The 144,179-nt window shown below is 48.0% G+C and overlaps 1 protein-coding gene across 1 annotated transcript; it reads right to left on the bottom strand.

Moving 5' to 3' along the window:
* Positions 1–32,066: 32,066 nt before the first annotated feature.
* LOC147693050 (fibrinogen-like protein 1) lies at positions 32,067–127,987 on the bottom strand. The gene is made up of 4 exons (XM_086936872.1): positions 127,405–127,987; positions 72,671–72,751; positions 35,802–35,923; positions 32,067–33,614 (listed from the first exon to the last, which is right to left on the bottom strand). The coding sequence occupies exons 1-4, from the start codon at positions 127,907–127,909 to the stop codon at positions 33,021–33,023; spliced, it is 1,302 nt and encodes a 433-aa protein (XP_086792998.1). The 5' UTR covers positions 127,910–127,987; the 3' UTR covers positions 32,067–33,020.
* Between the last annotated feature and the right edge of the window lie 16,192 nt (positions 127,988–144,179).

The raw sequence follows: 144,179 nt of genomic DNA, 5'->3' as shown, positions 1-144,179 counted from the left end.
TCCCCCCTCTTCTTTTTCCCCCTCTTGTTTCCTTTATTATTGCTAAAAATGAAAACAGCTTTCTATTTTGCTTATTGTCTGTTTTTATATCTATTATACTATTCATATTTTGGTTTTTCATGACCCTAATTTTTCTTATGTAATTGTTATTTGCTCAATAAAGCTTTTTAAACACATAAAAAAGTACTAGACAGTGTTAACTCATGGTTTTCTAAGTAAGATGTTTGGGGTTACTATGCTGCTTGATGTGGGTAGTACACCACATTTCTAAACCGGGGCATTCATTTAACAGTCTTTTGAGTTCTGGGATTTGTAGTCCTAGTTTGCCTTCTATAATCCAATTTGGTGACCATCCTCAAGATACTCAAGGAAAGACTACAAGATGTCCTGCCCCTGACTTGGGGCATTCTGAGGCCTGCCCAAAGACATTGGTAGTTCTGAATGAAGTCCTCCTCAAATTTGGCAATAATGTTAGTGGCTGATTACTATGTGATTGTAAAGTAACTATAAAGTAATTCTAGTAACAAAGGGAAGTGCAAGATAATCTGTGTATTATGGGGCAGATTTATGTCGGACTTGCGCCATGTTTAAGCCGCCGTTGCGTCAAGCAACGGCGGCGTAAACGTGCCGCATCCCTGCGACCCATTTACAACGTGACGCATCTAGGCAGATGCGTCACGTTGTAAAGCCCTGCGCCACATGTGGGCGTTCCGGCGCAGGGTGGGCGATCCGGGGCAGGTGCGCCTCGCAAAAGTGCCTGCGTGAAATCTAAAAGATTTCACGCAGGCACTTTTAGGCCAATGCTGCGTCAAAACTCTGTGCCTGCTTGAAGCAGGCATAAGGCTTGACGCAGCATTGGACAGATAGGGCCCCCCAGAGCATTGCTGGAGCTGCGTCGCGCTTGCGACGCAACTCCAGCAATGTGCCGCCTTTACAACACAGATGCGTCACGCATGTGTCCAGTTTTTGCCCCATGGTGCGCCGCATTGTAAATGCGGCGCACCATGGGTGGCGGAGCTGTGGCGCACAATAACTGGCGCATCCCCGGGGATGCGCCAGTTATTGTAAATCTGCCCCTTAGTTGTTACCCCGGAAGAATGTACTTGCACTGGTTTTATTACCAAATCTCAGAGAACTTCAATCTGAACAGGGGCTTAACGGACACACCTGCAGGCCCTGAGATTGGGGGGGGACTACGCATGAAGGTGGCATGCTCAGCTTGTCTGTGCCGTGTGTTTCTCTGAAGCAGCAGCAGTGTGCAGCCTGCTCTGAGCTGACCCACCACTGAATAACAGCCTGTTTGTTTCTCTTCAGTCAGAGTCCACCAGGCCCCCTACATGAGTGGGTTGGGCTCTCAGAGAGAGCATGAGCAGGAAAGAGGCAGGACCGAACTGACTGGGGCGGAGGTAGACTCACCACCTTTCCAGTGGCGGCTGATATGTAACAGAAGAGATGGTAGGGCTAAAAAATAAATCACCTACCTGGTTACAGCCGCAGCCTCTCCTCTGTCCTCTTCTTCCTGACTCCTGGAGGCAGGAAGCTCCCAGGGTCCACTAAGCCAATTACGATGCTACTGTCAAAAGCATGACAGCAGCATCGAGATTGGTCCGAGCGACCTGTTTGGCCGCTCAGGCAGTGCCTGGGAGCCTTGGGTCTGTTCTCCACCCGGCTGTGCAACACAGCCAGGTGGAGAAATGCTAAGTGCGCATGATGGTGCCCATACCACTCCTCCTCCTATGAACCAGCCCAGCCCCACCCTAACCTGGCTCTGTGCAGAATAATATAATGATAATAACAATGTTGTATCATTTTATTTTTCCTCGTTGCACTGCAGAGGAGCTGCCGCTGCACTGTCCCCAGAGAAAAATGCCAGCCCGCTGTTACCATCACAATATGCGCCAACTGCAATCATGGAGGAGCCCTGGCAGTGACACACAGACCCAAATTTACTAAGGTTTTACATGCATGCTCGCGTCATGCAAAACAACGCCGCGTTCATGACACAATGCCACATAGCGTAAAATCCCCAATAGTGTATGCAAAGTCAGGATAGTGGCCTGAAGAGAGTAAAAATATCCCTAGAATCCCACGCAAAGCCAGGCCAACCAAATTTATGCAAAGTATCGCGACCTGGCTTTATGCAGCGTCAAATGAAAAGATGCGCAAAGGATGAGCAAAAGGCAAGCCGTGAGATTTCCAGGCATAAGATGTATCATTTTTGCAACAATTGCACTTCCTCTGTTCTGTGTGAAGAAATCTGTAGAGACAGTGTACGAATCACACAATAAACATTTATCTGCTTCTTCCACCATTTTAGGATCAGTAGAGTCAAGGTGATTTAAAGTGGTCAAAGAGACCCTGTCCTCCTGTGCAACCAGAATGTTGCTATTTTAAGGTCCTCCCTTGTTCTGCAGCCCACAATGTCTGGGGACGATGCACATTTCCTTCTCAGAGATCACAGTCGCCGAGGGAAGGGCATGCGCTGCATGGCTTGCTGCTGCAGAGATATGGGAGCTTATTTACTAGAAAATGTCAGGGGGCGGAGCTGCGCCATATTTGGCAGCACAGCGCTTTGACATTTTCAAAACGCAGGGGACGCGCTGTGTTTACTACAATATGGCACCTCCATGTGTTTTAACTACCACTGGCGCTACATTTAGCAGCCTAGCGCCAACGCTGGCCCACTTGTACCATAGTGCAAGGGTGCGGGCGTTGCAGGGAATGATTGTTTATGTGCATAAAGTGGTGCATCACACATCGAAGTTGCAAATTGTCATTTAAAAAAATGGTTGTGTATGTGGAGGACGGGACACCTTCCTTCACACAAACAATAATTAATGGCTATTTGCTCTTTCTATGTGTGCTGCACAGATAGAAAATGCAAAAACGAGGAGAAATACAAGTATTTTTCCTCTTTGTGCCAATCTAACGCCTGCTCTTGCATGTCGTTAGTTTTTGACGCTGCCACAGATTTACATCTCCTCGTAAATTAAGGGCAGAGTACAAAAGAAATGGGTGTAGCAGTGGAACGCCACAGCAACACCCATTGCACGCCCCTTTCACGCAGATACATTAAGCCACAACAAGTGGTTTAACGCCACTTTGTAAATATGGTGCAGGACATTGCGCCACCGCAACCTCGGTAAAAGTGACGCTACTGTGACCCTATCCCTTGTAAATATGCCCCCTAGTGCTTCTCTGTATTGTGCCAGACTGTGAAGCAGTGACATATTTCACGAGTTTCTTCTCAGAGCTGTTTTGTTTCCGTTTGGCACGTGGCCAACAGGAGAGCTCTAGGGGATAATGATATCTTTAACTAGAGTCCTGACAGCTTGTCTCATGTGCATGCCAGCTTGACAAACACTGTGATTAAGCTATTAAAGTCGGCCTGAGGGTGGATTTCAACTCGAGCCTGTTGGTACACCCCACTCTTCCTCTAAGCAAGATGCACAGAGTCTGTGGGGTGGCCACACTCAAGAGGAAGAGGGCTTGTACTTCAGCAAAAGAGCTCAAATGCCAATGTATAAGTTACATCTTATATTTGGAGATTGTTAGTGCAGTCCTGCCACTGCCCACTGATGCAGGATGTCTGCTTACAAGGGTTGAGAGTGAACATATGTAGGAGGGGTTGAAATGGATGAGTATAGGCAACACAAGTCAGGAGGCGAGAGGGGTGGCTGAGGACACTGGCCAAGGAGAAGCTCTGCATCCTAGAATTGGAGCTAGACATACCGAGGCACAGTGGGCCACTTTTAAAACTGGACACAGACTGCCAAGGCAGCCCTAAACACACCACCGAGGGAAGGGCATACAATGCATGGCATGCTGCAGCAGTGAGTAGCCGGACGGGTGGCTTAGAGGACTAATGTGTCCACTGCTGGGGCCTGTGTTCGACCTCATGGTCAAAGGTTCAAATCCTGGCGGGACCACTCAGCCTTTCATCCTTCTGAGGTCGATAAAATGAGTACCGTTGAGTTAGCCAACAATAAACATCTGTTATTCAGCGCCAAGATACCCTTGGGTGAACCTGCGCTTTACAAATACACATTTTATTAAATAATGTTCCTCTCTATTGTGCCAGACCCTGAAGTAGTGAAATGTTCAATTAGTTTAGTCTTAGAGCTAACTTGAAACAAACATGTTTGGGAAAATATGCTGCAGATTACGTGACTTAGTTATAAAATCTTTGTAGGAAGCGGAGTGAGTTGGACTTGCGCGCTATGTGGATTTTGCAGGACTCTCGTTCCAGTCCTGCCTGGTGTCCATCGACCGAACTAAACGAAGTTCCAGAAAGAGAAGTGTTGGTAGTGTAAGCTTTCACTCCAACAACCCGTGCTTCTACTGAAAGATGAGAGGATACTCTAGAGTGTGATCTGAGGTGTCTTGGAAGCTCCTACACAGATACTGACACTTGTAAGTGGGCCAGGCCCTGCTCAACACCTGCAAAGCTGAAAAATACCCCTCCCGACAACACTCAACTAGACCCATCTTCTGGCAGAGGACTGGCCAGTTTCTAGAAGTTCTAAGTATGGGGATTTGTAGAGCTTACTTTCTCCTCCATAGTTCCAATAGATATGAGTGTAGGAGGAAGATAGTTGAAGGGTTGTGCAGAGAGGATGAATATAGAAACCCCCCAAGAAGTGCCTGTAGACAAGCCGGATAACAAATCAGTTGAAGATTCTTTTGGGGTACAGTTCCTGAAATGCCTGTGGACGAAGATGAGGCCGAGTTGTAGAAGGCTGGGTGCCCAGTACAAAGGACTGATAGGTAAGGCGCTGGACCACAAAGAATCTGTTATAGGCTGCCAAGTGAGGAGAGATGTGAAAGCCACTAAGGCCATGGATAACTCTTGCCGCTGAATTCTAACAACGTGCAGTTTTCGTACAAGATGGTGAGGCAGACCATGAAACAACGAGTTACACTGATTGAGTCTGGCTGACATGATTCATTAAAGGGTTTCCTGAAAGAAGGAGGACAGCCTTACTGAGAACCTTCATAAGGTGGAAACAGGTAGAATGAAGTATGGCAGGGGATCATTGAAGCTGAGTTTGGCGTCAAAGCGTTACAGGCAGGGAGAACAGAGCTGGAGGAAGACCCGGTTTCTCTGTCCTCCAATTTCTGCTCCATGAGGAGGATCAGTCTTGAATCTTGATATACAATGGATGGTTACAGTTCCGCGTAATCTGCTTTACCAGTGTTAAGGTGCACAGCGTTTTTATTATCCATCCATGAAGCAAGTCTGTTGATGGATGACATTGGCTGTAAATCTTACAATATCATCCGATTAAGAGGAGATTGTAATCCAAAAAGGAATTAATTTGTTTGGCCAGGAGAGCACCAAAAAGGAGGCTCTGAGCTGAGCCTTGAGGCACCATGCGGGAGGTGGATTTGTCTTTGAAAAGAAGGGAAGCAGGGTGACTGCCTGAGAGATGTTCTGAAAGTAAATACTCCTAATCCCTTGGACGCACTCTCGGAGAGTGGCAAGGGTGGCCATGTTGAACTTGTTACGGTTGATTCTATGGAACAGGTCACAGATCATCACAATAGAACATTTCCCCTTTATTCGCCAATCACTCCACTCAACGAGCTATTCTTTCGACCCAATTTTTAAGCCTTTATCCAAGCATTCTATCCACTCTTTTCGTCACACCTGCTGCATCTATGCAGATGATACCCAAATTATCTTCAAAATTAACAAGTACACAAATCTCCACCCAGACAAAATCAACAACTGCTTTATCGAAATCGACTAAAGGATGGCAAACAATTACTTCAGTTTGTGACTCCTCTCTTAAATCCTCACCTCCACCTTGGACTTATCCATTGTACAACCCACACTGTCCAAATAGTACAAAAAACTAAGGATCAATATGGACTCCAGCAAACTCTAATCTGCCAAATAAAAAAAATGTCAAAACCACTTTCTAGCACATGAAACTCATCAAAATAATTCTAACCATCTTATCATTTCCTCAGCAAGCCACAATCTTAGCCATCAAATGTCCAGGCTAGACTATGGCATCGTCTTAAGACTGAATCCCCCATCATTCCTTGTTAAATGGATCTAATAACTACAAAACACTGTTGCCAGATTTCTGCTGAACTCAAGACCTCTTTGACATTGTAATTCCCAGGGCCGGACTGGCCATAGCGGGCACCGGGCAATCCCCTGGTGCGCCGCACAGGTGGGGGCCGGTTTTGGGCCCCTGGGGGGCATTTTTGTTACAGGGCCTTTTTTGCAGCATAGCTGCAAAATGGGCCCTGTACCAAAATCGGCCGAAAACCGGCACCGGCAAAGAGCTTGGCTGCACCTCCAAACCCCCAAGTGGGAAGGGGGCCGGCCGAGCACTTTGCCAGGGCCGGTTGTGGTTCCCAGTCCGGCCCTGGTAATTCCTTAATAATGTAATTAAAAGCATCTAACCTAATTAATGCCCTCCCAAAGTCCACTCACACCACTCCAGATCACGCCCTGTTCAAGAAACTCCTTGATACCTCACCGTTTCCAAACAACTCCATATTTAAATCATAAAGAACCATGAGGCATATTTACAAAGACATGATGCTGCGCTGCAAGCAATTTAGCAATACCAAAGGGGATTATGGACGGAGTGTTGAACAATGCAAGCACTCCCCCCCAGTCAACTGATCTGGGTTTAATCCATCATCATTCTTTAGCTCACTCCGCCACCCCAGTTCAGACATTGCCATATGCAAATCAGTCTGACCCTGTGCCTCATGGGAACAGTCCAGCTAATTGGTTAAATCAAATAAACATAAATTACATCCATAATGTTTAATTCACATTATAGGAAACAAGCAACAAACAAGTATTCACACATTGCAGTTGTATTGGTGCCCCTGAGGGTATGGGGGACGTGCAGTAGTGAGGGTAGTGTGGGAAGGGATTGTGACAAATAAAAACACGTATCTATCAAACATTAGTACAAATTCAATGTAAGATAAGTAGAAAAGCGGTCACAGTTTAAACCAATAATTCAAGTTACACATGCCCCATAGTTCTTAATGTACAGGAGTAGTGGGTAGGAGGAGGCTGTGTTATAGGTCAGGGGGTATGTCGACGTTTCGACCCAGATAAGGCAGGAATTAATGGAATTAAGGGTTCCCTTCCTGCACGTAAACAATCATTGAAACAATGCTGTTTTTCAACTTCAATGTGTGCTAATGCAGCACACATTTAAGTTGAAAAACTTAAACAAAAACCATCTCCCCACGACGCAGGCATTCTTGCACCATGATGCAAGGGTGCCTACTTCGGCGCATGGCAGCAGTTTGTGCACCAGCGCAGGGGGAAGCACAGAGATGCGACATATTGTTGTAAATATGTTGCGTCACTGTGCTTTGAAACTAATGCAGCACGGCGCAGCAAAATGACTTGCGGCATCGCGCTGCGTTTTTTATTGTAAATCTGCCCCACAGTGTTTACCTAGAGGAGGTAAGGAGTAATCCATACAGTATTAGCATAGCCCCCGTCTCTCAGTCCTCATGCCTCTTATTCATCTGCACCCCCATAACCCGTCTACTGACCGTACCTAACCTCAGATCATGCCTACTCCCAACAAGTAGGAGAGGCTACCACCTCCAGAGAGCATCGTACAACATTGCCAAACACACTCTTACTTCTCATACTCCCCTCCAAAGATTCCCCTACAGCACCAGCTCCTTCTCCACCCTTTAGACACCATCCAAAGCTTGCCAGCCTTCCAATAGCAATGCACAAACTCCAACCCCAAAACTTGTTTTGGTGATACCTTTCAGGGATACAATTGATTGGTCCAGGGCTCCCTCAAGGGATGGATGAGACAATTTAAGATGGGGAGTTGAACATGAACTGCGCAACGTAGTAGATGCCTCACATGGGAGGGAGTAGGGGCGCCATGGAGGGGCTGCAGGTCCTGAAAGCTGAATCTACTCACCCCTGAGGTTCTCAAGGCGCTGAGGGAGGGTGGGGGGGGGGCCGCAGGTCCGTTTTGCCGAAAAGCCAGGTCTTGGGGGTCTTCTTGAAGGTGTGCACGGAGGGGGCACGCCTGATGTCTGCCGGTAGCTCGTTCCAGGTCTTGGCTGCAATGTGAAAGAAGGATCTTCCTCCTACTCTGGCTCTGTGGATACGGATATTATCCATAAAACAACAGACCACAGACGTACCGTGTAGTTGGATCTCACAGTGGTGGTAAAGGTGTTTACCACCAAAACAGTAATACACACAAAATTCCAACACAACATATTAGACAGAACTGCTCACACTCATCCATCATGGCACAGATATACCACCTAGATGGATGTGACCTTACCAACAACAGCAGCCACTCATAACTATATCATACAACATCTGACCAGAACTCAGAATACCCACCCAACACTCTCCAGATAACCCTGCACGGCTCCTCACTCAGCACCACAAAGGACCTCCTGGTAATTCACACATTAATCAACCTGCCGAGTTATGTGCGATACATGCAGGATGGGATTGGCCTACAGGTTAGTCAGGCAGTGCCTGGCAGGCTAGACTTGCAGGCAAGTGTTTGAGCCGTTTTGTGGCAGTTTGTATGTGCTGTTTTGTGATCTGCTGGGTCGACCTTTACTGCTGCCTCCCTGATATGAAAACGAACATTTCCTGCAGCTAGCTCAAATCCATGCATTCTTCCATACCTTCCAAAACACTTATACGTTCAGACCTGCCCTAATGTGCAATTATGGGACACTTTTTTGCTTTCTAATTCACTACTGGTGGCAGTTTTAGTTTTAGTGCCAGGGCCTATTTTCTGTCCCAGTCTGACTCTGAATATATGGATGTATTTATGTTTTGGTATTTGTAGAGTACGAACCTTGCTTGAGAGCTAATGATTGATAAAGATGCAATCATTGGGGAACATCAGCGGTAGACTGTTTAGCCAGGAGGAGTGTTCTGTGAAGAAGTGTGATTTATGCTTGTTTCTCATCTGTAGGAATGTGGGGGCTGCTCTGATGTTGAGAGGGAGGCTGATCTGATATCAAGAGGAATGTGGGTCCGATGTTGAGAGTGATGCTGCTCTGATGTTGAGAGGGAGGCTGCTCTGATGTTCCTAGGGATGCTGCACTGGTGTTGAGAGGGCTGTTTCTCTGATGTTGAGAAGGATGCTGCTGTGATGTTGATAGTGCACTGCTTTGATGTTGAGAGGGATGCTGCACTGATGTTGAGAGTGATGCTGCTCTGATGTTGAGAGGGAGGCTGCTCTGATGTTGAGAGGGAGGCTGCTCTGATGTTGAGAGGGATGCTGCTCTGATGTTGAGAGGGAGGCTGCTCTGAGGTTGAGAGGGATGCTGCTCTGATGTTGCTAGGGATTCTGCACTGGTGTTGAGAGGGATGTTGCTCTGATGTTGATAGTGCACTGCTTTGATGTTGAGAGGGATGCTGCACTGATGTTGAGAGGGTGTTGCTCTGATGTTGAGAGGGATGCTGCTCTAATGTTGAGAGGGATACTGCTCTAATGTTGAGAGGGATGCTGCTCTGATGTGGATAGGGTGCTGCTCTAATGTTGCTAGGGATGCTGCTCTCATGTTGATAACGTGTTGCTCAGATGTGAATAGGGTGCTGCTCTGATGCTGATAGGGATGATGCTCTAATGTTGAGAGGACTGCTGCTCTGATGTTGATACAGTGCTGCTTCGATGTTGACAGGCATGCTGCTCCGATTTTGACAGGGATGCTGCTCCAATGTCGACACGGATGCTTATCCGATGTTGACTGCTTTGATGTTGAGAGGGATGCTGCACTGATGTTGAGAGGAATGTTGCTCTGATGTTGAGAGAGATGCTGCTCTGATGTTGAGAGGGATGCTGATTTGATATCAAGAGGAATGTAGGTCCGATGTTGAGCGGGAGGCTGCTCTGATGTTGAGAGGGAGGCTGCTCTGATGTTGAGAGGGATGCTGCTCTGAGGTTGAGAGGGATGCTGCTCTGACGTTGAGAGGGGTGCTGCTCTGAGGTTGATAGGATGCTGTTTGGATGTTGATAGCGGGCTGCTCTGATGTTGATAGGGATGCTGCTCTGATGTTGAGAGGGATGCTGCTCTGATGTTGAGAGGGATGCTGCTCTGATGTGGATAGGGTGCTGCTCTAATGTTGCTAGGGATGCTTCTTTGATGTTGATAACGTGTTGCTCAGATGTGGATAGGGTGCTGCTCTGATGCTGATAGGGGGCTGCTCTGATATTGAGAGAGATGCTGCTGTGATGTTGATAGGGATGCTGCTCTGATGTGGAGAGGGATGCTGCTCTGATGTTGAGAGGGATGCTGCTCTGATGTGGATAGGGTGCTGCTCTAATGTTGCTAGGGATGCTTCTCTGATGTTGATAACGTGTTGCTCAGATGTGGATAGGGTGCTGCTCTGATGCTGATAGGGGGCTGCTCTGATATTGAGAGAGATGCTGCTGTGATGTTGATAGGGATGCTGCTCTGATGTGGAGAGGGATGCTGCTCTGATGTTGAGAGGGATGCTGCTCTGATGTGGATAGGGTGCTGCTCTAATGTTGCTAGGGATGCTGCTCTGATGTTGATAACGTGTTGCTCTGATGCTGATAGGGGGCTGCTCTGATATTGATAGGGTGCTGCTCTGCTGTTGATAGAGATGATGCTCTAATGTTGAGAGGACTGCTGCTCGGATGTTGATACAGTGCTGCTTCGATGTTGACAGGCATGCTCCTCCGATTTTGACAGGGATGCTGCTCCAATGTCGACACGGATGCTTATCCGATGTTGACTGCTTTGATGTTGAGAGGGATGCTGCACTGATGTTGAGAGGGATGCTGCTCCGATGTTGAGAGGGATGCTTCTCCGCTGTTGAGAGAGATGCCGCTCCAATGTTGAGCGGGATGCTGCTTCAATGTTGAGCGGGATGCTCCTCTGATGTTGATAGGGTGCTGCTCTAATGTTGATAGGGATGCTGCCTCGATGTTTCTAATGTGCTGCTTAGATGCTGATAGGGTGCAGCTCTGATATTGATAGGGAGCTGCTTTTATGTTGAGAGGGATGCTCCTCTGATGCTGAGAGAGATACTGCTCTGATGTTGAGCGGGAGGCTGCTCTGAGGTTGAGAGGGATGCTTCTCTGATGTTGCTAGGGATTCTGCACTGGTGTTGAGAGGGATGTTGCTCTGATGTTGATAGTGCACTGCTTTGATGTTGAGAGGGATGCTGCACTGATGTTGAGAGGGTGTTGGTTGCTCTGATGTTGAGAGGGATGCTGCTCTAATGTTGAGAGGGATACTGCTCTAATGTTGAGAGGGATGCTGCTCTGATGTGGATAGGGTGCTGCTCTAATGTTGCTAGGGATGCTGCTCTCATGTTGATAACGTGTTGCTCAGATGTGAATAGGGTGCTGCTCTGATGCTGATAGGGATGATGCTCTAATGTTGAGAGGACTGCTGCTCTGATGTTGATACAGTGCTGCTTCGATGTTGACAGGCATGCTGCTCCGATTTTGACAGGGATGCTGCTCCAATGTCGACACGGATGCTTATCCGATGTTGACTGCTTTGATGTTGAGAGGGATGCTGCACTGATGTTGAGAGGAATGTTGCTCTGATGTTGAGAGAGATGCTGCTCTGATGTTGAGAGGGATGCTGATTTGTTATCAAGAGGAATGTAGGTCCGATGTTGAGCGGGAGGCTGCTCTGATGTTGAGAGGGAGGCTGCTCTGATGTTGAGAGGGATGCTGCTCTGAGGTTGAGAGGGATGCTGCTCTGACGTTGAGAGGGGTGCTGCTCTGAGGTTGATAGGATGCTGTTTGGATGTTGATAGCGGGCTGCTCTGATGTTGATAGGGATGCTGCTCTGATGTTGAGAGGGATGCTGCTCTGATGTTGAGAGGGATGCTGCTCTGAGGTTGAGAGGGATGCTGCTCTGACGTTGAGAGGGGTGCTGCTCTGAGGTTGATAGGATGCTGTTTGGATGTTGATAGCGGGCTGCTCTGATGTTGATAGGGATGCTGCTCTGATGTTGAGAGGGATGCTGCTCTGATGTTGAGAGGGATGCTGCTCTGATGTGGATAGGGTGCTGCTCTAATGTTGCTAGGGATGCTTCTTTGATGTTGATAACGTGTTGCTCAGATGTGGATAGGGTGCTGCTCTGATGCTGATAGGGGGCTACTCTGATATTGAGAGAGATGCTGCTGTGATGTTGATAGGGATGCTGCTCTGATGTGGAGAGGGATGCTGCTCTGATGTTGAGAGGGATGCTGCTCTGATGTGGATAGGGTGCTGCTCTAATGTTGCTAGGGATGCTTCTCTGATGTTTATAACGTGTTGCTCAGATGTGGATAGGGTGCTGCTCTGATGCTGATAGGGGGCTGCTCTGATATTGAGAGAGATGCTGCTGTGATGTTGATAGGGATGCTGCTCTGATGTGGAGAGGGATGCTGCTCTGATGTTGAGAGGGATGCTGCTCTGATGTGGATAGGGTGCTGCTCTAATGTTGCTAGGGATGCTGCTCTGATGTTGATAACGTGTTGCTCTGATGCTGATAGGGGGCTGCTCTGATATTGATAGGGTGCTGCTCTGCTGTTGATAGAGATGATGCTCTAATGTTGAGAGGACTGCTGCTCGGATGTTGATACAGTGCTGCTTCGATGTTGACAGGCATGCTGCTCCGATTTTGACAGGGATGCTGCTCCAATGTCGACACGGATGCTTATCCGATGTTGACTGCTTTGATGTTGAGAGGGATGCTGCACTGATGTTGAGAGGGATGCTGCTCCGATGTTGAGAGGGATGCTTCTCCGCTGTTGAGAGAGATGCCGCTCCAATGTTGAGCGGGATGCTGCTTCAATGTTGAGCGGGATGCTCCTCTGATGTTGATAGGGTGCTGCTCTAATTGATAGGGATGCTGCCTCGATGTTTCTAATGTGCTGCTTAGATGCTGATAGGGTGCAGCTCTGATATTGATAGGGAGCTGCTTTTATGTTGAGAGGGATGCTCCTCTGATGCTGAGAGAGATACTGCTCTGATGTTGAGCGGGAGGCTGCTCTGAGGTTGAGAGGGATGCTTCTCTGATGTTGAGAGGGATGCTGCTCTGAGGTTGAGAGGGATGCTTCTCTGATGTTGAGAGGGATGCTTCTCTGATGTTGAGAGGGATGCTGCTCTGAGGTTGAGAGGGATACTGCTCTGATGTTGAGAGGGATGCTGCTCTGATGTTTATAACATGTTGCTCAGATGCTGATCGGGTGCAGCTCTGATATTGATAGGGTGCTGCTTTGATGTTGAGAGGGATGCTGCTCTGAGGTTGATAGGATGCTGTTTGGATGTTGATAGCGGGCTCCTCTGATGTTAAAAGAGATGCTGCTCTGATGTTGAGAGGGAGGCTGCTCTGATGTTGAGAGGGATGCTGCTCTGAGGTGCAGAGGGATGTTTCTCTGATGTTGATAGGATGCTGCTTTGAAGTTGAGAGGGATGTTGCTCTGATGTTGATAGGGATGCTTCTCTGGTGCTGAGAGGGATGCTGCTCTGACTTTGAGAGGGATGCTCCTCTGATGTTGAAAAGGATGCTGCTCTGATGTTGAGAGGGGGCTGCTCTGATGTTGAGAGGGGGCTGCTCAGATGTTGAGAGGGATGCTGCTCTAATGTTGATGTGTTGCTCAGATGCTGATCAGGTGCAGCTCTGATATTGATAGGGTGCTGCTTTGATGTTGGGATGGATGCTCCTCTGATGTTGAAAGAGATGCTGCTCTGATGTTGAGAGGGATGCTCCTCTGATGTTGATAGGGGCTGCTCTGATGTTGAGAGGGATGTTGATCTGATGTTGATGTGTTGCTCAGATGCTGATAGTGTGCTGTTCTGATATTGATAGGGTGCAGCTCTGCTGTTGATAGAGATGCTACTCCGATGTTGATACGGTGCTGCTTCGATGTTGACAGCCATGCTGCTCCGATGTTGACAGGGATGCTGCTCTGCGGTTGATAGGGTCTGGCTCTGTTGATAGGGAGGCTTCTCTGATGCTGAGAGGGATGCTGCTCTGATGTTGAGAGGGTGCTGCTCTGATGTTGAGAGGGTGCTGCTCTAATGTTGATAGGGATGCTGCCTCGATGTTTCTAATGTGTTGCTTAGATGCTGATACAGTGCAGCCCTGATATTGAAAGGGAGCTGCTCTGAGGTTGAGAGGGATTCTGCTCTGAGGTTGAGAGGGATGCTTCTCTGATGTTGAAAGGGATGCTGCTCTGATGTTGAGAGGGATGCTGCTCTGATGTTGAGAGGGATGCTGCTCTGAGGTTGAGAAGGATGCTTCTCTGATGTTGAGATGGATGCTGCTCTGAGGTTGAGAGGGATACTGCTCTGATGTTGAGCGGGATGCTGCTCTGATGTTTATAACATGTTGCTCAGATGCTGATCAGGTGCAGCTCTGATATTGATAGGGTGCTGCTTTGATGTTGGGATGGATGCTCCTCTGATGTTGAGAGGGATGCTGCTCTGAGGTTGAGAAGGATGCTTCTCTGATGTTGAAAGAGATGCTGCTCTGATGTTGAGAGGGAGGCTGCTCTGATGTTGAGAGGGATGCTGCTCCGAGGTGCAGGGGGATGTTGCTCTGATGTTGAGAGGGATGCTGCTCTGATGTTGATAGGGATGCTCCTCTGATGCTGAGAGGGATGCTCCTCTGATGTTGAGAGGGGGCTGCTCTGATGTTGAGAGGGGGCTGCTCAGATGTTGAGAGGGATGCTGCTCTGATGTTGATAGGGGTTGCTCTGATGTTGAGAGGGATGTTGCTCTGATGTTGAGGGGGGCTGCTCAGATGTTGAGAGGGATGCTGCTCTGATGTTGATAGGGTGCTGCTCTGAGGTTGAGAGGGATGCTGCTCTGATGTTGATAGGGTGCTGCTGTAATGTTGAGAGGGATGCTGCTCTGATGTTGATAATGTGTTGCTCAGATGCTGATAGTGTGCTGTTCTAATATTGATAGGGTGCAGCTCTGCTGTTGATAGGGATGCTACTTTGATGTTGACAGCCATGCTGCTCCGATGTTGACAGGGATGCTTATCCAATGTTGAGAGGGATGCTGCTATGATGTTGAGAGGAATGCTGTTCTGATGTTGAGAGTGATGCTGCTCTGATGTTGAGAGTGATGCTGCTCTGATGTTGAGAAGGATGCTGCTCCGCTGTTGATAGGAATGCTACTCCGCTGTTCAGAGGAATGCTGCTCCGCTGTTGAGAGGGATGCTGCTCCGCTGTTGAGAGGAATGCTACTCCGCTGTTCAGAGGAATGCTGCACCAATGTTGAGAGTGATGCTGCCCTGATGTTGAAAGGTTGCTGCTTTGATGTTGAGAGGGATGCTTCTTTGCTGCTGAGAGGGATGCTGCTCCGATGTTGAGAGGGGTGCTGCTCCGATGTTGAGAGGGATGTTGCTGTGATGTTGAAAGGGCTCTGCTTTGATGTTGAGAGGGATGCTCCTCTGATGTTGAGAGGGATGCTGCTCTGATGTTGATAGGGGCTGCTCTGATGTTGAGAGGGAGGCTGCTCTGATGTTGAGGCAGGCTGCTTTGATATTGAGAGGGATGCTACTCTGAGGTTGAGAGGGATGTTGCTCTGAGGTTGATAGGGTGATGCTCTGATGCTGATAGAGATGCTGCTCTGAGGTTGAAAGGGATGCTGCTCTGAGGTTGATAGGAATGCTTCTCTGATGCTGAGAGGGATGCTGCTCTGATGCTGAGAGTAATGCTGCTCTGATGTTGAGCGGGATGCTGCTCTGATGTTGAGAGAGATGCTGCTCTGATGTTGATAGGAGACTGCTCCAATATTGATAATGTGCTGCTATGATGCGGATATGGTGCTGCTCTGATATTGACAGGGTGCTGCCCTACTGTTGATGGGGATGCTGCTCTGATGTTCAGAAGAATGCTGCCCCGATGTTGAGAGGGAGGCTAATCTGATGTTGAGAGGGAGGCTGCTCTGATGTTGAGAGGGATGCTGCTCTGAGGTTGAGAGGGATGCTCCTCTGAGGTTGAGAGGGATGCTGCTCTGAGGTTGATAGGATGCTGTTTGGATGTTGATAGCGGGCTGCTCTGATGTTGATAGGGATGCTGCTCTGATGTTGAGAGGGATGCTGCTCTGATGTTGAGAGGGATGCTGCTCTGATGTTGAGAGGGATGCTGCTCTGATGTTGAGAGCGATGCTGCTCTGATGTTGAGAGGGATGCTGCTCTGAGGTTGATAGGGTGCTGTTCTGATGTTGATAGGGTGCTGCTCTAATGTTGATAATGTGTTGCTTAGATGCTGATAGGGTGCTGCTCTGCTGTTGATAGGGATGCTGTTCTGATGTTGAGAGGGATGCTGCTCCGTTGTTGAGAGGAATGCGGTTCTGATTTTGATAGGGTGCTGCTTCGATGTTGACAGGGATGCTGCTCTGATGTTGACAGGGATGCAGCTTCAGTGTCGAAGCAGATACCTATCCGATGTTGAGAGGAATGCTGCTCCGATGTTGAGAGGGAGGCTGCTCGAATGTTGAGAAGGATGCTGCTCCGCTGTTGAGAGGGATGATGCCCCGCTGTTTAGAGGGATGCTGCTCTGAGGTTGATAGGGTGCTGTTCTGATGTTGATAGGGTGCTGCTCTAATGTTGATAATGTGTTGCTTAGATGCTGATAGGGTGCTGCTCTGCTGTTGATAGGGATGCTGTTCTGATGTTGAGAGGGATGCTGCTCCGTTGTTGAGAGGAATGCGGTTCTGATTTTGATAGGGTGCTGCTTCGATGTTGACAGGGATGCTGCTCTGATGTTGACAGGGATGCAGCTTCAGTGTCGAAGCAGATACCTATCCGATGTTGAGAGGAATGCTGCTCCGATGTTGAGAGGGAGGCTGCTCGAATGTTGAGAAGGATGCTGCTCCGCTGTTGAGAGGGATGATGCCCCGCTGTTTAGAGGGATGCTGCTCCGATGTTGAGAGGGAGGCTGCTCTGATGTGGAGAGGGCTGCTGCTCTGATGTGGACAGGGATGCTGCTTTCCTTCTCTATTTGCACTTGAAGTGTTTTGTCTCCAGTCTGGCAAACGTGGGGGCATATCAGCAAGGGCCGGAGTTAAAATTATTGCAGCTTTAGCATCTGTTTTCGGACGAAAAGCGGCAATAATTTTAACGCCCTATTAGCAAGGACACGCTAACGCGTGAATCCATGCTTCTTCGCCCTTTCCCTTAACGCCCAGCTTTGCATCTCTAATGAGACACAAAGTGGGCGTTCCTCCCCAGGATAAAGGGAGAAATGTTGCTAAGCGACATTTCTCCTATTATCAAGCCTTACGCAAAGAAGCATAGCGACAAGAAAAGTAGCGATAATCTCTGTTATCTCTACCTTCCTTATGCCTGCTTTGAAACTGATTTAGCAATGATATCCTATGGAAGGTGGATATCATGGCTAAGTATGCGTAGCCCTATCAGCAAGCTATTGCCAAAAGTTGTGCGATTATCGCTGGGTTTCCAGCGATAATCGCACAGTTGGCAGCTTGCGCTCTGAATTTTATCGCTATGGAGATAAGCGTTGCAGATAGCACGCTATCTCCACGATAAAATTCAGAGTTGACCGGCGATAATTATCCTAGCGCTAAGTGCGCTTAGCGATAATTATCGCCGGCCCTTCCTGATGTGCCCCGTAGTTAGCTTGGCTGGGCCTACATAACGCAGGTACCAAACTTACACCATCAGATTACAAATAAGGACACCACAAATAGTCATACATTGCCTAATACTTACTACAGAAAAAATGGTGGAATGCGTGCCATTTACATACGCACAAGCTAACATTAAAGATAGAGCAGACGGACGTGCGGAATCTGCCAGTTAAGGGAATTCGTGAAATACTATCTCATTCACACATAACACAAACCCTCTTCCGTCACTGAACAACTCACAAATATATCTCCAAGGTTTTGAATGTAAGATTCCGTGTTCTTTTCTTAGCTGGGCCCAAACATCAGCTTGTCGCAACTTACTTTGACTCGGCCATCACACCAACCTGCAGCCCTGGCCTGATGGGTAGGGATAAAAGGATGGTCTACGGCTGATGCCCCAGGGTTCCAGAGCACATTCCAGGGCTTGTGATGTGGGCAGCCCGATGGTAGTAGAATAAAATGGCAGCAGGGTGCTGTATTTCACACCCGAGTCAGAGGTCACCTGATGCCAACTGACATGCTTGGTATGGATTGTGTATGAGAGCTCTAGAGCTTCCAACCAAAAGACAAATAAAAATTGTGGCATCAGCAGTATGAATTTATTTTTACGCACTTTTAATTTTGCGAGAGCAGGCGCGCCACGTCAGACCTTGTGGGATGTTAAAAGTATGAGATATGGACACCTCAGATCAAATGTACTAATGCATACTGATTTAAACCAGTCAACATACCATGTACATTTTAATGTTTCATTTATATAGGTCTGTGTGTGCACTGCAGCCATGAAGTTCCTTATATTACAGTATGATATGGTAATGTTAGTTGGCAGATAACTTCAGAAAAAAATCTATTAGAGACAGATTTTTAAAGCTCTTTCATGGATGAAAACCCTGCAATTCACAAAAATGGTGAGGTTTTCAACTGGAAAATGTTTTTCGCAATGTACTACAACCTTTTAATAAGTTAGATAAAAATGTATATCCTTTTGCGACCCTTTGTGAATCACAGATAGGAGGGGGTGAAAGGGGCACCACCATTCTATTTGCAAATGGTGCATCAGTGATTTGTGACCACAACTGCGTTTGCAAACCATTGATCAGTTACCAGCCCATGAGCTGAAGTGGGAACTGATTGGCTTTTGGTTTCCCCACCACCTTGTCCATCCTCCCCCCAATGTCTACTCTAATGGGAAAACATTTTTAAGCAGCAGCTGCGCCTTTAATGCACAAGGTATGAAGCAAAAAAAAGGTTCTCAATTTGAGAAAGTGTATGGAGGGACATACATCTGCTGTGCCCAGCCTCCACCCTGCTTTGTGGCCAGTCACTGTGGACAGAAAATCACAAACTGCCTATTTGATATGCCGAAGATGAAGAGTTGGTCGAAGTCAAGTAGCGTCGCCTTGCGGAAGGTTTTGACGCCGGGAGTTGTGCATGCGACGGCTCAGACTTGCAGTTTGGTGCCAACCACGGTATTTCAACCAGTGGTGGACTGCCTGCCTCATGACTCACCTGTGAGATTGATGCTTGACCCTCCCTTGAGGGCAATGCTCAGCTTCCAAGTAGTGTCAAAGGGTGGGAGGTGGGATGTCGGTACTCGTTGCAGTCCTCTTCGGAGGAGAAATCTGCTTCTGTGAATAGTTAATACTGAGAGGTAGGCATTTTACTTTTGTAGAAATTATGTGAGTTCTGCAATAGTGAACATATTGGTCTGTTCGTTAAACTATACAATGTTCAACATTAGATTGTGAATTAGGCAGGTGTAATTGAACAATCATTAGATTTGTTATGTTTAAGGCATTATAGGGGTATTTTTTAATAGTGTAACTACAGATTCTATTGTGATGGTTATGTAATGATTATCTCTTTTTTTCGATTTATTCTTAACAGCCCTGATGATGTCCGCCATCGGACGAAACGCGTCAGCTGTTTAATGATTGATTAACGGTTGATTTTGATTTGCTAAAAACATTGGAATTGAATGAAGAATCTGTCGTCATTTTTTGTTGGATATATGAATAAAGAAAAACTTTGGGAATCAACAACATTGACCCTGTGACACTTTTGTGAAGTTGAAGTCGCTCCCTCAATTCATTGGAGTTTACTTTGGATAGTTTGGGATCTTCAAACGGTGGATCTACATGAGTTGTTGAGCGGACTGTGGACCTATAAGGGAACATTCACTTTGAACTTATTGAGAAATCTGGTTTATTTTCTGTGCTTCAGTGCTCTACCCTCACAGTTGTTCTTGTGATTAGTATATAGAGGAAGACATTAACTTTGCCACCCTAATGGAATACCACCTGCCAAATTTAGGATGACTGCCGACCCAACAGTCTTTGTACATTGAATAGACCCACTGTCACGCTGGTTCCTGTCAATGCACAAAACGTTTGATGGACAGCTGCCGTCAGTTGTGACAGCCATCTACCAAACTTTTAACACTTTTTTTCAAAACAAACTTCTAAATTGCAAGGGGTTTTAAAAAACAAAAGACTAATGACCCCAAAACCTTGGAGTTTTTTGCCCACTGTCAGAGGGTCATTACTTTTTTTATATACCTCACAACCTGTTTTTTTAGGTCGACCCTGCGTGGCTGCGCACATGCGCAGTCTCGCTGGCGAGGTTTTATGTTTTTGAGTGATTGTCAGTATCAGGCTTTAAGCCCATCCCCTCTTTCCCATTGGCCGGCATCACCGTTTATGCTAAACGGTGGCCAGCCATTGGGAAAGAGCTTGTGGTGACGTAGACTTTTCTCCTTTTCTGCCGTCCCACTTGGACAGGCTGGTCTGCCTTCTTTCTGCCGTAAAAGTTTTTTTTGATCTTTATGGGGTCAAACACATGGCCCCATAAAGATAACAAACCTTTTACTGCAGAAAGAAAGCATGCCGAGGCCGTCCAAGTGGGACGGCAGAAAAAGAGAAAATGAGTCACCAAAGCGAGCCCTTGTTCTATCCAGACCCACTGTAATTCTGTCCGTCTGCAAGAACCCTTGCCTCCTCAACCCGATCTTATAGGTTCAAACCTCCCTCTCTGCCCTTTATCCACGCCCTCTTTCGACCCAAAAACCCTTATTGTCTGTCACCAAACTTTCCAGTGCGCTCCAATGCCCCCTTTCTACAGGCTGTCCCCTTTAAGTCCACTAGTACCCCCGTTTCCCTCAGTCTAGTGTTCACAGGCCATCAGCGGGAGCCTGTGGTTTCTATATTTTCCATAGCCTGCAGTAATACAAAATACGCTTGTATGTCCCACTTCCCTCGACACGGCTTTTACGAGATGGGCAGAGTCCGGCGTGCACCTAATCTCTGCGCTGCCAATCAGCACACACTTGTTTTTATGTGCAGTTTTATATAGCCCGAAGTCGACCCGAAGGTATTGCAGCGCTTTCAAGTGGGCAAGGCAATGAAGGTATAATACAGCAAGAGGACACTGTCGCCTCTCGACGCTCAAGCCTTGTCGTGGGACAAACCTGCAATTAATGTGTTTGACACTGTGTGTGTGAGAGAGACTGTGTGTGTGTGTGAGACTGTGTGTGTGAGACACTGTGTGTGTGAGACTGTGTGTGTGAGACTGTGTGTGTGTGGGAGACTGTGTGTGTGAGACTGTGTGTGTGAGGCTGTGTGTGTGTGAGGCTGTGTGTGTGTGTGTGAGACACTGTGTGTGAGACACTGTGTGTGTGACACTGTGTGTGCGTGAGACACTGTGTGTGTGAGACACTGTGTGTGACTGTGTGTGTGAGACACTCTGTGAGACACTGTGTGTGTGAGACACTGTGTGTGTGAGACACTGTGTGTGTGACAATGGGTGTGTGAGACACTTTGTGTAAGACACTGTGTGTGTGTGAGGCACTGTATGTGTGTGAGACTGTGTGTGTGAGATTGTGTGTGTGAGAGACTGTGTGTGTGAGACACTATGTGTGAGACACTGTGTGTGAGACTGTGTGTGAGACACTGTATGTGTCTGTGTGAGACACTGTGTGTGTGCGAGACACTGTGTGACTGTGTGTGAGACACTGTGTGAGACTGTGTGTGAGACACTGTGTGTGAGACACTGTATGCATGTGAGACTGTGTGTGTGAGACACTGTGTGAGGCTGTGTGTGTGTGTGTGAGGCTGTGTGTGTGTGACACTGTGTGTGTGACACTGTGTGTGTGTGAGACACTGTGTGTGTGTGAGACTCTGTGTGTGTGAGACTGTGTGTGAGACTCTGTGTGAGGCTGTGTGTGTGTGTGTGTGAGGCTCTGTGTGAGACACTATGTGTGTGTGTGAGACACTGTGTGTGTGACACTGTGTGTGAGAGACACTGTGTGTGTGACACTGTGTGTGTGTGCTTGGGAGACACTGTGTGAGACACTGTGTGTGTGTGTGTGTGTGTGAGAGACACTGTGTGTGTGAGACACTGTGTGTGAGACACGTTGTGAGAGAGGCACAGTGTGTTTGTGAGACACTGTGTGTGAGGTAGAGTGTGTGTGTGTGTGTGTGAGGCACTGTGTGTGAGACACTATGTGTGTGTGAGATACTCTACTCTCTACTACTCTCGACTACTCACTACTCTACTCTCTACTAATTCTCTACTACACCCTCTCTACTACTCTCTACTACTCCCTTCTCACTCACTACTCTCTACTACTCACTCTCTACTACTCACTTTACTACTCACTCTACTACTCTCTACTACTCACTCTCTACTACCCACTCTCTACTACTCACTCTGTACTGCTCTCTATTATTCTCTACTACTCACTCTCTACTACTCACTCTACTACTCTCTCTCTACTACTCACTCTCTACTACTCTACTCTCTACTACTCACTCTCTACTCACTCTCTACCCACTCTACTTCTCACTCTCTACTACTCTCTAATTCTCAGTCTCTACTACTGTCTACTACTCACTCTCTACTACTCTCTACCTACTACTCTACTATCTACTACTCACTCTACTACTCCCTACTACTCACTCTCTACCCACTCTACTACTCACTCTACTATATACTCTCTACTGCTCTCTACTCTGTACTACTCACTCTCTACTACACTCTCTACTACTCTCTACTACTCACTCTTCTACTCACTCTACTACTCACTCTCTACTACTCTCTACTACTCACTCTTCTCCTCACTCTCTACTACTCTACTACTCTCTACTACTCACTCTACTACCCACTCTACTACTCACTCTACTATACACTCTCTACTACTCTACTACTCTCTACTACTCACTCTTCTACTGCTCTCTACTACTCACTCTCTACAACTCTCTACTACTCACTCTACTACTCACTCTCTACTACTCACTCTCTACCTACTACTCTACTCACTCTCTACTACTCTACTCTCTACTACTCACTCTGTACTATTCACTCTCTACTACCCACTCTACTACCCACTCTACTACCCACTCTACTACTCACTCTACTACTCACTCTACTATTCACCCTACTATTCACTCTCTACTACTCTCTACTCACTCCCTAATACTACTACTGTCTACTACTCACTCTCTACTACTCACTCTACTCTCTACTACTCACTCTTTACTCTCTACTACTCACTCTCTACCTCTCTACTAATTACATTTCTACATCTCTACCTCTTGTGCTAACTCTCGCCCTACCTCTCTCTCTGCCTCTCTCTACTACTCTCTACTCTCTACCTCTCTACGCGCACACATATGCACACATATACATATATATATGCATATGCATTTATATATATGAACGCCCATGAAGGAGTGCAAAGGCTCCGAAACACGTCAGCAAGGACTAAGAAATTGCGGGCCGATGTGCTGTTTTTTCTGCAATAAAGGTTTTGTTAACCCACCTGTTGGAGGAGTGCGTTCTCATTGCAGGGCAACTTGTGTGGTGAGTTATATATATGTATGTGTATGTATATACATACATATATAAACATATATATATAATCTGCATATCTATATAAATACAAATATAAATGCATGCATACATATACATATATGCATACATATGCATGTTATGTACATGAATGTTTGAAAGACACTAATAAAAGCAAAGCTAAAAGCCACCTAATTACAAACAGAATTGCTTTAAATTAAACGAGGGCGAGACCTATTGCATTTTCAATGCTTGTTTCTCATGGGGATGGACAGATAAAAGGGGCATCACACTGTCTACACTAAAAAGAGTTGATGGTGTTTGGCCTTCATCCAACAGTCTCTACTTGTTTATCCTATGGGAGGAAGCTTTCCGTTGACTGAGACAACAAACAGTTTTGTGGACAGGGTACTCCGTGTTTGTGACAAAGCACCATGTCTGCCAAACTCTAAATTAGGCTCAAAATGATTATTAGTAAATAAAATGTTCAATATGATCAGCTGAATGCATGTATAGTTTTCTTCACTCAGACACTTTCTATTATTGGATTCTTCTTTGTATCAGTGTTTTAAAATATCAAAATAGTTAGACAACAGTGCCATAGAATGTACTGTATAATTTGCCTTTAATTGGATCATAAGCAGACTATTTTGCCATTCCTTGCAAAATATGCTACATTTCCCTGCTGTATCATATGGCGTTCCTTGGAGCATAATTTAGTGAACTCTTTCGCAAAATATGATCCTCCACAGCAGCATAATTCAAGCAATACTGCCCATCTCCTCCTAAAATTGATTTTCCTTGAAATTGAATCGCAACTGACAATATTAAATAGAGAAAGATTTGTTTGTATTATGCTTTTAAACAGAAAAAGGGAAAAAGGGTGAAATCAGTTTGCTCAGAAATGTAATCAGTTTTGTATGGTGCAACCTATTTACATTCGCGCTAGCCAGGAACCTTTACTAAAAATATTTGTATAATATACTTCTATAGACTTTCACCCAACCCTATCCATCCATTGGTCTGTTATTGTGTCATTCACATTTTCTTTCCACCCACTACAGTAAACTGCATGCAGCAGTGGGTCAGCCCACTTCAGCTATTGGCTAACTTACCTGTGAGTGACAGCATATTGCTCTTTCACAAGGAGCACACCCACACAAGCTGTCAGGGACTATACGACAAGGTGTAGTTTGTGACCCCAAAAACTTTTTCTACTTTTAATCAGTGTTTATTTTTTAGATTGATGAGGGTCCAGTAGCCTCCCCAACAAAAAACTATTTGCAAAACCCATGAAAAAATCAAAGCAAGCACTGGCAAAGTCAAAAGGCTGGGATCAACTCCAGACCTATTAGCTTTGCCAATGCTTCTTTGTAATATGTAGATCTTTAGTGCTAGATTTTGGCACCTTTGACTTTGCCCCCATTTTCTCCCTGAGAGAATGCTGGAGTAACAATCCTGGGATGGCCAGGTCTGTCTTGTGCGCTTGCAGTTTGGGAAACAGCGTTTACAACGCTGTTGTTACCACGCAAGTAGGTAACAACACGGTCGTTACAACGACCATGTTGTTACCACCCGTGGCTTTACCTCGCAAGTCGTTTCTACGACTTGCGCTAGGTGGCGTGCAACACCAGGGAATGTGTTGGATTTTAAATCAGACACATTACCTGCTGTTGAGCTAAATGGAGTAGGAATAGTAATTTATACTATTCGTAAGTCCAGCGCGCCATCTAGTTCAAGTTGTAGAAACGTCTTGCGATGTAAAGCCATGCGTGGTAACAACTCCAGAATCTGGAACTCACTCCCTCCAAGAATTAGGAAGATCCAAAATACTGCAACTTTCAAATGGGAAGTGAAGAGCTTCATGATGAAGAAATTCTTCACATAGGCTCGTTCGATCACAATTAAGTGCAGTCCGATTACTGAACTTTTGAGACGATATGAGACTGGTGACTCCACCGAGACTAAGCTGTAAATAAAATGCTACCTCAAGTAAAGGCGATCGTATATATCCACATCACTTTATATTTTATCGCACTGGGTAAAACCAGATAATCCTTACCTTTTATATGTTAGCGTAATGGAATATGATATAAGTTTAGCCTTAACCTACCTCTTAATGCATATTGCACATTTGGAATGGATATAGATCTATATGCACCCAAAGCTTATAACTTTCTACCTCATATCAGTGTGTTGTTTATTATTGTGCTTACACCGTTAACGTGTAACCTGCTCTTTATGTGAAGCGCTCTGATACCCTCGGGTCTTGTTCGCGCTATACAAAACTTTATAATAAATAAATAAATAAAATTGTAAAGACCACGTAGTAACCTACTGCATGGTATTTGCTGGCGTAGTAACGTCGTACATTCCTGCAGTTCAAAGGCTCTGTTTGCAGACAGTGCTATCTCCCACGGCTCTTGACAGGGTGGTATGTAATCACTGTTTTTTGGAACAGGAGCAGGCAGGCAACATCTGATATCCAAGCAAAAGACAACTTTAAAGAATGCTAAAAATAGCAGGTAGAGAAATGAGGTCAAGTATTTCTGCAAATAGAAAGTGTCAGGTATGACCTGTGCTCAGGTCTGTCAGCTTTTGATTAAAGTCCTATCTTGGTCACTGTGGGTGTCCCCTCTCCAGGTGTGGTTTATACAGAGGGAGTGTCCCACCAGTGTCAGATGGGGTCACTTCGGCACTGATACCATAGGGAGCAGTATTTATAGGGTGCGCTAGTGCCTACTTACACAGAGGTTTCCTACTCCAAGCGCTTTTTCCTGTTCACTTTTCGCTAGATTTCTCCTGGTGAAATGCTTAGCGTGTTGACTTGAATGTGACTTTAGCGATGAAGAAAACTGATGGTATACTTAAATCGCGGACACATCTGTCTTGTGTATCAACTTAAACTACGACAACAAGGAAACAGAGAAGAGAGATCTATGTGGAGAAGGTACGTTTGGTGGTAGAGGTGATGGTTCTTCCAATGTGCTAATGGTCATTTCAAAGACCGTGGAGGCATGAGTTTGATGTGTTCACACAGACTGGTGATGTGTTGGGGTCAAGCTGTGCTGCGTTTTTCCGAATAGACATGAGGCTGGATTCAGGAACTTGCAAAGGGATGGAGTCTTTGCTATTAATGGTATTGGTGTATGTAGGTTATTTGATTTACAGATAGATGTTTGACCATGTCTAGCAATGGTTGTTTTTGTAGCATTCATTTCTATCAGGTTTATTATTGTAGGAGAGGAGATGAGGTTTAGTCATAGGTAGGGTGAACAGTTGACTTTTTACCATAGGAGAGGTGTGGGAGACTTTTTTTGCATGTTTAATGGAGGCCCTAGGCGGGGCGGGGGGTGGGTATTGCTGGTTCAGCTGAAGATCTTTGTAGGGGATTTTGTTTTGGGTTGATGGTGAGTACCTTTAGACAAGGGAGGAGGTTTTTTGCTGGTCATACCTTTCGGTGAGGTGTTGGATTGATTGTGCTGGGAGGTGAGCTGTACATGGGTATTTTTTGTCCGAGGTGAGCTCTGATGTATGAAGCCTTTTGTGATTGTTCAGAGGAGGGTGGCGAGGACACCACATGAGGCGACAGGTCTTCTGGGATTACGGTGTACATCTATACTGAGGAATAGAAGTAAAGGGGCAGGGAGGAGATAGTCATGCGTAATCCAGGAATTTAACGTTTATTCTGTGTTTTCCAGTTTGTCAGACGGTGTTTTATTGGTTTGAGTGTGTCTACAATGACAGTTAAATGTTGAGGTTTATAGCTGTTGATTGTTCTATGATCTTCCCATTGTCATATAGGGTGAGGTGGAGTTCACATTTTGCTTTTTATTCCTCTGGTCTAAAGTTTCTTGTGTAGGGTTTTTCACTGTCTAGAACAACTGCAAAATATGTTCTTCCTCAGTATACTGGCGGCACAAGTGGTACAGAGGAATGTAGGGAACCATGAAGAAGGCGTGGGAGCACTCTTGGTTGCCTGGTATGGACACTTTAATAGATAAATGGTGTGTGTGTGTGTGTGTGTGTGTGTGTGTGTGACCAAAGTGATTAATCAGTTACAGCATGTACAGCTCCTATATGTAAAGTTGAACTGATCTAAGGGCTCTGGAGGAAGTTGGCTATTGATCTGATGGCTATTGCTGGTGGCTCCTTGGAGGGGAGCTCATGTCACTGTGTAATTCAATTATTATTGGAAGTTGACAGAGGTTCTGACAACGAGTATTAATCCTATAGAAGTGCTCATTGAATTTTTGGAGGATATACTTTGCACAGAGAGTTTGCTAGAAGAATTCATTTCAGATAATGGCAAATAATTTGAGTGACAAAATGTCTGAGTTTATAAGGTGGAATCAGTCACAGGAGAACTATATCATCAGAAGTCAAAAGATAGGTTGAAAGACTTAACAAAGTAGTGAGTGTATCAATTCAACTTGCAGTTAAATGAAGCACAGTAGGAAGACATCTTTACAGTTGACTTTGCAGTCATATAAAAAACTGCATTGGAATAGTTGAGGACACATACATAAGCCAGTGCCGAGGGTGGTTCCATGGTGGTCTTCTGAGAAACATGAGGATAGTAAATAGGTACATTGTTAGGACGTTAATGGAAGAGTGAGAACATTCTAGTTAAAGATGAGGGAAAATGTCAACAATCAGAGCAAGTGACTAAATCTAAAGAAGTAACAATCAGAAATGGTCAGAGTTTCGAAACCTATGGATAATGCTAAATAGATAGCAAGTTGGTCGGACGCGAAAAACAAGTGGTGGAAGTGTTTTGCAATATAGTAGTAGTTTGAAGATAGGGTTTTGAATTTGGGGAGAGTTTCAGTTCATATATATATGGATGGTTTTGAAGACAAAAGTTAAAGCCCAGACAATATGTATAGATATTTAGAGGATGGTGTTGGGGGAAGGAATAGTGTGTAATCTGGTGTTATGTTAAGAGGCAGAGACAATGAGTGGGGAGTGGGACAGTAGGAGAAGTAACTCTTGTGTTGTGTAGGGTATTGTGGGATTATTGCATTTTTTCTAGTTTGATTCAATAGTAGGTTAAGTGTAGTGGCAGTTACTTATATGTCAGTTATTTTTTATTTATTTTGTTAGAGGGTTCTTTATGTGAGTGCTATTATGTAAAGGAGGTGTGTGGTAGCATAATGCATAATGATGTGAATATCAAAATGTGTAACAAATAGTGGGTGTAGAGGACTTTGAAAATGAGAGTATTGTTTGAGTTTGAGGTTTGAGTGTTTGAAATAAAGGGCAGTTGCTGGGAGCTCTTCTCCTGTTTCTATTCTTATATGCATTTACCTGAATAACAGGCATATGCATCAAAGTAAATACTGGGAGCAAATGGGCAGATTCTCAGAATCTGCCTCTTTGCTCCTGGTATTTTTGCATTTGGGATGCATCATCCCAAATGCAAAAATCGCAATTTAAGGAATCTCTAAATTGAGATTCCTTAAATTGCGATTGCATTTAAGGAATCCCAAATTGAGATTCCTTAAATGCAATGCATGAAAGTCAAAAAAATAGCGAATTCGCTAATAGGGGGAGAAAATTACCATGAAGTTGGACTTCATGGTAATTTGCTAAAACTTTGAAAAAAGCACTTTTGTGCAGTTTTCAAAGTTTCATGTTGCGCACACACATGCCCTTAGGGAATGTGTGTGTGCAACATATGTGCATAGATCAATTTCAGGGGTGCAACAGGGTGTCATTTTGACACCCTTGCACCCTTGAAATTGCATGAGCAATTTGCGAGTATCTACTGGTACTCGCAAATTGCTCATGCAATCTCCAATACATTCCTATGGGCCTGTAGGCCCATAGGAATGAATGGGACAGCATTCCTTAATTGCGACTAGCAATTTGCGAGTACCAATTAAGGAATGTTAAGGAATCGCTATTTTAATAGCGATTCCTACATGCATAGGCTTTTGCTTTTCCTAAATAGCGATTCCTTAAAAATCGCTATTTAGGAATAGCAAAAGGCTACGTTGATGCATCTGCCAGAAAATGTCTAACTCAAATGATACTCACCACCCGCAGCCATCTCTAGACCCCCCCCCCCCCTTCTTGATGTGGTATTGTAGGCCACTTCCTCCATCTCCCACACGGGATTTAAAGGGGCATGGGAACACAAAACATTAAGGGGCAGATTTACGAGTTCTGGCACACCTCTGCAAATCAGCAGGGATGCACCAGAACAGATGCGACACACAAAACCACCCGTGCGCCACCACTGATGCGCCGCATTTACACAATGCAGCGCGCCGTGGCGGAAGGATGGGCAGATGCGTGTTGCATCCCCCGGCGTAAAGGCGGCACATTGCTGGAGTCACGTCGCAAGCACGAGGCTCCTCCAGCAAGGCTCGGGGGTGTCCTATGCCTAACATGCTGCATCCCTCCTTACGCCTGCTTCAAGCAGGCACAGGGTTTAGATGCAGGATGGCCGTAAAAGTGACTCCGTGAAATCTTGTAGATTTCACTGCATCACTTTTACGAGGAGTACCTGCGAGGGAACACCCACCCTGCCCCAGAACGCCCACATGAAACCTGATGCAGGTTTCATGTGGCGCAGGGTTTTACAACGTGACGCATCTCCCTAGATGTGTCACGTTGTAAATACGGCGCAAACATGGTACATGGTTTACGCCGTCGCTGCGTCACAGAAGTGACGCAACGGCGGCGTAAACATGCCGCAAGGGGCTTGTAAATCTGCCCCTCTGAATATTTATAACCCATCATAACCATTGTCCATCTAGCTGCACTGTTCTTATACATTCTAAAGAAATTAGTCATATCCTGGAGATAGTGCTAAAAGGGGGGTAAAGTTGTATACTACACACTAGCTTAGCTTAGTGAAGTAGTGTGGCTCACTGGTTAGAGGCGGCAGACCCGAGAGCAGAGGACGGCCCGGGACCAGGGTTCGATTCCCGGCGCGGCAGATTTCTGGACCAGGGTCAGCGGACTCGATAATTCTCTCGCCTCGGTGCCCACTCTGATCAGCGATCACACTCGGCAACTCTGGGCATTATCTTGCCTCATCTTCACTAACGGCCCCACCAGACCGCCGGGGATGCCTGGTCTCACCCTGGAGATACCCAATAAGGGACCATCTCTCAGGGAAGCCAGGAAGGGTTTCGCAGCGGTCGAAGCGCCTTGGGACCCTACGGGTAAGTAGTGCGCTATATAAATGCCTATACATACATACATACATAGCTTATAGTTATTTCTGTACAGATTTAAAGACCTCAAGTTAAAACAGAAAACATACAGGCTTTATGCCACCTGACTAGGCGAGGATGAGGGTAATGTCAGGTGAAGTGACTGGGCCCCTGAGAATAGTACACAGAGTATCCATCTTAAATGCTGCACCATCTCCTCTACTATGAAGTTCAGCTGGTCATTCTTTTTAAACCCACAAATGTTCCTTGAACATCATTAAGCCATAGCGACAACCTGTATTGATTTAATACAAGACTGAACCATTTGTAAAAAATAGCATCATTTTAATTCAGGTACAAAATAGAACATACATTACATATTCATTTCTTCCAGAATCTTTGGCAGCTTTGCTGAAGCAGCCTTTTAAGCAAAGCTGTGTGCCAACCATCACACTATGGACATGTTTCAGCACTACGGGTTTCCACCGACAATGGGTCTTGTTAATGCCATTCAGGTATGTGCCGTTCCAGCCCAATTTTCACATACACCTGGTCATTGTGGTCAATGGTGAATACTTCTGTTATTCAGTGTCAATGAATACAATTCTAACAGAAATTAGTTGTTTGTCCTCGTGTGAAAAAGGATGGGATTTATTAAATGCCTAGTTGCTCCTTCTCTCTGATAAATACTTTTAACAACATCACTAAACATGACAAAAACAGGATGCTTCAAAGGAAGGTTAAAACATGTTGAAAATAAAAAGCGTAAAATCCTTGATTTTGGAAATGAAAATAAGAAACAAAAGTTTCAAATTGTGTTAGCTTTTCTCATATATTTTTTCAGGGTCTAACTCTTGCTTTAAGTTACATAACCCTAAATTCCCACCCCCAACTCTAATACTCATACTATCACGCATCCCTTAAAGTTATAGCCCACTACACCAATACCAACAATAACTTAATATCTAGCACTACACCTAGTCTTAATTCGGTGTGTTGCCCTATGCCTAACCCTAAACTTGAAAGTATACATTATCTTTAATCGTAACCCTATTTCTAAGATTAATCCTACGACTCACTTTAACCCGAGAGCATTTTTTTTAACTCTCAACCTTGCCCATATCCGGTATGTATGTGTACAGCATTCTATAGGGCGAACTTCGCCAAAAGGCAACGAGTGCTGTACAAGCCAAGGACGAGCATTAAAATCAACAAGTAGGAGAGAAATCTGGGATGTGGATGGTGTATGCATTGTGATGTAGTGTCCTTTAAAGAGGTGAGTCTGCAACTCTTTCCTGAATTGGAGCAGTGTTCGGGGGGTCCTGATAGATGAATATATGACTTTTTTTGAATGCCTTTACAACGCATGCCGTAGCAACGCAGTTGTTACAACGACTGCGTTGTTGTTTCGCATACTGTGACAACGCAAGCCGGAAAAACAACTTGCTTTTAGGGGGTGCCGGATGTTGGAATAGTATAATTTATTATTACAACTCCAGTCTGCGCGGACATTAGGGAAGGTGTTGGATTTTAAATCCAACACCTTCTGCCTCCTAACGCAAGTTGTTGTTCCGACTTTCGTTGTAACGGTATGCGAAATAACAACGCAGTCATTGTAACTGACGCTTTGTTATGGCATGCGTTGTTTAGCATGCAAACTAAACGCTGTTTACCCTGAAGGATATAAGGATGCTGTTCCGGATCCTGGGCACATAGATGGCAAAGGCCTGCTGTCTTGTTTTTTTCATTTGTCCACTTATTAGTCTGCAGTTTGATGGTGTCCCCTAGCTATGAGTTTGTTGAGATCCCTAATTCCACCCCTATCTTTAACCCTAACCCTGAATCTAACAGTATGCATAACCTACACTTTTCTTCAACTCTTAACCTAGTTCTACCCCTCACCCTAACTTTAATTCTGATGTAGGTCTTTACCCTCACTCTAAACCCTCATTAACTCTGAACCAATCACTCAACTATTTGAAATGTTTTTTAGTTTCAACGTGTCTTCCCAGACACTCCACTTTCATTTATAACTTTTGAAAATTTTTGTATTCTAACTTTTATTTTCAAAATGTGGGTTTCTCACTTTTTATTTCACAATTTTAACCAATGCCAGATGCCTGATTTCAACCAATTTATGTTTCACCTAAGCCTTTTCTCTTAGAATAGGCCTTACGTGGTGACCAAGAAGTGGCTACTGTTCACTTCTCTTGATATTATATCTTTAAGAGATTTGTGGTTATGGGGACAAACTATTTTAAATGTGTTTGAAAACCAATATATAAATGTGTTTTTAAAACCATTATATAAAAAAAAATCTACATTCCTTTCTGCCTATGTCAAGCTCCAAAGGTAGCTGCAAATTGTTTATAGTTTACGCGTGCAGGATTCTGGTTTTCATCTCCACCTTCTTGAACGAGTACTTCTGCTTGGTCCTCTTGTCCGTTAAAATGTACCATGTGCCCCAGTAGATGCCATCGGTCAGTCCGAGGTAGCGTCCTTTGTGATACTTTCCATTGAGGTTAGCTGCCAGGCAAGAGTCGAACCACCAGCCGGCACCATAGTAGGTGCCACAGTTGCCCGTCTGGTAGTTGTCGTTGTCACTGTCAGCGGTGGTGAAGTGTTTGTGGTCATGGTTGTAGTTGCGGCTGTAGCTCAGGGCATTCCCAGCATTGCCCTGGTATTCCCGAGATGTCAACCGGTACTTGTTTTGCTCACTGGCAACCTTGAACTTCTTGTAGACAGCGTGTCGCTTCACGCCGTACCAGTCTTCTAGTTCGATACGAAGAACATGCTGGCCAATGCGTGTGAGGCTGTGCAGGTTCTCGTTGCCCAGCCAGTGCTCGCCATGGAGGCTTCCAAAGCCGTGCTTGTACTCCTGCCAGGTGCGGTTGAAGTCCACGGAGCCATCTTGGCGACGCTGAAACACCGTCCAGCCACCTCCGTCTGTGGTCATATCACAGTATGCCTGGATGGAAGACAGATAATCACACTTTATTGGGAAAATATTAATATGAGCAAGGCTGCAGTAACATAACCAAATCTCTTTATAAAAGTGTTGCATGGTAACATTAATCGTTCATGAAGAAATAATATAATAGTGATTATTTATTTTTTTTAAATAACATCACCACACTTGTCTTGGTTTGACTTCAGTATGAGCATTTTTATTGAATCACAAATATTAAAAGGCAATAACCTCATAGTGAAAATTGGCATACTGACAGCTTCACTTGGCTTCTGGGTGAGAAATGTTAACTAAAAGCGCAAAGGTGAGGATTGGGAAATCCAAAAAGGGAAAGTGAGTGAAGGTCGCCACACCCTCAGCATGCCAGGGCAGCAGTCATGTGACCTAGAAGCCTAGTGGCAGGTAGGCCATTGGAGCAAGCGTTTCTGCTCGCCGCCAGTGGCGGCTCCTCCGCTGAGGCGGAGGAGCGTAGCTCACTAAACAAAAAGACAAATAATGGATAACTATAGCTATTATCATTTTATTTTTCCTATATAATTCAGTGTCTCTCGTGGGGGCGGGAGCGTATGGCAGAGTAGCGAGAAGAGTGGTTTTTCCAGTCCTGAAGTGCGCAGGACTGCTTGGTTTGCCCTTTTGGGCTGCCCCAAGCAGACTTGCGCACTTTGCATGCCCCCCACCGCGCTGCATTACACAGCCTGTTGAGGAACATGCAAACCCTCCCAGTCCCCATCGGAGCACAGATCCACGGCGCTCAGATCAATCACAACGTTGCATTGCAGCATTGTGATAGGCTATGGGGAGGTTGGGAGGGCAGGTGCTTCCTGCTGCTGGCTGCGACTGCAGGAAGGAAGAGGACGGAGTACAGAGGAGAGGTGACTGCAGTTTCATCAGGTAAGTGTGTTTTTTAATATTTTCTTTTTCTGTCCCCTTCCCCGCCCAGGTCCGGTAGCAGCCGCTTCTTCTGGCAGAGTCAGCTGGGGCTCCACCTTTTTAAAATGAGACAGGAAAAGTGGGAGGTTGGCAGATGGGCAGCTGTTGTCTTTATGAATTACTCCCTCCCTGCCTCCAACCACCAGTCTCCATTAACTACTGTGTAGCTCAGGCACTTTGCTTTTGTTTGTGATAGTCAACTTAATGTGGATTTGTGAGAAATCGGACTAAGTTGCTGGCCATCGCCTTCACCAGTGTACAGACAACACACATTTAACTGTGAACCCAACATAAAGGGAATTAAGTACTTATTAAAAATAAATCTATGGAAAACATTCATCGTCCTGCTGTCTGATTATAACTGTACCCTAGCAATGCAATCCTTGCTACAAGAACAGGCCAGGCATGTCAATCACAGCGTGGCTGTGCTATCACGTGAGATCAATCAAAAACAGTTCAAGTAAAGTCAGTTCATTCTGGACTGTCCAGCCCCAGCTTCCCTACACAGGATGACAAGCAATCATACAAGACCTACGCAAGCAGCTAGGATGTGGTGTCACAGCGCAGCCCAGAATGGTCCTGGGCCCATATTTATCATTGTGTTGTGTCGCCCGAGGCCATGCAAGGTGGACGCACCACAAAGGTCAGATTTACCAAGCCACACAAGCCACCTTGTGTGGCCTGATGCAAGGCAGCACAAATTGCATTCTGCAGCACACATAGAAAGAGGGAAATGACTCTGATGATTGTTTTTGTGCAGAAAGGTGTCCCTTCCTGCACAAAAAGAACCCTGTCTGCTACGCAGGCACCCTCGCACCACAGTGCAAGGGTGTCTGCGTTGGTGAGAGGCAGTACATTATGTGCAAGTGCAAGGAAAGGACAGGAATGTGCTGTATAGGTATGCAACTGTTACCACGTATTTTTTACAACGCGGTACCGTTACCACGCTACTTTTACCACGCAGGTCACTACAACGAAATGCGCTGGGGGGTGCTCCAGGATAGTAAATACTTTAATTTACTATCCAACTCCTTTCCCTAGAGTCCACGGGGACTGGAGTTGGAATAGTAAATTAAATAATTTACTATCCAGTGCCCCTCCACGCAAGTCGTTGTAACGACTTGCGTGGTAAAAGTAGGGTGGTAACGGTACGCGTTGTAAAAGTACACGTGGTACCGTCATACATCCTGCTGTATAATATTAAATACAGCGCATTCCTGCCCTTCCCCTTTCACGCAGCGCAGCTGCGACAGATACCTCAAAAGGCTGCTTCTGTGGGATGGGCTGGATGGTGTAGATCCCGTTGTCCCGGATGCCTTGCTTATGAATCTCGGCGCAGTCTCGCGGGAAGGATCTGTCATTCTTCTCAGAGGATTCAACTGCAGGAAGAAGAAGAAAAGGAGGATGAGGGTGAGGAGCACACAGGCAGCAAACTTCAGACCCAACTTAGAGTGTTTTATCTGTGCAAAAGTGTCAGGGCCCTTCTCAGGAGGCCACTGCAGCTTGCACAACCCATTGCCACAGCCAGTGCTTCCAATGGCACTACCATCACAACTACTAAGCATTACACTCCTACAAGTGTGACAATTTGGACGATTCCTGGCCCCCAAAAGCTATAAAATATGGCCTGATAGGATGGTGTTATAATTTTTTTAATGTATATTGAATAAGAAAACAGTGTTGGTGTGCTCACCATATAAATAGACAAATAGTGAAACCATGTGGGGGACTTTCATAAGTGCCAATGTTGAGAATTAAGTGGCTGTGGCGAGCACTGGCAAACAGTGGCTCAGATTAAGCTCAGGGTCAATGATTTTACTTTACAAAGAGATGTACGTCAGAATGAGGCAAGAGTATTATGGGATTGAGCCCTGCCCTTTTGGGAATATGACCTCCTCTTCCTGAGAGTTACATGTGAGGCGGAGCTGGTATCGACTGGTGTGAAATGTTATGTTACTGGGTATTTGTACAGTTCAGTGTTTGTTGATGACGGTGACTATCAGGTACATACATCAAAGGATTTTGCGATCGCAAACGGTGCGAATCGCAAAAATCGGCCGTTTGCGATTGCAAAATCTGCTTTTGGAATGCATGAAGGGTGAAGGCCCTCGCAATTTGAGAATTCGCAAATATTTGCGAATTCTCAAATTGCAATTGCATTTAAGGAATCGCAGTTTGCGATTCCTCAAATGCAATGCATGAAACTTATAAAAATTGCGATTTCGCAATTAGGGGAAGCAAATTACAATGAGGTTGAACCTCATGGTAATTTGCGAAAACTTTGAAAAATGCACTTTGTGCATTTTTCAAAGTTTCATGTTGTGCACACACATGCCCTAAGGACATGTGTGTGCACAACATATGTGCACAGATTGATTTCAGGGGTGCAACAGGGTGTCCTTTGGACACCCCTGCACCCCAGAAATCGCATTCTCAATTTGCGATTCGCTAATTGCTAATCGCAAATTGAGAATGTCTTCCCATTCATTCCTATGGGCCTCTAGGCCCATAAGAATGAATGGGGAGGTATTCCTTAATTGCGAGTCGCAATTAAGGAATATTAAGAAATCGCAATTTATTTAGCGATTTCTTGATGCATTGCATTTTGCAATTCCTTAATTGCGATTCCTTATTTTTCGCAATTAAGGAATCGCAAAAAGCAATATTGATGCATGTACCTGTATGTGATGTTGTGCAGTTGTGGTTCATTTAGCAGAGCTTCTCTACTTTAGAATTTTGTTCCTGCTTTAAATGCTCATCTGATGACTTCTTCCAGTCCACACTCGCTATCCCATGACCACTGCCTACAACCCAGAACAGGCAGCGCATGTGCTTCGTCTACTACTGTGTCAGTACAAAATGATGCTTACATTGGAGAAAGGGGCAGGCATCTAGCATGGGTTAAAAACGAGAAGGGTTTGGGCTGTACTATCCTATTTAAATAATGGATGCTGGACTGCTAAGAGCTGGCACTGTTCCATTACAAGGATAACCATGTCACTGTCAGGTCTCTTCCAGGTCATAAAGCACAAGTTACTTACCTTTGGTAACAATATATCTGTAAGAAACAGTAGTTAGTGTTAGATTCCTTACCTTAGAATTACCCCCAGGAGTCAGACTGCATCCGGAAAATTTTGCGGAGCAGTACCCCTGTGCGTCGGTAGGCGTCGTCTGCGGCTCCACGTCCGTCATCGGCGTCGTTGGCGCCGGATGTCGTCGTCGGAGTACTTAGATGCCGCCCTCGCGCACTGACGTCAGTTCTCATACATAGCTTCTCCGCGCCAGAAACGCAGAGCCATGATAAAAACCAACTCTGGTGCCATGAAACTAGGGCCCTGAAAGGGGATGACCTTAACCCTAGATATCGGTACGAAGAACGGGGAGGATGGGTGGGAAGGTAAGGAATATAATACTAACTACTGTTTCTTACAGATATATAGTTACCGAAGGTAAGTAACTTGTGCATCTGAAAGAAACAGGTTAGTATTAGATTCCTTACCTTAGAATAGATACCCCAGCAATACCAACACCGGTGGTGGGTCTGCGAACCAATGATCACACCAGAAATTCCTGGAGAACGGAATGGCGGAAAAAGCCATCTCTCCGGACTTGGATGTCCAGGCAGTAGTGTCTTGCAAACATGTGCAGCGAGGCCCACGTAGCTGCCTGACAGATATCCTGCAAGGGGACTCCCCGACCCAGGGCAGTAGTAGCCGCCGTGGCCCGAGTGGAATGGTCCCTCAGCCCAACAGGAGGCTCCTTTTTAGCCAAAGAGTAGGATACCTTGATAGACAACACGACCCACCGAGAGATGGCCCGCTTGTGCACCGCCCGGCGTTTCTTAGCGCCCACGTAACCAACAAAGAGTTGGTCATCCACCCGGAACTTGTGTGTGCGATCCAAATAAAATGAGAGCGCACGTTTTGGGTCCAGACGGTTGAGCCTCTCTTCCTCTTTCGAGGGATGAAGAGGCAGAAAGGTGGGCAAGGTGATGGACTGCCCGATGTGGAAGACTGTGACTACCTTGGGCAGGAAGGAGGGTCGCGTCCACAACACAACTTTGTCCGGATGGACAGAAAGGAAAGGATGTTTAGAGGAAAGAGCCTGGAGCTCACTCACCCTCCTGGCAGACAGAGGTGATGGCAACCAGTATTGCAGTCTTTAGGGTAAGGAGACGAAGAGAACAGTTATGAAGTGGCTCGAAAGGAGCGCACATCAGATAAGTCAGAAAAAGGTTCAAGTCACACTGAGGCATCACGAAAGGAACAGGAGTAAACATATGAGTGATGCCCTTCAAAAACCTATTTACAACTGGGGGCTTGAACAAAGAGGGCTGATCAGGGAGCCTTAAGAGGGCGGAAATAGCAGAGAGGTAGCCTTTGATAGTGCCCAGAGCAGAGCCCTGCTGGGCAAGAGAAAGAAGAAAGAGGAGAACCTCTGAAAGAGGGGCAGAAAGGGGATCCACAGCCTTTGCTGTGCACCATGCCACAAATTTGTTCCACCTGCAGGCGTATACCGATTTTGTGGAGGGACGCCTGGCTGCCAGAATCACATTACAAACTTCAGGAGGCAAGTCAAATGGCCTCAACTGCCGCCGCTCAATCTCCAGGCATGTAAGTGGAGACTGGACAGGTTCGGGTGGAGGACCGTCCCCTGCTGCTGCGACAGAAGGTCCTCCTGAAGAGGCAGACAAATCGGGGGATCGACAGATTTGCTGAGTAGCTCAGGATACCAGTATCTTCGTGCCCAGTCCGGAGCCACAAGAATAACTTGGGCCCGGTTGCGTCTGATCTTCTTCAGCACTCTGGGCAGAAGTGGTATAGGCGGAAAGGCGTGCAACAGACCGCAGCTCTACTCGCGACGAAAAGCGTCTCCGAGCGAGTGCCGCCTTGGAAGTTCCAACAGGCAGAACTGATGGCATTGCGCCTTCACTTCTGTGGCGAATAGATCTAACCAAGGCTCTCCCCACTGCTGAAAGAGGCCTTGCGCCACGTCCGATTTCAGACGCCATGGGCGATCCATCATGCACCGACGGCTGAGTTCGTCCGCCCTGGCATTCAGGGAACCTGCCAGGTGTCGAACCACCAGGGTCACGTCCTGATGTTCCAGCAACTGCCAGAGGCACAGAGCCTCCTGACATAGGGTCCACGACTCCACCCCACCCTGTTTGTTGCAGTACTACATGGCAGTGGGGTTGTCCATGAACACCTGCACTACACTCCCCCGGACAGAGGGGAGGAATGCCTTCAGTGCAAGACGGATCGCCCGCAGCTCCAGAAGGTTGATGTGGAGCCGGGACTCCGCCGGAGACCAGAGGCCTCTGATCTCCGCCTCTCCCATGTGGCCCCCCCAGCCCTGGAGGGATGCGTCCGTCACAACTACGTGCTCTGGTTGGGGTAGGGAGAGGGATCTGCCGCTGACCCAATCGCAGTCCGTGAGCCGCCACTGCAACTGTCTTGCAGTGCCCTCCGAGATCAAGACATGGTCGGACAAGTTGCCCTGATCCTGGGCCAACTGAAACTTCAGGTCCCACTGCAGAGCCCGCATCCGCCACCTGGCGTGATGCACCAGAAGGATGCAGGAGGCCATCAGCCCCAGAAGCCGCAGCGTCAACCTGACCGAGACTTGGGATAATGGCTGAAAGATTGGAATCAGAGCCTGAATATCCCGAACCCGCTATACGGGAGGATACACCTGAAACTGCGCCGAGTCTAGAACCGCTCCGATGAAGAGGAGCTTCTGAGAGGGACACAGGTGTGACTTCGGCACATTGATGGAGAACCCCAGCAGGTGCAGGAGGTCGGCCGTAGTCTGGAGGTGGCTGACGACTGTCTGGGGCGAGCCCGCCTTCAACAACCAGTCGTCTGGATAGGGGAAGACTGAAACCCCTAACCTGAGCAGATGAGCTGCGACCACCTCCATCACTTTTATGAACACCCGTGGGGCGCTGGTAAGGCCGAAGGGAAGCACGGTAAACAAAGTGCTTGTGACCTACCGTGAACCGCAGATAATGCCGGTGGGCCGGCAGGACGGAGATGTGAAAATAAGCGTCCTGCAAGTCCAACGCTACCATCCAGTCTCCCGGGTCCAGGGCAGCTAAGACATGAGTCAAAGCCAGCATCTTGAACTTCTCCTTCCGTAGGAAGCCGTCGACGGTCCGCAGGTCCAAGAGAGGGCGTAGGCCCCCTTTGCCTTTCTTGGGAACCAGAAAGTAGTGGGAGTAACAACCACACCCTACTTCTGGCCCAGGAACGCGCTGGATGGCCCCCTTGGCCAAGAGGGCCGTAACTCTCTCTTGCAGAAGATTCAAGTGATCCCCCGACACGCGGTGGTACTGCGGTGGCATGGCTGGAGGGGTCACCTCGAAGGGGAGGGAGTAGCCCCTTCGGACGATTTGCAGCACCCACCTGTCTGAAGTGATGTTGCGCCAGTGAAGGAGGTGATGGCGAACCCTGCCCTCCACTGGCGTCATTTGGGCCTGAAAGCTCAGACTAGGAAAGCTTTGAGGCGGATGCTTTGGGGGTGGATGTGGGCTGGCCTCGCCATTGTCCCCGGGCACCGCCACAGCGGTTACCACGTCCGCCACCGCGCTGGATGTTAGTCTGTGGCCCGTGGCTGGCAGGACATGTGGGGACGCCCCTTCCTTGGCCAAGAAAGGAGCAAAAGGCAGCAGGTTGCTGGCACGGGGCTGACAGGCCCAAGGACTTAGCCGTAGCCCTGGAGTCCTTAAAGCGCTCAAGCGCACTGTCTGCCTTGTCGCCAAAGAGGCAACGGCCAACAAACGGCATGTCCATAAGGGTGTTCTGGACATCAGCCAAAAAGTTGGCGGACCTCTGCCAGGCGTGGCGACGAATTGCCACCGTCGTTGCCATCGCTCTACCTAGCGATTACGTTGTATCCAGTCCACACCGGATAGAATACCGTGCCGCATCTCGACCCTCCGCAAGGGCTTGGGCGAGTTTAGTCTGGGCCTCCTCCAGACATTGTGGCAGCCCGACCGTGTCCCACAGAGAGAGGGTATAACGGCCCAAGAGGCACGCGGTGTTAACTGACCGCAACCCCAAACTCAGTGAGGAGAACATTGTCTTGAAATACTGTTCGTACCTCTTGGATTCCCGATCGGGGGAAGCCATCGGGAATGCGGTCTGGGAGTTAGAGCCCTGGATGACCAGGCTCTCGGGGGTGGGGTGGGTGGACAGGAAGCAAGGGTCGTCCGGAGCTGGGCGGTGGCGTCTGGCCACGTTCCTATCTACAGGCGGATCTGTAGCGGGCCTGGACCAGGTGCCCAGAAGAACATCAGATAAGGCCTCATTAAACGGCAGCAGAGGCTCTGAGGAGCTTGCCTACGGTTTAAGGACCTCAGTGAGGGGGTTAGTCCTCACGGCCGCGACGGGGAGTTCAAACCACACTATAGGCAGCCCCCTCCTCCGTAGCCACGGTAGGGGGGGAGACAAACCCAGTGTCTGGCAAAGTGTCTAGACCACTTGCATCCCCAAGCTCACCTGCCCAGTCCTGATAAGGTTGGCACTCACGTGCCAGAGGGCCCTCAGACCCCTCCCAATCTTCCTCGCCACCCATCTCCTGATACTCAAGGTCAAGGGATGGGGCCGGGTCATAGAAGTAGAAATCTCCTAGGGGTCCCGCGCTGGACCAGAGTTGAGGGTAGGACTGGGGACGACGTCGTCCTGGGACGGCATCGGGGGCGACACCCTGGTGGCCGGCGCCGGTGAGGTCGTAAGGTTGACCGGCTACGACCCGGATCCGGAACCTGATCCGGCGGGCCCGGCGTCGCCGGGACCGAAGTCGCCGCCGGGGCCGAAGCACCCGACGGCACCGGGGCCGAAGCACCCGGCCCGCTTGGGGATCCAGTCGGGGCGGCTGGGCCCGAAGGCGCCACGGAACCCGACGGAGGAGCGAGCGACCTCATGGCCATGAGGAAGGCCTCGATCTCCTCCGGCGTCGCGTTCTGCCCAGGGACCGGCAGGTTTGGAGCAGGCCGCGACGCCTGCGGCGGAGCCGCGTGGGTGGTGTCACCCAAACCCCCGGTCGCGTCGCGCGAGCGGCCGGGGGAGTCAGGAGAGCGATGTCGCCTCTTCGACTTCTTGTGCCTCTTACTTGAGGGCTTGGAGCCTGAGGAATGGTGTCGACTCCCAGAGCTATGATGGCTCTGGCCCCGCGACCGGTCCCTCGACCTCCTTCCGGACCGGGACATCAAACGGCGCGGGCCGACTGCCAGAGATCGAGGCGCTTGCGGGACTGCTCCCACCTAGCCTTCGACGTCAAGGCCCTGCAGTCCGGGCATGACTTGTCATCGTGGTCGAGATCCAGGCAATGAAGACACCGGCGATGGGGGTCGGTAACCGACATCAGTCAGCTGTAGTCAACGCAGGGTTTGAACCCGGGCATCCCTACCGGCACCGCCGGAGTCGTTCGATTCCGAAAAACAGATCAAAAAGATCCAAAAAGTTTAGTCAAAAATTGACTAAAGGGTACCACTTTCTCCGGACCTGGCTTGCTGGCACGGAAAAAAGAATTGACGTCAGCGCGCGAGGGCGGCGTCTAAGTACTCCGACGACATCATCCCGGCGCCAACGACACCGACGACGGACGCGGAGCCACAGACGACGCCTACCGACGCGCAGGGGTACTGCTACGCAAAATTTTCGGGATCCAGTTTGACGCCTGGGGATATTCTAAGGTAAGGAATCTAATACTAACCTGTTTCTTTCAGATATTGAGATTAGGTTGTTGTTAGAGGGAGAACAGTTAGATGTACTGTTCATCATGGAGACCTGGCTCAAAGAGAGTTCAACCTCCGACATTGTAACAGCCCTTCCCCCGGGATACCAAATTTTCAAACAGAATCGGGTTGGCAAAACAGGAGGTGGCATCACCATTATATATAAATAAGAGCATAAATTCATCACTACACCCTTCACAATCACGAATTGTGATATCTTGTAATTTGGGATCACACTTTCTCCTACATGCTCATTCTCGGGAATCCTTATCTACAGGTCACCAGGCACTTGAAAGCGCATTCATTGAGGACTTCCCGGATTCCTTGGCTAGCCTGATGGTGGGAAAAGGACTCATTATCACGCTCTTTGACTTTAATATGCCTATAGATGAAACAAAACCAACAACCCTTCTACGAAGAGACTTCTACAGGAATAGAGGCAACTTATCCAACTAGTAGGCACCTCTCTACCCAAGAGAAATGGCATATTCTCGATCCCATCTTCTCCATCGATCCAAAGGTTAAGATGAATACACCCATCCCTGTAACATGGTCAGATCATTATTTTATCCCTTTTATAATGATAAAAACACCTACACGAGTACCATCAAAGATTATCTTCAGACCGGTCAGTAACTGTCCAAGCACACACTTGAAGTGTGGGCCAAGACCCTAGAGGCCTCCACTCCAAATTTAACAGACAATCCAGACAAGGCCTACTCACAATGGGAGCTCTGGATTGATCAGTCACTAGACCAATGTATTCAGAAATCCAGGCCAAGATCTCAACCTAACATCAAAAGAGCCCCCTGGTTCAACAGTCACCTTGCATCCATAAATTCTCTTTGTACGAAACTAGAAAGGAATTGGAGGAAGCCCTATGACCCGGCCTTAAAAATCCAATACAAGACGTCCATCAGACACTATCACAATGAAATTAAACAAGCCCAGGCTAACCAGTATGAGAAGAAGATCAACATGGCTGCCAGTTCCCCTAGAGAACTATTTAAGATAGTAAAATCCCTGATAAAGTTCGAGCAGGGCAACTCCCCTCACCAATCTACTAAGTAAAGAGATCACGAGTTTGCAGCATTCTTTAAAAAAGTGGACGACATCTATGAATCACTTCGGTGGAATAATCCCGGTACAGTTCGGAATTCAGGAGCAGACTCCACAGTGATCTCAGTTCCACCTGTCTTGGATCACATTCCAGCCCTGAATTAGGAAAGTACTATGCATCTCCTGGGTAAAGTTAAATCAGGATCACCCCAAAATCCGGCACCCCCCATAACTTACTCAAGGGTGGGAAATCTATTCTCCCCACCACAGTAGAGCTTTTAACACTATCCCTTGAATCTGGAAGGGCCCCAAAGAAGTGGAAGCATGCAATCATGAGGCCCCTGTTGAAGAAGCCCCACCTAGAACCAGCAATATTAGGTAATTTTTGTCCTATCTCACTACTACCTGTCTTAGGAAAAATACTGGAGAAAAATGTCAACCATACCTTGCCCCATTGTTTGGAAGAGAAATATCTGCATAAGACTTAGATGGGTTTCCGACAACAACACAGCACAGATTCAGCTCTTCTGTTGGTCACCCAGGACCTCAAAAGCATTTTGGATCAGGGGGCCTCAGCCGCAAACGTGCTTCTGGACTTAAGTGCAGCTTTTCACACCATAGACCACTCAATTCTGAAAAAAAAGGCTGAGGGAAGTGGGTATCCATGGAAAAGCCCTGAAGTAGCTCACCTCCTTCTTGAGCGAAAGAACATTTCAGATCATGGAATCCACCTGTCTCTACGAAACAATGCCTGTCTCATGCGGAGTCCCACAGGACTCGTCGCTTAGCCCCACATTTTTCAACATATACATGTGCCCGTTAACGAAAATCGTTCAGGAGTTTGGGCTGTCTACTGTCTCCTATGCGGATGACACACAACTGGTGGTATCAGTGGCGAGCAGCCAAACTCAAATTACCATCAATTAGTTCCCTGTCTGGAAAAGGTGGCTGATTGGATGGTCAAATGGTGCCTCAATTTGAATGGCAACAAAACTGAACTGCTGATCCTGGGGAATAATCACTGTCCTAGGCCTGTGATTAGTTGGCTGGAACGTTGGGGAATCTCTCCCTCCCCAAATCCTACATAAAGAACCTGGGCATGTGGCTGGATAGTACACTATAGATGGCAACAAAAACAACTAGCAGCAACATGATTTTGCCTACTACGAATGATCCAGAAGATCATAGGGCTTATCCCGGAACAGTTAAGAAGTACTGTGATCCAAGCCCTTGTGGTTTCGCGTTTGGACTATGGAAACTCCCTGCATCTGGGCTCAGCAAGATAGGTTACCTATAGACTGCAAATTGTACAGAATGCGGCGTCCAGGTAATTCTAAAAATCCCAAAACACAAATCAGTAAAGGCCTCCTAGAAAATACATCACTGGCAGCCCATCGAAGCCAGTTTTACATTCAAACAAGGCTGCTCCTCCGCTATGGCGGAGGAGCATCGCCCCACTACTTTTGAGCAGTGAGAAACGTAAAATGACAATAACTCAGAGTTACTGTCATTTTATGTTTCCTGTCCTGCCGCTTTGCGGCATGCGGGAGGGCGGAGCTGCTCTGCTCTCCGAGCAGGGCAAGGAAGGAGTGGTTTGCTCACTCCTAAAGTGCGCAATGACTATTTGGTCGGGCCTCTCGGCCGCCAAAGATAGTCATGCGCACTTCCCTGTTCTCCATGCAGGCTGCATTACAGGGGTGGGAGCCTGACTGCCTGCTTCCTGTTTCTGTCAGCGGCAGGAGATCAGGAGCAGAGAAGACACTGGACAAGGCCTCGAGGTAAGTTTTTTTTATTAGCGATTCTCCCTCCCACCCCCTGCACAAAACCAGCACCCCACCCTCCCCCCACGCACGAGCCATGCCGGCCGCAACTGAATTCAATTCTCTTTGACTGGGTGGCAAGGCAATGATTGGCAAGGGACAGATTAAAATCAGAGCACTCATTTCACCATATGCACCAAAGAGTCACCTCAGGTCATCACAAGACCAATCAATCAATCAATCAGGCGTTTGTTGAGCGCGACTACTCACCCGTAAGGGTCTCACGGCGGTGGGGGTGGGGGGTGCACGTTCCAGTCCATCAAGGAGGGGGTCTGTCAAAGAGCCAAGTTCTGAGGTTTCTTGTGATGATGGGGAGCGATGTTGTCTGTCTGAGGTGGAGCGTAAGGGCGTTCCAGGCTGTGGCCACGAGGAACGAGAAGGAGCAGACTCCCAATCTGTTATTTCTGGTGCGTGGGACAACGGTGTAGGAGAGCTTTTTGTGTTTGAGGGGAATCCATGTAAAGCTCTTACGTAGGAGGTGGAGGGTGTGGAAGCAGGAGGATGAGACGGAGTTGATCTGGCGGTCCATTTTGAGCTCGGAGTCCAGGATGATTCCCAGATTGCGTGCGTGGTCTGTGGGGGTGGGCAGGCTTCCGAGGGCGGGGGTCCACCAAGTGTCATTCCAGGCGACGGGGTTTGGGCCCATGAGTACTTCTGTTTTGTTGGTGTTTAGTTGTAGGCAGCAGTTTTTCATCCATTTGGCAGCGGCTTCCAAGCCTTCTCGAAAGTTGTCTCTGGCGGGGTTGGGTTTGTTGGATAGGCAGAGGATGAGTTGGGTGTTGTCTGTGTATGACACAATGTTGAGTCCGTAGTTTCTGATGATGTGGGCGAGCGGAGCTATGTAGACGTTGAAGAGCATAGGGCGGGGAACAAGGCGGTAACCAAGGAGTGGTTGATGGTGTGGCGGAGCATGGGCGCGATGGTGTCGGCGGCTCTGTTGAAATGTAGTGGGGGCAGGGGTCCGTGGGGGCCCCGGAGTGGATTGACTTCATTGTCCTCAGTGTGTCTTCGGTGGTGAGGGCTGTCCAGTTGTCAATCGCTATCTTCAGGGAGTCGGGGTGGTTGGTGAGTGTTCAGTGTGTTGGTTGTCTTCGTCGAAGTTATCGTAGATGCTCTTGATTTTGTGGTGGAAAAGGGTGCTGCGTTTGTCGCAGAGGTCTTGTGAGGGAGGGATGTCAGTAGACTTGCTCGTGGGTTGGGCGTGTGTGTTTTTTTCCTCGTTTTTCTGATGAGTTGAAGGTGGGCGTTTGTGGCGGCTCTGAAGTTGTTGTGGGGTTCTGTGGATTTGGTGTTCCTCCAGTCCTGTCCAGTTGTCAATCTCTAGCTTCAGGGAGTCCGGGGTGGTTGGTGAGGGTTCAGTGTGTTGGTTGTCTTCGTCGAAGTTATCGTAGATGCTCTCGATTTTGTGGTGGAAAAAGGTGCAGAGTTTGTCGCAGAGGTCTTGTGAGGGAGGGATGTCAGTAGACTCGCTCGTGAGTTGGGCGTGTGTGTTTTTTTCCTCGTTTTTCTGATGAGTTGGTGGTGGGCATTGGTGGCGGCTCTGAAGTTGTTGTGGTGTTCTGTGGATCTGGTGTTCCTCCAGTCCTTTTCAAGGCGACGGCAAGAGCGTCTGGACTCTCGAAGTTCACTGGTAAACCATCTGGCTTTCTTGGCGTGGATGTTGATGTTTTTCTTGAAGGGGGCTAAGGTGTTGGCGCTGTCGGAGATCCATCTGTGCAGGGTTTGGGCTGCCGTGTTGGGGTCATCGTTTTCCACAATGGTTGTGGTTGAGTTGCTGAGAGAGGAGGTGAACTGGTTGTTGGTGATTCTCGTCCAGTTTCATTGTGGGAGCAGGTGCTGGTGTCTGTGGATGGTGGGTGTTCTGAAGATGAAGTGAACGCATCAATGGTCAGTCCATGGGAGTTCAGTGGTGAGGCTGAAGGCGATGGAGATTCCTGTTGTGAAGAGGGGGTCGAGGGTGTGTCCTGCTGAGTGCGAGGGTTCGGTCACGATCTGGCAGAGTCCAATGTTGTGGAGGTTGTCCAGGAGGGATGTGGTGTTGGGGTCCAATTGGTAGTTGAGGTGGAATTTGAGGTCTCCTAGCAGGGTGTAGTTGGTGGATGCAATGGCATGCGGGGAGAAGATGTCCATGATGGAGCTGGCATAAAGTTCGCAGGGTCCAGGGGGTCGGTAGATGAGGGTTCCTCGGAGGGTGGTGGTAGGGCTGGTCAGTATCTTAAAGTGAAGGTGTTCCATCAGGTCTGTGGGCTCGTCGGGGAGTGTGCTCAGCGGAGGGTGGATTTGTGGACAATGGCAATTCCTCCTCCCAGGCGGGTGGGGAGATCTTGTATCCTTGGGGAATGGCGATGGCGATGTCCAGTCCCGAGGTGGTGTTGGCCCAGGTTTCGATGCAGAACGCTACGTCTTTGGTGGTGCTGTCGAGGAGGTCCCAGATTTTGGTGGTGTGTTTGTGGAGGGATCGGACATTGAGCAGGATGCATTGCAGGGTCTTCGGTTCGGTTGTGTTCTTGTGGGCGGGTTGTGATGGGTCCATGTTAATGGCGGTGCTGAAGGTGTGCCGGCAGTGGTGACAGCTGAAGGGTCCGTGGGTGTTAACCAGTGATGCCAACTTGCAGTTGTTGTTACGGTCTGAGTTGAGTGCGTGAAGTGCTGCTGGGTCGTAGAGTTGGCGGTACAGAGGTCCAGGGTTCCTGGCGCTGGTTGTGGTCGAGTCACGGACGGGCGCGGACGGGCACAGACGGGCTGCTGCCGTCATTAAGTAGGGGTCGGGGAGGGCTGGACTGCTGGGAGGCGGGAGTGGTGAGGGGAACTGGAATGGGCCGGTCATGCAGGGGGAAGGGCTGCAGGGGCAGCAGCGGCGGGGAAAAAACAAGCTGAAAAGGGCCGAAAAAATGAGGAAAGAGTTGAATAGGGCATAAAAAGTGCAAGAAAAGTGGAGGAAAGACACAGACGGAGAGTGAAAGGGGGAGATTGAAATGAGGGGAAAACAAGTGGAAACGGAGGAAAGACACAGAAGGAGAGTGAACGGGGGAGATTGAAATGAAGGAAGAACTAGTGTAAACGGAGAAGTGCTAGGACTGCCCCACTGAAAGTGTTAAAGGCCTGCTGCTAAGAGCTAATACTGTCCTGTTACAATGATAGCAGTCCTGAAGAGAAGTGATAGCACTGCCCCACTGAAAGTGTGAAAATCGTGCTGCTAAGAGCGGATACTGTCCTATCACAATGATAGCAGTCCTACTGAGAAGTGATAGCACTGCCCCACTGAAAGTGTTCAAGCCTTGCTGCTAAGAGCGGATATTGTCCTATCACAATGATAGCAGTACTGAAGAGAAGTGCCAGCACTGCCCCACTGAAAGCCTGGCTGCTGTGCAAAGACATCACATGGTGTTATGGATCCCTTCCATGTATAGGAGTGTCACTGCTGAGAAATGTGCCCGTATAGAGTCAAGTGCTGTGCTGCCCACACTGCCCCATTAAACATACGACACGACAGTGCAGGAACGGTCTGGATCAAAGGACAGAGTCTCGGTGATTAACATCGACATTTCCCAACTAAAGTGCTGGCATTGGTGTGTTGTGTTCCAGCAAAGTGTGGGTGCGGTCACATTACCAGTGCAGAGGACTTCCTGCGAAGCAGTGACACTGCCTCAAACACAGCATAGCAGTCCTGCTGGGATCACGTGGTGCTCGCCTGTGAAATGCATATGAACCATCCCTGCTGAGATCCCCAGAACTGTCCCAATGAAAAAAGAGCAGGTCTGCTGGAAAGGGGGTGGGGAGGGCTACTGACAAATTAAACAGACAGAAAGGATGAGTAATGTGTTTCTGCTGTCCCGTTAGATGTATAGCACTCGCGCAGAGGGACAGGCATTGACCCCACAAATGTAAAGAAGACCTTCTGAAAGGTGCTGTTACTGACTCATATAAAGAATTCCTGCCCTGCTTTGAAGCGCTAGTTCTACCACTGCTGAGGTAATTATATATGCACATCTGTATTACCGTGGCCGGCAGCTCTGTCCCATCAAGAGACGGATCTGCAGGGGTAGCGCCTGACTGCACATGCCCTGCTTCGAAGCGCTAGTTCTACCACTGCTGAGGTAATTATATATGCACATCTGTATTACCGTGGCCGGCAGCTCTGTCCCATCAAGAGACGGATCTGCAGGGGTAGCGCCTGACTGCACCTGCCCTGCTTCGAAGCGCTAGTTCTACCACTGCTGAGGCACATCTGTCTTACCGTGGCTGGCACCTCTGTCCCATCAAGAGACGGATCTGCAGGGACAGCGCCTGACTGCACCTGCCCTGCTTCGATGCGCTAGTTCTACCACTGCCGTGGTAATATATGCACATCTGTCTCACCTAGGCTGGCAGCTCTGTCCCTTCAAGAGACGGGTCTGCAGGGACAGCGCCTGACTGCACCTGCCCTGCTTCGAAGCGCTAGTTCTACCACTGCTGTGGTAATATATGCACATCTGTCTCACCTAGACTGGCAGCTCTGTCCCATCAAGAGACGGGTCTGCAGGGACAGCGCCTGATTGCACCTGCCCTGCTTCGAAGCGCTAGTTCTACCACTGCCGTGGTAATATATGCACATCTGTCTCACCTATACTGGCAGCTCTGTCCCATCAAGAGACGAGTCTGCAGGGACAGCGCCTGACTGCACCTGCCCTGCTTCGATGCGCTAGTTCTACCACTGCCGTGGTAATATATGCACATCTGTCTCACCTAGGCTGGCAGCTCTGTCCCTTCAAGAGACGGGTCTGCAGGGACAGCGCCTGATTGCACCTGCCTTGATTCGAAGCACTAGTTCTACCACTGCCGGGGTAATAAATGCACATCTGTCTCACCTAGACTAGCAGCTCTGTACCATCAAGAGACGGGTCTGCAGGGGCAGCGCCAGACTGCACCTGCCCTGCTTCGAAGCGCTAGTTCTACCACTGCCGTGGTAATATATGCACATCTGTCTCACCTATACTGGCAGCTCTGTCCCATCAAGAGACGAGTCTGCAGGGGTAGCCCCTGATTGCACCTGCCCTGCTTCGAAGCGCTAGTTCTACCACTGCTGTGGTAATATATGCACATCTGTCTCACCTATACTGGCAGCTCTGTCCCATCAAGAGACGGGTCTGCAGGGGTAGCCCCTGATTGCACCTGCCCTACTTCGAAGCGCTAGTTCTACCACTGCTGTGGTAATATATGCACATCTGTCTCACCTAGGCTGGCAGCTCTGTCCCATCAAGAGACGGGTCTGCAGGGGCAGCGCCTGACTGCACCTGCCCTGCTTCGAAGCTCTAGTTCTAGCACTGCTGAGGTAATATAGGCACATCTGTCTTACCTAGGCTGGCAGCTCTGTCCCATCAAGAGACGGGTCTGCAGGGACAGCGCCTGACTGCACCTGCCCTGCTTCGAAGCGCTAGTTCTACCACTGCTGAGGTAATATATGCACATCTGTCTCACCTAGACTGACAGCTCTGTCCCATCAAGAGACGGGTCTGCAGGGACAGCGCCTGACTGCACCTGCCCTGCTTCGAAGCGCTAGTTCTACCACTGCCGTGGTAATATATGCACATCTGTCTCACCTAGGCTGGCAGCTCTGTCCCTTCAAGAGACGGGTCTGCAGGGACAGCGCCTGACTGCACCTGCCCTGCTTCGAAGCGCTAGTTCTACCACTGCCGTGGTAATATATGCACATCTGTCTCACCTAGACTGACAGCTCTGTCCCATCAAGAGACGGGTCTGCAGGGACAGCGCCTGACTGCACCTGCCCTGCTTCGAAGCGCTAGTTCTACCACTGCCGTGGTAATATATGCACATCTGTCTCACCTAGACTGACAGCTCTGTCCCATCAAGAGACGGGTCTGCAGGGACAGCGCCTGACTGCACCTGCCCTGCTTCGAAGCGCTAGTTCTACCACTGCCGTGGTAATATATGCACATCTGTCTCACCTAGGCTGGCAGCTCTGTCCCATCAAGAGACGGATCTGCAGGGACAGCGCCTGACTGCACCTGCCCTGCTTCGAAGCGCTAGTTCTACCACTGCCGTGGTAATATATGCACATCTGTCTCACCTAGGCTGGCAGCTCTGTCCCATCAAGAGACGGGTCTGCAGGGACAGCGCCTGACTGCACCTGCCCTGCTTCGAAGCGCTAGTTCTACCACTGCCGTGGTAATATATGCACATCTGTCTCACCTAGGCTGGCAGCTCTGTCCCATCAAGAGACGGATCTGCAGGGGCAGCGCCTGACTGCACCTGCCCTGCTTCGAAGCGCTAGTTCTACCACTGCTGAGGTAATATATGCACATCTGTCTCACCTAGGCTGTCAGCTCTGTCCCATCAAGAGACGGGTCTGCAGTGGCAGCGCCAGACGGCACCTGCCCTGCTTCGAAGCGCTAGTTCTACCACTGCTGTGGTAATATATGCACATCTGTCTCACCTAGGCTGGCAGCTCTGTCCCATCAAGAGACGAGTCTGCAGGGACAGCGCCTGACTGCACCTGCCCTGCTTCGAAGCGCTAGTTCTACCACTGCCGTGGTAATATATGCACATCTGTCTCACCTAGGCTGGCAGCTCTGTCCCATCAAGAGACGGATCTGCAGGGGCAGCGCCTGACTGCACCTGCCCTGCTTCGAAGCGCTAGTTCTACCACTGCTGAGGTAATATATGCACATCTGTATTACCGTGGCTGGCAGCTCTGTCCCATCAAGAGACGGGTCTGCAGGGACAGCGCCTGACTGCACCTGCCCTGCTTCGAAGCGCTAGTTCTACCACTGCCGTGGTAATATATGCACATCTGTCTCACCTAGGCTGGCAGCTCTGTCCCATCAAGAGACGGATCTGCAGGGGCAGCGCCTGACTGCACCTGCCCTGCTTCGAAGCGCTAGTTCTACCACTGCTGAGGTAATATATGCACATCTGTATTACCGTGGCTGGCAGCTCTGTCCCATCAAGAGACGGGTCTGCAGGGGCAGCGCCTGACTGCACCTGCCCTGCTTCGAAGCGCTAGTTCTACCACTGCAGTGGTAATATATGCACATCTGTCTCACCTAGGCTGGCAGCTCTGTCCCATCAAGAGACGGATCTGCAGGGGCAGCGCCTGACTGCACCTGCCCTGCTTCGAAGCGCTAGTTCTACCACTGCTGAGGTAATATATGCACATCTGTATTACCGTGGCTGGCAGCTCTGTCCCATCAAGAGACGGGTCTGCAGGGACAGCGCCTGACTGCACCTGCCCTGCTTCGAAGCGCTAGTTCTACCACTGCCGTGGTAATATATGCACATCTGTCTCACCTAGGCTGGCAGCTCTGTCCCATCAAGAGACGGATCTGCAGGGGCAGCGCCTGACTGCACCTGCCCTGCTTCGAAGCGCTAGTTCTACCACTGCTGAGGTAATATATGCACATCTGTATTACCGTGGCTGGCAGCTCTGTCCCATCAAGAGACGGGTCTGCAGGGGCAGCGCCTGACTGCACCTGCCCTGCTTCGAAGCGCTAGTTCTACCACTGCTGAGGTAATATATGCACATCTGTATTACCGTGGCTGGCAGCTCTGTCCCATCAAGAGACGGGTCTGCAGGGACAGCGCCTGACTGCACCTGCCCTGCTTCGAAGCGCTAGTTCTACCACTGCCGTGGTAATATATGCACATCTGTCTCACCTAGGCTGGCAGCTCTGTCCCATCAAGAGACGGATCTGCAGGGGCAGCGCCTGACTGCACCTGCCCTGCTTCGAAGCGCTAGTTCTACCACTGCAGTGGTAATATATGCACATCTGTCTCACCTATACTGGCAGCTCTGTCCCATCAAGAGACGAGTCTGCAGGGACAGCGCCTGACTGCACCTGCCCTGCTTCGAAGCGCTAGTTCTACCACTGCTGAGGTAATATATGCACATCTGTCTCACCTAGGCTGGCAGCTCTGTCCCATCAAGAGACGAGTCTGCAGGGACAGCGCCTGACTGCACCTGCCCTGCTTCGAAGCGCTAGTTCTACCACTGCTGAGGTAATATATGCACATCTGTCTCACCTAGGCTGGCAGCTCTGTCCCATCAAGAGACGGATCTGCAGGGGCAGCGCCTGACTGCACCTGCCCTGCTTCGAAGCGCTAGTTCTACCACTGCTGAGGTAATATATGCACATCTGTATTACCGTGGCTGGCAGCTCTGTCCCATCAAGAGACGGGTCTGCAGGGACAGCGCCTGACTGCACCTGCCCTGCTTCGAAGCGCTAGTTCTACCACTGCTGAGGTAATATATGCACATCTGTATTACCGTGGCTGGCAGCTCTGTCCCATCAAGAGGCGGGTCTGCAGGGACAGCGCCTGACTGCACCTGCCCTGCTTCGAAGCGCTAGTTCTACCACTGCCGTGGTAATATATGCACATCTGTCTCACCTAGACTGACAGCTCTGTCCCATCAAGAGACGGGTCTGCAGGGACAGCGCCTGGCTGCACCTGCCCTGCTTCGAAGCGCTAGTTCTACCACTGCTGAGGTAATATATGCACATCTGTCTCACCTAGACTAGCAGCTCTGTCCCATCAAGAGACGGGTCTGCAGGGGCAGCGCCAGACTGCACCTGCCCTGCTTCGAAGCGCTAGTTCTACCACTGCCGTGGCAATATATGCACATCTGTCTCACCTATACTGGCAGCTCTGTCCCATCAAGAGACGAGTCTGCAGGGGTAGCCCCTGATTGCACCTGCCCTGCTTCGAAGCGCTAGTTCTACCACTGCTGTGGTAATATATGCACATCTGTCTCACCTAGGCTGGCAGCTCTGTCCCATCAAGAGACGGGTCTGCAGGGGTAGCCCCTGATTGCACCTGCCCTGCTTCGAAGCGCTAGTTCTACCACTGCTGTGGTAATATATGCACATCTGTCTTACCTAGGCTGGCAGCTCTGTCCCATCAAGTGACGGGTCTGCAGGGACAGCGCCTGACTGCACCTGCCCTGCTTCGAAGCGCTAGTTCTACCACTGCTGAGGTAATATATGCACATCTGTCTCACCTATACTGGCAGCTCTGTCCCATCAAGAGACGGGTCTGCAGGGACAGCGCCTGACTGCACCTGCCCTGCTTCGAAGCGCTAGTTCTACCACTGCCGTGGTAATATATGCACATCTGTCTAACCTAGGCTGGCAGCTCTGTCCCTTCAAGAGATGGCTCTGCGGGGCAGTGGCTGACTGCACCTGCCCTGCTTCGAAGCGCTAGTTCTACCACTGCCGTGGTAATATATGCACATCTGTCTCACCTAGGCTGTCAGCTCTGTCCCATCAAGAGACGGGTCTGCAGTGGCAGCGCCAGACGGCACCTGCCCTGCTTCGAAGCGCTAGTTCTACCACTGCTGTGGTAATATATGCACATCTATCTCACCTAGGCTGGCAGCTCTGTCCCATCAAGAGACGAGTCTGCAGGGACAGCGCCTGACTGCACCTGCCCTGCTTCGAAGCGCTAGTTCTACCACTGCCGTGGTAATATATGCACATCTGTCTCACCTAGGCTGGCAGCTCTGTCCCATCAAGAGACGAATCTGCAGGGGCAGCGCCTGACTGCACCTGCCCTGCTTCGAAGCGCTAGTTCTACCACTGCTGAGGTAATATATGCACATCTGTATTACCGTGGCTGGCAGCTCTGTCCCATCAAGAGACGGGTCTGCAGGGACAGCGCCTGACTGCACCTGCCCTGCTTCGAAGCGCTAGTTCTACCACTGCCGTGGTAATATATGCACATCTGTCTCACCTAGGCTGGCAGCTCTGTCCCATCAAGAGACGGATCTGCAGGGGCAGCGCCTGACTGCACCTGCCCTGCTTCGAAGCGCTAGTTCTACCACTGCTGAGGTAATATATGCACATCTGTATTACCGTGGCTGGCAGCTCTGTCCCATCAAGAGACGGGTCTGCAGGGGCAGCGCCTGACTGCACCTGCCCTGCTTCGAAGCGCTAGTTCTACCACTGCCGTGGTAATATATGCACATCTGTCTCACCTATACTGGCAGCTCTGTCCCATCAAGAGACGGATCTGCAGGGGCAGCGCCTGACTGCACCTGCCCTGCTTCGAAGCGCTAGTTCTACCACTGCTGAGGTAATATATGCACATCTGTCTCACCTAGGCTGGCAGCTCTGTCCCTTCAAGAGACGGGTCTGCAGGGGCAGCGCCTGACTGCACCTGCCCTGCTTCGAAGCGCTAGTTCTACCACTGCCGTGGTAATATATGCACATCTGTCTCACCTATACTGGCAGCTCTGTCCCATCAAGAGACGGATCTGCAGGGGCAGCGCCTGACTGCACCTGCCCTGCTTCGAAGCGCTAGTTCTACCACTGCTGAGGTAATATATGCACATCTGTATTACCGTGGCTGGCAGCTCTGTCCCATCAAGAGACGGGTCTGCAGGGACAGCGCCTGACTGCACCTGCCCTGCTTCGAAGCGCTAGTTCTACCACTGCTGAGGTAATATATGCACATCTGTATTACCGTGGCTGGCAGCTCTGTCCCATCAAGAGACGGGTCTGCAGGGACAGCGCCTGACTGCACCTGCCCTGCTTCGAAGCGCTAGTTCTACCACTGCTGAGGTAATATATGCACATCTGTATTACCGTGGCTGGCAGCTCTGTCCCATCAAGAGACGGATCTGCAGGGGCAGTGCCTGACTGCACCTGCCCTGCTTCGAAGCGCTAGTTCTACCACTGCTGAGGTAATATATGCACATCTGTCTCACCTAGGCTGTCAGCTCTGTCCCATCAAGAGACGAGTCTGCAGGGACAGCGCCTGACTGCACCTGCCCTGCTTCGAAGCGCTAGTTCTACCACTGCCGTGGTAATATATGCACATCTGTCTCACCTAGACTGGCAGCTCTGTCCCATCAAGAGACGAGTCTGCAGGGACAGCGCCTGACTGCACCTGCCCGCTGGAGCACCGAGACAGACTAAACCTGTAATTGGAGCCAGGGTGGAATTTTGTTTTCTTTGCAATCCTTTGATGTTCTCCTCATTCTAATCCTTACTTCATCTTAAACATTCTACTCTCCAGAGCGCCTTTGCTTTGATCTGCAGTTCCCTCCGCCCATCGTCCTCCAGGGAGCCTTCAAGGTGTCTGACGGGCAGATGAGCAGTCCTGGGTACCAATCCGGGAGATTCTTCCGAGCTCACTGCACTGCCTGGCACCCCCACCACACTCACAGCCTCTGCCCACCCTGGCCTTTACCACACATGGCCAGGGGGCATCCATGACCTGAGCTATGATGCTGACACCCTGACCACAGTCCCTATATGTTACTGACTCGTCTCGTTGTCTGTTGGTAAGATAGCTCAGCGGGTTTAGCGCTCTCATTGTCTGCTGGTAAGATAGCTCAGTGGGTTTAGCGCTCTCATTGTCTGCTGGTAAGATAGCTCAGTGGGTTTAGCGCTCTCATTGTTTGCTGGTAAAATAGCTCAGTGGGTTTAGTGCTCTCATTTTCTGCTGGTAAGATAGCTCAGTGGGTTTAGCGCTCTCATTGTCTGCTGGTAAGATAGCTCAGTGGGCCTAGCGCCTGTGTGCCACACTTATGTTGCAATTTTATAAAGCGCTCTATGCCACCTTTTAGAAGGCCCAGAGCGCTGCAAGTGAGCAAAGGTCTGAATATTGAGTCGATGACGTGGGATAGAGTGCAGTCGGCACCGTTACTTATCAATCAATGAGGATTTGTATAGCAAAGCTAATCACCGGTCAGGGTATCCAGACGCTGGGAGTGCTGCTGTAGGGGACTCGGTGGCATAGCCAGGTCTTTCCTGAATTCAAGCAGGAAGGGCGCGTTCTGGAGGTGGAGAGGGAGGTGGTTCCAGGAAGGAGAAGGAGCGTCCTCCACTGTTGCTGTGGCGGATGCAGGGGGTGTCAGCGAGGCAGAGGGAGGTGGACATTTGTTTGCTATCCTTCAATGGCTTCCATCTTTTGAGAGGACTTCAGGCCAGTTCAAATTGAGACCTTGTATGAAGCACACACCGTTTGTTTGTCTCCCCATAGAAATCGGCTTCAGTGCAGGCCACAGCCTTGGCCCTGGATGTCCCAATAATCCCCTACATGTGTCATCCTATTAAACAATCACTGAGTGATAAGGTTTGCAGTTCCTGTTGGGGGATACAAAAACGGATGGATGGAATGCTTGAATTAATCTCAGCCACTGGTAATTTACCCGGGCCACATCCCGGCCCATCATTTTTTTGCTCTCCAGGCCACCTTAGATTACAACCAGCCATATGCAAATCAGCCTTGATCCTGCTCCAATATGGACATTCTGGTGAGAGATGATGTCAGTGATCTAGACAAACCTTTATTTGTCTTCTAAAGAGGTGAAGAAATAGAGAGATTGTGTGGTTTGGTCACAGCTACCCGGAAAAACACAGTCCACTATTTTCTCGCATTGGAAACTATCCACAGCGGTGGGTCACTTTAAATGTGTAAATTGTAGGCCCTGTGGCCTATGCATTGAGGCTAAACCATTTCAACATGGAGGCAAGAATTCTGTTGCTAAAGATGTCACTCTCTTCAATGCTATGAATGTGCTCCTTTGCCCATGTAACTTACAATTTATTGCACAAAGCAAAAAGGCTTGGATGCTATACTGCTGCAGCAGAATCAGGTGGAATTACCACCCGCAACACTAGCCGGACACTTAGAAGCGCTGGTTCACACCATGGATGATGCGAGATGGCGGGTCACCCAGATGGTAAACTCAATCCCAGCAAATGGAGACTTCCAGTCACTTTGAATCCGAGGGAATGTAAACGGATGGATCCCATGGACTTTATTATGAATTGACTCACTGAGCGTAAGGAATGGGTAAAATGTTGCCTTATATCCCTAACGCAAAAACTACAGTTGATGGACAGAATGCAGAACAATGTCATACATTCACCCCAGTACAGAGATATGGGCCTAAATCCATCGTTTTTTTGCTCACCACACCACCCCAGTTCAGACATGGCCATATGCAAATCAGCCTTGACCCTGTGCCTCATGGGAACAGTCCAGCCTGAACTGCCAAGCCATGTCTTCCCTGGACCGGAATTATTTCCCTAACGGCTCGGGCATTTCAATGCATAGCAGTATTTTATCTGTTCACTCACAAATGACTCACACCAAATGATTGTGTTATACACAGATGATCCTTTCAATGCCCCCATTTGTGGTCAGTAAGAATTGCTTACCGTCCGCCTGCGTCAGTGACCAGGTACGTGTCTCCTCAGTATTCATATTGCACCTAAAATATTTTGCCCCTTTTTTGCATTTCATATTTCAAATCATATTTGAGTGTTTTTAGCTTCAGCTTATTACTGCTCCCTTGAAATCTTGAGTTTTTTTTCTTTTAATAGTCTTTTTCCAGGTCTATTCATATACACATTTAATAAAGGTTTTCCCTCCGGTGGTTTATAAATAACCTTCACAAGTTCTTTTCCCATTATGGAGTTGGCCTAACGGCGAGGGCGGTCGACCTCGAATCTGGAGAACCGAGTCAGAGTCTCGGCATTGACGCTGAACATCCTGTGATTCTGGGCAAATCCATTAATCTCCTCGTGCCTAACAAAAAAGAATGTGTTCTCATGTAATGCAACTGGTGCTATGTAAAGCGCTCTGATACCCGATTCGGGTCAAGTTTGCGCTGTATAAAACTCTATAAAATAAAAAAACATTTTTTATTTACTTGTACCATCTCTTTTTTCCCTTTTGGAGGGCCGCCGTTTATGGTATCCACTGACTCGCCAAGTCGCCGCAAGCATGCACGCTTACACAACAGTTTCCTATGGTCTACATATGTACACATGTGCATACACAAGCAATTTTCCCTTCACCTACTCCAAGAGTAAGCGTGGATGAATTTTCTGTTAAGTGCGGTCTTTGATCTTATGTGGAGTGGTGTATGCACCGTGATGCAGGTACATCCCCTATAGGAGGCACAACGTAGGAGTTCAAAACAATGATTCAAGAGTTCATTTGATGTTTTTAATTTCTTCAAGTAAAGTTCAATCCATCGATATTGTCAATCATATCAGGAATGTTAACATTGTACAGGTAAAGTAGCGGTGATGCGGGGGGAACGCCTCCGATGCATTTCGGGCCGGTGGCCCTTTTTCAAGGAGCGCTAGAGAGAAGACAAACTGTCGTGAGGGAGCGGAAGAGAAAACGAGAAACGGGTATTAAACATTAAAGTGTCTATCAATGGTGGGGGCCAATGTTAAAATAAGGGTAGTGAAGGAAGTGAAGGGTAGCCGGGTGGCGTCAGCGCGTGACGAGGGTAATTGGCGGTGAGGGAGTGGGGTCGCGGGAGCAGGTGAGCACAGGCGGTGCTGCCTAGGACTTACTTCTTAACGCATGTAGTGGGACTCACTACTTCCGGAAAGCTGGGACGCCTGAAGTGGGTAACTGCGAGGGCTAGATAAATCAATGTGAGCAGAATAGACAGCAAAAAAGGACTAAAGCGGAAGGGTGCGAAAATCATAAGCGGGTAGGGAGGGAACTGTGGCGGCCATCATGGAAAGGTGTGCAATATAAGGAAAGTAACGAGGAACAATGCATATCAAGTGAAATAACAACAACAGCATTAATGGAAATTAAAGAAATTAAAGATAACAGCTGAATTCGATACGATCGTTGAGACCATGAGGTTTAATGGTCTGAAGACGATAGATCCATTCTAGTTCTCGTTGAAGGAGAAATTTGTTCATGTTGATGCCTTCTTTTTTGGTGACTGTTTCAAGGATGATAAATTGAAGCTGAGCGATGGTGTGTCTTGCTTCAGTGAAATGTGTGGCTATGTTTGATTTATCATATTTCAATCGTATGTTTGATTTATGTTCGTTCAAACGAATCTTCATCTTGCGTTCGGTCTTGCCGACATATAGCTTTCCACAGGGACATTTTAAAGCATAGATGAGATTTGAACTGTCACAGGTGCCGTTTACTGCAAGTTTGATGGGATGACCTTTCATGGGATGTCTGATAGTATTGCCTTTGATGATGTTATGACAATGGCTGCAATTGAGACATGGTTGAGTGCCTTTGTATTTGATGGGGTGAGTAGAAGTGGTGGAGAGAATCTCTTGAATATTTTTGCTTCTGGAGTAAGCGAACAATGGTGGTTGGTTGAAAATGTCCCGAAAGTCTGGGTCCATTTGGAGGATGGGCCAATGTTTAAGTATGATCCTCTTGTACATGGTGCTTGAAGTAGAAAATTTCGAGACAAGATCATCTTTGGGTCTTTTGGTGAGACTTTCTTGTCTAGAAATTTTGGACACTCTGGATTCTGCCTCTTTAAGGATGGTTTCTGGATAACCTCGCTGAAGAAAACGTTCGTGCATTTCTTTCATGCGTGTGATGGTGGTGTTGTCATCTGAGACAATGCGTTTGACACGCAACATTTGTGAGAATGGCATGTGTTTTTTGAGGGATCCCTGATGGAAGCTCGAATAGGGGAGGGTGTTGTTGCGGTCGGTGGGTTTCCTGTATAGGTCCGTGCTAAATCCATGAGGGTTGATGGAGACATTGACGTCAAGAAATGAAATCTGTGTTTCGCTGATTTCCCATGTCAGTTGGATTCTGTCATCTTTTGTGTTAAGTTCCATTAAAGCATCATGGAGTGACTCTTTGGTGTTTTTCCACACAAGGAAAAGATCGTCGATGTATCGAACGTACATTTTCATGTTATCTTGGAAAATTTGATTGGAATAGATGTATGACTGTTCGAAATTGTCCATGTAAATATTTGCATAAGTGGGCGCGGCACAGTTTCCCATTCCCTCAAAAAACACATGCCATTCTCACAAATGTTGCGTGTCAAACGCATTGTCTCAGATGACAACACCACCATCACACGCATGAAAGAAATGCACGAACGTTTTCTTCAGCGAGGTTATCCAGAAACCATCCTTAAAGAGGCAGAATCCAGAGTGTCCAAAATTTCTAGACAAGAAAGTCTCACCAAAAGACCCAAAGATGATGCTCAACGCATAGTTCTTGTCTCGAAATTTTCTACTTCAAGCACCATGTACAAGAGGATCATACTTAAACATTGGCCCATCCTCCAAATGGACCCAGACTTTCGGGACATTTTCAACCAACCACCATTGTTCGCTTACTCCAGAAGCAAAAATATTCAAGAGATTCTCTCCACCACTTCTACTCACCCCATCAAATACAAAGGCACTCAACCATGTCTCAATTGCAGCCATTGTCATAACATCATCAAAGGCAATACTATCAGACATCCCATGAAAGGTCATCCCATCAAACTTGCAGTCAACGCCACCTGTGACAGTTCAAATCTCATCTATGCTTTAAAATGTCCCTGTGGAAAGCTATATGTCGGCAAGACCGAACGCAAGATGAAGATTCGTTTGAACGAACATAAATCAAACATACGATTGAAATATGATAAATCAAACATAGCCACACATTTCACTGAAGCAAGACACACCATCGCTCAGCTTCAATTTATCATCCTTGAAACAGTCACCAAAAAAGAAGGCATCAACATGAACAAATTTCTCCTTCAACGAGAACTAGAATGGATCTATCGTCTTCAGACCATTAAACCTCATGGTCTCAACGATCGTATCGAATTCAGCTGTTATCTTTAATTTCTTTAATTTCCATTAATGCTGTTGTTGTTATTTCACTTGATATGCATTGTTCCTCGTTACTTTCCTTATATTGCACACCTTTCCATGATGGCCGCCACAGTTCCCTCCCTACCCGCTTATGATTTTCGCACCCTTCCGCTTTAGTCCTTTTTTGCTGTCTATTCCGCTCACATTGATTTATCTAGCCCTCGCAGTTACCCACTTCAGGCGTCCCAGCTTTCCGGAAGTAGTGAGTCCCACTACATGCTTTAAGAAGTAAGTCCTAGGCAGCACCGCCTGTGCTCACCTGCTCCCGCGACCCCACTCCCTCACCGCCAATTACCCTCGTCACGCGCTGACGCCACCCGGCTACCCTTCACTTCCTTCACTACCCTTATTTTAACATTGGCCCCCACCATTGATAGACACTTTAATGTTTAATACCCGTTTCTCGTTTTCTCTTCCGCTCCCTCACGACAGTTTGTCTTCTCTCTAGCGCTCCTTGAAAAAGGGCCACCAGCCCGAAATGCATCGGAGGCGTTCCCCCCGCATCACCGCTACTTTACCTGTACAATGTTAACATTCCTGATATGATTGACAATATCGATGGATTGAACTTTACTTGAAGAAATTAAAAACATCAAATGAACTCTTGAATCATTGTTTTGAACTCCTACGTTGTGCCTCCTATAGGGGATGTACCTGCATCACGGTGCATACACCACTCCACATTGAATCGCCGTGGTTTGACGGAACCACGACCCTCGAGAGCACACGAATCATTACACCTTTCCCAACAGATTTTTACAAAACAGCTGTGCCCCTCCTTATCCTTCGTCTTTGATCTTATGACATCTGGTTTGTTCCACCTTTGTATGCGTCATAATTAATTGTTTCTTCTGGAAACAAGGCTGTAATTACACGCAACTGTATTTTTCAGAAGTTGTTGCAGGATATAAGAGCATCAATGGGCAAAACCAACCATCTTTTTTTATAGAGGATTTGAACCCTGTAACTATTATTTTAGGTGAGTAGTACTACAAACTAATACAGTTTATACTCTTTCTGCATTATTTTTCTAGACACGAAGATTGATCCAGCAACATATGTAATCTGGTAAGGCAAGTTTGGAACAAGTTTTTACCTGCCATGGCCAGAATTTTAGTCACCCTGACTCAAGGTTTTTTAGATCGAGGACTCCGTCGCACTGCGTAAGCAGTGGGCGGAGCTCCGAAGATTTTATGTTCTTAGGTCGAGGACTCCGTCGCACTGCGTAAGCAGTGGGCAGAGCTCCGAAGATTTTATGTTTCTTAGTGTAGGGGGCTTGAACCTGCCCCTCTTCTCCATTGGCTGGCCTCGTTAATGCTGGCCAGCCATTGCAGGAGAGGGGCGTCACTCCCTTTAAGCCCAGTCTTTTTCGGATTCGGGGGCGTGTTTTTTAGGTTCTCTCTATCTGTGATGTCATCCGTCACTCAACAAAAAGCACACCCCGATTCCGAAAATTTCGGAGCATTGCGGCAGCCATTTCTGCCCAACCGCGTCCGGCCCTTGCCCCCGCCGCAAGTGAAGGAGGAGCTGAGACCGGCAGCTGGGTCTGGCGTTAGCTCTAGGTTAAGGTAACACCAAGTGTTTTGCTTCAGGTTGGTGGTATTGCTGTGGTTTGGGTTGCGGTGCATGGTGGGGCAGGGTAAAAGTAGTTATTAGTTACCATTACAGTTAGGAGAAAGTGATGTTAAAAACTGCATTAACCCGGGTAAATGAAGGGCTATTCTTCGGATTAAGGGCCCCATTAAAGAAGGGTGTAAGGTAAATGCCAGGGGCTTGAACAGTGATAAGATACGGATGAAGTTAAAATTTTAGGCTTAGTGAAATAGTTGATGTGGAGGCGTCGGTCTGAGAATCAAAGATCCTTTCGCCCCCACTAAACTCTGGCTCCAGGCTCTAAAGAACGAGGCATAGCGTCCTAGCTCCCGGAGGCCTCACCGAGGGTATACAGCGTTGCATGAATGCAATGCGAGGGGCTGGCGCACTGCAGGCCTCCGTGGCCTATCTACGGCCCTCAGCCTCGGTCCTGAGACTGCACTCGCCCGAGGGTGAGCCGCTATCGCTCTCCGCGAGGAGCCCCCGCGGTTGACCAAGGTCAGAGGCGGATCTCTCCATTCCTTCTGGACGCGGGCTACCTCCCTCGAGGCCGTTTCACACAGGCCCTGCCAAGTGGCCTCAGGGCCTCGGGATGGCGACAGCAGATACCCCTGCCCGCACCAACAGCCATCTCGCCAGCACTAGGAGCGCCTGCCCGGCGCTCGCTGAAGCCCCCTTGTGATCTTGGGTGCACGCTGGTTCTGTTTGGCGCTTCGAGGACTGCCGCGGATCATGCTGGAGGTGGCCCTGGTGTTGTCGGTCCTGCTCCTGGTAGGGGTGCACAGGGAGAGCCCCGACAACTCGCTGGAGAGCGGGGTGAAGCTGTGCGGGCGGGAGTTCATCCGCACCGTGGTCATGTCCTGTGGGGGGTCCCGGTGGAAGCGCTACTCCCCGGAGCCGGGCCAAGGCAGCACCAACCCCTACAGTGAGTACTCATGGTGGGGCGGGGGGTCTCCCCAGCTACCCTGTCTACCCATTTCTGACCCTCACTAACTCTCTGTTTCCGCTTTTGTTTCTCTCCCTTTGCCCTCTCACCTGCTGCCCCCCTCCCCCCGGCGTCTCATACTCTGACACGCTTCGCCTCTCCCTGTCTCTCCCTCTGCACGATCTGTGCTTTTCTGTGTCTCTCTCTCTCTTCCTCTTCCATGCCCTTCCTTTGTCGTGTGTTCTCCCTTTTCTTACTTCCTCTGGTCTCCTCCCAACACTGATTCTTGCTCCATCCTTTCTGTTTCTCCTTCACACTCTCTGTTGCATCCCGCTGCCTCTCACCCCCTTCACTTTCTCTATCTTCTTTTATCTTTGTTCTTTATTTCTCTTTCTCCTGTTCCCCCCCCCCCTTCTCTCTTTTCTCCTCAGTTTTTTAGGTCGAGGACTCCTTGGTAGTAAACCCGGCGCTCAGCTGGCGCTATGCAGGGTGCAAACAACGGTTGCTCCTCTGATTGCCTGTATCTGGGCGCGGCGCTAAATTAGACGGCAAAGGACGTCGAAACTGGAAACTGCACTGCACGTTTAACTCCAAATTTAGAATATAAAGGGAAATTATGTTGGCCTCCCCAAGAAGAGATACAGCCAAGACATTTCTTCTAAATTAAAGCCCCACCGTCTCCAAATTCAAGAAAGGGCTACAGAGAGACCCTGATAATTAAATAATGGACCCGCTTATTCCTCGCAACGGAGAAGCGACAGACTCTCACTCTTGAGTGAAAGCCCCTGCAGTAGTGTGACACTTCGCATCCTTGTAGCGTGACACTCAGTATCCTTGTAGCGTGACAGGGCATCCGCATCCGTGGAGTGTGACATCCCCTCCCGACTGCGTGACAGAGCCACTGCTGCAATGTGACAGCCCGGTACCCCTGCACGGTGATTGTTCTTCCTCGTAGTGAGACAGTCCCACCATTGCTGTGAGAGACGGGCCTCTGGAATATGACAGCCACTGGCTGCAGCCCCTCGCCCAGGCTCGAACCAGGAAGCGGCTGTGAGGTCCGTTTTTAGGTTCGCGGCTGACGCTGGGGTAAAAGATGGGCGGGAGAGCGGGAGATGTGTGCATGGGAAAGAGTGCACGGGGTGGGGGCTCAGGCAAAGCACTGGCTGCGGCATTTCTACAGTGAGTTCCTACCTCTTGTCGAGGCCTGAAGGCGCGTTGCAGTGTGGCAGAGCAGAGATTACTGCTGCACCAAGGAGCTGTATGCAGATTGGGAATCCTGGAGGTGAGGGTCATACCAGAAGGCTCTGAGTGGTGGTAGCGATTGTCATGGGATTTGTAGTGTGGGGGGTCTGTGTGTGGGGGGGGCTCTGTGTGTGTGTGGGGGGGGGCTCTGTGTGGGGGGACTCTGTTTGTGGGGGGGTCTGTGTGTGGGGTGGCTCTGTGTGTGTGTGGGGCTCTGTGTGTGTGGGGGGCTCTGTGTGTGTGTGTGTGGGGGGGGCTCTGTGTGTGTGGGGGGGTCTGTGTGTGTGTGGGGGGGCTGTGTGTGTGTGTGTGGGGGGGGGCTCTGTGTGTGGGGGGGCTCTGTGTGTGTGGCTTGTGTGTGTGTGTGGCTGTGTGTGTGGCTGTGTGTGTGTGTGTGGCTGTGTGTGGCTCTGTGTGTGTGTGTGGCTCTGTGTGGATAGCTTTTTTTGTAGGTGGCTCCATGTGTGGGTGGCTCTGTCTGTGTGAGGGTGGCTCTGTGTAGGTGGCTCTATGTGAATGACTCTGTGTGGGTGGCTCTGTGTGGGTGGCTCTGTATGTGTGTGTGGGTGGCTTTGTGTGTGTGGCTCTGTGTGGGTGTAAATGCAATAGGTCATGCATTTGCGAGTGATTAAGCTATTGGCATTGTAAATGACAATGCCATTTATTTAACGATTAAGCTATTGGCAATGTAAATGACAATGCCATTTATTTATGATAAAAAAAATGTCATGAGCAATGCCAATAACTCTACCTTTAATAATGCCGAGACCATTGCATTGTAAATGCTTGTTTCCCTTTCTTCTGAACTTTGGGTGGGATTTTTCTCATCCTTGTTAAAGGTACATCCATTTACCCTGTCCTGATGAAGACCTCGTTGAAACGAATAGATAAATTGGGCTGGAAAGTTTAACACTTATTTTTAGATTATGATAAATTAATTATGTTTTTATGTGAGGTTGTAAATATAACAGACTATTTTCAGATTAACATTTCCAAATCCAGTCAAGATCTGAGTAATGGTGTACGTGTATTTTTGAGTTAATTGTTACTGTATACTTCCACATTATTTTATCGTAGCTCACTTGCATTGCACTGCTTCACCTTTCTTCCTAGGGAGACCTTATTATATTCATATTTATATCTATAAGAAATACAAAAGATTTCTTTGTTGTGGACTGCGAGGTTTTTTTTGTTAACTATGGGATTATTTGTCTGACCTCTCAAAATGTACCAACCGAGTGACTTGAATTAATACGCAGGAACCATTGTGATCTGTACAAATGGGCATACTACAGGTTGTCTGCAATCAGAGGTGGGCTGTGTGGGCACTGGGCACTCAGTCGCATGTTGCTGGACGATGCATCCAGCTGGGCATCTTCATGGCCTGAGCTGTGCCGGTGGGTCTAAGATTGCAGTCACATAGACAGGTTTTCTGCAGTCACTGGAAGCCATTAGTTGGTGAAGGCAGAAGTGGAGCTGCAGAATCTGGCAGCGGAAAAGTATATCCAAAGTTGGTCTTCTTAGCATGTTTAGCTGATGTCATGAGGATTATAAAGGATGAAGTCCATAGATCAAGCTTATGAACTACCCTTTCTAAGATGGCAGAATGTCCAGAGAGGTGCAGAGTGAAGCTTCCCTTGTACTTAGTGTCACTAACAGTCACTCTTACTCATACGGTACTTCATCCACACTAGTGCCAAAATAAGGGATCTTTCCAATTATAAGTACAAACACATTGCAAATGCGACTCCTAATTTATCAAAAAATATTCAAATTTATTTCGTCATCAGTAAAAACTATTAAAAACACAATCATGAAGAATTAATTTCACATTCATGGTCCCCGAACAAAACAATCATAATAAGTTAAAATACATTGTAAAAAAGAGACATAATAAAGTGATTCATTTCAAAAACATTTTAGATCCTTAATCCATTGGAATCTTGAAACGTCAGGCTAGTATTAGCGAATGACAGCACAATAGTTCCTCGGATTTAATAAAAACAATAGCGTTGACGCGTTTCAGTGTGCTGCCTGATGTGCACCACCTTTTTCAAGACAAAGTACTTGGTTGTCTCTCTTTTTTTCCTCGCTCTCAATATTAAAAATCAATTATATCTGATCATTCATGTGCTCGACTTGTAGAAGTACTTCCTCAATCCCACAATCTGGACTTTATGTCTTCCAACTGTGAACTCCTATTCCCCACATGAGGGGCCCCATTATTCAGTAAGTTGTGATATTTATTGGCTCATCTGAATCAAAATGAATCCGGCACCGTCGGCAGGGTGATAAAATGCTGTGCTGTCGAGTGTGTGGAAATGCGCTCTTATGCCGCAGTCCCAAGTGCCCTCCATGTTTAAAGTTTTCAGGTACGGTAAACCTCTTTTCCGGGAGGCAGATGAAATAACGTCTCGTCCCCAGTAGCAGCAATTTCGCTAGATCCTGAACTAAGCTACACTGCAGAATCCCCTGAGTAAAGGTATCAAAATGATAAAGGGCCCGATATAGAATTTGGTGGATGGGTTACTCTGTCACAAAAGCAAAGGATATCCAGTCCACCTTCTTACTTGTGCCATAGGATGTGATGCCCTACTGATAAGTCCGATTTGAAATCTATCACTTCTGTAACAGAGTACCCACTCGCCAAAATGTATATTAGGTACAACATCTTGGTCAAGAGAGGAGTTTATTGTAGTAAACAGGAGATGTTAGGTAGTCTTAGGCATCTTACTGGGCATCAATGTATTTTCGAGGGCAGCTATTGGTGGGCCTGTGTCCCAGGAAGATGACTCACACCTTATGGTAGGTACACCACATTGTGATAGACCAGTCCCAGGAGGTGGACCTTTAATCTCTTACAGAACTTGAGGAAGTCTACTTCCGGTCTCAGATATTCAGAAAAAGGTGTTCCAGAATGAGGAGCACTGTACAAGAAAGGGCCCAACTCCACGCCTTCCGAATCTGTTTGAATGAGTGGCGACTTTGTAATTAATGTCTAGCTTCGGAAGTTTGAAAAGTTGAAAACTATGAAAAATGCTGAAAATATGTCCTGGGGCATTGCTGTTAAAATCCTGTAAGCAAAGCATTGTGTCTTCATCTGCATTCACTCCTTGTGGGTAGACAGTTCAGGATTTCCAGAGTTGGTTTGATGTGGTCCTCGTGTCACAGAAGATGAGCTGAGCCACAAAGTTGTATACTCTTTCGGAGATCTCTGTTTGAGTCACCAGCGTGAATTACACTGTAGTACTGAAGCCTGTTATTGTTCGCTCTGGTGTTTGCTTTACTAGCCCTGAGCCGGTGGGTGAGTGAATTTGCAAGTTTTTTGAGGAACCCCACCATCTCAGACAGAAACTCCATAAACCTTCTGGCAGATAAGGCTGATGTGTCATACCTCTAGTAGTCATGCCTCGCCAAGACTGCTGTTGAAAGCACTTCACTCCGCTACCCACCAAAACCTCACTGGTTTCGCCTTTGCTAGACGTTCTATTTTTGTTTTCTCTATTCTACAGTGTAGTGTGCATTGTTTGTGTTAATAAAATAGTTTTTTTTAATTTTTTTGCTGATTAAGTGATGTATGTTGAATTTGTTGTCTGCCTCAGTAGACCTTTTGGCTTTACAAATGTGTTTGGTTGATGTTACCCAGCTGAAGCATTAATGCTCAATGGCACTGAAAACTAACCCCGGGCGGAGCAAGTGCAGTTTTCTCAAGCTGATTCACCCAAGTAGGAGATGGTGACGAAGAGGAGGAGGGCAGCCCGGGGACGCAGGCAGTACAGGTAAGTGTTTATTTTTGGGGTTTTAATAAAGTATTATTCATTTTTTAATAGGCGGGCTGGCCAACTCCGCTCCGCTGCGAAATTGGAATTTGCCCTACAATCCGCATTCTACGTGGCACGCAGAGTAGGCAAATCACCGCACACTCTGCTGGTGGAGCGGAGTTGTGGCCTGGGGTTACTGAAACCCATTACTGCAGAATATATGAGCTTCCTTTGGCATGTGTTTAGCGGGCTACAGTACATGCTTTTGTTAAGGCATTTTAGCACAACACACAGGGGCTTGGCTCTTTCAGTAGGAGAGGGGGTCTTATTTTAGCCTTCGTTCAGTACAAACGTTGCTGCCATCAGAACCTATGATAGAAGTGGTAGTTGGTTTGTGGATCATTACTGATGCAGTTTGACATAAAAGTGTGAATCAATGTCTGTAAATCAATCGCCTCTTGCAGCATCATCTCTGCGCAACCCATCAGCGTACTTGAGTCACGTGACGCTGCACGAAGAAGATGATGTAGACTGCTCGCGCACCTGCTTTCCGTGCTCCTGAATATTAACTTTTGAAACATGTGGTTTAGCCACAAGCCTGTGCACTAACGGTTCTCTTTATAAAATAAATAGGTGTAAAGTTTTGGGTTTGCATATATGGTTGCGATAATGTTGTTAATGCATTGTGCCTTTGTGCGAGGAATGGCGGACTCACGTGTGCGTGTAGCTCTCCGTTGGAAGCAGTAGGACCGAGAAGCTGGGAAGCTAAAGCGGGATTCAGGGGGAGGAGACAGAAAGAGCGGCCAATGATGGAGGGGGCAAGCAGCGATGAGGAAGGGGGTGGGTCGACAAAACAGGACTCCCTCGGAAAACAGAAAATGTGACACGATAAGGACAAGATTTACAGAGCTGTTTACAGAAATGGCACTAGGATCATTAACACTACAAAGAAACAAAAGGTAACTTTACCAAAACACGGGTGGAAACAAACCAAAACATGTTGTGCCTACTCTTGCTGAAATAGACAAAAGTGAAAGGATATAAGTAATAGGCCACGGCTCCATGGGAGGGAGCAAGACACAAGAAGGAGGGACAAAAACCCAGATTACCCACACAGAAGCAAACTTTTGGAAAGGACACCCAAAGAAAGAAATCAAAAGCAATGGGCAGGCTGTAAGCCCACCGAGCAGGTAAAGCATGTCTCGAAGACAGCGCATGCGCTGCCTAGGCGGACCTAAAAATGGCTCCCCAGAGCTCAAAACTAGAGGTGAGTGAAACTCCACATTTTATTAGGTTAATGAAGCTTTCAGTTTACCTACTTCACCAACCTTGCATACAGATGTTTTCAATGCAAAAAAACGTTCTTGTGCGAGACGTTTCTGCAAACCTTTTGTGCGACAGAATTTGCTTACTAAAAACAACATTCAGCGCCAAAAATGTTATTAGTTTTTCTTAAATTCTACCATATCTATAACGTAAGCAAGTATTGCAAAGTTTGTAAAAAAAATCCTGGACGGATTTGTGAAACTCACAACTTCACACACACACACCTATTTAGAACATACACAGCATACCATACTACTAATGCAAGGCAAGCACTTCATTATTCCACCTAGGGGTAGTAAGTGCTAGCTAAATATTAAAGAATAATACAACTTGGCCTTTTACTTAGAACATCATGGGTCTGTTATAGTGCCACCACATCTTGTAGATGTAGCAATTCTACATGTGTAATTAAAAATGGGGAATAACTTGCAGAATTATTGTTTCCACATGGTTTTCCACCTTTAAAAGCCCTCAGACAGCACCACCTTCTAACTGGTGCTAATGGGAACAGATTACTTGTAAATTGAAATGTAAATTGATACTTGTATAGCGCACTACTCACCCGCAAGGGTCTCAAGGCGCTTGTACGAATACCGCTGTGGAACCCATCCTGGCTTTCCCTGTGAGGTGTCCACTTCTGGGCACCCCCAAGGTGGAGGCCAGGCATCCTTAGCGTTGTGGGGCCGTTGTGGAGATTAAGCAAGCTATTGCCCAGAGTTGCAGAGTGGGACTCCATGATTGGAATAGGCACCGAGGCGAGAATTATCAGGTCCGTGGAATTTTTGAGCCCAAGACCCGCCGAGGCGGGGAATTGAACCCTGGTCCTGGGCTAGACCTCTGCATCAGGGTCTTCCGCTCTAATCATTGAGCCACACTGTGCAGAAAAGTGATAGGACCTCATAGTAGAACATGTTAAATGTATCAGCGGTCCACCCACCTCACTTTTAGCATCACATCTGCGCGAGGCCCTTCCCCTGCTGCCAGTAAACATAAGCGACAGTGAGAGCTATGGGGGGCAGGTTTCGTCTGTAAGCTTACCTGGTGTTCCCACAGGCCGGACCCCCTTCAGTCCAAGCTGCAGCTCTTCTTTGGTCTCCAGGGTCTTGAAGCGTCTGCTCTCTGAAACAGAGACTCATGTGAACGAATGAATGCATCAATGAAAAGTCCACATACATAAAATCATCCACCAGCAATCCCTGCTAGGTAGTGGAGACATTTTAGATAACATTTCCCTGGAGACCACACAGAGGTTCTGGACATGGGTAAGGCTCACAGACACCTGAATAAAGCCCTTCACACAATCATACCTTCATTTCAGAACTAAGTTGAGGACATTTCATGGATTCTATAGGTCATCAAATGACCTACAACTGCTCATTTAATTGATTGGGTTCAACCTCATTCATGTTGATTACAAAGTCACAACTTAAGAAACGTCTCACAGCACAAAATACCTATTTTGCAGCATTTCTCAATCCTTGCTGCCGCGCGTGGCTTGTCACAGGCACCTGTAGCTGCTGGCCCAAACATGTGGAGGGATGCAATACCAGCCTATTGGGGCCACCAACCGTTCAGAGCCACATTCTAGATTTCGAGGTCCTTGGCAAAATATATTTCATGACCCTATGCTCAGTTAACCTTACATTTATTACTTATTTGGAGCTAACTCAATCCTTCATGATACCAAATAAGACACTGTGCAAGAATAAAAATAAATTCTAGACCCCTGTCACACTCTCAAGGGTGCACGTGAATCTCTTCTATCCGTTCCTCCTCATAAGCTAAGTTCCAAGGCAGGCAGTTGTTTCTCTTTTCTTGCATCTAAGGCCTGGAAGAGCTTGCTCAGGAACCGAGAGTTGCCTCATCCCTACATTGTTTTGAGAATTAAATGTCAAGGTGCATCTATTCTTCTGAAGCTCCCTTTATCTTCTGCATCTCCTACTCTCCTGTTTCCTCTCTTCTAAACCACCTATGCTTTTCTTGGCTTATTACTCGCCGGAGAGCTCCTTTGTGTAAGTGCAGGCTCCATAGAGCTTCTCTGTGCTAGGACAGGTTCCAGAGAGCTCATTTGTACAAGTACAGGTTCCAGAGAGCTCCTTAGTGCAAAAACAGGTTACAGAGCTCCTTTGTACAGGTACAGGTTCCAGAGAGCTCCTCTGTGAAAGTACAGGCTCAAGAGAGCTCCTCTGTCCAAGTACCAGTTCCATAGAGCTCCTTCATGCACGTACAGATTCCAGCGAGCTCCTTTGAGCAAGTACAGGTTCCAGAGAGCTCCTTTGTCCAAGTACAGGTCCCAAAGACCTCCCTTGTGCAAGCATAGGGCCCAGCGAGCTCCTTTGTGCAAGTACAGATTCTAGAGAGCCCCTTAGTGCACGTACTGGTTCCAAGGAATTCCTCAGTACAAGTGCAGGTTCCAAAGAGCTCCTCTGTGCAAGTACAGGCTCCAGAGAGCTCCTTTGTGCAAATACAGGTTCCAGAGAGCTCCTTTGTGCAAGTACAGGCTCAAGAGAGCTCCTTTGTGCAAGTACAGGTTTCAGAGAGCTCCTTTGTACAAGTACAGGTTCCAGAGACCTCCTTTGTGCAAGCACAGGTTCCAGAGAACTCATTTGTGCAAGCACAGGTTCCAGAGAACTCCTTTGTGCAAGCACAGGTTCCAGAGAGCTCCTTTGTATATGCACAGGTTCCAAAGCCCTCCTTTGGGCAAACACAGGTTCCAGAGAACTCCTTTGTGCAAGCACAGGTTCCAGAGAGCTCCTTTGTACATGCACAGGTTCCAGAGTGCTCATTTGTGCTAGTACAGGTCTCAGAGAGGTCCTTTGTACAAGTACAGGTTCTAAAGACCTCCTTTGTGCAAGCACAGGTTGCAGAGAACTCCTTAGTGCAAGTGCAGGCTCCAGAGAACTCCTTTGTGCAAGTACCTGTTCCAAAGGGGGCCTTTGTGCAAATATGGGTACCAGGGAGCTCCTTTGTGCAAACACAGGTTCCACAGAGCTCCATTGTGCTAGTACTGGTCCCAGAGAGGTGCTTTCTGCAAGTACACGTTCCAGGGAGGTCCTTTGTGTAAGTACAGGTTCCTGTGAGCTATTTTGTGAAAGTACAGGTACCAAAGAGCTCCTCTGTGCAAGTACATGTTCCATAGAGCTCCATTGTGCAAGTACAGATTACAGAGAGCTCCTTTGTGCAAGTACAGGATCCAGAGAGCTCATTTGTGCAAGTAGAAGTTCAAGAGAGCTCCTTTGTACAAGTAGAGGTTCAAGAGAGCTCCTTTGTGCAAGTACAGGTTCCAGAGAGCTCCTTTGTGCAAGTAGAGGTTCAAGAGAGCTCCTTTTTGCACGTACGGGTTCCAGAGAGCTCCATTGTGCAAGTACAGGTTCCAGAGAGCTCATTTGTGCAAGTACAGGTTCAAGAGAGCTCCTTTTTGCAAGTACAGGTTCCAGAGAGCTCCATTGTGCAAGTACAGGTTCCAGAGAGCTCCATTGTGCAAGTACAGGTTCCAGAGAGCTCCTTTGTGCAAGTACAGGTTCTAGAGAGCTCCTTTGTGCAAGTACAGGCTCCAGAGAGCTCCCTTGTGCAAGTACAGGTTCCAGAGAGCTCTGTTTGTGAAAGTACATGTTCCAAAGAGCTCCTTTGTGCAAGTACAGATTCAAGAGAGCTCCTTTGTGCAAGTACATTTTCCAGAGAGGAAAAAAAAGAAAACTACTAACAAAAAACACCATCAACAAGAAGACACAGAAACAGCTCCTAAGGAATAAGAAAGCAGATCACTGTTAAACCAGATCGCTGTTAAGAACTCAAGTTACACATTAATCTGTGCCTGAGAAGTAGGTAGAGCTGTTACATGTGAACTTCTATGGACAGGCACCTACACTGAATTGTAACAAGTCGGCCAGGTTTAAGGAATTGAACGAGCTGGCACACCTGATGCTTGAAGCAGTATCCTCTTGATCATCTTCACTATGAAACTCTTGCCGCTCTAATCTGATCCCTCTCTTCAAATTCCAATGATGCCAACCATCCACGCTTATAGATTTTCCACATAGTCTGGCCACCACGACAGGTTTGCCAAACTTGATTTCACCTTTCCTCACATGACCTTGTTTCTTTATTCAGACCTCCTCCCCCACCTTGAATGTTCTCATCTTCACTTGTTTTCTCTCATCAAAATGTCTCTTATGTTTAGCCTGATTAACCTTGACATTGGTCCTGACAAAGCTATCGAAATCCTGCCAAGTTTTGAACTATGGCCTTGCTTGACCCCTTTTGCAGGCCATGTAGTTGTTGGTATGAGGTCTCTCAGAAGTGTAAAAGGTAACCTTAGTGGAGGAATGTGGCTTGGTGGATTAAAACCACAACACGGTACTTACAGCATTAGGAAAAGATGTTTCCTTCATTAGATGTACACCCCAATGACTCTGTTCATGTGCTCAACAAAACCATTTGTCTAGGTATGATATAGGAAACATTTAAGGTGCCGCACACCATCCGATTCAAGAAATAATCTCACACTTCCTCGCTCACAAACTGTACCCCATTATCGGATACCAGAATCTTGCGGAATCCTTCACATAGAAAGATGTCTCTCAGAAAATCCACCAAAACCCACAAGTTAGGTTTAGAAATTAAATACAACTCGGGTCCATTGCTGTACTAATCAATACCAGTGTGAAGGGGGACGAAGCAGATAAACCAATAAACGTGTCATCCAGATCAATGCCAGCCATTTCTGACAGTCTTGAAGGTAGTTTGATAGGTTGTAAAGTAGAAGTGGAAATCTTCAACTTCTTCTCACAACTTAGAAAAATGACAAAATATTTGATTATTTTGTCAATATCTTTATCCATTCGTGGCCACCCATATGCTGTGCATAATTTGCGTTTGATGAGAGCACAACCCAAGTGGCTCTCATAAGCCCCTACCTACCTCAGTTGTAAAGGCAGCAAAACACACAAGATGATGGACGGAACGTTGCACAATGGCAAAACATTCACCCCCAGTCACAGCTCTGGGTTTAATCCATCGTTATTTTGCTCACCAAGCCACCGCAGTTCAGACATGGCCATATGCAGATCAGTCTTGACCCTGTGCCTCATGGGAACAGTTCAGCCCGAACTGCCAAGCCATGTCTACCCTGCACCGGAATCAAGCATCCTAGGACCGGTTTCTGGCTATCAGCCGTCTTCAGCCAGGATAGCTTGACTCCAGTGGCCTAGTGAGCACGGGACCCACGTCTGGGCATACCCTTCCTACATAGGGTGAACAGCAAAACAAACAAGATGATGGACGGAACGTTGCACAATGACAAAACATTCACCCCCAGTCACAGATCTGGGTTTAATCCATCGTTATTTTGCTCACCAAGCCACCGCAGTTCAGACATGGCCATATGCAGATCAGTCTTGACCCTGTGCCTCATGGGAACAGTTCAGCCCGAACTGCCAAGCCATGTCTACCCTGGACCGGAATCAAGCATCCTAGGACCGGTTTCTGGCTATCAGCCGTCTTCAGCCAGGATAGCTTGACTCCAGTGGCCTAGTGAGCACGGGACCCACGTCTGGGCATACCCTTCCTACATAGGGTGAACAGCAAAACAAACAAGATGATGGACGGAACGTTGCACAATGACAAAACATTCACCCCCAGTCACAGATCTGGGTTTAATCCATCGTTATTTTGCTCACCAAGCCACCCCAGTTCAGACATGGCCATATGCAAATCAGTCTTGACCCTGTGCCTCATGGGAACAGTCCAGCCCGAACTGCCAAGCCATGCCTTCCGTGGACCAGAAACAAGCATCCTAGGACCAGTTTCTGGCTATCAACTGTCTTAAGCCAATCCGCTTATATACGATCTGTTCTTAGGAATTCAATGGAGCGGTACTCCTCCTATGTCATGGAGAGAAACAAACATAATTATCTTTCCAAAAAAGGGCAAACCTCCGGATCAGTTATCATCCTATCCCCCAATTTTCCTAATCAATTCTGACTCCAAATTATATGCTAAAATAATGGCCATCCGGCTCGGGCGGGACATCTGGTCTCCCCATGGCAGCATGAGTTTATCCCAGGCAAAGGCACAACAGATCACACTCTGAGAGCCATCTCCCTGTTTGATATAATGTTTGCAACGGGAGGCCAGATGTCGATGATTCTTCTGAACGCTGAGAAGGCCTTCGACCGTGTGTCCTGGAATTTTCTATGGGCAGCGTTGACCCGGTATAATTTCGGCCCCAAATTTGTCAAATCCATAATGGCTATGTACATCGATCCTAAAGCAAAATTACAAATAATGGGTTCTGAATCTAGCATAATTAAAGTATCCAGAGGCACCCAACAAGGCTGTCCCTGTTCCCCAATATTATTTGCCATTTATATAAATCCTTTAATTTTGAAATTTTTAGAAAACCCGCTAATTACACCTATAGTGGTTAATCAATTTGAAACTAAGGTATAGGCTTATGCCGATGACATTGCGGTATTAACACCTAACCCCTCCGAGGCAATGTCTGAAATAGAGGGAGTAACACAAGCCTACGGCCTTTACTCTGGGTATTCGTTAAATAAAGAAAAAACAATTGTGCTGTGCACGGATAATGTCATCTGCAACGACCGTAGGAAAGCTGATAAAGCTACATACCTCAGTGTCAGCATAAGTCCTGATGTCATACAAATCCCGAAACTCAACTATAAGCCCTTACTAAATACTATAAGGAAAGACTTAGACCGGGTAAATAGCTTACATTTATCAATAATCGGCAGAGGACATTTTTTAAAGATGAATATCCTCTCTAGGGTGCTTTATCTCTTTCGAGCTATTCCCTTGATTCCTGATGAGAAGGTCTTTAAAGCACTAGAATCTTTTATGTCTAAATTTATGTGGCAACAGTGCAAAATTAGAAGCTCTCTGAAGCTTCTGTCACTTCCTCATAATAGAGGAGGATTAGCAGTTCCCAATATTTTGTTTTACTTCTGGGCTTCATTTCTCCAACAGATGGCCCGCTTCTTTATTCTAATCCTATTTCAGAAGATCTCGAGGCTGCACCACTCCCATCCATTTATGAGCTGTCCCTAGGTCAGAAGGCTAAAGGTCTCTTTCTGAGGCAAGTGGAGGGAAGCTATTACAAAAAGAATACATTCTATGTCATCTCCAACTCTTGGAAAGTTTGGTTAAGAACAGCGAAATATACTCCCTTATGGCACTCTAACCAATCCCCGAGCTAGGGAATGATGCCATCTCAAAGAAATGGGAATCCTTAGGAATTATCTCAGTAGGCAACCTTATGGGGGAGAACCTTGTTACTACTTTTGCAGACCTACAACAAAAATTTCACCTTCCAAATGGGCATTACCTCAAATTTATCCAGACACATACTATGCTTAAACTTAAGGCCCCTAATATCAACCTGGGGAGAATTGAAATTATCGATACTATAGCTAAAAAGAATACAAGAATAGGTACAATCTATGGCCAACTGCTGGATAAACTACAAGATGATATAGAACATACAGCTTGGGCAGACAAACTCGACAACCCAAACGTAGATATCGATATGAGTTTATATTTATCATCACGATTACTTATGTCAGCTAGTTTAAAGGCCAAGACTTACAAAACTGTTTTTAACTTGTATTTTACCCCTGCTAAGCTACATGCTTGGGGCAAAAGGGAGAATGATCACTGCCCTAGATGTCTTAACGGCCCGCAACATTAATACACATGTTCAGTGAGTGTGACGAATTAACACGAATTAAGAAAATGATTTGCGAATTCTGGGAAGAAGTGTTCAGTCATAAAATACCTGACTCCCCACTCTGATTCTGCTAGGTACTGATAATACACTCAGTCTGAATCGAGATGAAGAGGCGATGCTCTTTATAGGCTCTGCAGTTCTCAGGGTAAAACTCGCAGCACGGTGGAAAGACTCAGATCCACCGAGCTTTCAAATGTGGTTAGCCCGCCTCCTTGGTGTCTTCAATCAGGAAAGCGCCATTTATGCTACTAGAGGGTTAAAATCCGCTATGCGTGGCAAGGCGATTTGGCAGCCCATCACTAACTGGAGGAGGGTGCTTTGCTCAGGGCGATGATGAACTACTTAAATTTGCCTTCTTCTACGAGCAATCTCTGCTGTCACAGGGAGGTGTCTTTTTTTCATTTCCTTTTTTATTAGATACGGTAATTTCTGCCTATTTCCATTTCTTTTATACCATGATATTCTTTTCTGTGAATTCTACATTCTTCTTTTTTTTTCCTCTACCTCTCCAAAAATGTGAGAACGTATCATATATGAATGTGTTTGTTTACTGTGCGGTATTATTGTATTTTGACTCCTGTCTTTACTGGTTCTGACTAATAAAAAAGATTTTAAAAAAGAGATTGGCGTACAGTGGTGGACAGTAGAATGCGTGGAGTGAGAGAGTGGGATGAAGGGGCATAGAATGGTGTAGAGTAGAGTGGCATAGACTGGAGAGGAGTGAAGTACCATGGCATATAGTGGCATAGGGTAGAGTGGAGTAGCGTAGAGTGGGGTGAAGTGGCACATCATAGCATGGTATGGAGGAGACTGGCATAGGTTAAAGTGACAGAGCGAAGTGGGGTAGAGTTAAGTGGTATAGCGGGAAGTGGTGTAGTGGAGAGTGGAGTAGCAGAGCGGTGTGGAGTTTCATAATGTAGAGTGAGGTAGCAGAATGGCAAGAGTTTCATAGTTTGGAGTGGCATAGAGTAGAGTGGAATGGCATAGAGGAGAGTGGAATGGCATAGAGTGGAATGGCGTAGAGTACAGTGGAGTGGCATAAAGTAGAGTTGTGTAGAGTGGAGTGGCATGAAACAGAATGGCATAGAGAGTAGAATAGTAGAGTGTAATGGAGTGGCGTAGAACAGAAAGGCATAGACTGGAGTGGAGTAGAGTGGCATGAGTAGAGTGGCAAGGAGTGGTATAGAGTAAAAGTGGTGTAGAAAGGCGTGGTGTAGAGTGGGGTGGTTACGAGTGAAGTGCAGTGACCTAGAGTAGAGTGGAGTGGGGTAGAGAGGAGTAGAATATTACATTTATATTCATTCAGCTCTGGAGGCCAAACATTTGTTTTTAATCGCCACCAAATGAAATGGTCTGTTATAGGATACTCCAATTTTTAAAAACTTTTTGGGCTATTTTTTAGGGTTTATTTAAAATCTCGCTATTAGTTGCCATTACTGTACAAAAAGTATATTCACCCTTCTGCCGCACTTTTTTAATCTATTGTTGTATTTTAGGAAAAAAGGGAAATATTCTTTGTATTGTATTTAAAATTGTCGGTTTTACTATATTGATGCATTTTGTGGACCTCCGTAGGAGTTCCTTAACAAAAAAAAAACGTTTTTCATTGAGTGGCATTGAATAGTACAGTTGTAGGTGTAAGTAGTTTAACCAAGGAACGAATCTTAAAATAAATGCAACAGTATGAGCCATTTAGGGAAGGCATGGCTGAAATGCAGTAAAAATAGGTGTGGGGTGGCAAGCATCATGAAGGTGTAAATGTGTTGTTAGTGTGGCACTTATACATCATAACAGCTTAATCAGACCAACGTAAAATATAATTGTATTTGAGTTGTACGAGTAAGCCAAAAGATGCAGGCATAGATAAACAATGTCCGAAAAATGTATTTGAAAACAGAATGGAGAAAGCCGCACGGGAACTGGAAACCGCAGAAGTGTCCTGAAACGCGTTCATGTAGGTAATAAGTGATATAGAAATATTTTAAAAGCAGTATATATAAAATGTGCATCAAAATAAGAAATGGTACCTGAACCACAGTGCGAGCAGGGGACGGATGCTAATTGAGATGAATCAATTTGTGCTTGGTCCATGCTCCACACAAAGAAAAGGAAGTGACACCTGGCATGCGCTGGACAATTAGGAGGAAGCAAAGAAGAGTGAAAATAATGCCAACAAATGGTAATCAATGGGCGGGCTCTAAGCCCATTATAGTAAACAATATTCGTCCCAAAGAACAACGCATGTGCTGTCAAGAGGCGAGACCTAAAAAGAGTAGTGAAAAAAATAAATGATTATTAGGCACATGCTGTATCCGATGGCTTTGAAGAAAATGGCAGGATCATGGATTACGCACTGAATCCTCTAAATGTGGTACAAGCTGCTATCCAGCGCTCTCTCAGCATGCCCATTTTGTGTGACCTCTCTGCAGTTTTCAATTGTTAGGCCACAATATCACCTACCATTGCCTTTAATCGGTAGCAAACATGTTGGCCCATGCCCTACAATCAAACCCTGACACATGTAGACTCTTGAAAGTTTCCTCTCAACATGCATGTCAAACTCTTAGACTGTTGGAGACATGGACCAATTTAAGAGCTTATCTAAATGACTCAAAACCAGAAGCAAATCATTAGCCTCAAAACAGAGATACTACTCCAAAACCCAGCACACCAACACAAGCCAATTAACTCACGCTGTTCCCATTCACCTCTTCTGGAAACAGAGTGCTCATGAAAGGCGCAATAAGAAACTTAAGCACAGTGTGGGACGTAGACCACAGCTTTGCATCTACACCATCTGCTGTCCACTGTAACACCTCTGACTCTCCCAAGAGCATCAAGAATAATTAAGTTATACAGTGAGCTCTACGGACATAAACATGAATATGTTTGCTTTATTCTCTTTGGGAGATGATGGATGATGCACTTTATCTAGCTTGTTGCATTTCTAGTTCTTTAGGAAAAAATCATTCTAGCCTAATTTATTCCCTCCCTAAAACTGGATATAGGGTGAGAGCCAGCTGCACCCAAACATCCCCCTTCCACCTTCATGTATGCACTCGTGGCCTTGCTTAGCTCTCAGCTGGTTAAAAGCCTCCTCCTACTCCTATGACTAAGAGCTATATAACTACAAACCTTCTTTCCTCTTCTATCCTTCTGCCATCCTTCCGAATCCAAATAACTGACTAACATATCCACCACTTAAAATGTACTTGCATGTTTCACTATACTAATTCAACACTAATCCTCTATGGGTACCGGAGTAGTGTGCTACTCTCCGAAAAAGCGCTTTGACGCCTCGTCAGGGGTAGTAAGCGCTATACAAATGCAATTACAATGCAATACAATGCACAACATTGTACTGGGATTTTTTTTCTCGCAGATGCTGATCAGCAGTAACTAACGACTTTTTTGTTTCCTTATGTTCCCAATTAGTATTGTTGTAGCACATGCCCATATTCCAATTGATTGAAATGGTCTTTTATGAGGACCATTTTGATAGGCTGATTCCAATCAGAAACCCTGTGGGCAACCCACACGCTCCTGGATGACGTTTTACAAACTGGGAACCATTGGAAGCAGGAGCCCACACTTATCTCTATTCAGGGTAGAAATTCACCCTTTTTTTAGGTCGAGGACCGTAGGCTTCGCTTGCGCAGTCTCGGCCAGAGAATGAATGTTTTCTAGAGTGGGGCTTGAACCCGCCCCTCTTCTCCATTGGCTGGCTTCCTAAACGCAAGCCAGCCATTGCAGGAGAGGGGCGTCACTCCGGTCAAGCCCCGTCCTTTTCGGATTTGGGGGGTGTGTTTTTTGCAGTTTTCTCGCTGTGACGTCATTTGTCACTCAACTGCAAAAATCACGCCGCTTTTGTGACGCTATTTCTGCCCGACTGCCGCCGGAAGAAGTCGAGAAGCTGCCGAGTCCTCTGGTGAGAGCCTACCTCCTCGTTGCTCGTGCTTGCTGCCCTGCCACCCCCTCGTCGCTTGTGCTTGCTGTCCTGCCCCCCCCCTCGTTGCTGGTGCTTGCTGTCCTGCCCCCTTGTTGCTTGTGCTTGCTGTCCAGCCCCCCCTCGTTGCTTGTGCTTGCTGTCCTGCCCCCCCTCGTTGCTTGTGCTTGCTGTCCTGCCCCCCTCGTTGCTTGTGCTTGCTGTCCTGCCCCCCTCGTTGCTCGTGCTTGCTCTCCTGCCCCCCCTCGTTGCTTGTGCTTACTGTCCTGCCCCCCCTCGTTGCTTGTGCTTGCTGTCCTGCCCTCCCCTTGTTGCTCGTGCTTGCTGTCCTGCCCCCACCTCGTTGCTTGTGCTTGCTGTCCTGCCCCCCTCGTTGCTCATGCTTGCTGTCCTGCCCCCCTTCGTTGCTCATGCTTGCGGTCGTGCCCCCCCTCGTTGCTTGTGCTTGCTGTCCTGCCCCCCCTCGTTGCTTGTGCTTGCTGTCCTGCCCCCCCTTGTTGCTCGTGCTTGCTGTCCTGCTGTCCTGCCCCCCCTTGTTGCTCGTGCTTGCTGTCCTGCCCCCCTCGTTGCTCAGGCTTGCTGTCCTGCCCCCCTCGTTGCTTGTGCTTGCTGTCCTGCCCCCCTCGTTGCTCATGCTTGCTGTCCTGCCCCCCCTTGTTGCTTGTGCTTGCTGTCCTGCCCCCCCTCGTTGCTTGTGCTTGCTGTCCTGCCCCCCTCGTTGCTCGTGCTTGCTCTCCTGCCCCCGTTGCTCGTGCTTGCTGTCCTGCCCTCCCCTCGTTGCTTGCGCTTGCTGTCCTGCCCCCCCTCGTTGCTTGTGCTTGCTGTCCTGCCCCCCTTGTCGCTCGTGCTTGCTCTCCTGCCCCCCCCTCGTTGCTCGTGCTTGCTGTCCTGCCCCCCTCGTTGCTTGTGCTTGCTCTCCTGCCCCCGTTGCTCGTGCTTGCTGTCCTGCCCCCCTCGTTGCTTGTGCTTGCTGTCCTCCCCCCTCGTTGCTTGTGCTTGCTGTCCTGCCCCCCCTTGTTGCTCGTGCTTGCTGTCCTCTCCCCTCGTTGCTTGTGCTTGCTGTCCTGCACCCCCCTCGTTGTTCGTGCTTGCTGTCCTGCCCCCCTCTTTGCTCGTGCTTGCTGTCCTGCCCCCCTCGTTGCTCATGCTTGCTGTCCTGCCCCCCCTCGTTGATTGTGCTTGCTGTCCTGCCCTCCTCGTTGCTTGTGCTTGCTATCCAGCCCCCACCTCGTTGCTTGTGCTTGCTGTCCTGCCCCCACTCGTTGCTTGTGCTTGCTGTCCTCCCCCCCCCTTGTTTATTGTGATTCCCTGACTGACTTCTGCTTACCAGACAGGTTTTATCCTGTGTCAAATGACTAGTGACAACACCAAGAAAGCCTTTTCGACCGGATTGAATTGCTGTTCAACTATTGGCTAACTGGTTGTTCAATCTAACACTCAATACAGTGAAGACAGCTATTGCTTTCTTTGGAGCTTCCCTAATTCTGATCGAAAGAGCTCAACACTTTTACTAGTCTTACTTTCCTTGTTGAGTAATCCTGGCTTTCTTTTGGGCACCTCACTGTCTCATCTCCCAGGTGTGTGTAGCAAGCTGCATTTTGATTAGCTCATGCTTTTTTTCATATTCTATAATATGTAGCTCCCCCTTTGAATGAATAGTTAAGGAATTTTTGTTGATTAGACTACATGAGTAGCTTGCCTTATATATAGTCAACTACATATACAAGACACTGGCAGCGTGTTTGTTTTAGTTCATGCATAAGGGATACTACTTCCTCCTTCTACCACCAACTGCATTGGAAACACTGCAGTGGCTCCTACTTACCAAGAGGGTAAGATTGATGGTGCTTTATTTATAGTGGCTTTCATCCGCATAACTAGCCCTTCCTTGTTTCTACATTTCCATAGAACGGGATTACATATTTTATTGTGGTATTTCGTACAGGACACAAATGGTCCCAAAGAGCAGCAGATGCTTTTGTTTTGGTGGAACATCTCCAGCATGAGATGCTGCAGAGACAATAGTGTGTGGTCTGGTTAGATTGAAATGAAACTACAGATTTTAGAACTGCCTATGGTACTTTCGCTCATTGGACAATATTAGAGTTGCAAAAAAAATCATAACCTGGCTATACTGTAGACCTTGTCAAATAGCGAATCATATATCTTAGCTGCCCTGAAGTATAGGATATGCAATGTTTTTGATACTCCATTCTTTAGCTGGCTCTAGATAGATGCTGTTGGAGGTCATCAGCGATGTGAAGAGCTGTAATTATTGGTTACTGATAGGATGGGATGGTGAAGCAAAATTTGCACTCTGTGATTCTGCTGTGCTGCTTTGATAGGAGAGGGAAATTATTTAATGAAAAAGAGCAATTTGTGCATTAGAATTGTCTTCATAACATTTGTAACACCTTTCCTTTGATAGGCTTTGGCTTTTGTCCCAGCTTACTTTATATAGGCTTGATTTTAAACACACCATGAACATTTTGACAACTATTTCTTTACCTTTAGCTTTTTTTTAGGTTAGGGCTCTAGCAGCTTCCCAACAATTAAGTTTTGCATAGGGCATGCCAAAAAAAGCATTGAAAAAGCCAGATGGTTGGTGGCCAATGTCTTATTAGCTTTGGCAATGCTTGTTTAAATATGTAATGATGATAAGAGCATGTGAAAGCTAGAACAAATAAGGCAGTGGGAGACGTAAAAAGGCAACCGAGTGCCCACTTAACATATTTTTTTTAAAGAAACTCCATACCATAATATTTAAATAATAGAAAATCAAGTTCTATCATTGGTCCATCTGTACCTAATTATAATTGAAGAAACAATAAATCCAGAAATAATTGGTCAACTCAGAAGAAATATAGAAAGTAAAAAAATTCTTTAATAGATAAAACGTATAACACAGCACCAATTGTCAAACTATCACAGGTGACCCCACAAACAAAAACACCCCAAATAGTAATTCATTAAAAAGATGATTTTAGTGGAAGCACATAAGGTCCCCTCGTTGCTTGTGCTTGCTCCCCTGCCCCCCCCCCCCCCCCGTTGCTCGTGCTTGCTGTCCAGCCCCCTCGTTGCTTGTGCTTGCTCCCCTGCCCCCCCCTGGTTGCTTGTGCTTGCTCTCCTGCCCTGCTATTGGCATTTAAAATGACAATGCCATTTATTTATGTTTATAAAAAAAACATAAATAAAAATAATGTCATGAGCAATGCCAATAGGTCTAACTTTAAGAATGCCGAGACCATTGCATTGTAAATGCTTGTTCTTGTTTGGGTGCGGAGCAGATTTCACTCTTAAGTTTGCAATGCAGATGAACTATAAAAAGGTGGATTTAACTGGGTTCGCTTTTCATTGTATTGTTTCGCCCTGCACTACCACACTACCCCTGCAAAAAGAAAATTGCAGACTTATCGCTGAAAGGGGCAACAACCAGTGACAATTCCCAAGTAACGAAGATCTTGCACCACGTCTCCCTCCATTGCACATTTCTCGAGCACTTCATGAGGTCGCCCCAGAGTGACACTTTAGGCAGTGTCTGCAGGTCACACGAGTTTGACTCCAGAGTGACACTTTAGGCAGTGACTGCAGGTCACACAAGTTTGACTCCAGAATGACACTTTAGGCAGTGACTGCAGGTCACACAAGTTTGACCCCAGAGTGACACTTTAGGCAGTGACTGCAGGTCACACAAGTTTGACTCCAGAATGACACTTTGAGCAGTGACTGCAGGTCACACAAGTTTGACTCCAGAATGACACTTTAGGCGGTGACTGCAGGTCACACAAGTTTGACTCCAGAATGACACTTTAGGCAGTGAATGCAGGTCACACAAGTTTGACTCCAGAATGACACTTTAGGCAGTGACTGCAGGTCACACAAGTTTGACTCTAGAATGACACATTAGGCAGTTTGACCCCAGAGTGACACTTTAGGCAGTGACTGCAGGTCACACAAGTTTGACTCCAGAGTGACACTTTAGGCAGTGACTGCAGGTCACACAAGTTTGACTCCAGAATGACACTTTAGGCAGTGACTGCAGGTCACACAAGTTTGACTCCAGAATGACACATTAGGCAGTTTGACCCCAGAGTGACACTTTAGGCAGTGACTGCAGGTCACACAAAGTTTGACTCCAGAGTGACACTTTAGGCAGTGTCTGCAGGTCACACAAGTTTGACTCCAGAATGACACTTTAGGCAGTGAATGCAGGTCACACAAGTTTGACTGCAAAATGACACTTTAGGCAGTGACTGCAGGTCACACAAGTTTGACTCCAGAATGACACTTTAGGCAGTTTGACCCCAGAGTGACACTTTAGGCAGTGACTGCAGGTCACACAAGTTTGACTCCAGAGTGACACTTTAGGCAGTGACTGCAGGTCACACAAGTTTGACTCCAGTGACACTTTAGGCAGTGACTGCAGGTCACACAAGTTTGACTCCAGTGACACTTTAGGCAGTGACTGCAGGTCACACAAGTTTGACTCCAGAATGACGCTTTAGGCAGTGACTGCAGGTCACACAAGTTTAACTCCGGAATGACACTTTAGGCAGTGAATGCAGGTCACACAAGTTTGACTCCAGAATGATACTTTAGGCAGTGACTGCAGGTCACACGAGTTTGACTCCAGAATGACACTTTAGGCAGTTTGACCCCAGAGTGACACTTTAGGCAGTGACTGCAGGTCACACGAGTTTGACTCCAGAATGACACTTTAGGCAGTGACTGCAGGTCCCACAAGTTTGACTCCAGAATGACACTTTGGGCAGTGACTGCAGGTCACACAAGTTTGACCCCAGAGTGACACTTTAGGCAGTGACTGAAAGTCACACAAGTGTGACACCAGAATGACACTTTAGGCAGTGACTGCAGGTCACACAAGTTTGACTCCAGAATGACACTTTAGGCAGTGACTGCAGGTCACACAAGTTTGACTCCAGAATGACACTTTAGGCAGTTTGACCCCAGAGTGACACTTTAGGCAGTGACTGCAGGTCACACAAGTTTGACTCCAGAATGACACTTTAGGCAGTGACTGCAGGTCACACAAGTTTGACTCCAGAATGACACTTTAGGCAGTTTGACCCCAGAGTGACACTTTAGGCAGTGACTGCAGGTCACACAAGTTTGACTCCAGAATGACACTTTAGGCAGTTTGACCCCAGAGTGACACTTTAGGCAGTGACTGCAGGTCACACAAGTTTGACTCCAGAGTGACACTTTAGGCAGTGACTGCAGGTCACACAAGTTTGACTCCAGAGTGACACTTTAGGCAGTGACTGCAGGTCACACAAGTTTGACTCCAGAATGACACTTTAGGCAGTGACGGCAGGTCACACAAGTTTGACTCCAGAATGACACTTTAGGCAGTGACTGCAGGTCACACAAGTTTGGAGGCGCCAGGACTCAGCCTTTCATCTTTCATAGGTTCATGTAATGAATGCCATTGAGTGGGGTAGTGCTGACATTTTTTACCGAGGTGAAGAGAAGCCCGTCCATGGTCAGTGTGCCTTATAAACATGTGGATATATGTTCTGGCAGCACTAAAGCAGAGTTTGCAAATGAAGGCAAGAATTACTGGCAGGGTTTCTACTGTATAATACGAGTTCAGTAGGGCTAATGTCGGCCGCTGTGCCCTTAATGGCCAGGGAAACATCAATTAAATAGAAGTCTGCCGAAAACAAATATTGGGAGAAGCCAGCTTTGACTGAGCACCTTCCAGTGTTGGAACATTCAGCAGTAAATGAAGCATACTTTGGAGAGGCTGAAGAGACGAGGAGCACAGCAGGAGCTCGGAGGGAAGCCAGGAATTCCTGGCCCAGTGAGTGGAAGCAGAGTGATTTCCATCAGTGCCACTTCATCTGCAGCGTCATGAAGGGAGGAGAAGGCGAGGGTCATGTGAGGACACGCTGCCTTACCCTAGACTAGCAGCGGCGCCAGTCGGCGTCCCGCGGTGCAGAGTCTGTCTTCATGTAAACGACTCATAGCATAGACATGGTAAAAACAGTAAAACTGTTTCCCGCTTACACTAGGGTATACTCCCAGAATATGCAGTTTGAAAGATTGGGTCTCATTTACCAGGCTTTGGTGCAGGGCAGCGCCGCAAGGAACACTGGGTCAAAAGAAAATGGCAGGAATGTACCGTATATATGAGATACTGCGCATCCCTGTCCTTTACCCCTGCGCTGGTGGCCAATGGGCTGCCATGCACCAACACATGCACCCTTGATCCATGGTGCAAGGCTGCCTGCGTTGCAGGGATTGATTGTTTATGTGCAGGAAGGTGTCCTGATTGTTTAAGTATATCAATAATGGTGATTTGTTACTTTTATGTGTGCTGCAGAATAGCACACATAGAAGTAGCAAATGATAATTATTTAACAAAAACAATCACAAGAGGTGTTTTCCTCTTTCTATGTGTGCTGCTGAAATAAAGGTATTTCTCCTCATTGCACCTCCCTTACGTCTCCCCTGGAGCGGCGTAGGAACCTGACGCATTGTCAAGTTTACAAAATGTTGTAAATCTGGGAATGTGTCATATTCCATGGGTGTTGCTGGGAACACTCACAGCAACACTCATGGAACGCCCCTTTCACGCAGTGAAAGGAGACCACATTTACAAGGCCATGAAATAACCACGCAGAGTGGCTTTGCGTGGCCTTGTCAATATGGGCCGGCACACTGCGCCACCGGAGCGTCAAAAAAAGTGATGCAGCGGCAGCGCAGGGGCCTCGTAAATTTACGAGGCCCATTGGGTTTTAAAAATATTGCAGCCAGCATATCGACTACAAAACTATTGTGAGGTTGCGTATAGATTTGTTATTCTTAACTCAACATATATGTACCTAGATTATATATATATTTTTTCCAGATATGTAGATGTGGGGTGAAGAATTGTAAATCTCTACATTCTTGGCAAGAGGATGGCAGATAACACAACCCAACACAACCAGCTAGACAGGGGGTTTTCACCATCTAGATGCAAAACAAGCTGCAATGAATTATGGTTCAGTCACTCAGAAAGAAAACCACTCAATTTAAATAATCCAGAGATGTATGTGGGATATGTTTCAGAGGAAACATGGCTGCAGACTGTTACTGTGCAGAATTCCAGACACTATTGCCCGTTCTAATGTGCAGATTCAATCCACACATTCCCACCTGCTCTGAAATAGTGCTAAATATGAGTGGGGCATTCTGTTTGGTGCAGGGTGGATGGAGGGCGTAGGGAGGTTAGTGGCGATCTTGAATTCTGTTCCCGTGCTGGAGAAAAAGACCACTCGGAGCAAGATTTTGACGCCTTACTGCTACTGCTTCCGAAGCCTCAATCAATTTTGTCAACTGGGTTTTCGACTGGTGAAATCAGGTCTGGAGTTCCAAACACCTTGAAAATCCAGGTGCTGTCCCATATTCATTTTAAGCAACAATCTATTTATTATTTTCTGCATGATAGAATTTTCATGATTGGATCTGGCTAGACTAGTATGAGTGATTTCTGTAGTCTTTGGTTTTCTGTCTATCTTATTTCTCCCTATTAACTGTATGGCTTAATGTTGCCCTCCTTACCTCCGCCTTCATTGCATCCCAAACAATATTTACTGGGGCAGTGCCCACATTTTCCTTGAAGAAGTCCATTAGTACTTCGATCATATACTTTGTGTGATCCTCATTGTTCAAAAGAGATCGATCAAATGTCCATCTCATTACACTATTATCAGGTGGGAAATATTCTTCCTAAATATACAATACCAGAGGGTTATAATCCACGACAATTCTCAGCTGTATATTTAATGGCTATGAATGGAGTAATATCTTGAGAATCAATTATAACATCTATCCTCAAATGTGTATTATGTGGGGTTGAATAGTATTTCAAGCCTGGAGTAGAGGGCTAACCAGCAGTGGCCTGTCCTTAAGAGCGAAGTGGCACCACCCCCACCTTTTTGTAGATATGAAGAGTGTCGGTCAGGCCGAGCAAAGGTTGGCGTGAGATACACTCTTTATGTTCAGGTCAGGCAGCCAGGGTAAATGTGCAGGCGCCTGGCTGCCTGAGCTGAACTTCATCAGGCTGAGGATTTCACAGCTCTTGAGGTGTGACCTCCTCAGCCCGGCAGAGTGATGCAAGGTCCTCCCCCTCAAGACAAGTGGGAGCATCACTGACAGACTCAGACCTGGGTGCTTCAGTTTAACGCCATGAAGAGCCCAGGGCCAAGTGTTCATCACTGACACCTCGTCAGAGTGTGGTCAGCAACTTTCACTGACTCCATTCCACTCTATGATGAGTGTTGGACAGGCCACATGAAGGGCCCGCTCCCCCTCTGCCCGACCAGGCCCGAGCCCGGTCCCTCAAGTGTTACCCACCACCTCTCCACGTTTTCCGTCCCCTCCGGGACCCCTGCCTCTGAACATCTCGACCTCTTGGGCCAGATCCCCTACTGGCCCGCGCACCCGACCTGGCCGCCATCTTGGACACTGCACCACGAGGCCGCGTGGCCTCCGATCGACCCCAACCCTGGGCCTGGCCAGGCCTCAGACATCCCGGCACCACCATCCACCCAGGAGGTGAGCGGACTACTTGGCAGGTCAATGGGAGAAAGAGGTGTCGATGGCTCTCCCCCGCCAGGTACCGCTCGCCCCCAGCCTCCCCGGGCGCTGGCTCCACCCCCCTGCTGGGTGTCTGGACTCCCTCATCCTGGACCCCCGACCTCCAAGTGCGAGGGTCCGGACATCAAAGGGCACCAGCCCTATAACTGAGGCAGCTCCAGAGCAGGAAGGCAGTTGTATCCTGGAGTCGAGAGACGCAGAGAAGAACTCATCCTTGACGGACTACTGGCGCTGCCGTAGCCCTATCTTGTGAACTATCGTCCTGCCTGCTGGCGCTGCCGCAACCTTCGTAAACCTTCATCGTCGTCGGGACCTGCTGGCGTGGCCGCGGACCGTTTGTACCACCATCTTCATCGGGACCTGCTGGCTCCGCCGCGGACCGTCGCTACCTTCAACCACCTCGGGACCTGCTGGCTCCGCCGCGGCCCGATCATCTAGAACGCCGAGCTCGAGGATTGAGAGCTATCCATCCACCCAATTGGTAACAAGACTGTCCCGCTACCCCTTTTCCCAACCAGAGACCCGAACCGAGGGGACCCCTGAGTCCAGACCTCCTTGTATCATTTGACCGTACTCGAAGAATTGCTGATAAAGTATCGTTTAACCTTATCCTTGTGTGGTGTCCGTCTGTGGGGGGGAAGTTACTTGTCGGTACGATCGCTGGAGACGGCTCTCCCTGGAGACCTCTCCCCTTATACTCGGCCGACCCTCCCGGTCCGTCTAACATTGGTGGCCAGCGGCGCGATCCGAATCACCGCATAATCGTACAGAGAGTAGCTCACCCCACGACGAAATCACGATGACAACCAAAGAAAGCGGATCCACCGAGAAATTTCAGATGGAGAAATTGGAAGAATACAGCCATCGTGAATTAAAACAATTCTGCATCGAACTAGGTATCGCTACCACCGGTCTAAGTACCAAAGACGATTTCAAACATGCCCTGGAGTCCTGGGCAGAAACCGGGGCCGTCAGACCCCCGGACCAAAATATCGCAGCAGTAGAAAAAGACACCGCGGCTCCCGAGGAGCGAAGAACGGGCCTCTCGCAAGACGAGATCCAGGAACGAGAAAGAACAAGATTACATGAACTAGAAATGGCCCGGCTCAAAATGGATGGTGAACTCAAGTTGGCCGAACAGAAACTGAACTTAGAACATCTGAGGCTCCGAGAAGAAAGAGAGGAAAAACAGAGACAAAGAGAGCTCGAGGAAAAAAGACTGGCATACGAGCATGAGCGCAAATTAGCCGAGATAGACTTACGCAAGCAAAACAAGGAATCAGGGGCGACCGAGCAACCCCGCACCCCGGGAGCAACAGATAAGAAGGTACACATCCCCAAGGATGTCGTCCGAGAATACTTCCGAGAGGACGACATCCAACAATGGTTCAAGGCCTACGAAATAGCTATGACCTCCCACTGGATCGATCGAAGCGACTGGGGAGCCGGTCTATGGGGGAGATTCCTCAATGAGGGCCGCGATGCCCTGCTACAGCTCCCGGACCATCTGATGACCTCCTATGACCACATGAAAGCGGCCCTCCTCACCCGCTATGGGCTCACACCCGAGATGTACCGCCAGAGGTTCCGAGACTGCACCCGGATCCCGGGTACAACTTGGGTGGAGTACGTGAACTATTTCAGCAGAGCCTTCGAGGGTTGGATCAAAGGAAGCAATGTCACAACTTACGAACAGCTCTTCAACCTCATGGTGTGGGAGCATCTATCAAACAATTGCTTCATCAAGCTCCGGCAGCACCTCCTCGACAGCAAATTGACTGATCCACGGCAGCTCGCAGCTGAAGCTGACCGGTGGGAAATCACCAGAGTGGGCCGAAATGGGTCCTATGAACAGAACCGAAACCACCACGGTCAGCACCGTCCCCGAGGAGGAGGAGGAGGGGGCCAAGGACGAGGAAGAGACAACGCTCCGCCCGCCCCCGCTGCCAGCACCACCCCCCCGGCCAACCGGGGCAGCACCCCGGCACGACCGGGATATAGGGCCAATGTCACGTGTCACCGATGCCAGCGAGTCGGCCACTACGCAAACGACCCAAATTGCCCACAGAACCAGAGCCCGAGACCCCGCCAGGTGGCTGCTGCTGCCCTGGGGGAAGAACAGATCTCCGAGGAACAAGAAGAATATGAGCAAGAACATCAAGAATGGGAGCCAGCCGCCATGGCTCTAGCCTGCTTAGGGGGGAAAGACATGGTCCCGCGGGTCCCTCTACCCGCTAACACCCGGAAGTACAGTCAATGGGTGAGCATCAATGGACGCCGGGCCGAAGCCCTCCGTGACACCGGGGCCAGTGTAACAGCCGTCCGCTGTCACCTGGTGACCCCAGAACAGTTCCTACCAAATATTCTCTGCCCTGTCCGTTCAGCCGATAACTCGGAGAGTCTGTGTCGGATGGCCCCTTTCGAATGGGGAGGAGTCTCCGGCATGTTGAAGGTGACGGTCCGAGATGATGCTCCCGTAGACTGCCTCCTGGGGAATGACCTTGAAAGCTCTCCGTGGGCAGCCGTAGAACGAAGAGAACACCTGGGGATGTTAGGCATCCCGGACTGGGCGTGCGTCACCACCCGGTCCATGGCCGCCCGTGCCAATCCCCAACCCGAGGAACCTGAATGGCCGGCGCCCCCTCCCCCGGTCGCTCCAGTAGAAGACGCCGACCGTGCCGTCCCCCCAGAACCAGCTCAATCCCCGGACCTCTCTGGCCTCGACCAGTGGCATCAAGAGGGGGGGCCCACGCAGGAGCAGTTTCGCCAAGAGCAGAAGACCTGTCCCTCCCTCGAGGGACCCCGCCAACAAGCCCTCGCCCAGAACGCAGGGGATACCTCCGGAACACATTGGGTCTATTGGGACAATGATCTGCTATACAGTGAACAAAGGATCGCGGAGTTGGGGGCCAGTCGAGTGCTAGTGGTGCCCCTCCGTTTTAGAGACTTCTTGCTAAATCTGGCCCACGATGTCCCCCTGGCTGGGCACCTGGGTCAGGATAAAACTTACAGCCGCCTAGTGACCCACTTCTTCTGGCCGAAAATGAGGAATGATGTACTCCAGCATTGCCGATCTTGCCCCACGTGCCAAGCCAGTGGGAAGAGCGGCCGCAAACTAAAAGCCCCCCTGCAACCATTTCCAGTGGTCACCACCCCATTCGAGAGGGTCGGGATAGACATTGTGGGGCCCCTGGACCCCCGTACAGCACAAGGACATCGGTTCATCCTGGTACTGGTGGACCACGCCACCCGCTACCCCGAGGCTGTTCCCCTGAGAACTGTGACAGCCCCGGTAGTCGGCCGGGCCCTGATGGGGATCTTCTCCCGTGTGGGCTTCGTAAGGGCCTGCTCCATCCTCTCATTAACACCTTAACCACGGCGGCAATTCTGCCGTGGTGCAGGGCGTTCCATTGAGTGGGCGGGGCCGCGATGGCCAACGGACGTGCGCAGCACTACGGAGGTAGTGCTCGCGACGGCCGTTGGCCAACGGGTGCAAAGAGGGGTTAACTGGCCCGTGGTCAGCCAATAAGAGAAAGGAACAGTCCCCACCCTCCAGGAACCTCGAGGCTTCTCCACCGCCACTAGAGATCGCAGCTGCAGCCAAGAAGTTATTTTTCTCTAATGTTTGGTGTGTACATGCATGTGTGTATGTATGAATGTATATGTATATGTGCATGCGTGTTGTGAATGGGGTGTATGTGCCTGTGAACGGTGGGTGCATGTGTTCACACTTGTAAATGCATGGGTGGGAGTGAGTCTGCATATAGATGGGTGTATGTGTGTGCATGCGTGGCCTGCCTCCCCTCCTTCTAGAATTACCCGCCGCCACTGGGGGAAGGGTAACAATATCTCCATCCATCCATGAGCCCATGAATACTCATTATGGTCAGATGATGAATTCTCTTGCTAATTTTGGCCATTAGCTACTGACCAATCTTATCCCTTTTAATGCGTTGGCATTCCCATGACTGCAGTTTAACCGAAAGAGTAACTGCTCTAATTGGTCTTTCATGTTCGAAATGACCTAAAACCAGAAAGCTTTTTTGGGTGGGTTATTTGTTTTGTAGTGGATTGGGGTGAGGAATATTTTAAATAAATATATTCGAATAACCTTGATTAATTTTGCATTATAAACATGGAAATTATTTAAAATAATGTTTGGGGAAACATGTATGAGTATTTGGTTTCTTTGTAAAAAAAAAATACATGTTTTAATTTTTGGTGGGTTGTTTGGTTTGCAGTTGGAGGAGTGTTTTTAAATATACTGTCAAAAAATGTAAACATTTGACAATTTATTTATTACTTAATCACTGGTAAAATTGTAAATTCACTGTTTGAATAATTCATATTGATTTAAAAATGTTTATTTTTTACCTTATATATAAATACATTTTAAAATCAGTTGCTCTTTTAATTATCATGCTTATTTTTTTGTCCATTTATCATTTTTATTTTTTCAAAAATCTTTTCATTCATTTTAATTGTGATTTTAAATTTGATTTACATTGATGTCGATTTATTTTACCTTACTAAGGGGGTCATTAGGATTACGGTTTTCCCGCATCCTCCGGGCCGGCGGAAGTGTCTGCCGGCCCGGAGGATGCTGGAAAACCGCTGCAGAGGCTTCAAAGACCCCCCGCCAGATTTGGATGGCTGGGGGGTCAGGAAGGCCGTCCGACGCTTTTCCGCCGCGGTCGACTTACAACCGCGGCGGAAAAGCTCAAATATGGAGGCTGTTTCTAACAGACATCGCCAGCCATATTAGGATGGGGTAAACAGATGCCTTTCCGCGGCGGCTTCTCCGCCGTGGAAAGGCATACGGTGATTTCTTTGGGGGCCCGTTGAGGGCCCCCAGGGTGATGGAGGGGGTGGTGGGGGGGTGCACATGGGGGGTACCTATGGTACCCCTCTGCATTTGCGTGTACGAAGCGGCAGGCACCGCGCGGTGCCTGCCGCTTTGTGCATGCAAATGCGAAGCATGCATATTTAACCTTGCGGCGGGTGCTGCTTCAAGCAGCACCCGCCGCAATGTTAAATATTAAGGATGTGACAGCCAGGGTGGCGGTCACATCCTAATTGCACTAGAGGGACCGCTGCTGCCCCTGCGGATGGTCCCTCCACCTCGGGGGTGGCGGACAACGCAGGTCCGTCCGCCATCCTAATGAGCACCTTAATGTATTGTCTTTATTATGTTTTTAGTGATAATGTTTTACCTCTATATATATTAATATGTATATTTTATATGTTTTACTATGAATCTATGTTCCTGTTTTTGTTGTTTAGAGGAGTGATTTTTTTCTACTTCTGGGCAGGCTGGATTGTGAATAGTGTATGTTTGAACCCTTTAAAGTCCAACACTTTGCTACTGTTGCTTAGGTCAGTGTAGGAGTAGTAAATCTAACCAATTCAAAGTTCAACACTTTCACCAGTGTTGCTCCGATTGGAGTGGGGCCATACAATCTGACCCCTACAAGGTTTAACACTTTTCTTACTGTTTGTCACCTTGGAGTGGTATTAGTAAATCGGATCCCTCCAAAGTCCTACACTTTCCCTACTGTTGCTTAGGCTGGATTGTGAATAGTTAACCCCACACATGCAAAGAATTGCAGCTCTGGTAGTCCCTCTTTCAGTTAACTCTTCATACGAGTCTCATCAAGTCCATTAATGCTGCAGATGTGTAATTGGGTATTGAGAACATACTTATGTTGGCCAGTCGAAAGGAGTCTCGAAAACACAATGGTTCTAACCAGCATCTGCTGTTCTGCATGAACCAGCCAATGTCTCCTGGCCAAGCTACTATCCCAATGGAGGTATCAACTCCAAATGTAATATCACCTGCCCAGCCTACTCACCTACCAAGGGTTTCAAATCAAGTTGCAATAGCTCTTGTCCAAGCTAGTATCCCACTGAGGGTTTGAACCTGAGTTGCAATACCTCTTAGCCAAGTTACTAACCCTATAGGGGTTAAACTAGAATTGCAATATCTCTTAACCAAGCTAGCAACTCCAACAGGGGTTTAAAGGAAATCCCTTTTACATCTTACTATTGCTCAAATTCAATTCTGGGTCCCTGAGATAGCGGGCAACTCATGTAGCTGGAAATTTAGTTACAGGCGCTAGACCAGAGGAGGACTACTAGTAAGACGTCTCGCAATTTATCACATTCTCATACTTACACCAAATGAGAAATAATCTTTAAAGATGTCCTATATGCAGGATCCCATGGTGCATCAACCCTTACACTTAGGTACACAACTTAGAATTAGGTTGATCCTTTGTATTTGTACGCGTCCATTCATTCCAGCAGATCAAGATTTCAAGAACATAAGCCCCTCCGCTGTAATCAAAGTATATTTTTGATAGGTTTACTAAATATGTATTTACTCATGTGAAATACTCAGACCATGGGAAAACATAAAAAAGAGAAGAAAAAAAACACCTAATTTGAATCGAAGGGGACTTTGGGCCAACACTGACCTGGGAGGTCTTCTTTCACCTGGGCTCCTGACCACCGTAGCCTCAGCGCTGCCCTGCTGCAACACTCACCAGGCTCCCTGCTGCCGGCCGCTTCCTAACAATCGCGGCGAGGCGGCAGATCGGGGACTACATCCCCCAGCACCACTAGCGCCTAGGAAGGCGTGTTTCCTGTCCCGCCCCCGGAGGTGCACTTAAGGACAGCACGAGCCCCCGCGTTGCGGGATCGCGTGCGGGTCGGCGCCCGGGGCTAAGCCCGGGCAAAGGGCGGGCCCTCTGTGGCCCTCAGAGGACCTGAGGAGGAAGGGACGGGCCACCCCACTTGGCTCTATCGAAGGAGGAGGTACAGAGACGTTTAACCTTCTTATCTTTTCCGCTTTGAACTGCCTATTGTCATTTTCAGAGTTCTGCTTTCCAATCATTATGTCCATCTGGGAGGAGCTGAACGCCCTGTGTGGCACAAACTATGTCCCGGACGTATGGTATACACCTGTTACAACGCATCTTTTACAACTACCTACTATTGCAACGCATCTTTTACAACGCATACCATTACAACGCATTGCGCTGGGGGGCGCTCTAGGATAGGGAATAAGTATAATTTACTATCCAACACCTTCCCTAGTGTCCACGGGGACTGGAGTTAGAATAGTAAATTATACTTACCACTATCCAGCACCTCAAAGCGCTATGCGTTGTAATGGTATGCGTTGTAATGGTCGCGTTGTAATAGTAGGTAGTTGTAACGGTATGCGTTGTAACATGGTACATCCGGACGTATCAACCCCCCCTATAGTGGACAGAGACACTGACCAAATAAACTGCACTCCCCAGGATGTACCTTTATCCCCCAAAAAAATCCTTTCTCAAGCCAACATACTGTCCCAGGGTTCAACCAGTAAAAGGAACCATGATGAGAAAATAGATAATACCAATGAGAACCTATCTAATGCCGATCAAATGTGCTGTAGCCCCTCATCATCCCCCTCCAACCCAACTTTACTAATGCTGGATAAGGCTGGGATTAGAATACATGACTGTGTATCGCCTCTCCAATTGACCCTACTGGCTCAAATCGAGCGACTGTTAAACTCTGCAATATCACCTCTGGTCACAAAAATCAACGATCTGGGGGACAGGTTGACCAATATTGAAAAAACAGTAAAAAGGATTTATCCATTAACTGAAAATACTGCTATACCCACTTGTCCTACTCCCCCTACCAACCATGAAAAGCCTAAGTCCACTGCACGCAGGAAGGTTCAAACTCTTGATTCCCCTCTTACCACACCCATTCCAAGTGGCCGCTACGTTACTTCTAATCCCGCACATGTCCCTCACATAGCTCCTAGGATCTTTCAAGAAAGAAGGCATCGAATTAATCTACCCCCTGAGGCCGCCCCATACGTGACCGTTCTCTCTGGGGTCCCTGCACTTAGTCAAGGTAAACTTGAAACACACCAGGACCTGCTGAACAAAGCCATCTTTTGGCTTAAAAACAACAGACCGTTACCACCTGCTCTAGATGGCGGAATCCTGAGCGTCAGGAGGGTGGGGTGGCTAGGTATGTTGCCCAAAGACATTCCGGGGGACTTGATATTAATTAAATTCAAGTACAGGAACATTGTCCCCTACCTACGATCTTCCCAGCCCAAAGTTGGAGATGGCCCCATCTGTATCTGGGACTTGTATGACTTTTATCCCGGCCCCCGAGACAATCCGGTACCAAGATAAATGTCACTGAATTATAATACTTGGTGAAAGGGGATTCTGTGTACCCTGTGTCATTACTTTGATTAGTTGATTTGCCAAATTGATTTTAGTTTGTTTTAAATAGTCGGTTTTTTTAACCTTATAATGAATTGTTGAGTTATTTACGCATGTATGTATTTCTGCTTGTTGCTTTTATGGTTTTAAAACTTAAAAACCGAATAAAGCTTATTTGATTTGATTTGAATCGAAGGTATAATATGTACATTTTTAACAATCAGCCAAACTATAAGTATTGTAGGAGCGGCAAATTGCATGTAAATTGATCTCACTGCTCTGCAATAACTGTGGCCTTTGTGGATCTTTAAGATATGAGTGGCTGGCTGAGGGATCTTCCTGAAAGACATCGACAACGGAACAAGGAGTATTATGTGTTTACGTTGTCAAAACCATCTCTCTTATCCTTTTTCGTCCCTGCCCAAGATGCCAAGAAACAATGAATTACATCAGAAGTTACCGACATCAAAGAGAGCTCTGAAGATGCACCGTCTTCATCCTACCGACACGTTGCTGCTCCTTGGGCTATCGAGATCAAGGGGACAAGCATCAGGACAAGCGGCTGTTCATCTGTAAATGCGATTTATGGAGAACTGGGACAGGCAATAACAATGTGAGGCTTGTGCTAGTTATCTTCATGAAGGAGCCTTGAAGCTTTCACACAGGTAGAGTTCTTTTTTTTAAATGTCGGGCATTTAAATTCCTACAAAGTCATTTATGTCCAGTTCTGCTTTCCCGACATCAAAGACAAGTGGCAAGGAAGATATTGGAAAGGAGCGACGAAAGGTACTGGAAGAAGAAAAAACATCTTGAAAGTCAAAGGAGATAAGTGGGCTACAGAAGGAAGCATGCTTCCTGCTGGATGCCCTTCAGATAAATCACTATTGTTCCAAGTTGCCAGGTCTGCCTGCTCACCGATGACAGGTTAGCTCATCAGAGAGACTGCTGAACAAGACCAACGTACGGAGGTAATAAATTAAGCATATTTGGCCCACTGACAAGATGTATCATGACATTTAATCTTCAAGAGTCCAAAATAATGAAGGATAGTTCCTGTAGGGCAGTATCTCAAACTTGACACTAACAGGTACATTTTTAACTTGTTTACATGAGATGACACCGTGTTAGAGAAGATGTACTTAATATTCTAAATATAAAAAAATATCATTTATTTTATGGACCACGAATCCCAAGTTCAAGTTCTCCTGAACCTTAAGCTTTTTTTGCGGCAGACTTGTGAAGACATAAACCTTTATTTAAAAAAAATCTCCTGTTTTAGTTAGCTGGGACATCCTGGTGCTGTCATGTTATATAACAAATCTTTGCAGTACATATATATATATATATATATATATATATATATATATATATATATATATATATATATATATATATATATATATATATATATATATATATATATATATATATATATATATATATATATATATATATATATATATATATATATATAATTTTAACAACAAATATCTTTCCTAAACTGGGAGTGCCATGAATTGATTGGATTTGACACTTTGTTGAATGTTTAGTTTAAATGTGGTCTGTGTATGTGGGTGTGAAATTAAAATGAGTTTCATCTTGGTAGATCTTGTAGTTCTGAAGGAGTTATCGTGATTGTTACAACTGCATGGCTGTAAAGGTTAAGTTTTTCTTTGCAGAGAAGGGGGTGAGAAGTCACTACTGCTTGGAGGAGATCTCTGTGTTAACCTTCTCCAAGAGGCTAAACCAGCCACCTGAAGCATTATGGGGCATATTTACTAATAGTTCATGCAACACAACGCAACGCAGCACCGAATGGCAAGTTGCTGCGCTGTGTGGATGGGAGAGAGCTGAACAGTGCCATATTTACCAAGATATGGCGCTGTTCATCTCCCAGTAAGTGCTGGCGCACTTGTGGCCGTCTAGCGCTAACACAAGCACCCTTGCACCGTGGATCAAGGATGCCCGCATTACAGGCAGGTTTATGTTTGTGCACAAAAACAAGCTTTAGAGGCATAGTCCGCTTTCCATGTGTGCTGCACGATGTAGCACAGATGCAAAAAAGAAGTAGCGAGAAAAAAAGAAGATATTTCTCCTCGTTACGCCTCTGTCGGGTGGCGTACCATCTTGGCACACACCCACGTTTACAAGCCTTTGCAAATCTAGGTTTGCGTCAAAATGTATGGCCGGAAGAACGGGAACGCCCACCCACGTAGCGCTGCATTGCCTTTGTTTGTTATAAACTAAACCACGAAAATCAAGGCTTAGTAAATGCCAAAATGGATTTTGAGTCTAGGGTACGCCACAAAGTGATGCAACCCCGATGCAAAATCTTAAGGAATCGGGACCTATGTTTGGCTATCGAAGTGACAGTGCATTATCTTCGGCAGAGCTGAATTTGAAATTGGCGCTTTGTTGACCTTGCCCATAGAATGCAATAGGTTGCTCTATTGACGTCACAATCCCCCAGATGCATCAACAACCCAATTTGAGATTCCTTAATAGCGAAAAATACCGATTCGCTATTAAGGAATTGTAAAATGGAATGCATCAAGAAATCCCTTAAAAAATAGCGATTTCTCAGAATTCCTTAATTGCGACTCGCAAATTACGAGTCGCAATTAAGGAATACCTCCCCATTCATTCCTATGGGCCTAGAGGCCCATAAGAATGAATGGGAAGACAATCTCAATTTGCGAATCGCAATTAGCGATTCGCAAATTGAGATTGCGATTTCAAGGGTGCAGGGGTGTCCAAAGGACACCCTGTTGCACCCCTGAAATTGATATGTGCACATATGTTGCGCACATACATGCCCTTAGGGCATGTGTGTGCGCAACATGAAACTTTGAAAAATGCACTTTAGTGCATTTTTCAAAGTTTTTGCAAATTACCATGAAGTTGTACTTCATGGTAATTTGCATGCCTTATTAGCGATTTCGCTATTTTAAAAACATTCATGCATTGCATTTAAGGAATCTTAAATGCAATTAATCGCAATTTAGCGATTTCTAAAATTGCGATTTTTGCATTTGGGATGATGCATCCCAAATGCAAAAATACCGGTCGCAAATGGGCAGATTCTGAGAATCTGCCCCTTTGCGAGCGGATTTTAGTTTGATGAATCTGGGCCTATAATTCTTCTTTCAGAGCATGTGGCTCACCAGCCCAGCCAACCAATGAGAAGTTAGAACAGAAGTATCATTGTCCTACTCCAGATGTGGTAGGAGTGGACAGCAATATCGCTGATTCGGCTTTTTCCACACATAAAAAGGGAATAAATACCAATAATCACATTTACCACTAGTTTTCCATATTAATATGCAAAAGCATGTAGCTGTTGTTAACCAGTACATATTTGATACACAGTGGGGCACAGGGCATTGAGCTCTTTCCTCTGCACCAGCCGAATGCATCAAGAGCATCTTAATTCGGTTTCGGCACATTTATTGTTCACTATCAGTGAGAGCAGGGTGGGGAAGCACAAGCAGACATGCACAATACTGCAACACACCTGCCCAAAACATCTCAGAATGCAGCAGACGAATGTGTGAAAATAGTTCACAGTCACAAAAACACATGTGTGTAAAGTGGCAGCACAAACATATGGTAAAAATATATACCCATTATCCACACGCTAGAAAGCGCCTAGCACCATGCCAGTGAGGTTCAGATGAAATCAATAACACAGCACAGCAACCACGCCTACTGTCTTTAGGAATAACTGCACACAGCAAATGCAAACAAAAAGGACTACAAACACATGTAGGATGAAAATATAACATAGCCAATTAGATGTAACAAAATATTGTCATGCAATGAGTCTGATGAGTCTGAAGGTTGTACACGTGCCAACGTCACTGAGTCAAAAACACATCTCTCTGAAGCTATTGAGTTTTCAAGAAAAGTGAAGATGTTTGTGTCAGGTCCTCCCAGTGACGTCACCGTGGGTGACAATGATGATGAGGAGGGACTGAAGGCTGGGTGGTTGATCTGCTGGGAAGGGACATGGTCCAAATTTCGGTGAGTTGAGTGGTAAGTTGGCATCTCTAATTCCAAACCTACTGTGATGCCTTTCACATCAGAATATTGAGCGAGAACTTAAGGACCACTGCAACCTTACCAACCCGTTACAGGTTTACCAAAGGAATGCCAGCGGGGGGTCTAGGCTTAAACGAGGAAGAACCACAAATACTATTGATTGAGCCCATCAGTTGGGTGAAGCCAGCAGGGGCCAGCAGGAGCCGAGTGCTTCTTATCTAATTGATCCAATGAACATGTGATAATTGTCAGTCTGGGCGCAAATCTTGGACCTTGGCAAATTATCAATAGTTATCACTGACCGAACAAATTCTGCCAGAGAACAGTCAGTCCTCAACTTAGAGGGCAGTACTTGTGCTTTCCGTCACGAGATGAAATATTCACCCGTACATATAACCCTTCTTGAGAGAGAAGTCCTGCTGCTGCAAAACTACAGCTTTGAAATATTCCAGCCAATAATTGCAAGAACTGGCCACACCAGTCACATCCCTGAGCAAGCGCTTGGAAGTCAGACTACCCTTCTTGGTTTCCTACAACCGACCACCCCTTCCCAAGCCACCTCCCTCCCCCTCGACAGGCCTGCTGCTACTCTAACTGCACCGTAAGTCTCACCCAGCACCACTGCACTCTCAGATAAAACCCCAGCAGGTGATGCTGTAGTGTATCCTATCCACCCTACACCCTCTTTCTTCGGTGCAGCCCACTGCAACCCCTCCATCTTGTGCAATGATCAACTGCTTTGCAGCCAGTTTCATACTATAAAATCACCATGCTGTACATACATACAAATCCACACCATTGGCCTATTCATATAGGCACTTTAGAGTACCTACAATAATATTTACTTGTTTATATACTCTTATGCGCCTTTGTGAATTGGCCCTTAGACATCTAAAATGGGAATGAACTGGGAATATTCCGGGATTATTCATATACAGTTAGTACAAACAGAAAGCACTGTGCCCTCTTTGCACTTTTACTAACAATCGTAAAGTACTCTGAAGGTCTGCAGCTCTAAAGTCAAGAGGCAAGAGCTCACAGACACATGTTGAGGTGGAAGGCCATGTCAACAGGCCCTCATGACACTGTCCAAGGGAGTAACCCCTCACCAAGCTCGCTGTAGCACTGAATTGCACTAAGGGGTCATGGAAACAGCAGACATTGTGCTGTACAGACATGTAACATAAATAAGGCCTGTTACGCTGGGTGGCTGTAAAGATCAGTTGTTGTTGTGTACAATCATGGTGCATCGTTGAATCCGTGGAATATTTGAGAGAGGTATAGCTTAGTGTGTGTGGGAGTCAGGATGAGCAGCTGGTGGCATGTGCTTGCACAGTGAGGACGTGTGTGTCACTGTAGTTTGCTCAGTAAATATTGAAGGGAAAATGATGCGGCCATGGAGAGCATAGGTGCAATTGACGTAAATGGTGTTTGCGTGGTTGATGTACATGCAGTTGGTGTAAATGAAGTTTTCGTGTTTGATGTACATGCAGTTGGTGTAAATGGCGTTTGCATGTTTGATGTACATGCAGTTGGTGTAAATGAAGTTTTCGTGTTTGATGTACATGCAGTTGGTGTAAATGGCGTTTGCGTGTTTGATGTACATGCAGTTGGTGTAAATGAAGTTTTCGTGTTTGATGTACATGCAGTTGGTCCACATGAAGTTTTCGTGTTTGATGTACATGCAGCTGGTGTAAATGAAGTTTTCGTGTTTGATGTACATGCAGTTGGTGTAAATGAAGTTTTCGTGTTTGATGTACATGCAGTTGGTGTAAATGGCGTTTGCGTGTTTGATGTACATGCAGCTGGTGTAAATGAAGTTTTCGTGTTTGATGTACATGCAGTTGGTGTAAATGAAGTTTTCGTGTTTGATGTACATGCAGTTGGTGTAAATGGCGTTTGCATGTTTGATGTACATGCAGTTGGTGTAAATGAAGTTTTCGTGTTTGATGTACATGCAGTTGGTGTAAATGGCGTTTGCGTGTTTGATGTACATGCAGTTGGTGTAAATGAAGTTTTCGTGTTTGATGTACATGCAGTTGGTCCACATGAAGTTTTCGTGTTTGATGTACATGCAGCTGGTGTAAATGAAGTTTTCGTGTTTGATGTACATGCAGTTGGTGTAAATGAAGTTTTCGTGTTTGATGTACATGCAGTTGGTGTAAATGGCGTTTGCGTGTTTGATGTACATGCAGCTGGTGTAAATGAAGTTTTCGTGTTTGATGTACATGCAGTTGGTGTAAATGGCGTTTGCGTGTTTGATGTACATGCAGCTGGTGTAAATGAAGTTTTCGTGTTTAATGTACATGCAGTTGGTGTAAATGAAGTTTTCGTGTTTGATGTACATGCAGTTGGTGTAAATGGCGTTTGCGTGTTTGATGTACATGCAGCTGGTGTAAATGAAGTTTTCGTGTTTGATGTACATGCAGTTGGTGTAAATGAAGTTTTCGTGTTTGATGTACATGCAGTTGGTGTAAATGGCGTTTGCGTGTTTGATGTACATGCAGCTGGTGTAAATTAAGTTTTCGTGTTTGATGTACATGCAGTTGGTGTAAATGAAGTTTTCGTGTTTGATGTACATGCAGCTGGTGTAAATGAAGTTTTCGTGTTTGATGTACATGCAGTTGGTGTAAATGGCGTTTGCGTGTTTGATGTACATGCAGTTGGTGTAAATGAAGTTTTCGTGTTTGATGTACATGCAGTTGGTGTAAATGGCGTTTGCGTGTTTGATGTACATGCAGTTGGTGTAAATGAAGTTTTCGTGTTTGATGTACATGCAGTTGGTGTAAATGAAGTTTTCGTGTTTGATGTACATGCAGTTGGTGTAAATGGCGTTTGCGTGTTTGATGTACATGCAGCTGGTGTAAATGAAGTTTTCGTGTTTGATGTACATGCAGTTGGTGTAAATGAAGTTTTCGTGTTTGATGTACATGCAGTTGGTGTAAATGGCATTTGCGTGTTTGATGTACATGCAGCTGGTGTAAATGAAGTTTTCGTGTTTGATGTACATGCAGTTGCTGTAAATGAAGTTTTCGTGTTTGATGTACATGCAGTTGCTGTAAATGAAGTTTTCGTGTTTGATGTACATGCAGTTGCTGTAAATGAAGTTTTCGTGTTTGATGTACATGCAGTTGGTGTAAATGAAGTTTTCGTGTTTGATGTACATGCAGTTGGTGTAAATGAAGTTTGCGTGTTTGATGTACATGCAGTTGGTGTAAATGGCGTTTGTGGGTTTATGTTCATGCAGTTGCTGAAAATGTTTTTTGCGTGGTTCATGTACATACAGGTAGTGTAAATGGTGTTTACAGGGTTGATGTATGTGCAGTCTGTGTAAATGGCATTTGCGTGTGGATGTTCATACAGCTGGCTTAAATAGCGTTTGCGTGGTTGATGTATGCACAGCTGGTGTAAATAGCGGGTACACAGTTGATCTAAATGCAGCTGGTCTAAATGATGTTTGCATGGTGGAGGTACATGCAGCAGGTGTAAATGGCATGTGTGTGGTTGATGTACATGCAGCAGGTGTAAAGGTTGTTTGCGTGGTTGATGTACACACAGCTGGTGTAAATTATGTTTTCGTGGTTGATGTACATGCAGTTGATGTAAATACCACGTATGTGGTTGATGTAAATGGCGTTGCAATGTTGATGTAAATGCAGCTGATGTAAATAGCACATACGTGGTTGATGTACATGCAGCTGGTGTAATTGTCATTTGCGCGGTCGATGTGTCCACAGCTGGTGTAAATAGCGCTTATGTGGTTGGTGTAGATGGCGTTTGAGTGGTTGATGTAAATACAGCTGATATAAATAGCACATATGCGGTTGATGTTCATGCAGCTGGTGAAAATGGCGTTTGTGTGGTTCATGTACATACAGGTAGTGTAAATGGTGTTTGAGGGGTTGATGTACTTCCAGCCCATGTAAATGGTATTTGTGTGCTGAAGTTCATACTGCTGACTTAAATGGAGTTTTCGTGGTTGATGTATATACAGCAGGTGTAACTAGCGTTTGCGTGGTTGTTGTAAATGCAGTTGGTGTACATAGCTCTGACGTGGTTGATGTACATGCAGCAGGTGTAAATGGCGTTTGCGTGGTTTATGTACATGCAGCTGGTTTAAATGGCGTTTGCGTGGTTGATGTACATGCAGCAGATGTAAATGATGTTTGTGTGGTTGATGTACATGCAGCTGGTGTAAATGGCGTTTGCGTGGTTGATGTACATGCAGCTGGTGTAAATGGCGTTTGCGTGGTTGATGTACATGCAGCTGGTGTAAATGGCATTTGCGTGGTTGATGTACATGCAGCTGGTGTAAATGGCGTTTGCGTGGTTGATGTACATGCAGCTGGTGTAAATGGCATTTGCGTGGTTGATGTACATGCAGCTGGTGTAAATGGCATTTGCGTGGTTTATGTACATGCAGCTGGTGTAAATGGCGTTTGCGTGGTTTATGTACATGCAGCTGGTGTAAATGGCGTTTGCGTGGTTGATGTACATGCAGCTGGTGTAAATGGCGTTTGCGTGGTTTATGTACATGCAGCTGGTGTAAATGGCGTTTGCATGGTTTATGTACATGCACCTGGTGTAAATGGCATTTGCGTGGTTGATGTACATGCAGCTGGTGTAAATGGCGTTTGCGTGATTGATGTACATGCAGCTGGTGTAAATGGCGTTTGCGTGTTTGATGTACATGCAGCTGGTGTAAATGGCGTTTGCGTGGTTGATGTACATGCAGCTGGTGTAAATGAAGTTTGCGTGGTTGATGTACATGCAGCTGGTGTAAATGGTGTTTGCGTGGTTTATGTACATGCAGCTGGTGTAAATGGCGTTTGCGTGGTTTATGTACATGCAGTTGGTGTAAATGGCGTTTGCGTGGTTGATGTACATGCAGCTGGTGTAAATGGCGTTTGCGTGGTTGATGTACATGCAGCTGGTGTAAATGGCGTTTGCGTGTTTGATGTACATGCAGCTGGTGTAAATGAAGTTTGCGTGGTTGATGTACATGCAGCTGGTGTAAATGGCGTTTGAGTGGTTGATGTACATGCAGCTGGTGTAAATGGCGTTTGCGTGGTTGATGTACATGAGGCTGGTGTAAATGGCATTTGCGTGATTGATGTACATGCAGCTGGTGTAAATGGCGTTTGAGTGGTTGATGTACATGCAGCTGGTGTAAATGGCGTTTGCGTGTTTGATGTACATGCAGCTGGTGTAAATGAAGTTTGCGTGGTTGATGTACATGCAGCTGGTGTAAATGGCGTTTGAGTGGTTGATGTACATGCAGCTGGTGTAAATGGCGTTTGCATGGTTGATGTACATGAGGCTGGTGTAAATGGCATTTGCGTGATTGATGTACATGCAGCTGGTGTAAATGGCGTTTGAGTGGTTGATGTACATGCAGCTGGTGTAAATGGCGTTTGCGTGGTTGATGTACATGCAGCTGGTGTAAATGGCATTTGCGTGATTGATGTACATGCAGCTGGTGTAAATGGCGTTTGCGTGGTTTATGTACATGCAGCTGGTGTAAATGGCATTTGCGTGGTTGATGTACATGCAGCTGGTGTAAATGGCGTTTGCGTGGTTTATGTACATGCAGCTGGTGTAAATGGCGTTTGCGTGGTTTATGTACATGCAGCTGGTGTAAATGGCGTTTGCGTGGTTTATGTACATGCAGCTGGTGTAAATGGCGTTTGCGTGGTTGATGTACATGCAGCTGGTGTAAATGAAGTTTGCGTGGTTGATGTACATGCAGCTGGTGTAAATGAAGTTTGTGTGGTTGATGTACATGCAGCTGGTGTAAATGGCGTTTGCGTGGTTTATGTACATGCAGCTAGTGTAAATGGCGTTTGCGTGGTTTATGTACATGCAGCTGGTGTAAATGAAGTTTGTGTGGTTTGTGTACATGCAGCTGGTGTAAATGGTGTTTGCGTGGTTGATGTACATGCAGCTGGTGTAAATGGCGTTTGCGTGGTTGATGTACATGCAGCTGGTGTAAATGGCATTTGCGTGGTTGATGTACATGCAGCTGGTGTAAATGGCGTTTGCGTGGTTTATGTACATGCAGCTGGTGTAAATGGCGTTTGCGTGGTTGATGTACATGCAGCTGGTGTAAATGGCGTTTGAGTGGTTGATGTACATGCAGCTGGTGTAAATGAAGTTTGCGTGGTTTATGTACATGCAGTTGGTGTAAATGATGTTTGTGTGGTTGATGTACATGCAGCTGGTGTAAATGGCGTTTGCGTGGTTGATGTACATGCAGCTGGTGTAAATGGCGTTTGCGTGGTTGATGTACATGCAGCTGGTGTAAATGGCGTTTGCGTGGTTGATGTACATGCAGCTGGTGAAAATGAAGTTTGCGTGGTTTATGTACATGCAGCTGGTGTAAATGATGTTTGTGTGGTTGATGTACATGCAGCTGGTGTAAATGGCGTTTGCGTGGTTTATGTACATGCAGCTGGTGTAAATGAAGTTTGTGTGGTTGATGTACATGCAGCTGGTGTAAATGGCGTTTGCGTGGTTGATGTACATGCAGCTGGTGTAAATGGCGTTTGCGTGGTTGATGTACATGCAGCTGGTGTAAATGGCGTTTGCGTGGTTTATGTACATGCAGCTGGTGTAAATGGCGTTTGCGTGGTTTATGTACATGCAGCTGGTGTAAATGGCGTTTGCGTGGTTTATGTACATGCAGCTGGTGTAAATGGCATTTGCGTGGTTGATGTACATGCAGCTGGTGTAAATGGCGTTTGCGTGGTTTATGTACATGCAGCTGGTGTAAATGGCGTTTGCGTGGTTTATGTACATGCAGTTGGTGTAAATGATGTTTATGTGGTTGATGTACATGCAGCTGGTGTAAATGGCGTTTGCGTGGTTTATGTTCATGCAGCTGGTGTAAATGGCGTTTGCGTGGTTTATGTACATGCAGCAGATGTAAATGATGTTTGTGTGGTTGATGTACATGCAGCTGGTGTAAATGGTGTTTGCGTGGTTGATGTACATGCAGCTGGTGTAAATGGCGTTTGCGTGGTTGATGTACATGCAGCTGGTGTAAATGGCGTTTGCGTGATTGATGTACATGCAGCTGGTGTAAATGGCATTTGCGTGATTGATGTACATGCAGCTGGTGTAAATGGCGTTTGCGTGGTTGATGTACATGCAGCTGGTGTAAATGAAGTTTGCGTGGTTGATGTACATGCAGCTGGTGTAAATGGCGTTTGCGTGGTTGATGTACATGCAGCTGGTGTAAATGGCATTTGCGTGATTGATGTACATGCAGCTGGTGTAAATGGCGTTTGCGTGGTTGATGTACATGCAGCTGGTGTAAATGAAGTTTGCGTGGTTGATGTACATGCAGCTGGTGTAAATGGCGTTTGAGTGGCTTATGTACATGCAGCTGGTGTAAATGGCGTTTGCGTGGTTTATGTACATGCAGCTGGTGTAAATGGCGTTTGCGTGGTTTATGTACATGCAGCTGGTGTAAATGGCGTTTGCGTGGTTTATGTACATGCAGCTGGTGTAAATGAAGTTTGCGTGGTTGATGTACATGCAGCTGGTGTAAATGAAGTTTGCGTGGTTGATGTACATGCAGCTGGTGTAAATGGTGTTTGCGTGGTTGATGTACATGCAGCTGGTGTAAATGGTGTTTGCGTGGTTTATGTACATGCAGCTGGTGTAAATGAAGTTTGCGTGGTTGATGTACATGCAGCTGGTGTAAATGGTGTTTGCGTGGTTGATGTACATGCAGATGGTGTAAATGGTGTTTGCGTGGTTGATGTACATGCAGCTGGTGTAAATGAAGTTTGCGTGGTTGATGTACATGCAGCTGGTGTAAATGGCGTTTGCGTGGTTTATGTACATGCAGCTGGTGTAAATGAAGTTTGCGTGGTTGATGTACATGCAGCTGGTGTAAATGAAGTTTGCGTGGTTGATGTACATGCAGCTGGTGTAAATGGCGTTTGCGTGGTTGATGTACATGCAGCTGGTGTAAATGGTGTTTGCGTGGTTTATGTACATGCAGTTGGTGTAAATGATGTTTGTGTGGTTGATGTACATGCAGCTGGTGTAAATGGCGTTTGCGTGATTGATGTACATGCAGCTGGTGTAAATGAAGTTTGCGTGGTTTATGTACATGCAGCTGGTGTAAATGGCATTTGCGTGGTTGATGTACATGCAGCTGGTGTAAATGGCGTTTGCGTGGTTTATGTACATGCAGCTGGTGTAAATGAAGTTTGCGTGGTTGATGTACATGCAGCTGGTGTAAATGGCGTTTGCGTGGTTTATGTACATGCAGCTGGTGTAAATGGCGTTTGCGTGGTTTATGTACATGCAGCTGGTGTAAATGGCGTTTGGGTGGTTGATGTACATGCAGCTGGTGTAAATGGCGTTTGCGTGGTTTATGTACATGCAGCTGGTGTAAATGGCGTTTGCGTGGTTTATGTACATGCAGCTGGTGTAAATGGCGTTTGCGTGGTTTATGTACATGCAGCTGGTGTAAATGGCGTTTGCGTGGTTTATGTACATGCAGCTGGTGTAAATGGCGTTTGCGTGGTTTATGTACATGCAGCTGGTGTAAATGGCGTTTGCGTGGTTTATGTACATGCAGCTGGTGTAAATGGCGTTTGCGTGGTTTATGTACATGCAGCTGGTGTAAATGGCGTTTGCGTGGTTTATGTACATGCAGCTGGTGTAAATGGCATTTGCGTGGTTGATGTACATGCAGCTGGTGTAAATGGCGTTTGCGTGGTTTATGTACATGCAGCTGGTGTAAATGAAGTTTGCGTGGTTTATGTACATGCAGCTGGTGTAAATGGCGTTTGCGTGGTTGATGTACATGCAGCTGGTGTAAATGGTGTTTGCGTGGTTTATGTACATGCAGCTGGTGTAAATGGCGTTTGCGTGGTTTATGTACATGCAGCTGGTGTAAATGAAGTTTGCGTGGTTGATGTACATGCAGCTGGTGTAAATGGTGTTTGCATGGTTTATGTACATGCAGCTGGTGTAAATGGCGTTTGCGTGGTTGATGTACATGCAGCTGGTGTAAATGGTGTTTGCGTGGTTGATGTACATGCAGCTGGTGTAAATGAAGTTTGCGTGGTTGATGTACATGCAGCTGGTGTAAATGGTGTTTGCGTGGTTTATGTACATGCAGCTGGTGTAAATGGCATTTGCGTGGTTGATGTACATGCAGCTGGTGTAAATGGTGTTTGCGTGGTTGATGTACATGCAGCTGGTGTAAATGGCGTTTGCGTGGTTTATGTACATGCAGCTGGTGTAAATGGCGTTTGCGTGGTTTATGTACATGCAGCTGGTGTAAATGGCGTTTGCGTGGTTTATGTACATGCAGCTGGTGTAAATGGCGTTTGCGTGGTTTATGTACATGCAGCTGGTGTAAATGGCGTTTGCGTGGTTGATGTACATGCAGCTGGTGTAAATGGCGTTTGCGTGGTTTATGTACATGCAGCTGGTGTAAATGAAGTTTGCGTGGTTGATGTACATGCAGCTGGTGTAAATGGTGTTTGCGTGGTTTATGTACATGCAGCTGGTGTAAATGGCGTTTGCGTGGTTTATGTACATGCAGCTGGTGTAAATGGCGTTTGCGTGGTTTATGTACATGCAGCTGGTGTAAATGGCGTTTGCGTGGTTGATGTACATGCAGCTGGTGTAAATGGCGTTTGCGTGGTTTATGTACATGCAGCTGGTGTAAATGGCGTTTGCGTGGTTTATGTACATGCAGCTGGTGTAAATGGCGTTTGCGTGGTTTATGTACATGCAGCTGGTGTAAATGGCATTTGCGTGGTTGATGTACATGCAGCTGGTGTAAATGGCGTTTGCGTGGTTTATGTACATGCAGCTGGTGTAAATGGCGTTTGCGTGGTTTATGTACATGCAGCTGGTGTAAATGGCGTTTGCGTGGTTTATGTACATGCAGCTGGTGTAAATGGCGTTTGCGTGGTTGATGTACATGCAGCTGGTGTAAATGGCGTTTGCGTGGTTGATGTACATGCAGCTGGTGTAAATGGCGTTTGCGTGGTTTATGTACATGCAGCTGGTGTAAATGGCGTTTGCGTGGTTTATGTACATGCAGCTGGTGTAAATGGCGTTTGCGTGGTTTATGTACATGCAGCTGGTGTAAATGGCGTTTGCGTGGTTTATGTACATGCAGCTGGTGTAAATGGCGTTTGCGTGGTTTATGTACATGCAGCTGGTGTAAATGGCGTTTGCGTGGTTTATGTACATGCAGCTGGTGTAAATGGCGTTTGCGTGGTTTATGTACATGCAGCTGGTGTAAATGGCGTTTGCGTGGTTTATGTACATGCAGCAGATGTAAATGGCGTTTGTGTGGTTTATGTACATGCAGCTGGTGTAAATGGCGTTTGCGTGGTTTATGTACATGCAGCTGGTGTAAATGGCGTTTGCGTGGTTGATGTACATGCAGCTGGTGTAAATGGCGTTTGCGTGGTTTATGTACATGCAGCTGTTGTAAATGGCGTTTGCGTGGTTTATGTACATGCAGCTGGTGTAAATGGCGTTTGCGTGGTTTATGTACATGCAGCTGGTGTAAATGGCGTTTGCGTGGTTTATGTACATGCAGCTGGTGTAAATGGCGTTTGCATGGTTTATGTACATGCAGCAGATGTAAATGATGTTTGTGTGGTTGATGTACATACAGCTGGTGTAAATAGCACATTTGTAGTTGATGTATATTGAGCAGGTGTAACTAGGGTGTGCGTGGTTGATGTATGCACAGCTGGTGTAAATAGCTCTGACGTGGTTGATGTAAATGCAGCTGGTGTGAATGTTGTTTGTGTAGTTGATGTACACAGCTGGTTTAAATTGTGTGTGTGTGGTTGATGTAAATGCAGCTGATGTAAATAGCACATACGTGGTCGATGGCGTTTGCGTGGTCGATGTTCATACAACTGGCGTAAATGGCATTTTCATGGGTGATGTACATGCAGCTGGTGCTGTCAGGTTCATAAATTTACTGTAGAGCCAATTAGTGTGAACATCTTCTTAGGGGAGTAGGGAGTTGCTGATGCTATTACAAGTACCACTTAAAATACCATAATTACAACTAATAACAGTAACAATAACAGCAACAATGACAAGAACAAAGAAGAGGAAGAAGAGAAGAAAAAGAAGAACCTGAAAACAGCAGGTGGGATGGATCAGCCGCTACATTAAAGCAAGTAACACTACGCGTGGTCTTCCTGTTACTCCTACTACGGTCACTAGTACTGGTGTAAATGGCGTTTGCGTGGTTTATGTACATGCAGCTGGTGTAAATGGCGTTTGCATGGTTTATGTACATGCAGCAGATGTAAATGGCGTTTGCGTGGTTTATGTACATGCAGCTGGTGTAAATGGCGTTTGCGTGGTTTATGTACATGCAGCTGGTGTAAATGGCGTTTGCGTGGTTTATGTACATGCAGCTGGTGTAAATGGCGTTTGCGTGGTTTATGTACATGCAGCTAGTGTAAATGGCGTTTGCGTGGTTTATGTACATGCAGCTGGTGTAAATGAAGTTTGTGTGGTTTGTGTACATGCAGCTGGTGTAAATGGTGTTTGCGTGGTTGATGTACATGCAGCTGGTGTAAATGGCGTTTGCGTGGTTGATGTACATGCAGCTGGTGTAAATGGCGTTTGAGTGGTTTATGTACGTGCAGCTGGTGTAAATGAAGTTTGCGTGGTTGATGTACATGCAGCTGGTGTAAATGGCGTTTGCGTGGTTTATGTACATGCAGCTGGTGTAAATGGCATTTGCGTGGTTGATGTACATGCAGCTGGTGTAAATGGCGTTTGCGTGGTTTATGTACATGCAGCTGGTGTAAATGGCATTTGCGTGGTTGATGTACATGCAGCTGGTGTAAATGGCGTTTGCGTGGTTGATGTACATGCAGCTGGTGTAAATGGCGTTTGCGTGGTTTATGTACATGCAGCTGGTGTAAATGGCGTTTGCGTGGTTTATGTACATGCAGCTGGTGTAAATGGCGTTTACGTGGTTTATGTACATGCAGCTGGTGTAAATGGCGTTTGCGTGGTTTATGTACATGCAGCTGGTGTAAATGGCGTTTGCGTGGTTTATGTACATGCAGCTGGTGTAAATGGCGTTTGCGTGGTTTATGTACATGCAGCTGGTGTAAATGGCGTTTGCGTGGTTGATGTACATGCAGCTGGTGTAAATGGCGTTTGCATGGTTTATGTACATGCAGCAGATGTAAATGGCGTTTGCGTGGTTTATGTACATGCAGCTGGTGTAAATGGCGTTTGCGTGGTTTATGTACATGCAGCTGGTGTAAATGGCATTTGCGTGGTTGATGTACATGCAGCTGGTGTAAATGGCGTTTGCGTGGTTTATGTACATGCAGCTGGTGTAAATGGCGTTTGCGTGGTTTATGAACATGCAGCTGGTGTAAATGGCGTTTGCGTGGTTTATGTACATGCAGCTGGTGTAAATGGCGTTTGCGTGGTTTATGTACATGCAGCTGGTGTAAATGGCGTTTGCGTGGTTTATGTACATGCAGCTGGTGTAAATGGCGTTTGCATGGTTTATGTACATGCAGCAGATGTAAATGATGTTTGTGTGGTTGATGTACATGCAGCAGGTGTAAATAGCGTTTGCGTGGTTGATGTACATGCAGCTGGTGTAAATGGCGTTTGCGTGGTTTATGTACATGCAGCTGGTGTAAATGGCGTTTGCATGGTTTATGTACATGCAGCAGATGTAAATGATGTTTGTGTGGTTGATGTACATGCAGCTGGTGTAAATAGCACATTTGTAGTTGATGTATATTGAGCAGGTGTAACTAGGGTGTGCGTGGTTGATGTATGCACAGCTGGTGTAAATGGCGTTTGTGTGGTTGATGTACATGCAGCTGGTGTAAATGGCGTTTGCGTGGTTTATGTACATGCAGCTGGTGTAAATGAAGTTTGTGTGGTTGATGTACATGCAGCTGGTGTAAATGGCGTTTGCGTGGTTTATGTACATGCAGCTGGTGTAAATGGCGTTTGCGTGGTTTATGTACATGCAGCTGGTGTAAATGGCGTTTGCATGGTTTATGTACATGCAGCAGATGTAAATGATGTTTGTGTGGTTGATGTACATGCAGCTGGTGTAAATAGCACATTTGTAGTTGATGTATATTGAGCAGGTGTAACTAGGGTGTGTGTGGTTGATGTATGCACAGCTGGTGTAAATAGCTCTGACGTGGTTGATGTAAATGCAGCTGGTGTGAATGTTGTTTGTGTAGTTGATGTACACAGCTGGTTTAAATTGTGTGTGTGTGGTTGATGTAAATGCAGCTGATGTAAATAGCACATACGTGGTCGATGGCGTTTGCGTGGTCGATGTTCATACAACTGGTGTAAATGGCATTTGCATGGGTGATGTACATGCAGCTGGTGTTGTAAGGTTCACAAATTTACTGTAGAGCCAATTAGTGTGAACATCTTCTTAGGGGAGTTGGGAGTTGCTGATGCTTTTACAAGTACCACTAAAAATACCATAATTACAACTAATAATAGTAACAATAACAGCAACAATGACAAGAACAAAGAAGAGGAAGAAGAGAAGAAAAAGAAGAACCTGAAAACAGCAGAAGGGATGGATCAGCCGCTACATTAAAGCAAGTTATCACTACGCGTGGTCTTCCTGTTACTCATACTACGGTCGCTAGTACTTTTAATACTTTTAGTACTATTATCAGGAGAGCTACTACTAGCATTACTACCACTACCATTGCTAATGGCACTACTACCGCCATTGGTCCTACTCCCATGGACACGAACTCCAGTGCTACACGTGACACTAATCCTAATAGTAACTGAAATAATAAGGTGAACATTACTACTACATATCAGTATCACTGGCAAAAATGATTCTTTTTATTGACCCTAGACCTAGTAGTGTAGTAGTAATTGTATATTTCGGAATAGCAATCCATAAAAATGTAGTAGTGTTGGTAACCATGTAATAACCATGTAATAATAATGACAACAATAATAACCAGCATTAATATTGTTATCAGCCACAGCTGCATTTTAATTAATAACAACAATCGCGATGAACATCATTAGATGATGCTGATCTCAAAGTGAGCCACCCATTCTTGAGTTAGAATGCATATTTCTTGAAAGGTGACCCCCCCCCCCCCCACACGCACACAAACACACACACACAGACAAACACACATGCATGTGCACACACGAATGCGCACACACAGGCACGTGCACATGCACTCACACAAACACATACACCTCCTTCTTCATCTCCCTGGTTCAAATGTTTTTGTTTAAAGAGCATTAAAGTTCCTGTCAGAGTGGAATACTTTCCTAGGAACATTAAAGTTCCCGTCAGAGTGGAATACTTTCCTAGTAACATTAAAGTTCCCGTCAGAGTGGAATACTTTCCTAGTAACATTCCAAAGATGATACAATACCTGTCTGCTCATGTAGATAGAAGGCCATAGGGATGTATATTACTAGGAGGCATGTGCTATATTTTATTGCAAGACCAATCACACACATGCACAGTGGTTTACAACCGGGAGCTGAGTAGGAAGCTGTTGCCTTTATTCTACCCACCAACACTCACTCACTTTGGCATTTGTCTCCTCCGTGTAACCTGTGGAGGGCGACAGGACTGACATCCAATGGCGGCTGCCGAAAATCTCAAGTTGGGGGTGGAGGATTAGGAAAATGATTATAGTTTTTAAAAAACTATATTGTTCCAAGGCTGCCGGCTGCCTCTGTGCTCCTCTTCTCTGCTGGTGGTGTCCCAGCAGTCCCTGGGACACCAGCACAGGCTCCCCACCCAATCCTGGCACTGCTCTCAATAGAATGAGAGCAGTGCCAGGATTGGCCTCAGCAGCTTTGTTTGCTGCTCAGACAGTGTCTGGGAGTCTGTGATGTTTCTCCTACCCAGCTGTACATCTTAGCTGGGTTCAAGAAACCTAGAGTGCACATTACAGTTTAGCCGGCCTGAGACAGCCGGTCAAACCTTCATGCACACTTACAGTGTGCACTACTCCTGCCCTGCTGACTGTGACAACAGCCAAGCCTCACCCAGACCTGGCTGGCTCGAAAGCAGGCACCCTTGCAGGAAAGCACTTCGTAACTGCAATAGGATAAAATCATTAAATTAGAGAAAATAGTGCTCACAGACTGAAGATAAAACAGACCATGTAGCAATACAAGTAAAAAGTCCAGTCCTCAAGGGAGGTTACAAATGTAGACAAGGCGGTACTAAGGAGGGACTACTAAGCTTATTCAAAATCAAACGCAGTAATTTAGAAACTACAGTAACAGGAGCCAATTGAAAAGATGGGTGGAAAATGGGCAGAGCTTCAAGTCCATACCTGAATACAGCATGCCTCACGGAGCAGCGCATGAGCTGCCCAGGCTCGACCTAAAAACATTGACCTAGTGGGTCCCTGTTCTTGAACAAAGCTTACTCTTTGGCCTACTCCCCGTGCCATGTCTGCAGCACGTGTGTGCTCTGCACAGTGCCTTGAACATGTGCCGCACGTGCGTCCGTTGCACCGTGCCTTGAACAGGTAAAGCACCTGCGGCACGGCGAGGGGGTGCAGCAAGTGTTTGCAAGGGCAGTACCAGCAGAGGGTGCCAGTGTGCCACAGAGGGAGCGAGGGGTGGGCAGCCTCTCAATGGTCTGGTGCCCCCTCGCTCGCCCTGCCTGGGGTCAGCACCTCAGCGAGCTGTGCACGCAGGAGGACGGTGATGCTCTTGGCATGGCCGTTTGCCTGGGCATTGCATCCGGATCAAAGACTGCTGAGTAGACTTAGCACGAACCAAGCTATCAAAGGCATAACCCAAAATAATGCCTATGCCAAGCAGAGGTTACACTAGCTACGAGGCAGGGGATTTCGAGTGCAAATGGATACTCCAGGGGTAGACAGACCGCCAGTCAGTCTGTCAGTATGTCAGGTCATCTCTTTCCACAGGGAGAAGATGCGGAGCCTTCTAGAAGAACTGACGGCTGGGAGCCTTGCACGCACCTAGCACTGACACCTTGGGAACATATTATTAGGTGACAGTGAGAGTGATACAAGGCGGTTATCGGGGCTCAAGCACTCCCTTAGAGGCAGTTTGGGCACAGGAAGTGATGCAAGGTGGGTGCTCAGGACCCATGCACAAGCAGAGACAGCCTGAGTACATGGAATGATGCAGGGTGGTTGGGGCCATGGAATGATGCAGGGTGGGTGGTTGGCACCATGCTCTCACACAGCAGAGACAGCGAGAGCCCCTGGAATGATGCAGGGTGGGTGGTGGCACCAGGCTCTCACACAGCAGAGACAGATTGAGCCCCTGGAATGATGCAGGGTGGGTGGTGGCACCAGGCTCTCAAAGCAGAGACAGCTTGACTCCCTCGAATGATGCAGGGTGGTTGGTTGGCACCATGCTCTCACACGGCAGACAGCCTGAGCCCCTGGAATGATGCAGGGTGGGTGGTTGGCACCATGCTCTCACAGCAGAGACAGCTTGGGCCCCTGGAATGATGCAGGATGATAGGTTGGCACCATGGTCTCGCACAACAGAGACAGCTCAAGCACATGGAATGATGCAAGGTGGTGGTTGTCACCATGCTCCCAAACAGCAGACAGCGTCAGCCCCTAGAATGATGCAGGGTGGGTGGTTGGCACCATGCTCTCACAGCAGACAGCTAGAGCCCCTGGAATGATGCAGGGTGGGTGGTTGGCACCATGCTCTCACAGCAGACAGCTAGAGCCCCTGGAATGATGCAGGGTGGGTGGTTGGCACCATGCTCTCACAGCAAACAGCTAGAGCCCCTGGAATGATGCAGGGTGGGGGGTTGGCACCGTACTCTCCCAAAGCAGAGAGAGTTTGAGCCCCTGGAATGATGAAGGTCGCCAGGTAGGCCCCCCCCCCACTGCAGCTCCACCAGCGCTCCCAGCGTTTTTGTGCCCTGTGATCCTCTGTGCCCTCTGACCATTTTTCTTGTCCCCCCTCCTTCTGTGACCCTCTGCCTTGCATCTCCGTGTCGATTCCTAACTATTCCCGCCACTGCTGCCCCGCCCCCCTCGACCATTCGCTGCCCCCAGTCACCAGCCTCCCGCCTCCCAGCTGCCCCTCCCTCCCACCTCCCCTTAAAATGGCGGCCGCTGCCCGGGGAGCAGAGCGACCCTTGACCTTGCCAGGTAAGTGCTCCCCCCAACGCTGCAGTTCCACCAGCGCTCCCAGTGTTTTTGTGCCCCGTGATCCTCTGTGCCCTCTGACCATTTTTCTTGTCCCCCTCCTTGTGTGACCCTCTGCCTTGCTCCTCCGTGTCCATTCCTCACTATTCTCACCGCTGCTGCCCCTGCGGCTCCGTGCCCATTCGCTGCCCCCTGCCACCCGCCTCCCAGCTGCCCCTCCCTCCCACCTCCCCTTAAAATGGCGTCTGTGCCCGTCCGCACCTGGACCGCGCCCGGTGCCAGAACCCCTGGCCCTCTCACCAACCACGAAGACCGCCTCTGATACGACGCCAGAACCCTCATCGCTCTCAACCCAGGACGGACCCCCAACTGCTGCAGGGCCACCCCGAAGCGCACCCATGGTCCCTTCACCTGCCAGTACTGCAGCTTCTCCTGCATCAAAGACACAGAGACTCCCGCCACGACAGAACACAACAAGCTCTGATGCATCCTGATCAACACCGGCAGACCCAGATGCGGATGTCTAGCTCGGGAACAGGGTTCAATTCCCCGCCTCGGCGGGTCTTGGGCTCAAAAATTCCACGGACCTGATAATTCTCGCCTCGGTGCCTATTCCAATCATTGAGTCCCACTCTGCAACTCTGGGCAATAGCTTGCTTAATCTCCACAACTGCCCCCACAACGCTAAGGATGCCTGGCCTCCACCTTGGGGGTGCCCAGGAGTGGACGCCTCACAGGGAAAGCCTGGATGGGTTCCACAGCGGTATTCGTACAAGCGCCTTGAGACCCTTGCGGGTGAGTAGTGAGCTATACAAGTATCAATTTACATTTACAATTTACAAACAGGCCGTTGTTCTCTGGGACCTACTCGACACCGCATCACCAGACGTCGCCTTCCTGACCGAGACCTGGATGAAGTGCCTCCTCTCCAGACATCGCCATAGCCATCCCCGACGAATACAAGATCGCCCGCAGAGACCGCACCAACGGAGTTGGAGGAGGAATCGCCATCGTCCACAAGAAGATCATCAGGGTCTCAACAAACACCACTGACACTCTCAGCACCGCCGAGCACATGCACTTCCAGATCCACACGGACCCCAAGACCACCCAAAGAGGCACCCTCGTCTACTGACCTCCCGGACCCCGACCACAATTCTGCGATGCCATTGCCACCTTCATCAGCACACATGCACTGACCTCCACCGACTACATCCTCCTCAGAGATCTGAACTTCCACCTGGAGAACAAGGACAGCACCTACTCCACCCTGATAGACAACCTCGCCAACCTTGGACTGGAACATCTCGTCATGACGCTGACCCACATTCTGGACACACGCTAGATGCCTTCTTCTCCTCAAGCCCCCACGTATCCTTCACCCACGTTTAGTTTAGTTTAGTTTAAGGGAGCCTGTAAAGCGCCTGGTGACGCCTCCCGGCGTGTCCCCGTGTCTCCGAACCCACCTGGACCGACCACCACTGAATCCACTTCACCTTTCGGAAACCCAACGCACATCACCGCACCCTACAGATCCCCTGTTGCCGCTGGGGCAAAATCACTGAAGTACAACTACAGACAATCCTCGCACTCAATCCTCCGACCAACCCCGAAGACTGTGCAAGCACACCCTCAGACAATGGATGGACGACTGCGCCAACACCCTACCCTGCTGAAAAAACAAACCCTCAAAGACACCAACAAGAGAGCCAATTGGTTCACCCCGGAACTCCTAGCGTCTAAGCGCACCTGCCGGAAGTTGGAGAACATATGGCACAGCGAGAAGTCACCAGGCAGCTGCACTGCCCACAAAGACACCATCCGCAACCACCACCACTTCATAAGGCCCGCCAAGAGAACCTCCTTCAAAAACCGCCTCGACAACAAAGCACACAATAGCAAGGAGCTCTTCAATGTCGTTAAAGAACTCTCCAACGCCAACGACATCCCGCCGTCGCAAGCCTTGTGCGACTCCCTCGCCACCTTCTTTCACCGCAAGATCGCCGACATTCACAACAGCTTCAACCCCCGGACGACCCCAACAGGCCCCAACACGGCGGACCCACCTCACTCCACCGACCATGACCCCCTGACAACCTGGGCAAACGTGAGCATCGAAGACACAATCAAGACCATGGGTACAATCCACTCCAGCTCGCTGTCTGAGCCGTTTCCACACCAGATCTTCAACAAAGCCGACAGCTCCATCGCACCCCACCTGCCCAACATCATCAACCTCTCCTTCGAGACCGCAACCTTTCCTGAGAGCTGGAAACACGCCGAGATCAACGCCCTACTGAAGAAACACAAGGCGGACCCGAGCGAACTCAAAAACTTCCGGCCCATCCCCCTGCTTCCGTTCCCAGCGAAGGTCATCGAGAAGATAGTCAACATCCAGCTCACCCGCTATCTCAAAAACAACAGCATCCTAGACCCCTCCCAGTCAGGATTCCGCAGCAACCACTGCATAGAGACCACCCTCATCACCGCCACAGACGACATCAGGATCCTACTGGACAGCAGCGAGACGGCAACCCTCATCCTTCTGGACCTCTTCGCTGCCTTCGACACAGTCTGCCACCGCACACTACGCACTCGAGTCCACGACGCAGGGATCCGAGACAAGGCCCTGGACTGGACCTCCTCCTTCCTCTCCGGCAGAACCCAGAGAGTCCGCCTCCCCCCGTTCCGATCCGAGGCCTCCGAGATTATCTGCGACGTCCCGCAGGGCTCCTCTCTCAGCCCGATGCTGTTCAACGTCTACATGGCACCCCTCGCACGCATCGCCTGACATCACAACCTCAACATAATCTCATACGCCGACGCCACGCCACTGATACTCTCCCTCACCAAGGACCCTCTCACCGCCAAATCCAACCTCCACCAGGGAATGAAGGCCGTTGCCGAATGGATGGAGGACAGCCACCTTAAACTGAACACAGACAAGACGGAGATCCTCATCCTCGGACCCTCTCAATGCCAAATCCAACCTCCACCAGGTAATGAAGGCCATCGCATTGAATAAACTGAACACAGACAAGACGGAGATCCTCATCCTCAGGCCCAACCCCTCAGCATGGGACTACTCCTGGTGGCCCGCGTCACTGGGGACACCGCCCGCACCCACCAACCACGCACGCAACCTGGGAGTCATCCTTGACTCGAAACTCACCATGTCCAAACAAGTCAACGCTGTCTCCTCCACCTGCTTCAACACCCTCCATATGCTCCGCAAGATCTACAGATGGATCCCGACAGAAGACAAGGAAAACAGTCACCAAGGCCCTAGTCAGCAGCAGACTGGACTACGGAAACGCCCTCTACGCCGGCGCCCCGACCAAGCTCATCAACAGACTGCAAAGAATCCAGAATGCCTCTGCACGTCTGATCCTCGACGTCCCGCGCCGCGACAACATCACCCCCCAGCTCAGGAACCTGCAATGGCTCCCCGTCGACAGAAGAATCTCCTTCAAGCTCCCGATCCATGCACACAAGACACGCCACAAGACCGGCCCAGCCTACCTCAACAGTCGACTCTCCTTCTACGCACACAACAGAAAACTCCGCAGACCTCTCCCTGGCCACCGTCCCACGCATCCGTAGAACCACAGCCGGAGGCAGATCCTTCTCCCACCGCGCCGCCACAACCTGGAACACCCTTCCCCTCATCCTACGACAAACCTAAGACCTTTTAACCTTCAGGAGACAACTCAAGACCTGGCTGTTCGGCCAGTAGCAACAGCCCCCCCCCCCCAACCCCTCAGCGCCTTGGAACCCTTGTGGGTATGTAGTGCGCTCTACAATCGAATTATTGATTGATATTGATTGATAAGGGTGGGTGGTTGGCACCAGGCTCTCACAGCAAAGACAGAGTCCCTGGAGTGATACAGGGTGGGTGCTTGGCACCAGGCTCTCACAGCAGACCGCTAGAGCCCCTGAAAAGATGCAGGGTGGGTGGTTGGCACCATGCTCTCATACAGCAGAGTCATCTTGAGCCCCTGGCATGATGCAGGGCGGGTCGTTGGGCCTTCTGCCCTCACCTTTCCACAGACAATGTTACGGCCTTTATGCTGCAGCTTTAAGATGAATGGCATCACGGTCAGCACAATTCGTTGCAAAGGGGCTGGCTTTAGTCCTGCTTCCAGCACAGCCCGCACATTAGCGGCTGCTCATGACCTGTTTTCCCGCTGCCATTATTGCGTTTTGCACATTGTCTTAATCGAACAAACCTGCTGCTCCATGTCTTGCACTGGGCGCCGCCCAGTGTTTTTACAAGAGTGGTTCTTCACTTTGCTCTTTTATCTGTTTGATCTTCTTAAAATATGGCTCGGCTGAATCTTTTCTGTTCCGAACTTAGCTCTGTTCTTATAATGTGTTTAGACTTTGTATGTTGAATACTCTCAATTGCTTTGCTTGCTTATAAAGGTTTTAAATAATCGTACATTAAAATTGAGTCTGACTAGGACTGCTTGAGTGACTGCTTGAGAGTATGGCCCCTTGCACTCACCTGGAAGAAACAGCAGTAGAGGCCCCCCCTTGCTCTCACTCACTTATCAGAGCCAGGTGGGGAAAATGACCCCTTGTACCCACTACCAGAGACAGCTGTTGAGGCTGGTCCTTTGCACTCACCTAGCAGAGAGCTGTAGAGACTGCCCCTTGCACTCACACTCACCTAGCAGAGAGCTGTAGATGCTTCCCCTTTGCACTCAGACACACTCAGCAGAGACAGCTGTTGAGGCTGCCCCCTTGCACTCACCTATCAGAGACAGGTGTTGATGTTGCCCCCGGGCACTCACCTGGAAGAGACAGCAGTAGAGGCTCCCCCTTGCACTCACTCACCTAGCAGAAACAGATGGGGAGGCTTACCCCTTGCACTCACTATCAGAGACAGCTGTAGAGGCCCCCTTGCACTCACCTAGCAGAGACAGCTATAGAGGCTCCCCTTGCACTCACACACACCTACCAGAGAGAGCTGTGGAGCGTGGCCCATTGCACCCACATATCTAACAGACAGGCAGGGAAGCTATCCCCTTGCACTCACCTAGCAGAGAGAGCTGTTGAGACTGTCCTTTGCACTCACACTCACCTAGCAGAGACAGCCTGCGAGGATGCCCCTTGCACTCACACACGCACAAATACACACCTAGCAGAGGCAGGTAGGGAGGGAGGCTATCCCCTTGCACTCACCTCGCAGAGACAGCCTGCGCTAATGCCCTCTCACACACCTAGCAGAGACAGACTGTGATCATGCCCCCTTGCACTCACACACACTCCCAGCAGCGACAGCCCGCGCCGATGCCCTCACACTCACTCACCCAGCAGCGACAGACCGTGCCAATGCCCTCACACTAACACACCTAGCAGCGACAGCCCGCGCCGTTGCCCTCACACTCACACACCCAGCAGCATCAGCCCGCGCCGATGCCCTCACACACCCAGCAGCGTCAGACCGCGCCGATGCCCTCACACACCCAGCAGCGTCAGACCGCGCCGATGCCCTCACACTCACCCAGCAGCGACAGCCCGCGCCGATGCCCTCACACTCACAGTCACACACCCAGCAGCCACAGCCCACGCTGATGCCCTCACCCTCACTCACACAGCAGCGACAGCCCGCGCCGATGCCCTCACACTCACTTACCGAGCAGCGACAGCCAGCGCCGATGCCCTCACACTCACACACCCAGCAGCGACAGCCCGCGCCGATGCCCTCACACTCACACACCCAGCAGCGACAGCCCGCGCCGATGCCCTCACACTCACACACCCAGCAGCGACAGCCCGCGCCGATGCCCTCACACTCACACACCCAGCAGCGACAGCCCGCGCCGATGCCCTCACACTCACTCACCCAGCAGCGTCAGCCGCGCCGATGCCCTCACACTCACTCACCCAGCAGCAACAGCCCGAGCCGATGCCTTCACACTCACTCACCCAGCAGTGACAGCCCGCGCCGATGCCCTCACACTCACACACCCAGCAGTGACATCTGTAGAGGCTGGCCCCTTGCACTCACACACACTCACCTAGCAGCGACAGCCGCAGCACGGACTCGTTGCAGGGCAGCTCGCACCCGGACAGGATGCCCAGCAGCAGCACCACCAGGGAGTTGAGTCGCTCCTCCATCCGGCTCAGGTTCAGCCGGCTCTCGTCCTGCAGCCGCTGCAGCCGGGCGCTCATGGCCAGCAGGCCGGCCTCGGCCACTGCCAGGCGCTCGCCCACGTTCTTGGAGCGCGTGCTCTGCTGCTTGGCACTGCCATCCGCGCCCGCCTGCTTCAGGGTCTGCTTGAACTCCTGCTGCGGCTCCTGGGGGGTCTCCCTCACCTCCTCGGGCGCCGCCTGCTCCTCGGGCCCCAGGAAGTGCAGCCTGCAGCCCAGGGCCCCTTCACAGCCGGCCTCGGGGGGCATGGCCACCAGGCTGTCCACGCACGAGGGGTCCTCCCTGCGGTCCCTGCAGTCGGGGTGCTCGCAGCCCAGCATGTCCGGCCCCATCAGCACCAGCAGGGACAGCCAGAGCAGTCTGCCCCCCATGCTGTCTTCACTGCCCCTCCCCGGAGACACACCATCAATCCGGCCAGGCACTTGTCTCTGCACACTCTGCCCCCTCTCGCGCTCTCCCAGCACTTTATGGCTTGGGAAACCCCACTCCCTCTGTACACAAGCCTTTTACAGGCTGAGAGGTCCTCGGAAGATCTTCAAAGGAGGCTGGAGAGGGGAAGAGCCGCGGCGAGGCAGGCACCTAGGGAGGGGAAGGTGGGGCCGGGGAAGAGGGAGCTCTCCGGGGGCCCAGGAGCATGGGGAAGCAAAGGGTGGAGGGCAGAGAGGGAGGGAAGGAGCCCAGGTGAGCCACGGTCCCAGGAACTGGGGGATGGAGGTGGAAGGGAGAGAAGGACAGCTCAGGTGTGCCAGGCACCAGAAAGGGAAGAGTGGGGGGTGGAGGAGAGACCTCCAATGAGCCAGGTACACGGTTAAGTGAAGGGCGGAGGACAGAGGAGGAGGGAGAGAGCCCAGGCGAGCCATGCACTCAGGAAAGGGAAGCGTGGAGGTGGAAGGGAGAGAGAGAGAGGGCCACCACTGGTGAAACAGACAAACAGGAAAGTGAAGAGTTGAGGATAGGGAGGGAGAAAACACGTGTGAGCCATCCATGCATCCAGGGGAGAGAGAGAGAGACCTCTGGTGAGCAATGCCCCAAGGTAAGGTCGAAGGGGGCCTGGTGAGCCAAGCACGAAGGGACGAGTGAAGGTGGGCCAGGTGAGCCTTGAGCCAAGGGAAGGGGGGGCTAGTGAGCCATGCACCAAGGGAAGGGGGGCCTGGTGAGCCATACACCAAGGGAAGGGGGGCCTAGTGAGCCATGAACCAAGGGAAGGGGGGCCTAGTGAGCCATGCACCAAGGGAAGGGGGGCCTAGTGAGTCATGCACCAAGGGAAGGGTGAAGAGGGGCCTGGTGAGCCATGCACCAAGATAAGGGTGAAGGGGGCCTGGTGAGCCATGCACCAAGGGAAGGGTGAAGGGGGCCTGGTGAGCCATGCACCAAGGGAAGGGTGAAGGGGGCCTGGTGAGCCATACACCAAGGGCAGGGGGGCCTAGTGAGCCATGCACCAAGGGAAGGGGGGCCTTGTGAGCCATGCACCAAGGGAAGGGGGGCCTAGTGAGCCATGTACCAAGGGAAGGGTGAAGTGGGGCCTGGTGAGCCATGCACCAAGGGAAGGGTGAAGGGGGGCCTTGTGAGCCATGCACCAAGGGAAGGGGGGCCTAGTGAGCCATGCACCAAGGGAAGGGTGAAGAGGGGCCTGGTTAGCCATGCACCAAGGGAACGGTGAAGTGGGGCCTGGTGAGCCATGCACCAAGGGAAGGGTGAAGGGGGGCCTGGTGAGCCATGCACCAAGGGAAGGGTGAAGGGGGGCCTTGTGAGCCATGCACCAAGGGAACGGTGAAGTGGGGCCTGGTGAGCCATGCACCAAGGGAAGGGTGAAGGGAGGCCTGGTGAGCCATGCACCAAGGGAAGGGTGAAGGGGGGCCTTGTGAGCCATGCACCAAGGGAACGGTGAAGTGGGGCCTGGTGAGCCATGTACCAAGGGAAGGGTGAAGGGAGGCCTGGTGAGCCATGCACCAAGGGAAGGGTGAAGGGGGGCCTTGTGAGCCATGCACCAAGGGAACGGTGAAGTGGGGCCTGGTGAGCCATGCACCAAGGGAAGGGTGAAGGGGGGCCTTGTGAGCCATGCACCAAGGGAAGGGTGAAGTGGGGCCTGGTGAGCCATGCACCAAGGGAAGGGTGAAGGGGGGCCTGGTGAGCCATGCACCAAGGGAAGGGTGAAGGGGGGCCTTGTGAGCCATGCACCAAGGGGCGGGTGAAGGGGGCCTTGTGAGCCATGCACCGAGGGAAGGGTGAAGGGGGACTGGTGAGCCAATCACCAAGGGAAGGGTGAAGGGGGGCCAGGTGAGCCATGCACCAAGGGAAAGGGGGCCTAGTGAGCCATGCACCAAGGGAAGGGTGAAGGGAGGCCTGGTGAGCCATGCACCAAGGGAAGGGTGAAGGGGGGCCAGGTGAGCCATGCACCAAGGGAAAGGGGGCCTAGTGAGCCATGCACCAAGGGAAGGGTGAAGGGAGGCCTGGTGAGCCATGCACCAAGGGAACGGTGAAGTGGGGCCTGGTGAGCCATGCACCAAGGTTAGGTCGAAGGGGGCCTGGTGAGCCAAGCACGAAGGGACGAGTGAAGGTGGGCCAGGTGAGCCTTGAGCCAAGGGAAGGGGGGCCTAGTGAGCCATGCACCAAGAGAAGGGTGAAGAGGGGCCTGGTGAGCCATGCACCAAGGGAAGGGTGAAGTGGGGCCTGGTGAGCCATGCACCAAGGGAAGGGTGAAGGGGGCCTGGTGAGCCATGCACCAAGGGAAGGGTGAAGGGGGCCTGGTGAGCCATACACCAAGGGCAGGGGGGCCTAGTGAGCCATGCACCAAGGGAAGGGGGGCCTGGTGAGCCATACACCAAGGGAAGGGGGGCCTAGTGAGCCATGCACCAAGGGAAGGGGGCCTAGTGAGCCATGCACCAAGGGAAGGGGGGCTTGGTGAGCCATGCACCAAGAGAAGGGTGAAGAGGGGCCTGGTGAGCCATGCACCAAGGGAAGGGGGGCCTAGTGAGCCATGCACCAAGGGAAAGGGGGCCTAGTGAGCCATGCGCCAAGGGAAGGGTGAAGGGGGCCAGGTGAGCCATGCGCCAAGGGAAGGGGGGCCTGGTGAGCCATACACCAAGGGAAGGGGGGCCTGGTGAGCCATGCACCAAGGGAAGGTTGAAGGGGGCCTGGTGAGCCAATCACCAAGGGAAGGGGGCCTAGTGAGCCATGCACCAAGGGAAGGGTGAAGGGGGCCTGGTGAGCCATGCACCAAGGGAAGGGTGAAGGGGGCCTGGTGAGCCAATCACCAAGGGAAGGGGGCCTAGTGAGCCATGCACCAAGGGAAGGGTGAAGGGGGACTGGTGAGCCATGCACCAAGGGAAGGGTGAAGGGGGCCTGGTGAGCCAATCACCAAGGGAAGGGGGCCTAGTGAGCCATGCACCAAGGGAAGGGTGAAGGGGGACTGGTGAGCCATGCACCAAGGGAAGGGTGAAGGGGGCCTGGTGAGCCATGCACCAAGGGAAAGGGTGAAGGGGGACTGGTGAGCCATGCACCAAGGGAAGGGTGAAGGGGGCCTAGTGAGCCATGCACCAAGGGAAGGTTGAAGGGGGCCTAGTGAGCCATGCACCAAGGGAAGGTTGAAGGGGGGCCTAGTGAGCCATGCACCAAGGGAAGGGTGACGGGGGCCTGGTGAGCCAATCAGCAAGGGAAGGGGGCCTAGTGAGCCATGCACCAAGGGAAGGGGGCCTAGTGATCCATGCACCAAGGGAAGGGGGGCCTAGTGAGCCATGCACCAAGGGAAGGGTGAAGGGGGGCCTGGTGAGCCATGCACCAAGGGGCGGGTGAAGGGGGCCTGGTGATCCATGCACCAAGGGGCGGGTGAAGGGGGGCCTGGTGAGCCATGCACCAAGGGGCGGGTGAAGGGGGCCTTGTGAGCCATGCACCGAGGGAAGGGTGAAGGGGGGCCTGGTGAGCCATACACCAAGGGAAGGGTGAAGGGGGCCTTATGAGCCATGCACCAAGGGAAGGGTGAAGGGGGCCTGGTGAGCCATGCACCGAGGGAAGGGTGAAGGGGGAGGCCTGGTGAGCCATGCACCAAGGGGCGGGTGAAGGGGGCCTGGTGAGCCATGCACTAAGGGGAGGGTGAAGGGGGCCTGGTGAACCAAGCGCCAAGGGAAGGGTGAAGGGGGCCTTGTGAGCCATGCACCAAGGGAAGGGTGAAGGGGGGCCTTGTGATCCATGCACCAAGGGAAGGGTGAAGGGGGGCCTTGTGAGCCATGCACCAAGGGAAGGGTGAAGGGGGGCCTGGTGAGCCATGCGCAAAGGGAAGGGGGGTCTAGTGAGCCATGCACCAAGGGAACGGTGAAGGGGGACTGGTGAGCCATGCACCAAGGGAAGGGTGAAGGAGGCCTGGTGAGCCATGCACCAAGGGGCGGGTGAAGGGGGCCTTGTGAGCCATGCACCAAGGGAAGGGTGAAGGGGGCCTGGTGAACCAAGCGCCAAGGGAAGGGTGAAGGGGAGCCTGGTGAGCTAAGGGAAGAGTGGAGGAGAGAGAGGGGGAGCTCTGGTGAATCTTGCACCAAGGGAACGGAGGAGGAGAGAGAGAGGGAGTGCGCTGGTGAGTCTTGCACCCGGTAAAGAGAAGGCTGAAAGTGGAGGTAGAGGAGAGAGGCAGCGCTGGTCAGCCCGGCACGCTGGAAAGACAATGGTGGAGAGCAAGAAAGACGAGGTGTAAAGTTGAGGTGGGTGAGCAGCTGAAGGATGGAGCCAGGCTCTACCAAGATGCCCAGCTCTGGCTCGGCTCTAGGTCCTGTAGGGCCCGAGCCCAAAACGACCCGGACTCCCCGCGTGGCTTCTGCTGCCACCCACGCTCAAACCTCATGTGCCAAGTATTAGAAACAAAGCCGTGGACTTTGATGTAAAACAGGCGTGAGAAAGAAATACCCATTTAGGGGCTGACAATTAGGCCTGGCTGAAATTATAATTACACCGGTGTAATTGGAGTAATTTCGGTAATGTTGTGTTACGCTTTTGCCATTATAGCACTGAAAATTACACCATTATACCACTTTGCGTAATTATGAGTCATTTGGCACAATAATCCTACCGCAGAAGCACAGGAACACCAAATTTAGCGAGCGCGACCAGCTCGTATTCCATAACACCCACCCCTACTCAGAATGGAACCAGAAAACCTGGGCTCAGTCACAGCTTCCTTGCTTAACCAAACCGTGTGATCCTTGACGCGTATTTTATTTTACCAGGCCTCCTTTCTTATATTATCACATATGAGAATACCTTCACATACATGAGTCCAGGACGGGTGCGCTGTACAAAAACTGGCGTTTTCTTCTTTCCTTCTCAATCCAAATAACTGACTAACCTATTCTCCACTTAAAATGTACTTGCATGTTTCGCTGTACTAGTTCAACACGAATCATTTATGGGTCCCGCAGTAGCGTGCTACTCGCTGAAAAAGCGCTTCGACGCCTCGTCAGGGGTAGTAAGCGCTATATAAATGCAATTTCAATACAATTCAATAACATCTTACTGACAGTCCTGAACTAAGAATCTAGGCCACGTATAGCGTACAATGACAACTGACTGGCATCTTAGCTCTCTCGTGGTGTTGACTTCAGGGCAGGGGAGGCATCAATCTATTTACGTTCACATTAAAAACCAATCACTTGTAATAAATGCATTCTATGCAGTGGTGTAATCCGATGTACTAACTAGAGTCAAAGCTTCCTCGTGTTACAGAAACGCACGTGCTTGCATTCTGAAAATACCTGATCATATCTTTACTTAATGTTTGCTGTTCGATTGACAGGTTTTTAAGGGCTCGGCTTGAGTTTGAGCTCTTAGAGCCAAGCCAGGCCCTCGGCTCGGCTCTGCCTCCGCTCTCCCTGTGATATCTAGGCTCGCCCACCTCTCGTGTAAAGGAGAGATGGAGGGCAGGAACCAGGGACAGAGGAGAGAGGAACCTCAGACTGGTGCTGCCAGTCTGGGAGGACCCCCAGGCGGGGTAGTGGTGAGTAAGTCCGGAAAAGGGCTGATATGAGGAAAGGGGGGGCATTGGGAGGACGGACTCCCAGGTAAGAGAGGTACATGTTCTTGATATGATTGAGCGCAGAGGCGAGATATCCAGTGAGCGTGTTTGTGTGGACGCCGGGGTGGGTATTGGTGCAGCAAGACCCCAGTGAACCGAGCAGGGCGGGGACCTGAAGCAGCAGGTTCAACTCTCGCCCCCTGCACGCCCTCGACGTATAATGACTCCCCCCACTATTGTTTCTACGCCTCGAGTCCCACCCGTCCGAGCCCCCCTGCCCCACCTACTCCGGATATGTATACATACAGCGCTGCACACCAGCAGCTAAACCCTTTCTAGGCACTAAAAAGATTGTAAAGTGAGGGAACGGAGACACACGGGGATGGTTTGATCGGCCCAGAATCACAGAAATTGGATGGAAGGGGTGAGCTGGGATTGAAAAGAAGGTTTTAGGTTTCGAAAGTCCACAGAAATAAACCGAACCTGTCCGAAAGACAGAAGAGAAGCTTGCGACTGGACAAACTAGGCGCACAAAAAGGTAATCGCAGGGCAGGCTGCAGCACTGAAGGGCAGACACGTAAGTGATGAAGGCTGCTGGAAAGAGGCCGTGCTTTTACCTAACACAGGGTGACGTGCTGGTCAGTCGAGCACAAGAAGTCTGTAATCCGAACAACGAGTACATCTCCTTATTAATGGTACATATTATCAACCCAAGGTTATTTACATGTAGACAATGCACAAGGTCCACTCACAGAACCTACCGCCGTCGAACGGATGCCATGTTATGCTTCTACTGAAAACCACCAAGTACCCCAGTTCAGGGATTTCAACGCTCGCTGCTGACACCTCTTGCGGCTACACGTCGCCACTTTGAATGCTTCCAATACCAACCCTGTCTTTCATCCCAGTGAGGTTGGTAAACTGAGTAGCATTACTTTGGGAACTTGGAAAACTTGCTCGTTACAGCGCTACAGGTCAGACTTGTTATGAACTGCTGGGTGAACAACTGGTCATTATTATGAACTAAAGAAACCATTTAATATGGAACCATCTTTCAGTGTTCGGGGTGGCCATGGCAGTCGAAAGGCGCAGCCCGGAGGGCGTAACAACGCCCCCTCCCCATCAACAATGGTAACAAGCATTGGAAATGCAATAGGTCTCGCACCATTAGAGTTAGTGCTTTTAGAATTGTTTATGGGTTTTTTTGTAAATGTTTAGCATTTTTGTTTCCTGTAGCCATTGCTAAAGAATTACAAATAAAAAAAGCCATAAACATTTCTTAAAGCTCTAACTGAAATGGTCTGAGACCTATTGCACTGTGTGAGGGTGAAGGGTTGAGGGTGAGTGAGGGTGAGGGTGGGTGAGTGAGGGTGAGGGGTTGAGGGTGAGTGAGGGTGAGGGGTTGAGGGTGAGTGAGAGTGAGGGTGAGTGAGGGTGAGTGAGGGTGAGGGTGGGTGAGGGGTTGAGGTTGAGGGTGAGGTGTTGAGGGTGAGTGAGGGTGAGGGTGAGTGAGGTGTTGAGGGTGAGGGTGAGTTAGGGTGAGGGGTTGAGGGTGAGTGAGAGTAGTTGAGGCTGAGTGAGGGTGAGTGAGAGTGAGGGTGAGTGAGGGGTTGAGGGTGAAGGTTTGAGGGTGAGGGTGAGGGGTTGAGGGTGAGTGAGGGTGAGAGGTTGAGGGAGGGTGAGTGTGGGTGAGGGTGAGTGAGGGTGAATGAGGGAGGTTAGAGGCCCATAGGTCTTTTGCAGCAGCCCGACTCTGATTTTAAAGGTAAAATCTTGGACATTGCAGATTTAAACATGACCTGAAGGAGAACGCCACTGAGCAGCCCTGCACCTGCATATTTAATGTGTCTGTGTCTTAAATTAGGAACGTTTTCATTTCATCTGCAATACATTGTGCGCTCCGCGCTGTGTGAATAAGTTACTTTTATTATAAAAAGGGACAGAGTTTTTACTGAGAGCACAAAAAGAGGTGCGTCCTCACCAGTAAAACTGTGACCCACTGACTTGTGTGTGAAGATAAACTTTACTAGTTAGTACACTGATGCCTAATTATGATAACTTCATGAAACTAAAATAGAACATGCCCTGTGTGCAGATTTACTATGAATTCAACAATATTGGTCCGAGTGCATCTAAACCAGACTCCCTGACTTCCAAAGGATGATGAGACAGAGCAGCCCTGCCTGCAGATTTAAACATGTTTTATAAAATTGGACAGGTGGCCTCTGAGAAATGACGGTACCCCCTTGTTCCCCAGTTTCCTCACTCCCACCCATCCCCAGTCCCGAGATGAGAGCGAGGCTGCCTGGTAAAAATGTCACGCACTGACCCATGAACATAAGCTTTCTACAGTGATGCCCTAAGATAACACTGAGCCACAGCAGCCCTGCACCAACAGGTTAACTGATAGTGCTGCTATATTAATAATTGCATATCACTTGTGGTATACTGTATGCAGCTAGCACCTTTAATTTTGAAATTAGATCTTACATTTGGCAGATGTTAAGTTGACCTTAATAATAACGAGCTAGAGCAGCCCTGCTCCCCTGCTCCTGCAGATTTACTTTATTTGTGTTTTTAATAATAAAAAAGCAAATTTTATTTGCAATGCGTGGTGCGCTCCGTGCTGTGTGAAGTAAGTGAGTTTGATTATGAGAACGGACAGGGTTTTTTTAAGGAATAACACTACCCCCTTCCTCGCACTGGGCCCAAGTGTTGAGAGCAGAGGAAGAGCTGTGTCTTAGAGAGAGCTGTGCCCTCTCCGGTAAAACTGTGACGCACTGACTTGTGTGTGAAAATAAGCAATGGGGAGACAGTTAAAAAGGAAAATAACCATAGTAAACAGAAGAAGGTGCAGCAAAGTATCCCTAAAGCGGTAAGAGGACGCACACACAGCGTCCACTAATAAATCTGTTACCATGGAGTAACAATAAAGAGCCAGTTAGGGAAAAAGCTAACATGCCGGCAACTAGAAAGCACAAGTACTGGGTCCGTAAATTAATAAGCGCAGTAAATAAGAGCCGCTCCAGCAAAAAAAAATAACGCTTGCTGTGCAGTGAAATTATGTGCTCGTTAAAAACACGCAAAAACATGCGCTGCTATCGTAAATGAAAGAAAGCCGAGCGCTTACGAAAACGGAATAGAATATGTTTACGAACAACAGGAGAAATGCTTTGCCATCAGAGATGAAAAAAAGGCTAGCGCTTTAGAAAAAAAACCTAGTACGGGAAATGCTCTGCTATGAAAGAGAAACCAAAGCCTAAAATGCATTCGAAAACACATGCCACAAGAAATGCTCTGCTATCGGACACAAAAGTATCAGAAACAAACTAAAGCTTAAAACGAGTTAGAAAACGCATGCTACAGGAAATGCTCTGCTATCGAAGACAAAACAAACCCTAAAACGCGTTAAAAAACACATGCCACAGGAAATGCTCTATCGGGGACAGAACAAAGCCTAAAAGAAAGTCCTCCAATGATACCGTATCTGTTCCGAAAAACAATCTCCAAAAGGAGGGACTTGAAGACTGCTTGCACCAACCACAACTCGAAGGGAACTCTGGCGGTTTAAGTGACACACGGAGCGGGGGTGTGGGAGGAGTGTGGGAACAGACGGCGAGGGGAGGAGAGTAGGAGGAGGAGTAGGGGAGGCACGGCCTAGCGGCCATGCAATCAAGCAGTGAGGGGGCAGGAGAGTAGGCAAGGCAGGCGGCTGGGGGCATGTGCACGCGCTTTTAAGCTCAATGGGCATGCGCATTGAGCTTAAAAGTCACGGGCACTGCAAGGAATCGCCACGATTCCTTGCAAGTTGGACAAAGAGTGGATAAGCCCCCATAGTCTCGCTTGCTCGATGCGCATGCGCATCGACAGGCGAGACCTAATAAATAGCATGTTTCCCTGTGTGGATCAGCACGCGGGGTCACGCCCCCTGTTCTTTCATGTCTATTAGTTATGCTCCGGCTTTTAACTAGAACCAAAACACAAGAGGAAGTGAAAAATATCCATGTGCCATGGAAGTGGAGTGGTGTGGCTCACTGGTTAGAGGCGGCAGACCCGCAAGCAGAGAACGGCCCGGGACCAGGGTTCAATTCCTGACGCGGTAGGGTCTGAGCCCAAGTGTCCACGGACTTGATAATTCTCGCCTCTGTGCCTACTCTAACCAGGGATCACACTCAGCAACTCTGGGCATTAGCTTGCCTCATCTCTACAACGGCCCCCCACAAACGCCGGGGATGCCTGGTTTCATCTTGGAAATACTCAGGAGGGAACATCTCACAGGGAAAAGCAGGCCGGGTTCCCCAGCGGTCTATAGCGCCAGGACGCCTCCAGGTAGCAGTGCGCTTTACAAGCACACACATTTACATTTATATTCAATTGGACCATAAATTGGTCAGCTGTGGTTACCTGCGCAAACCATTTCTCAAGGCACTGCCATACATTGCTCATGACGTCATACGTAACAATTCTCAAAAGTGACGGATGAATGCTTGAACTAATCTGAAGTTTTTCTCACTGTGACATCTCAGATAGGAACGTAGACATACGCAAATCAGCCGTGGTCCTGCTCCAATAGGAATAGTCCACCGCAACTGCCAGGGCAGGCCCCCTCTGAATGAGAAAACAAGCAACCCCAGAGCAGATTCAGCCTTGTTAGGCCTCACTAGTGGTATCTCACTTGGGCCCCGTGGCACAGTGAACATGTTATGATATAAAATTCTTACAGAGCGCACGCACATCAATTGGTTTCATGGCTCTGTTTCTAGGATGTACCAAACCCAGTTGGGCATATCACATCTTCTTTGCACTTAAGTGGTTGTTTGCAACGTGGCTAACACAAAAGTGATGTGTGGAGTGCTTGAATGGATATTAGCCGCTGGTAATTACTGAGGCCGTAGCACAGTCCACTGTTTTCTGCCTACCATGCCATCCCAGACAGGAAGTAGCAATATGCAAACCAGGCACGGCCCTGCTCCTGACAGGCCAAGCCTCCTCTGAAAGGGAGCACAAGCAACCAGAGACTGGACCTCGCACATGACGTCACACATGACATCATTGATGAGCGCCGATGAGATCACTTCTGACATCATCAATCACATTACTGTTTAGACAAGTGTAATGTGTGATGCAGACATTGTGAAGGTCAAGCAAGCACTCAAAATAATTTGGGCATTTTCTAAGTTCCAAAGAAAGGCAAAATAACCCAACTTGTTGTACAATCAATCAGGGTTTTTAAAATCGCGCTACTCACCTGTGACAGTCTCAAGGCTCTGGGAGAAAGGTTGCGATCTCAGACTATTTTCGAAGAACCTTCCCAAGTACGAATGGACCGCTTGCACTTAGGATAGAGAGGGCAGTCAATGTCACCTCATGTTTTGGGTCGCCAATACTGGGCCAAAGGAGTGAGACCTCCAAGTGTCACTGAAAGGATGTACTATTTGAGTATTAATCTCCACGCAGAATGCTTGCCCTTGACGGGGGCATGTCACCCTCACATGCATGATACACCAGCTGGAGGCTGAGATTAAGTACTTTTCTTGAATCTGGGATGAACGGTAGTTTGTATGGTTTAGTTACTTAAATTTGTCTTGTATGTTTCACAAGTTAACCCATGGACAGTGTTTCATGGTGGAAGTAAACTAACCAGAAACCTTCACCAAAAAATAAATCATTCAGTAAAATATGAACTAGGGGGTAGGAACGTCTGCATGTAGTGTGCCCTGTAACCAATTAGGTGCAGATCCCAAATGTGTCTGGAGTTTACACCTAGTTGGTGTTCAGATTCTGCAGATCAGTGGACAATGTTCAAGAAGGCTGCTATCGAAGATAGTCATGCAGTTTTAACTATGTGTATTTCCAAAGTTAACAATAATAAACCACGTCAGTGTAGAGCATAATGCATATATTATCACCAACACACTGTGCACACATGCTAGCAGTTATTCTAGGTGTGGCTTCAAAAACTGTTTCTCACGTATGTACTGATGACATTGCGGAACCATTTCGTGAAATCAAAGATGATGCCACTGGTGACGTAATGTGATTTGATCACTACTTGTACTGTAAACTATACAAATATGGTCTATAAAATATTGTGGTAGTATATAGAGATTATATAGATACTTTAATTTAAAATCTAATAACTTAAATTATATATATACTAGCAGCCCGTCCCGACGTTGTCCGGGTATGAATTGCTTCCGGCCAGTAGTATATTGTTTTGTAGGATTTCGTTTTGATAGCACTTCTTATCTGTGACAGACCTGTGAAACGCTCCCATTCATAGTGCACTGCTAATGCACTTAAGAGTGGGCGTTCAGTAGTGTGTGAACTCGAGTTTCCCTACTTTATTTTTCCTTGCAATATTATATAGCGCAAACTTGACAACATGGCATGAGCACAATTTACATTACAGAAGAACACATTCATTTGTGGTAGGCACGGGGAGACAAAGCGATTTGCCTGGAATCACAGGATGTTGAGCTGACGCAGAGATTCGAACGTAGCTCCCCAGCTCTTAAGTTCGCAATTCTAGAACTTGTGGCGGGAGGTGTGTCTAAAAGTGTATATCGGTGCTGGCCATCAATGAGAGAGACCTGTGCATTTTTCAAATGGGTGGTGAAAAAATATGAGTGTATAGCTGGAGATGTGGGCCGCCGTGCCACCAATGTACTTACCGGGGGCGGGTAAACACCCATTATTCCGCAACTTTCTTTCCGCATACCATCACTCCGCATACTTTCATGACGAAAGTACCATGACTCCGCAATGCCATTATAACGCATGGCATTTCATTTTATATGCTTTTACCACGCATACATTTACAACGAAATTCGTTGTAAATGCATGAATGGTAAAAGCATTTTTTTTTATGTTTGGATAAGGTAAGTATGGGTATAGGGGTATATGTTTTACGGTACTAGGTTGTATGTTTTGGGTTTTTTGGATATTTTAAGGGTTCAGATATAGCTTTGGGTTATGGGGTACAGGGGTAGTTTTAGGGTTTAGGGATAGGTATGGGTTTTGGGGTACAGGGGTATTTTTAGTGTTTAGGGCTAGGTTTGGGTTTTGGGATATAGGGGTATTTTTAGGGTTCAGGGCTAGGTTTGGGTTTTGGGGTTCAGGGGTATTTTAGGGTTCAGGGGTAGGTTTGGGGTTTGGGGTACAGGGGTATTTTTAGGGTTCAGGGCTAGGTTTGGGTTTTTGGGGTACAGGGGTATTTTTAGGGTTCAGGGGTAGGTTTGGGTTTTGAGGTACAGGGGTATTTTTAGTGTTCAGGGCTAGGTTTGGGTTTTGGGGTACAGGGGTATTTTTAGGGTTTAGGGATAGGTTTGTGTTTTGGGGTACAGGGTATTTTTATAGGGTTAAGATGGGTTAGTGTTTAAGGGTGTTGGGGTATTTTAAGGAGTAAGGGTGGGTTATGATTATGGGGTGCAGGGGTATTTAAAGGGAGCAGGGTGGACACCCGGAGCTGGAATGTACAGAACCTGGGAAGAAAAAGCAATGAAATATTGGGCACAACGCTCGCTTTTTTTCCCCGTAATCCCGCGCCCCGCACACGCCCACGCCCCTAGCACACGCCCCCAGCACACGATATGAGACATAGCATGAAGGGCGGAACGTACCACACGGGGAGACAAAGCGATTTGCCTGGAATCACAGGATGTTGAGCTGATGCCGAGATTCGAACGTAGCTCCCCAGCTCTAAAGTTCGCAATTCTAGAACTTGTGGTGGGAGGTGTGTCTAAAAGTGTATGTCGGTGCTGGCCATCAATGAGAGAGACCTATGCATTTTTCAAATCGGTGGTGAATAAATATGAGTAAGTTGCTGGAGATGTGGGCCGCCGTGCCACCAATGTACTTACTGGGGGAGGGTAAACACCCATTATTCCGCAACTTTCTTTCCGCATACCATCACTCCGCATACTTTCATTACGAAAGTACCATGACTCCGCAATGCCATTATAACGCATGGCATTTCATTTTATATGCTTTTACCACACATACATTTACAACGAAATTCGTTGTAAATGCATGAATGGTAAAAGCATGTTTTTTTTAAATGTTTAGATAAGGTAAGTATGGGTATAGGGGTATATGTTTTAGGGTACTGAGGTATATGTTTTGGGGTGTTTGGGTATTTTAAGGGTTCAGATATAGTTTTGGGTTATGGGGTACAGGGGTAGTTTTAGGGTTTAGGGATAGGTATGGGTTTTGGGGTACAAGGGTATTTTTAGAGTTTAGAGCTAGGTTTGGGTTTTGGGATATAGGGGTATTTTTAGGGTTCAGGGCTAGGTTTGGGTTTTGGGGTACAGGGGTATTTTAGGGTTCAGGGGTAGGTTTGGGGTTTGGCGTACAGGGGTATTTTTAGGGTTCAGGGCTAGGTTTGGGTTTTTGGGTACAGGGGTATTTTTAGGGTTCAGGGCTAGGTTTGGGATTTGAAGTACAGGGGTATTTATAGGGTTCAGGGCTAGGTTTGGATTTAGGGATACAGGGGTATTTTTAGGGTTTAAGGATAGGTTTGGGTTTTGGGGTACAGGGTATATATATATAGGGTTAAGATGGGTTAGTGTTTAAGGGTGTTGGGGTATTTTAAGGAGTGTGGGTGAGTTATGATTATGGGGTCCAGGGGTATTTAAAGGGAGCAGGGTGGACACCCGGAGCTGGAATGTATAGAACCTGGGAAGAAAAAGCAATGAAATATTGGGCACAACGCTCGCTTTTTGTCCCGTAATCCCGTGCCCCGCACACGCCCACGCCCCCAACACACGCCCCCAGCACATGATAAGAGACATGGCATGAAGGGCGGAACGTACCACATGCCCCCAGCGTTTGTCACGCCCCCAGCATACGCCCACAGCTCAACGCAGACACGGCCACAAGGGACTACTTTGCTGGCACAGTTTTTTTACCTTTTAAATGTATATGGTGGGCGTCTGCATAGCCTATGTCCTTCTGCTGCAACCGCCCTTTCCAACGCTGTATTGGGTGTTGTGATTTGAGAAGTGTGGCTCACTGGTTAGAGCAGGCAGACCCTGAAGCAGAGGTCAGACCCGGGACCAGGGTTCAATTCCCGACGCGGCAGGGTCTTGAGCTCAAATGTCCATGGACTCGATAATTCTCGCTTCGGTGCCTGACCTAATCATGGGTTCACACTCTGCAACTCTGGGCATTAAGCTTGCTTAATCTCCACAACGCCCCCCCCCCGCGGCGGGATGCCTGGTTTTCATCTTGGGGATGCCCTGTAGGGGCTATCTCACAGGGAAAAGCCAGGACGGGTTCCCAAGGCAAGCGCGGAGATACCCCTTCGGGGGTCGATTCAGGTGCTATATAAGAAACATAATAATTGGTGCTGTGGTTCCTGAGATTACCCGCCTCAAAGGTTTGAGCTCTCTCTTTATTACATTAGTATATATATATATATATATATATATATATATATATATATATATATATATATATATATATAATTTTTAAAAATTTTTTAAATGTATTTATTTATTTATACATACTACGATCAGCTCCCAGCTACCATCCTCACTCCGAGGCTGGAGCTCAAGGAGAAAGCAGCACAGCTCGATTCAAATAATGTTATTTTCTTGAATTAATATTAACAGACAGGACAAAAAAGATATATGTATATATTCACTGAAAAAAACCAAGATTACAGGGACATTCTAGTTAGGCTCAGATTTCACCCGTACAAAACCATAGAAATTCTGCAATTATAGTTACCCGAGCTAACTATAAATTACACCCCTTCAATGCAATGCTTATGGCCTCACATATTACATCACTAATGACATGGTCTGTGACATCATTGATGATATTTCAAATGGCATCACGGATGACATCATCCAGAAATTGTGAAGGTTTTCTAAAGGTTTTTGTGTGTTAAACGTATATACTGAGGTACCACAAAAGTTAAATTAGTAAACTTTGGGCCATATGTATCATCAACCTTATTTGCGATTCTCAAATAGCGATTTTTAAGAAATCGCTATTTGAGAATCGCAAATAGGTATGTATTTACAAAATTGCATTTTTTTTGCGATTTCTTAAAATTCCTTAATTGTGATTAGCAAATTGCGAATCGCAATTAAGGAATAATTTCCCATTCATTACTATGGGTCAAGAGGCCCATAGGAATGAATGGGAAGGTATTCTCAATTTGCGATTCGCAATTTGAGAATCGCAAATTGAGAATAATATAAATGGTGCAGGGGTGTCCAAAGACACCCTGTTGTACCCCTAAAATATGCATGGGTGCACATGTGGCACAAACACATGCCCTAAGGGAATGTATGTGTGTCACATGACACTTTGAAAAATGCAAAAATTAGCATTTTTCAAAGAAATCGCAAATTACCACCAACCTGAAGTTGGTGGTAATTTGCGATTCCTGAAGGCAGAATTGCACTTTTTTGCGTGCTTCTTACATTGCATTTAAGGAATCGCAAAATTTGCGATTCCCTAAATGCAATCACAAAATAAGGAATCACAAATTTTGCGATTCCTTATTTTGCATGCAGATTTGCGTGATACATACCATTTAGCGAAAATGCGTTTGCAAACGCCGAAATTTGCAGAATTCCGGCGTTTGCGAACGCATTTGGGCTTGATACATATGGCCCATATGTGTACTACAA

The sequence above is a fragment of the Lissotriton vulgaris genome, chromosome 9 (genome assembly GCF_964263255.1).
Source record: "Lissotriton vulgaris chromosome 9, aLisVul1.2, whole genome shotgun sequence".
Taxonomy (NCBI): domain Eukaryota; kingdom Metazoa; phylum Chordata; class Amphibia; order Caudata; family Salamandridae; genus Lissotriton; species Lissotriton vulgaris.
Note: the sequence above shows the minus strand (reverse complement) of the source record. Positions and strands in the feature narration are given on the sequence as shown.

Coding starts and splice junctions, on each gene's coding strand:
- LOC147693050 (XM_086936872.1), bottom strand. CDS start 127,909: ATGGGGGGCAGACTGCTCTGGCTGTCCCTGCTGGTGCTGATGGGGCCG. Junction 72,752..127,404: donor GCTGCGGCTGTCGCTGCTAG/GTGAGTGTGTGT, acceptor TCTCTGTTTCAG/AGAGCAGACGCTTCAAGACC. Junction 33,615..35,801: donor CACAGAAGCAGCCTTTTGAG/GTATCTGTCGCA, acceptor TCTTCCATCCAG/GCATACTGTGATATGACCAC.